Raw genomic sequence first — 125,000 nt, forward strand, 5'->3', positions numbered from 1 at the left:
TGACCTCTAGGTTTTATGGGTATTTTGACACCTCCACTGTGGGGCTCTATAGGTGGTCCAGGTATCCTCATGACATGGCACACGTTGAAGGGTGGGCCTTTCCTCTTTTTGTTCTCCATTGCTCCGCTGTTGTTCCTTATGCAAGGTGGGAAGCCGATTACATCACAAATCCCCATCAGAACAACTCTTTGAACGCCCTCCTCCTTGAAGTTTGCACTTGTGTCAAAAAAACAAACACTATTTTGCTACAAACTTTTTTCTTTTTTTTTATCCTTTAATTAAGTGTGTGTACTTTACAGTATTTAAACTTGGAATATCACTTTTCAAAGGAAAAGTTCAAAAATCGCTGGAGGATGTCTTTAAGGTAAGGGTTAAGGTTTGAGAGAGGGTTAAAAAAATAGGTTAAATATAGCACTGAGATTGATCCCGCAATCCTCAGAGCTGGAGCTTGCGACTAACGCCCAGCTGCCATTCCCATATGCTAGCGAGCCACGAGTATACTTGATGGTAATAGCGCTCACTGTTGCCCCCTAGGGGCCGGTATTGACGGTATCTCCCGACATCCTGGGGACCTGGACAAACGTTGAATATTGCATTGGATTTGGAGTGAAACGGCTGAATATCTACAGAGAGAGAGAAATGGAGCAATTTTGACACAAACAATACAAAGACAAAGTTAAACAATCAGACACGCATACACACTCACTTTCCTCATCGACCGTAGCAGACTATGTGAATGATGTGTTTGGGGCACAGCACAGAGACACTGAATACATCAGCATTTAACAGGACATCTAGAGACTCTGTGAGAGCTGTTGGGTTTTACAGCTGGCCACACTGAAGGTAACGACCACCCCCCCCCCCCCCCCCCCCCGCACACACACACACACACACACACACACACACACACACACACACACACCTCTCCTTCTCCTGTAGGAAACAGCCCCTCCACGGCCATTCATCAGCCATCCTAGGGAGCGGCCAGCGGTTCCACTCACTGGTTTAATTGTTAATGCTAATTGCTATTTATTGGCTCAGATGCAAATGATAGGCCAGCCAAAGTGAAATTTTATGATGAGTGAACTCCCCCTTTCGCACAAATTGAAAAAGTGAAACAAGAGGAAGATGAAATGAGGCGCGTCGGGTCTTAATGGCGCCTTTTTAATGAGGAAGGCAAAATGAAGACTGATTTACACCGGACCCAATCCCCTGTTTTCCCTAGGAGCCCCATTTGGCAGGGTAAAATGGAGCGGTAATTGTTCTGGCTCTTTTCCGACGCCAATCGGGGAACCCAAATCTTTCTTTATTGACAGAAATGAATGTGTTTATCCGCCAGTCACATGGAACATGCCTCATCAGCTTTATCAAGTTCAACCGCTCGCCTCGACACTTCACACTCACCGCAGGGGGGAAGAAGAAGAAGACACTGGGTGTCAGTGGAGCCTCATCTCTTCACTGGACTGAGTTACACAGCTACATAAAGACTAATGGCTGCTTACGGCTGCTTAGCTTTGAGATACTTATGACTGCTATAAGCAGACACAGGCAAACTGAAGTCTGGATTCAGAGTTATGGACAAAGCGGCATTTAAAGGCAATGTTCCCGCAAAGACCGCATTCATGGTAAACGCTGCAATAAGCGGAATCAGTAACAGACTCACTGCAGAATTAGACGCTCGTCCACGTTCTCCAAACGTCAAATTTCAAAGTTGCTCCTAACGTCAAATTTCGAAGTTGCTCCTAACGTCAAATTTCGAAGTTGCTCCAAACGTCAAATTTCGAGGGTGTTTTTGTGGCTCCATGGTGCTCTATATCGTTCCATTTCTCCAAAATGTCAACTTTTGAAGTTAAGGGTTAAGTTTAGTCACTCATTCCGAATGGTTAAGGTAAGGGTTAAGGTTTGGGATAGGGTTAAATCCAACAACAACAAAAAAAACAGTTTCAAACACTCAACCTTCGGTTCGAGGGTGGTGGAATTGAAATAGTAATGGGATTAGGTCTATCCACCACCTCCGTCCACAACACCCTAGCAAAACCCAAGCCTACTTAATGGTAATAGCACTCACTGTTGCCCCCCCAAGTGGCCGCTTTTGAAGGCATTTCCCAGCATCCTCAGGACATGGATAGATGTCTTGAACGACCGGGCTGTGAATCCCGGGCCATAAGCAGACATAGGTAAAAATACAAAAGAAGCAGACACAGTGTTTACATGCAATTAAGAAAGTAACACACCAACACTTACAGTACCAAACCCTTTCTGGGTTGGAAATGAAGGCCAAATGGAATCTGTAGAATCACTTGTGTGATTCATTGACGGAGGTGAAACACATACCTGTAGAGCTCCTTCATCATGATGACTGTACTCCAGGATTTGTCGAGCACTGAACCTAATTGGGCAGAAACATGCAATTACAGCTCCACCAACCTGGTCTAGCAGGGGGTCATCACAGGATACAGCACATAGGAATGGAACAACTTAATAGGTGTATGCTGTTGGACCTAATGTGTTCACCTGGTCACTTATAGTCAAATATATTTTAAAAAACAGATTGTTTGGGACTGGAGACAACTGGGCCTATAGTGAGAGTGAGAGACACCATATTCAGCCAGAACACATCCTGGTTAGGATGTCCATATAACCCACAGCATATGGACATGTGACTCACATTCCAATATACTCTAAAAGGCCCAGAAGTATTTGCAAAGCGCATTACTGTAATGTAGGCCCTGGTGTGTGTGTGTGTGTTTTCCACTCTGTAATGACCGGTTGCAGGGCAGACTCCTTCCTATCCATGATGACTCTCTGTCCATCTTATTTGTTTTCCATCCCTCGTTTCTCTTCGTCCGCTCCGTCACTCCCCCTGATTAAACCTCCTGCCTTCCTCCAGGTGGGAGAGCCTCGCCAATTAAAGGCCAATCCAATCGGCTGTCACCGGGAAGGCTGTGATCTGAGGAGTGTTTGTGTGTGAGTGGGTATGTGTCTGTGTGTCTGTTTGTGTGTATGTCTGTGTGAGAGTGAGTGTGTGTGTATGTCTGTGTGAGAGTGAGTGTGTGTGTATGTCTGTGTGAGAGTGAGTGTGTGTGTATGTCTGTGTGAGAATGTGTGTGTATGTCTGTGTGAGAGTCAATGTGTGTGTCTGTGTGAGAGAGTGTGTGTATGTCTGTGTGAGAGTGTGTGTGTATGTCTGTGTGAGAGTGTGTGTGTATGTCTGTGTGAGAGTGTGTGTATATGTCTGTGTGAGAGTGTGTGTGTGTGTATGTCTGTGTGAGAGTGTGTGTGTGTGTGTGTATGTCTGTGTGAGAGTGTGTGTGTCTGTGTGAGTGTGTGTGTCTGTGTGAGAGTGTGTGTGTCTGTGCGAGAGTGTGTGTGTGTGTGTGTATGTCTATGTGAGAGTGTGTGTGTGTGTGTGTGTGTGTGTGTGTGTCTGTGTGAGAGTGTGTGTGTATGTTTATGTGAGAGTGTTTGTGTATGTCTATGTGAGAGTGTGTGTGTCTGTGTATCTGTGTGAGAGTGTGTGTGTGTGTATGTCTGTGTGAGAGTGTGTGTGTCTGTGTGAGAGTGTGTGTGTGTGCGTGCCGGTCTGTGTGATCCGGGAGGGTAATGCAGTTAGAGTTATTTCACAGTCCATTAAGGAGCTTATGTTGACCCCGTGACCTCTGAGCCAACAACACTGAATCCATTATCATCACAATGGAAGGCCCAGGCTCCGCTTGACATGACAATGCCACCAGGAAATCCCAAGTTAGCACTTAGGGAGAGCTAGGAGACAGAAAAAAAACGACCGCTACTTTTCTCACCCTGCGTCTTGGTGGGGATGCTCAGTAAGATTTGGGGGATTAATATTACAGGGGAAGAGTCATTTGTATCATTATCATTCAGGCAGGCCACAGAAGGACAATAGACGTAGGCATGGAAAGAAGGAATGCTGCTGACGGAGAAGGTTTTTTGGGGTGGGAGGGAATCTGATTCAATTACGTGGAGAGCAAAAGCTGGTAGCGACTGTACGTGCCTAAGTGTATGAATAGGGGAGCCGTACGTGTGTGTGTGTGTGTGTTTTTGGGTGTGTGTGGCTTTGACAGATGAAGTCATCATCCTTTAGGGGAGGAGTTTGTCAACAGAGATACCCAATAGTTATGGATACTGTCAATAATTATCCCAGGAAATGACAACACGTTGCTGTTGACACACTGACGACTATGTGTTAGCTATAACGTTGGAGTGCATTTTTGAGAATAAATGAAACATTTGAATGTTCTATCAACAAAATATTGTAGAAATGGATTTAACATTTGTCTTATTGTACTTTTTTAATTACACCATTATTATAATGAACATTATATTCGTCTTAGTATTCGTGTTTTATATCATTTTCATTTGTCATTTTTATATCATTTTCATATCATATAATTTTCATCAGTATTATCATTATATTTGTATTATTGTATTATTTCTAATATATTTAGAATAAAAAAAAAAATGTGTCATAACTTGTTCACCAATATCAATATCGTTATCAGTACTATTAAACAAATTGTTTTCTTATTATTGCCGTTATGCTTTTATCAGCATTATTACTTATTGATCTAATTAGCATAGTACATATTTAATTATCAATATCAATAGCTTCATTTGGTAATTTACCAAATATAAACTACAACATCTGTATAATTCCCCTAGCACAATGCATACAGAGGCTACGCGCGCACGGGTGTGTGTGTCCTGTCTGTTGCCTGTATGCACGTGCCTGCTAGTCCGTATGTGTGTGTGCGCTCATGCGTGCGTGCGTGCGTGCGTGCTTGCGTGTGTGTGTGTGTGTGGTGTGCCCAAACCCTTGTCTTAATTACAGTAGTCAGAGTGAATTAAAAGGAAATGAGGTTATGAGAATGACAGGCCAAACTCAAGGACTAATTAACCCACAATCACTAGTCTAAAGGAATCCCAAGTCGTTTTAACTCGCTGCTCTTCTCTTGCTGTATGTCTGCAGTCATTTCTAAAGGTTATCAAACACTTATGAAACGTTCCAAGGGTTTTAAATGGTATGCTAAATATGATATTAGATGGAAGAAATAAGGAGAAGTCGTCCATCTCAAAAGGTATTCCAGAAAGGCTTGCATTAATTAGCATGATTATATTGCAAGAAGATTTTGTTGTGTTGTTGTTTAAATGATCATTTTCAATATTGAAGCATAAAGGAGAACTAAAAGCCTGTCACGTGCACAAATCAACATGTTTTCACTTTCCAATTATTTTGGTTGGAATGATTCATTTGAGGACATTAAAATGGCAATATCAAAACTCACTGTTGAGAAACACACAGGCCAAATCCACTGCTGTTCCCTATTATTAAAATAACTAGGGAGACAATTATTAAACTAGGAAAATAAATGACTGTAATTATCACCTAGTAGTAAAATGGTTTTAAATGAAGTAACTCAATGTTATGAGCAATACTCAGAATGATGACTAAATTATAATAATAAACAACAGGAATTAATTGAAATGTCCTTCAGCATAAATACATGATAAATGCATGATAAATACATGATAAATGCATGATAAATACATGATACACACATCACAATGGCATAATGAAGAAACTGTTAAAAACTATAATCCTTTCATGCTTCCACATTAAATCTGTCTGCAACAATAATGTTTATTTTCAGCTCAGCATCGCAAATCAGAATTGCATTTTAATGCACCCCCGTCTCTGTCATTTCAAATCTGTCCCTCTCCAGTAATTCATTTATCTTTCTTTCTATTCATCTGTCTATTTATCCACTTATTTAGTTAGAAGCGGGGTGGTACCCGTGACCCTCACCTTGGCCTGCTGTCCACACCGCCTGTATGGCTATCGATTGGCAGGCCTGATGGTTGTATACACCGCTAACAAGACAACATGATCTGAGCTGAGGCTGGGTATAGGGCTAGGGTGTAGGGCTGGCGTGTAGGGCTGGGATATAGGGCGGGGGCTAGGGTCTATAGCCGGGGGTATAGGGCGGGGTTGGGGTATAGAGCTGGGGTATAGGGCGTGGTTGGGTTATAGGGTGTGGTTGGGGTATAGAGCTGGAGTATAGGGCGGGGTTGGGGTATAGGGCGTGGTTGGGGTATAGGGTGTGGTTGGGGTATAGAGCTGGAGTATAGGGCGGGGTTGGGGTATAGAGCTGGGGTATAGGGCTGGGGTATAGGGCTGGGGTATAGGGTGGCGCTAGGGTATAGAGCTGGGGTATAGGGCTTGGGCTGGGGTATAGGGCTGGGGATAGGGTATAGGGCTGGGGTATAGGGCTTGGGCTGGGGCATAGGGCTGAAGGTGGGGTATAGGACTGGGGCTGGGTTTAGGGCTGAAGCTGGGGAATAGGGCTTGGGCTGGGTTTAGGGCTGAAGCTGGGGTATAGGGCTGGGGTATAAGGCTGGGTATAGGGCTGGGGTATAGGGCTGGTATAGGGCTGGGGTATAGGGCTGGGGTATAGGGCTGTGTATAGGGCTGGGGTATAGGGTTGGGGCTGGGTATAGGACTGGGGCTGGGTATAGGGCTGGGGTATAGGGCTGGGGCTGGGTATAGGGCTGGGGTATAGGGCTGGGGGATGGGGCTGGGTATAGGGCTGGGGTATAGGGCTGGGGCTGGGAGAACGCAGCATCCCCAGACGGAAGGCAGTGATCCTGGGATGGCGTTATGTCTGTCTCCCCCTCTCATCCCTGGTGTTGGAGGTGTTGAAATACAGCCGTCTGTCCGTCTGTCTGGCAGGAAGAGTCTGTCTGTGAGAAGTGACTCAGAGCCAGAACACAGGAAGGGCATTCAGAGAGGAAGAAAAAAACATGTCCCCCTTTCTCTCTCTCTGTCTTTCTCCGTTCCTTTCCTTCTTTACAGCAAACACATCAGTTTTACTGTAGGAATCACCAGAGGAGTTTAAGAGGAAGGAAAACAATGAAAAACTTGATTAGACCCCAAACATCACCACTACCTCTCTTCCCCACCCCAAACATCACCCCCCCTTCTCTTCCCCACCCCAAACATCACTCCCCCCCTTCTCTTCCCCACCCCAAACATCACCCCCCTTCTCTTCCCCACCCCAAACGACACTCCAGGCCCCCTCTTCCCCACCCCAAATTACACACAGCCCCCCCTCCCTCCCAGAGAGTCTCTCCATCCTCCCTCCCCTTCACCTCCTTCCCGGAGGTCCACACCTCTCCAGTAGCGGCCCGTAGTGTTTGGGTGGGGAGACAGGGGGAGACAGTGAAATTGATATCCCTGGTCGTCCCTGTCCCAAGCAATATGTTGCCTTTCTGGGACTTATCACAGTGATTGATGGGAGGGGGCCACACCAGCAGGGACCCCTGCCTTAATCAACCACACACACCCTCAACAAATTGGACAGTGGTGGACTAACAAGTCAGATAATGCCGCTCACACACACACACCCCTCCCTCTGCTGGTATACACACACACACACACACACACACACACACACACACACACACACACACACACACACACACACACACACACACACACACACACACACACACACACACACACACACACACACACAGTCTAAAAGTTCTCCTTGGAAGACCTCTCAAAGCTGTCTGGCAGAGGAGGAGAAGTAAGGTACAGAATGGAACAAGAGATGGCAGTAAGAGAACAGGATAGATAGGAGGAGGGAGAGAGAGAGAGAGGGAGAGGGAGAGGGAGAGAGAGAGAGAGAGAGAGAGGGAGAGAGAGAGAGAGAGAGGGAGAGAGAGAGCGAGCGAGAGAGAGAAAGGGGTGAAGATACACTTTGGTTTCAATTCAATCAAACCAATACAGGTACGCAATGCAATTCATAATGTATTCATTAGCATAAAGGAACATTTCCTGTAGTCTAATGAAATTGCAGAACAGTTTTGGGTACTATAAAATGCAGCCCTTACTGGTAGACACTTCCACTTCCAGCAATGTATTAATTTGATTAATTGATGAATTATGCGTTTTATGATTTAGATCACAAAATCTGATTTTGTGATACAAACCTCATATCTTAATGCTAAAAAACATAGTATACTGGTGTTTTGCGAATTTATTAACTGTTGAAAACATTCTCATTTGAAAAGAATTAGATTGGATTCTGAGAAGAGTTGCTATAAATGACTCTGACATGTCTGTGAATAGTCCTCTTAATGCTGGGGATTTGAACCCTTTGGATGACTAGAAATGTTATGGATGATTGGAGTAAAATGTGTGTCTTTAAAATGTCATCTTCTTAACATTTCGAATATTTTATCCAGCTATCTCACTAACTACAATCTCCATTTCTCAACGTTCATTTATGTATTTACATGCCTCACTTACCAATAAGACTTCATGAAAAGGAGAGTGTGTGTGTGTGTGTGTGTTCTCTGTGCCTATATAAGTGTTGCGTTCCACTATTCTAATGAGTCCTCAACACTCAGCTCTTCAGCATCTGAAATGTGTAACAAAGGCGCAGTGTCAGTGACATCAGACAGACAGAGAGACAAAGGCCATACACTCTGCCTTTCCCCCAAACTGTCCTTCACACGCCTCCCTTATTGAATCCCTTTCTACCTCCCTCTCTAACCCGCGCTATTGTCAAATTGTTTCTCAAACGGAACACAATTGAAAGGCAGACAGTTGTTCAATGCCTGCAGCCAGCCCATTGATTACCAATAGGCTGTGTGAGGGAACGGAGAGAGGCTCTATTCTTTGTAAAGGCTCCTATCCCGACAGCACTTTCATTTAAATACTACCACTGTTTTTACCTGCCGCCTAGTACTATTAGCATAACAAACAAGGCAGATCAATCAACTGCAATGAGAAACACACACACACACACACACGCACACACACACACACACACACTTGCTATTCAAGATTTTATCTCGACACAGCAGAGCATCTGTCTTTGTGTGTGTGTGTGTGTGCGTGTTCTTCCTCTCTCTTTTAGAGATGTTTTAGAAGGACTTCACCACTGTAGATACCATTATTGAGGCTGGGCCCTGTTCAAATAACATACTAATGTTTCCTTCCTTCTTTTGTATACAAGGTCCATCTCCCGTGTCAAGGGGTCCAGGATTGGGTGATGGGAGGATGAGGAGGGGAGGAAGAGGAGGATGACAGCATACTATTCTCCTTCTCTGTCCGTTTCTCCTTGGTGGCCCTTCCAGCAGTAAATAAATTAGAACAAGGGCGAGGATGTGTGTGTGTTTGAGTGCGTGTGTGTGTGTGTGTGTCGGCATGGGAAACCTACGTGTCTGATGCACACACCTGCTGATGAAGGCCTGCTGGATGTGTGTGTGTATGTTTGTGTGAGGACCCCCCTGCTCGCACTGTGTGACAGTAGGAACCTGTGTGTTCCTGTGTGTGTGTGTGTGTGTTCGCGTGTGACACTATCAGAGGGAGCGTGTGGTGGTAGATTGATGTGTACCCCCGGCTCGGTCTTTTCTGTGGAGAATGGCCGCGTTCCTCTAGCTAGTGATGCTACATCTATCCTGGGGCCTCCCAACACAGCGCCCAACCAGCGTTTGATCACTCTTTATTTGGCACTGAGCGTGTGTGTGTGTGTGGGTCCCACACTCGGAAGGCTCCACTGCGGCCATTAATATTATATATAGATACCCTTGTCAGGGATTTACATCACTGATCCCAAATCCTGGGAAGAGGGAGGCGAGGGGGGGACAGGGGTGAGGAGAGGAGGGGTTGGAGGGGAGAGGAGGAGTCAGGGGGGTTGGGTTGGGGATATCTGATTGATAGTGTTGAAAGTTGGAGACTTGGGGAGGGAGAGAAAAAGAGGAGAGAGAACAGGGTTGGATGAATCACCGTGTTCCTGCCTTGATACCCCAGCGCTCCTTTGTTGAGGGGCTGACAGTGTTTTCACTTCTGTTTGATTTACTGACATTCGTTAATGTTGGTATGTTTCTAATTGGTGTTTTTAGGACCTTCTTCTGATTTGTCATCTGTTTGTGTAGAACCGTTCTGAAAATGTGCCTTTGACGTCGATGAATGATTTCTATTTCAGGTGGGCAAGTACATCTCGCGATAGGATTCAACCCACTATCAACACAGAGAGACAATCTGACTACCCAACTGGTTATGGCGAATAGACGGACAAACACTAGATTCAATCTAACTGAGAAAAGACGAAAGAAAACACAAGATAGATTGATGATTAATAGGGTTATTTTGAATAAAAACGGCACACCAAAAAATCCGAACAGCGAGGTGTGAGAAGCTTTAGCTAGCTGAAGAGAGAATTCAGCTTTGGCCTATCATGTTCTGTGTGTCCTTCCATAGCGAACGGAGGAGAAGAGCTGTGACACTTGGATTTTCCAAGCAGTCTCCATATTCCCAGGAATGCCTTATCCTGATGGAACGATGACAGGAAATCAATAGTTCATGTACCTAATGAAGTAATGAGAGTCTGAGTGTGTGTGTGTGTGTGTGTTTATGGTTGTGTGCTTGTGTGTGCATCCCTGTGCAATCACACACAGCTTAAGCCAGGTCCCTTGGGCAGGGAACAGCTTTAACTAACAACTTCATTACCCTCTCACACACACACACACACACACACACACACACACACACACACACACACACACACACACACACACACACACACACACACACACACACACACACACACACACACACACACTCACACACAGAGACATACACACGCACATACAAATACACATCTTACCCAGACAGCCTTAGTTGTATACGGACCAAGGCTGTGTGTGCGTGCGTGTGGCTATGCTATAGCCTTCTCCCCATTCTGCCCAGACGGTCTGTGCAGAGTATTCCCGGGTCTCTTCCGTCTCTCCAAACTTCCCCTCAGTGTGTTTCCAGGTCCTGCCAAGTTATTCTGAGGCTGTGAAAACATTCCCAGTCCTGAGCCCAGTTCTGGGAACCCCAGGCCTGGCAGACACCGAAGAGCTTCAATCATCCAATTAGATCGTCAAGGGGGATCTCTCCTCGCCACCGTCAGCCAATCACCTTGTCCAAATCACACATACACACTCTCTCTCTCGCCCCTGTCCATTAAAGATGTCTGGGGCCGGAGTGGGACGGGCTGATCAAGAAACATGATGTCCCTAATAACAGTCTAATAACAGTGTGAAGGGAAGGAATTTGGACAAAACGACATGGCGCATGGCAGAGCCTGTTTACTAGTGGGTAATTAATTCTCCACATATGCTGGGAACATCTGTCGCTATGACCTGCCGGGGAGGAGAGGACACGCTGCTGCGCTGCTTCTACCAGTCTCATTAGCACACACACACACACTCACGCGCGTGCAGGCGCACACGCGCAAACACACACACGCATGCATGCAACTACACACGCGCGCGCACGCATGCAAGTGCACATACACAGGCACACTCACACACAATGGACACACGGACGCTCACACGTGCACAGAATCTGAGATCAGTGATTAGTAAAGACAGATCAGTCGTCTACTCCGCCCTGCCTACCTATCCCTGTTATCTTTGACATCTCCTCCATCCTCTCCTCTCATCATGCCGCTCCTGGTGGATCCTCCTCCTCCAGGAAAGGAGTGTGCGCGTATGTGTGTGTGTGTGTGTGTGTGGCAGCTGAAACCAGAGGTATGTGATGACAGTATTTTCCTGAGTGATGTATGAGACACTGAGGCAATTCAACAAGATGTGGTGGCTACAAAAGAGCCAAGAAAAGGAATATTACTGGTAGAATTAGCAGTGTTACATGAAGTTGGTACAGTCCTGTTTTAAAAAGCCAAACCGTGGGAGCTTCAGAAGACTTGGATGCTTGCACCTCTGGACACAGAGAGGCAAGATGTTGTTGACTCTGGAGCCCTCCCAAATTGTAGCATTTGTTTTGGACATCCAGACTACTGGTGTGTGTGTGTGTGTGTGTGTGTGTGTGTGTGTGTGTGTGTGTGTGTGTAAGACAGAGAAAGTAGTGGTTGACCCCTAGACAGTGTGTGTTGTCTTTGACATCTTGACTTGTGTTCAGACCAATAAATCTGTGTATCAGGAGGAAACCAGGGGTCAGCACAAACACTGATTAGATAAGCTGCTACAGCGCTGCGGTGTGTGTGTGCGTGGAAGACAGAAAGAGAAAGACAGGGTATAAAAGATGAGAGTGAGGGAGAAGATGTGGGAAGAAAGGAGGTAAAGAGAAGGGAGAGGAATTTTGGGACTGAGAGGTAGAGGAAGGGGGCATCGCCGCCTTGTGCGTATGTGTGTATGTGTGTGTGTGTGTGTGTGTGTTCTGGCCGCAGGGCAGTAGGCAGACAGTAAAAGCACAGTGGAGATCAGTGGTGAAGGTGAGGTGTCACACACAATACTGTCACACACACTGACAACTGATGGACCGTTATCAGACCCATTGGCCACTAGGGACTACCTCGGACAGCCTCTCAGTGTGTGTGTGTGTGTGTGTGTGTGTGTGTGTGTGTGTATGTGTGTGTGTGTTTGTGTGTGTGTGTGTGTGCTCAGCCAGGTGGCTCAAGATCCACTTCGAAATCTGACATTGGGAGATGCCTTCAAAACCGGCTACTGGGGGCGTTATTACCATTAAGCAGGTTTTGGTTTTGCTAGGGCATTGTGATTGGGCGTTAGGGATGTGCGTAAGCAGCGAGCACCGGCCCCTGGGGGTCGTATGTTCAATCCCAGCGAGAGGCAATCACTTGATTTATTTACCCTCTCCCAAACGTTAAACCGTATCTTAACATTCAGAATGAATGCCTAAACTTAACCAGCCACGAGGCACCGGCAACAGCAGCGGCGCAACCCAGCGTCCAAAACACCTCTGCATTTTGGATGTTTGGAGCAACTTCAAAAGTTGACGTTTGGAGAAATGTGGACAGAAGTCAAATCGGTCAAACCGTGAGATCTATCATTTCTTTTTTTTGACCCTTATTTTACCAGGTAAGTTGACTGAGAACACACTGTCGTTAACAGCAGCAACCTGGGGAATAGTTAGTGGGAAGAGGAGGGCGGTGCTGTAGTGTGTCTGTGTGCTATATCGCTTTGGTTTGCCTCAATGAAACCTGCCTGTGTAAATAATCGGAACGTCCCTGTTGCTGAACTACTTCGTTCCAGATCTATTGAGAAAACAAACACGCTTATTTCTTCATCTGACTGGCACACAGCTAACACTCCAACACATACATGTAGCAGACATGATTGGCTTTGCATGTTGAGTAACCTTGCCAAAACCCTGAAGGTTTGCATTAGTTCCCCAAGCGGGTATCTTGGTCTTTAGCTCAATGGCCTGACACAGCCTTGTGGTGCTCAGACCACCTACAAACTCCAGTGTTTCACACAAATTCAAAGATAGAAGTACATAACTTTTGCGGCAAAGTACAGTGAAATGCAGTGGCTCGCTAAAAGAGCCACGACAGCAGAAAACCCATACAGGATGATCTTCATTAACCTCCACTATGCCACAATTCCCTCTGGTGCTGCCTAGAGAGACAAAGACAAACTCTCCACCATGTGTCCTGTACCCCCCCCCCCCCCCCCCCCCCCTCCATCGCCCGCTCACCCCTCTCCCCAACGCGCACTCCTCCTTGTGATCGACTTCTCTCCCCACTCCAACCAGCCACCACCACCCCTATTCCCAACAAACAACGACAAAACTCCGAAACAGTTTACTGTACAGCAACACACTGTAGGAAAACACTTCCCACAATCCCCCTCCTCCCCCAAAAACGCAAACAACACTAAAACAACCCGGAAACAACGCTTGAACCCCGCTAACAACCGCCACCCAGCAACAGTAGGTCTCCCTGAAGCTGTCTCTGCTAATCTGGTGAGGAATCAATTACGGTGTTTCAAAGTGAGACTGAGTCTTTCCTTCAGCTCATCCTGCCTCTAATGTGATTGTCCTGTGTGTGTGTGTGTGTTTGTGAGTGTAAGAGAGTGTGTGTGTGTGTGTGAACGCGTCCGTGCGCGTGTGTGTGCGCGCGTATTCCGAGCTGCTCTGCGCTGTGTGTCTCTCAGCCAGCAGCGTAGTGAAGTAATAAGGCTAATCTGGTTGGCTGCTCGCCTCCCCATCCACACACACCTTATTGTATTAGATCAGTAATGAGATTCTGCACTCCATCAACACGATGGTGCACTGGGTGTGTGTGTGTGTGTGTGTGTGTGTGTGTGTGTGTGTGTGTGCGCCTCTCTTCTCACAGAGGAAATTTGCCCATTTACATCCTACCATTAGCTTTTTACAAATGTGCCCTTGAGCTTCACGCCTTGCCTTCCTCGCCTGATAACACTTTCCTTTGGCAGACAACAATGACAACACACACAAAGGAAAATGCACACACTCACATTAAGTTGCCTCCCGTTCCTTTGATTTGTCAGAAGAGCGTTAACTGGGCAAAGCAGACAAGTCAACAGGTAGGGAGAGTGACAATAGTTGGCTAGTGACATGCTATTTCCTCACCTGGCAGAGCAGAGAAAAGGTCTTTCATAGAAACTCACTCACTCTCTCACTCACTCTCTCACTCACTTTCTCACTCACACACAACTTCCCTCATGACGCCCAGGCCTCAATAACAATTACCATTACCTAACCACTGCCCCACCATTATGTGAAGCGTGAGTTTTAGAGGGCACACACACACACGCACACCCACACGCGCACGCACACACACACACACACACACACACACACACACACACACACACACACACACACCCCCCCATACAGATGAGGTATGTTTAGAGGACACACACACACACCCAGATGAGGTGTGTTTAGAGGACACAGGGGTCTGTGATGTGGAGAGGAGTTGTGTTCAATGGGCCAGATAATGAGTTACCATAAACACCTTTAGTGTGCAGGACTCATTAAGACATGGACCAGTAGCACTCTGATTACATGGACACTCTGACACTGGCACAGTTAACTCTACATGGCTGCTACTGATCTAGACAGTACAGTAGCACAGTTAACTCTACATGGCTGAAACTGATCTAGACCGTACAGTAGCACAGTTAACTCTACATGGCTGCTACTGATCTAGACAGTACAGTAGCACAGTTAACTCTACATAGCTGCTACTGATCTAGACCGTACAGTAGCGCAGTTAACTCTACATGGCTGCTACTGATCTAGACAGTACAGTAGCACAGTTAACTCTACATAGCTGCTACTGATCTAGAACGTACAGTAGCACAGTTAACTCTACATGGCTGCTACTGATCTAGACAGTACAGTAGCACAGTTAACTCTACATGGCTGCTACTGATCAAGACAGTTCAGTAGCACAGTTAACTCTACATAGCTGCTACTGATCTAGACCGTACAGTAGCACAGTTAACTCTACATGGCTGCTACTGATCTAGACCGTACAGTAGCACAGTTAACTCTACATGGCTGCTACTGATCTAGACAGTACAGTAGCACAGTTAACTCTACATGGCTGCTACTGATCTAGACAGTACAGTAGCACAGTTAACTCTACATGGCTGAAACTGATCTAGACCGTACAGTAGCACAGTTAACTCTACATGTCTGCTACTGATCTTGACCGTACAGTAGCACAGTTAACTCTACATGGCTGCTACTGATCTAGACCGTACAGTAGCGCAGTTAACTCTACATGGCTGCTACTGATCTTGATAGTACAGTAGCACAGTTAACTCTGTTCTGGACAACAATACTACAACATGGGCTTGACAGTAATACACTATCACATGTATTCTACATGGGTGCTATTGTGATGGGACGTCAACAATTTACACTTAATGTTGTAACATTTCGAAAAGCTATTTAATTTGTCATAAGCATACTACACAGAATCTATTATAGCCAATAACTATCTGAGGTGCAGACTGCAAAAGCGTTTTATTTGAACAACCAAACCTTTATAAAGTAAATAGCTACATATATTCTGTATTTTAGGTACATACAATAGATGAATGTGTCCAACCACCCCTGGTGACTGGGACAAATGAACATCAGTGCAGGACTTACTGAGAGACAGAGGAAATTAACATCAGTGCAGGACTTACTGAGAGACAGAGGAAGTGAACATCACTGCAGGACTTAATGAGAGACAGAGGAAGTGAACATCACTGCAGTGCTTACTGAGAGACAGAGGAAGTGAACATCAGTGCAGGACTTACTGAGAGACAGAGGAAGTGAACATCAGTGCAGGACTTACTGAGAGACAGAGGAAGTGAACATCACTGCAGGACTTACTGAGAGACAGAGGAAGTGAACATCACTGCAGGACTTACTGAGAGACAGAGGAAGTGAACATCACTGCAGGACTTACTGAGAGACAGAGGAAGTGAACATCACTGCAGTGCTTACTGAGAGACAGAGGAAGTGAACATCACTGCAGGACTTACTGAGAGACAGAGGAAGTGAACATCACTACAGGACTTACTGAGAGACAGAGGAAGTGAACATCACTGCAGGACTTACTGAGAGACAGAGGAAGTGAACATCACTGCAGGACTTACTGAGAGACAGAGGAAGTGAACATCACTGCAGGACTTACTGAGAGACAAAGGAAGTGAACATCACTGCAGTACTTAATGAGAGACAGAGGAAGTGAACATCACTGCAGGACTTAATGAGAGACAGAGGAAATGAACATCAGTGCAGTACTTACTGAGAGACAGAGGAAGTGAACATCACTGCAGGACTTAATGAGAGACAGAGGAAGTGAACATCACTGCAGGACTTACTGAGAGACAGAGGAAGTGAACATCACTGCAGTACTTAATGAGAGACAGAGGAAATTAACATCAGTGCAGTACTTACTGAGAGACAGAGGAAGTGAACATCACTGCAGGACTTACTGAGAGACAGAGGAAGTGAACATCACTGCAGGACTTAATGAGAGACAGAGGAAGTGAACATCACTGCAGGACTTAATGAGAGACAGAGGAAATGAACATCAGTGCAGTACTTACTGAGAGACAGAGGAAGTGAACATCACTGCAGGACTTAATGAGAGACAGAGGAAGTGAACATCACTGCAGGACTTACTGAGAGACAGAGGAAGTGAACATCACTGCAGTACTTAATGAGAGACAGAGGAAATGAACATCAGTGCAGTACTTAATGAGAGACAGAGGAAGCGAACATCAGTGCAGGACTTACTGAGAGACAGAGGAAATGAACATCACTGCAGTACTTAATGAGAGACAGAGGAAGTGAACATCAGTGCAGGACTTAATGAGAGACAGAGGAAGTGAACATCACTGCAGGACTTACTGAGAGACAGAGGAAGTGAACATCACTGCAGGACTTACTGAGAGACAGAGGAAGTGAACATCACTGCAGTACTTAATGCGAGACAGAGGAAATTAACATCACTGCAGGACTTACTGAGAGACAGAGGAAGCGAACATCACTGCAGGACTTACTGAGAGACAGAGGAAATTAACATCACTGCAGTACTTAATGAGAGACAGAGGAAGTGAACATCACTGCAGGACTTACTGAGAGACAGAGGAAGTGAACATCACTGCAGGACTTACTGAGAGACAGAGGAAGTGAACATCACTGTAGGACTTAATGAGAGACAGAGGAAATGAACATCAGTGCAGTATTTAATGAGAGACAGAGGAAGCGAACATCACTGCAGGACTTACTGAGAGACAGAGGAAATGAACATCACTGCAGGACTTACTGAGAGACAGAGGAAGTGAACATCAGTGCAGGACTTAATGAGAGACAGAGGAAGCGAACATCACTGCAGGACTTACTGAGAGACAGAGGAAGTGAACAGCACTGCAGGACTTACTGAGAGACAGAGGAAGTGAACATCACTGCAGGACTTACTGAGAGACAGAGGAAGTGAACATCACTGCAGGACTTACTGAGAGACAGAGGAAGTGAACATCACTGCAGGACTTACTGAGAGACAGAGGAAGTGAACATCACTGCAGTACTTAATGAGAGACAGAGGAAGTGAACATCACTGCAGGACTTACTGAGAGACAGAGGAAGTGAACATCACTGCAGTACTTAATGAGAGACAGAGGAAGTGAACATCACTGCAGTACTTACTGAGAGACAGAGGAAGTGAACATCACTGCAGTACTTAATGAGAGACAGAGGAAGTCAACATCACTGCAGTACTTAATGAGAGACAGAGGAAATGAACATCAGTGCAGTACTTACTGAGAGACAGAGGAAGTGAACATCACTGCAGGACTTAATGAGAGACAGAGGAAGTGAACATCACTGCAGGACTTACTGAGAGACAGAGGAAGTGAACATCACTGCAGTACTTAATGAGAGACAGAGGAAATGAACATCAGTGCAGTACTTAATGAGAGACAGAGGAAGCGAACATCAGTGCAGGACTTACTGAGAGACAGAGGAAATGAACATCACTGCAGTACTTAATGAGAGACAGAGGAAGTGAACATCAGTGCAGGACTTAATGAGAGACAGAGGAAGTGAACATCAGTGCAGGACTTACTGAGAGACAGAGGAAGTGAACATCACTGCAGGACTTACTGAGAGACAGAGGAAGCGAACATCACTGCAGGACTTACTGAGAGACAGAGGAAATGAACATTACTGCAGTACTTAATGAGAGACAGAGGAAGTGAACATCACTGCAGTACTTAATGAGAGACAGAGGAAATGAACATCAGTGCAGTACTTAATGAGAGACAGAGGAAGCGAACATCAGTGCAGGACTTACTGAGAGACAGAGGAAATGAACATCACTGCAGTACTTAATGAGAGACAGAGGAAGTGAACATCAGTGCAGTACTTAATGAGAGACAGAGGAAATTAACATCACTGCAGGACTTACTGAGAGACAGGGGAAGTGAACATCAGTGCAGTACTTACTGAGAGACAGAGGAAGCGAACATCACTGCAGGACTTACTGAGAGACAGAGGAAATGAACATTACTGCAGTACTTAATGAGAGACAGAGGAAGTGAACATCACTGCAGGACTTACTGAGAGACAGAGGAAGTGAACATCAGTGCAGGACTTACTGAGAGACAGAGGAAGTGAACATCACTGCAGGACTTACTGAGAGACAGAGGAAATGAACATCACTGCAGGACTTACTGAGAGACAGAGGAAGTGAACATCACTGCAGGACTTACTGAGAGACAGAGGAAATGAACATCACTGCAGGACTTACTGAGAGACAGAGGAAGTGAACATAACTGCAGGACGTACTGAGAGACAGAGTAAATGAACATTACTGCAGGACTTAGTGAGAGACAGAGGAAGTGAACATCACTGCAGGACTTACTGAGAGACAGAGGAAGTGAACATCACTGCAGGACTTACTGAGAGACAGAGGAAATGAACATCACTGCAGGACTTACTGAGAGACAGAGGAAGTGAACATCAGTGCAGGACTTACTGAGAGACAGAGGAAATGAACATCACTGCAGGACTTACTGAGAGACAGAGGAAGTGAACATCACTGCAGGACTTACTGAGAGACAGAGGAAGTGAACATCACTGTAGGACTTAATGAGAGACAGAGGAAATGAACATCAGTGCAGTATTTAATGAGAGACAGAGGAAGCGAACATCACTGCAGGACTTACTGAGAGACAGAGGAAATGAACATCACTGCAGGACTTACTGAGAGACAGAGGAAGTGAACATCAGTGCAGGACTTAATGAGAGACAGAGGAAGCGAACATCACTGCAGGACTTACTGAGAGACAGAGGAAGTGAACAGCACTGCAGGACTTACTGAGAGACAGAGGAAGTGAACATCACTGCAGGACTTACTGAGAGACAGAGGAAGTGAACATCACTGCAGGACTTACTGAGAGACAGAGGAAGTGAACATCACTGCAGGACTTACTGAGAGACAGAGGAAGTGAACATCACTGCAGTACTTAATGAGAGACAGAGGAAGTGAACATCACTGCAGGACTTACTGAGAGACAGAGGAAGTGAACATCACTGCAGTACTTAATGAGAGACAGAGGAAGTGAACATCACTGCAGTACTTACTGAGAGACAGAGGAAGTGAACATCACTGCAGTACTTAATGAGAGACAGAGGAAGTCAACATCACTGCAGTACTTAATGAGAGACAGAGGAAATGAACATCAGTGCAGTACTTACTGAGAGACAGAGGAAGTGAACATCACTGCAGGACTTAATGAGAGACAGAGGAAGTGAACATCACTGCAGGACTTACTGAGAGACAGAGGAAGTGAACATCACTGCAGTACTTAATGAGAGACAGAGGAAATGAACATCAGTGCAGTACTTAATGAGAGACAGAGGAAGCGAACATCAGTGCAGGACTTACTGAGAGACAGAGGAAATGAACATCACTGCAGTACTTAATGAGAGACAGAGGAAGTGAACATCAGTGCAGGACTTAATGAGAGACAGAGGAAGTGAACATCAGTGCAGGACTTACTGAGAGACAGAGGAAGTGAACATCACTGCAGGACTTACTGAGAGACAGAGGAAGCGAACATCACTGCAGGACTTACTGAGAGACAGAGGAAATGAACATTACTGCAGTACTTATTGAGAGACAGAGGAAGTGAACATCACTGCAGTACTTAATGAGAGACAGAGGAAATGAACATCAGTGCAGTACTTAATGAGAGACAGAGGAAGCGAACATCAGTGCAGGACTTACTGAGAGACAGAGGAAATGAACATCACTGCAGTACTTAATGAGAGACAGAGGAAGTGAACATCAGTGCAGTACTTAATGAGAGACAGAGGAAATTAACATCACTGCAGGACTTACTGAGAGACAGGGGAAGTGAACATCAGTGCAGTACTTACTGAGAGACAGAGGAAGCGAACATCACTGCAGGACTTACTGAGAGACAGAGGAAATGAACATTACTGCAGTACTTAATGAGAGACAGAGGAAGTGAACATCACTGCAGGACTTACTGAGAGACAGAGGAAGTGAACATCAGTGCAGGACTTACTGAGAGACAGAGGAAGTGAACATCACTGCAGGACTTACTGAGAGACAGAGGAAATGAACATCACTGCAGGACTTACTGAGAGACAGAGGAAGTGAACATCACTGCAGGACTTACTGAGAGACAGAGGAAATGAACATCACTGCAGGACTTACTGAGAGACAGAGGAAGTGAACATAACTGCAGGACGTACTGAGAGACAGAGTAAATGAACATTACTGCAGGACTTAGTGAGAGACAGAGGAAGTGAACATCACTGCAGGACTTACTGAGAGACAGAGGAAGTGAACATCACTGCAGGACTTACTGAGAGACAGAGGAAATGAACATCACTGCAGGACTTACTGAGAGACAGAGGAAGTGAACATCAGTGCAGGACTTACTGAGAGACAGAGGAAATGAACATCACTGCAGGACTTACTGAGAGACAGAGGAAGTGAACATCACTACAGGACTTACTGAGAGACAGAGGAAATGAACATCACTGCAGTACTTACTGAGAGACAGAGGAAGTGAACATCACTGCAGGACTTACTGAGAGACAGAGGAAGTGAACATCACTGCAGGACTTACTGAGAGACAGAGGAAGTGAACATCACTGCAGGACTTACTGAGAGACAGAGGAAATGAACATCACTGCAGTACTTACTGAGAGACAGAGGAAGTGAACATCACTGCAGGACTTACTGAGAGACAGAGGAAGTGAACATCACTGCAGTACTTAATGAGACAGAGGAAGTGAACATCACTGCAGGACTTACTGAGAGACAGAGGAAGTGAACATCACTGCAGGACTTACTGAGAGACAGAGGAAGTGAACATCACTGCAGGACTTACTGAGAGACAGAGGAAGTGAACATCACTGCAGTACTTAATGAGAGACAGAGGAAGTGAACATCACTGCATGACTTACTGAGAGACAGAGGAAGTGAACATCACTGCAGTACTTAATGAGAGACAGAGGAAGTGAACATCACTGCAGTACTTACTGAGAGACAGAGGAAGTGAACATCACTGCAGTACTTAATGAGAGACAGAGGAAGTCAACATCACTGCAGTACTTAATGAGAGACAGAGGAAATGAACATCAGTGCAGTACTTACTGAGAGACAGAGGAAGTGAACATCACTGCAGGACTTAATGAGAGACAGAGGAAGTGAACATCACTGCAGGACTTACTGAGAGACAGAGGAAGTGAACATCACTGCAGTACTTAATGAGAGACAGAGGAAATGAACATCAGTGCAGTACTTCATGAGAGACAGAGGAAGCGAACATCAGTGCAGGACTTACTGAGAGACAGAGGAAATGAACATCAGTGCAGGACTTACTGAGAGACAGAGGAAATGAACATCACTGCAGTACTTAATGAGAGACAGAGGAAGTGAACATCAGTGCAGGACTTAATGAGAGACAGAGGAAGTGAACATCAGTGCAGGACTTACTGAGAGACAGAGGAAGTGAACATCACTGCAGGACTTACTGAGAGACAGAGGAAGTGAACATCACTGCAGTACTTAATGAGAGACAGAGGAAATTAACATCACTGCAGGACTTACTGAGAGACAGAGGAAGTGAACATCAGTGCAGTACTTACTGAGAGACAGAGGAAGCGAACATCACTGCAGGACTTACTGAGAGACAGAGGAAATGAACATTACTGCAGTACTTAATGAGAGACAGAGGAAGTGAACATCACTGCAGGACTTACTGAGAGACAGAGGAAGTCAACATCACTACAGTACTTAATGAGAGACAGAGGAAATGAACATCAGTGCAGTACTTACTGAGAGACAGAGGAAGTGAACATCACTGCAGGACTTAATGAGAGACAGAGGAAGTGAACATCACTGCAGGACTTACTGAGAGACAGAGGAAGTGAACATCACTGCAGTACTTAATGAGAGACAGAGGAAATGAACATCAGTGCAGTACTTAATGAGAGACAGAGGAAGCGAACATCAGTGCAGGACTTACTGAGAGACAGAGGAAATGAACATCACTGCAGTACTTAATGAGAGACAGAGGAAGTGAACATCAGTGCAGGACTTAATGAGAGACAGAGGAAGTGAACATCAGTGCAGGACTTACTGAGAGACAGAGGAAGTGAACATCACTGCAGGACTTACTGAGAGACAGAGGAAGTGAACATCACTGCAGTACTTAATGAGAGACAGAGGAAATTAACATCACTGCAGGACTTACTGAGAGACAGAGGAAGTGAACATCAGTGCAGTACTTACTGAGAGACAGAGGAAGCGAACATCACTGCAGGACTTACTGAGAGACAGAGGAAATGAACATTACTGCAGTACTTAATGAGAGACAGAGGAAGTGAACATCACTGCAGGACTTACTGAGAGACAGAGGAAGTGAACATCAGTGCAGGACTTACTGAGAGACAGAGGAAGTGAACATCACTGCAGGACTTACTGAGAGACAGAGGAAATGAACATCACTGCAGGACTTACTGAGAGACAGAGGAAGTGAACATCACTGCAGGACTTACTGAGAGACAGAGGAAGTGAACATCACTGCAGGACTTACTGAGAGACAGAGGAAATGAACATCACTGCAGGACTTAATGAGAGACAGAGGAAGCGAACATCACTGCAGGACTTACTGAGAGACAGAGGAAGTGAACAGCACTGCAGGACTTACTGAGAGACAGAGGAAGTGAACATCACTGCAGGACTTACTGAGAGACAGAGGAAGTGAACATCACTGCAGGACTTACTGAGAGACAGAGGAAATGAACATCACTGCAGGACTTACTGAGAGACAGAGGAAGTGAACATCAGTGCAGGACTTACTGAGAGACAGAGGAAATGAACATCACTGCAGGACTTACTGAGAGACAGAGGAAGTGAACATCACTGCAGGACTTACTGAGAGACAGAGGAAGTGAACATCACTGTAGGACTTAATGAGAGACAGAGGAAATGAACATCAGTGCAGTATTTAATGAGAGACAGAGGAAGCGAACATCACTGCAGGACTTACTGAGAGACAGAGGAAATGAACATCACTGCAGGACTTACTGAGAGACAGAGGAAGTGAACATCAGTGCAGGACTTAATGAGAGACAGAGGAAGCGAACATCACTGCAGGACTTACTGAGAGACAGAGGAAGTGAACAGCACTGCAGGACTTACTGAGAGACAGAGGAAGTGAACATCACTGCAGGACTTACTGAGAGACAGAGGAAGTGAACATCACTGCAGGACTTACTGAGAGACAGAGGAAGTGAACATCACTGCAGGACTTACTGAGAGACAGAGGAAGTGAACATCACTGCAGTACTTAATGAGAGACAGAGGAAGTGAACATCACTGCAGGACTTACTGAGAGACAGAGGAAGTGAACATCACTGCAGTACTTAATGAGAGACAGAGGAAGTGAACATCACTGCAGTACTTACTGAGAGACAGAGGAAGTGAACATCACTGCAGTACTTAATGAGAGACAGAGGAAGTCAACATCACTGCAGTACTTAATGAGAGACAGAGGAAATGAACATCAGTGCAGTACTTACTGAGAGACAGAGGAAGTGAACATCACTGCAGGACTTAATGAGAGACAGAGGAAGTGAACATCACTGCAGGACTTACTGAGAGACAGAGGAAGTGAACATCACTGCAGTACTTAATGAGAGACAGAGGAAATGAACATCAGTGCAGTACTTAATGAGAGACAGAGGAAGCGAACATCAGTGCAGGACTTACTGAGAGACAGAGGAAATGAACATCACTGCAGTACTTAATGAGAGACAGAGGAAGTGAACATCAGTGCAGGACTTAATGAGAGACAGAGGAAGTGAACATCAGTGCAGGACTTACTGAGAGACAGAGGAAGTGAACATCACTGCAGGACTTACTGAGAGACAGAGGAAGCGAACATCACTGCAGGACTTACTGAGAGACAGAGGAAATGAACATTACTGCAGTACTTAATGAGAGACAGAGGAAGTGAACATCACTGCAGTACTTAATGAGAGACAGAGGAAATGAACATCAGTGCAGTACTTAATGAGAGACAGAGGAAGCGAACATCAGTGCAGGACTTACTGAGAGACAGAGGAAATGAACATCACTGCAGTACTTAATGAGAGACAGAGGAAGTGAACATCAGTGCAGTACTTAATGAGAGACAGAGGAAATTAACATCACTGCAGGACTTACTGAGAGACAGGGGAAGTGAACATCAGTGCAGTACTTACTGAGAGACAGAGGAAGCGAACATCACTGCAGGACTTACTGAGAGACAGAGGAAATGAACATTACTGCAGTACTTAATGAGAGACAGAGGAAGTGAACATCACTGCAGGACTTACTGAGAGACAGAGGAAGTGAACATCAGTGCAGGACTTACTGAGAGACAGAGGAAGTGAACATCACTGCAGGACTTACTGAGAGACAGAGGAAATGAACATCACTGCAGGACTTACTGAGAGACAGAGGAAGTGAACATCACTGCAGGACTTACTGAGAGACAGAGGAAATGAACATCACTGCAGGACTTACTGAGAGACAGAGGAAGTGAACATCACTGCAGGACGTACTGAGAGACAGAGTAAATGAACATTACTGCAGGACTTAGTGAGAGACAGAGGAAGTGAACATCACTGCAGGACTTACTGAGAGACAGAGGAAGTGAACATCACTGCAGGACTTACTGAGAGACAGAGGAAATGAACATCACTGCAGGACTTACTGAGAGACAGAGGAAGTGAACATCAGTGCAGGACTTACTGAGAGACAGAGGAAATGAACATCACTGCAGGACTTACTGAGAGACAGAGGAAGTGAACATCACTACAGGACTTACTGAGAGACAGAGGAAATGAACATCACTGCAGTACTTACTGAGAGACAGAGGAAGTGAACATCACTGCAGGACTTACTGAGAGACAGAGGAAGTGAACATCACTGCAGGACTTACTGAGAGACAGAGGAAGTGAACATCACTGCAGGACTTACTGAGAGACAGAGGAAATGAACATCACTGCAGTACTTACTGAGAGACAGAGGAAGTGAACATCACTGCAGGACTTACTGAGAGACAGAGGAAGTGAACATCACTGCAGTACTTAATGAGACAGAGGAAGTGAACATCACTGCAGGACTTACTGAGAGACAGAGGAAGTGAACATCACTGCAGGACTTACTGAGAGACAGAGGAAGTGAACATCACTGCAGGACTTACTGAGAGACAGAGGAAGTGAACATCACTGCAGTACTTAATGAGAGACAGAGGAAGTGAACATCACTGCAGGACTTACTGAGAGACAGAGGAAGTGAACATCACTGCAGTACTTAATGAGAGACAGAGGAAGTGAACATCACTGCAGTACTTACTGAGAGACAGAGGAAGTGAACATCACTGCAGTACTTAATGAGAGACAGAGGAAGTCAACATCACTGCAGTACTTAATGAGAGACAGAGGAAATGAACATCAGTGCAGTACTTACTGAGAGACAGAGGAAGTGAACATCACTGCAGGACTTAATGAGAGACAGAGGAAGTGAACATCACTGCAGGACTTACTGAGAGACAGAGGAAGTGAACATCACTGCAGTACTTAATGAGAGACAGAGGAAATGAACATCAGTGCAGTACTTCATGAGAGACAGAGGAAGCGAACATCAGTGCAGGACTTACTGAGAGACAGAGGAAATGAACATCAGTGCAGGACTTACTGAGAGACAGAGGAAATGAACATCACTGCAGTACTTAATGAGAGACAGAGGAAGTGAACATCAGTGCAGGACTTAATGAGAGACAGAGGAAGTGAACATCAGTGCAGGACTTACTGAGAGACAGAGGAAGTGAACATCACTGCAGGACTTACTGAGAGACAGAGGAAGTGAACATCACTGCAGTACTTAATGAGAGACAGAGGAAATTAACATCACTGCAGGACTTACTGAGAGACAGAGGAAGTGAACATCAGTGCAGTACTTACTGAGAGACAGAGGAAGCGAACATCACTGCAGGACTTACTGAGAGACAGAGGAAATGAACATTACTGCAGTACTTAATGAGAGACAGAGGAAGTGAACATCACTGCAGGACTTACTGAGAGACAGAGGAAGTCAACATCACTACAGTACTTAATGAGAGACAGAGGAAATGAACATCAGTGCAGTACTTACTGAGAGACAGAGGAAGTGAACATCACTGCAGGACTTAATGAGAGACAGAGGAAGTGAACATCACTGCAGGACTTACTGAGAGACAGAGGAAGTGAACATCACTGCAGTACTTAATGAGAGACAGAGGAAATGAACATCAGTGCAGTACTTAATGAGAGACAGAGGAAGCGAACATCAGTGCAGGACTTACTGAGAGACAGAGGAAATGAACATCACTGCAGTACTTAATGAGAGACAGAGGAAGTGAACATCAGTGCAGGACTTAATGAGAGACAGAGGAAGTGAACATCAGTGCAGGACTTACTGAGAGACAGAGGAAGTGAACATCACTGCAGGACTTACTGAGAGACAGAGGAAGTGAACATCACTGCAGTACTTAATGAGAGACAGAGGAAATTAACATCACTGCAGGACTTACTGAGAGACAGAGGAAGTGAACATCAGTGCAGTACTTACTGAGAGACAGAGGAAGCGAACATCACTGCAGGACTTACTGAGAGACAGAGGAAATGAACATTACTGCAGTACTTAATGAGAGACAGAGGAAGTGAACATCACTGCAGGACTTACTGAGAGACAGAGGAAGTGAACATCAGTGCAGGACTTACTGAGAGACAGAGGAAGTGAACATCACTGCAGGACTTACTGAGAGACAGAGGAAATGAACATCACTGCAGGACTTACTGAGAGACAGAGGAAGTGAACATCACTGCAGGACTTACTGAGAGACAGAGGAAATGAACATCACTGCAGGACTTACTGAGAGACAGAGGAAGTGAACATAACTGCAGGACGTACTGAGAGACAGAGTAAATGAACATTACTGCAGGACTTAGTGAGAGACAGAGGAAGTGAACATCACTGCAGGACTTAGTGAGAGACAGAGGAAATGAACATCACTGCAGTACTTAATGAGAGACAGAGGAAGTGAACATCACTGCAGGACTTAGTGAGAGACAGAGGAAGTGAACATCACTGCAGGACTTAGTGAGAGACAGAGGAAATGAACATCACTGCAGGAATTACTGAGAGACAGAGGAAGTGAACATCACTGCAGGACTTACTGAGAGACAGAGGAAATGAACATCACTGCAGGACTTAGTGAGAGACAGAGGAAGTGAACATCACTGCAGGACTTACTGAGAGACAGAGGAAGTGAACATCACTGCAGGACTTAGTGAGAGACAGAGGAAGTGAACATCACTGCAGGACTTAGTGAGAGACAGAGGAAATGAACATCACTGCAGTACTTAATGAGAGACAGAGGAAGTGAACATCACTGCAGGACTTACTGAGAGACAGAGGAAGTCAACATCACTGCAGTACTTAATGAGAGACAGAGGAAATGAACATCAGTGCAGTACTTACTGAGAGACAGAGGAAGTGAACATCACTGCAGGACTTAATGAGAGACAGAGGAAGTGAACATCACTGCAGGACTTACTGAGAGACAGAGGAAGTGAACATCACTGCAGTACTTAATGAGAGACAGAGGAAATGAACATCAGTGCAGTACTTAATGAGAGACAGAGGAAGCGAACATCAGTGCAGGACTTACTGAGAGACAGAGGAAATGAACATCACTGCAGTACTTAATGAGAGACAGAGGAAGTGAACATCAGTGCAGGACTTAATGAGAGACAGAGGAAGTGAACATCAGTGCAGGACTTACTGAGAGACAGAGGAAGTGAACATCACTGCAGGACTTACTGAGAGACAGAGGAAGTGAACATCACTGCAGTACTTAATGAGAGACAGAGGAAATTAACATCACTGCAGGACTTACTGAGAGACAGAGGAAGTGAACATCAGTGCAGTACTTACTGAGAGACAGAGGAAGCGAACATCACTGCAGGACTTACTGAGAGACAGAGGAAATGAACATTACTGCAGTACTTAATGAGAGACAGAGGAAGTGAACATCACTGCAGGACTTACTGAGAGACAGAGGAAGTGAACATCAGTGCAGGACTTACTGAGAGACAGAGGAAGTGAACATCACTGCAGGACTTACTGAGAGACAGAGGAAATGAACATCACTGCAGGACTTACTGAGAGACAGAGGAAGTGAACATCACTGCAGGACTTACTGAGAGACAGAGGAAATGAACATCACTGCAGGACTTACTGAGAGACAGAGGAAGTGAACATAACTGCAGGACGTACTGAGAGACAGAGTAAATGAACATTACTGCAGGACTTAGTGAGAGACAGAGGAAGTGAACATCACTGCAGGACTTAGTGAGAGACAGAGGAAATGAACATCACTGCAGTACTTAATGAGAGACAGAGGAAGTGAACATCACTGCAGGACTTAGTGAGAGACAGAGGAAGTGAACATCACTGCAGGACTTAGTGAGAGACAGAGGAAATGAACATCACTGCAGGAATTACTGAGAGACAGAGGAAGTGAACATCACTGCAGGACTTACTGAGAGACAGAGGAAATGAACATCACTGCAGGACTTAGTGAGAGACAGAGGAAGTGAACATCACTGCAGGACTTACTGAGAGACAGAGGAAGTGAACATCACTGCAGGACTTAGTGAGAGACAGAGGAAGTGAACATCACTGCAGGACTTAGTGAGAGACAGAGGAAATGAACATCACTGCAGTACTTAATGAGAGACAGAGGAAGTGAACATCACTGCAGGACTTACTGAGAGACAGAGGAAGTCAACATCACTGCAGTACTTAATGAGAGACAGAGGAAGCGAACATCAGTGCAGGACTTACTGAGAGACAGAGGAAATGAACATCACTGCAGTACTTAATGAGAGACAGAGGAAGTGAACATCACTGCAGTACTTAATGAGAGACAGAGGAAATTAACATCAGTGCAGTACTTAATGAGAGACAGAGGAAGCGAACATCAGTGCAGGACTTAATGAGAGACAGAGGAAGTGAACATCACTGCAGTACTTAATGAGAGACAGAGGAAATTAACATCAGTGCAGTACTTAATGAGAGACAGAGGAAGCGAACATCAGTGCAGGACTTACTGAGAGACAGAGGAAATGAACATCACTGCAGGACTTACTGAGAGACAGAGGAAGTGAACATCACTGCAATACTTAATGAGAGACAGAGGAAATTAACATCACTGCAGGACTTACTGAGAGACAGAGGAAGTGAACATCAGTGCAGTACTTACTGAGAGACAGAGGAAGCGAACATCACTGCAGGACTTACTGAGAGACAGAGGAAATGAACATTACTGCAGTACTTAATGAGAGACAGAGGAAGTGAACATCACTGCAGGACTTACTGAGAGACAGAGGAAGTGAACATCAGTGCAGGACTTACTGAGAGACAGAGGAAGTGAACATCACTGCAGGACTTACTGAGAGACAGAGGAAATTAACATCACTGCAGGACTTACTGAGAGACAGAGGAAGTGAACATCACTGCAGGACTTACTGAGAGACAGAGGAAATGAACATCACTGCAGGACTTACTGAGAGACAGAGGAAGTGAACATAACTGCAGGACGTACTGAGAGACAGAGTAAATGAACATTACTGCAGGACTTAGTGAGAGACAGAGGAAGTGAACATCACTGCAGGACTTACTGAGAGACAGAGGAAATGAACATCACTGCAGTACTTAATGAGAGACAGAGGAAGTGAACATCACTGCAGGACTTAGTGAGAGACAGAGGAAGTGAACATCACTGCAGGACTTAGTGAGAGACAGAGGAAATGAACATCACTGCAGGAATTACTGAGAGACAGAGGAAGTGAACATCACTGCAGGACTTAGTGAGAGACAGAGGAAGTGAACATCACTGCAGGACTTAGTGAGAGACAGAGGAAATGAACATCACTGCAGGAATTACTGAGAGACAGAGGAAGTGAACATCACTGCAGGACTTACTGAGAGACAGAGGAAATGAACATCACTGCAGGACTTAGTGAGAGACAGAGGAAGTGAACATCACTGCAGGACTTACTGAGAGACAGAGGAAGTGAACATCACTGCAGGACTTACTGAGAGACAGAGGAAATGAACATCACTGCAGGACTTACTGAGAGACAGAGGAAGTGAACATCAGTGCAGGACTTACTGAGAGACAGAGGAAATGAACATCACTGCAGGACTTACTGAGAGACAGAGGAAATGAACATCACTGCAGTACTTACTGAGAGACAGAGGAAGTGAACATCACTGCAGGACTTACTGAGAGACAGAGGAAGTGAACATCACTGCAGGACTTACTGAGAGACAGAGGAAGTGAACATCACTGCAGGACTTACTGAGAGACAGAGGAAATTAACATCACTGCAGGACTTACTGAGAGACAGAGGAAGTGAACATCACTGCAGGACTTACTGAGAGACAGAGGAAATGAACATCACTGCAGGACTTACTGAGAGACAGAGGAAGTGAACATAACTGCAGGACGTACTGAGAGACAGAGTAAATGAACATTACTGCAGGACTTAGTGAGAGACAGAGGAAGTGAACATCACTGCAGGACTTACTGAGAGACAGAGGAAATGAACATCACTGCAGTACTTAATGAGAGACAGAGGAAGTGAACATCACTGCAGGACTTAGTGAGAGACAGAGGAAGTGAACATCACTGCAGGACTTAGTGAGAGACAGAGGAAATGAACATCACTGCAGGAATTACTGAGAGACAGAGGAAGTGAACATCACTGCAGGACTTAGTGAGAGACAGAGGAAGTGAACATCACTGCAGGACTTAGTGAGAGACAGAGGAAATGAACATCACTGCAGGAATTACTGAGAGACAGAGGAAGTGAACATCACTGCAGGACTTACTGAGAGACAGAGGAAATGAACATCACTGCAGGACTTAGTGAGAGACAGAGGAAGTGAACATCACTGCAGGACTTACTGAGAGACAGAGGAAGTGAACATCACTGCAGGACTTACTGAGAGACAGAGGAAATGAACATCACTGCAGGACTTACTGAGAGACAGAGGAAGTGAACATCAGTGCAGGACTTACTGAGAGACAGAGGAAATGAACATCACTGCAGGACTTACTGAGAGACAGAGGAAATGAACATCACTGCAGTACTTACTGAGAGACAGAGGAAGTGAACATCACTGCAGGACTTACTGAGAGACAGAGGAAGTGAACATCACTGCAGGACTTACTGAGAGACAGAGGAAGTGAACATCACTGCAGGACTTAATGAGAGACAGAGGAAGTGAACATCACTGCAGGACTTACTGAGAGACAGAGGAAGTGAACATCACTGCAGTACTTAATGAGAGACAGAGGAAATGAACATCAGTGCAGTACTTAATGAGAGACAGAGGAAGCGAACATCAGTGCAGGACTTACTGAGAGACAGAGGAAATGAACATCACTGCAGTACTTAATGAGAGACAGAGGAAGTGAACATCAGTGCAGGACTTAATGAGAGACAGAGGAAGTGAACATCAGTGCAGGACTTACTGAGAGACAGAGGAAGTGAACATCACTGCAGGACTTACTGAGAGACAGAGGAAGTGAACATCACTGCAGTACTTAATGAGAGACAGAGGAAATTAACATCACTGCAGGACTTACTGAGAGACAGAGGAAGTGAACATCAGTGCAGTACTTACTGAGAGACAGAGGAAGCGAACATCACTGCAGGACTTACTGAGAGACAGAGGAAATGAACATTACTGCAGTACTTAATGAGAGACAGAGGAAGTGAACATCACTGCAGGACTTACTGAGAGACAGAGGAAGTGAACATCAGTGCAGGACTTACTGAGAGACAGAGGAAGTGAACATCACTGCAGGACTTACTGAGAGACAGAGGAAATGAACATCACTGCAGGACTTACTGAGAGACAGAGGAAGTGAACATCACTGCAGGACTTACTGAGAGACAGAGGAAGTGAACATCAGTGCAGGACTTACTGAGAGACAGAGGAAGTGAACATCACTGCAGGACTTACTGAGAGACAGAGGAAATTAACATCACTGCAGGACTTACTGAGAGACAGAGGAAGTGAACATCACTGCAGGACTTACTGAGAGACAGAGGAAATGAACATCACTGCAGGACTTACTGAGAGACAGAGGAAGTGAACATAACTGCAGGACGTACTGAGAGACAGAGTAAATGAACATTACTGCAGGACTTAGTGAGAGACAGAGGAAGTGAACATCACTGCAGGACTTAGTGAGAGACAGAGGAAATGAACATCACTGCAGTACTTAATGAGAGACAGAGGAAGTGAACATCACTGCAGGACTTAGTGAGAGACAGAGGAAGTGAACATCACTGCAGGACTTAGTGAGAGACAGAGGAAATGAACATCACTGCAGGAATTACTGAGAGACAGAGGAAGTGAACATCACTGCAGGACTTACTGAGAGACAGAGGAAATGAACATCACTGCAGGACTTAGTGAGAGACAGAGGAAGTGAACATCACTGCAGGACTTACTGAGAGACAGAGGAAGTGAACATCACTGCAGGACTTACTGAGAGACAGAGGAAATGAACATCACTGCAGGACTTACTGAGAGACAGAGGAAGTGAACATCAGTGCAGGACTTACTGAGAGACAGAGGAAATGAACATCACTGCAGGACTTACTGAGAGACAGAGGAAATGAACATCACTGCAGTACTTACTGAGAGACAGAGGAAGTGAACATCACTGCAGGACTTACTGAGAGACAGAGGAAGTGAACATCACTGCAGGACTTACTGAGAGACAGAGGAAGTGAACATCACTGCAGGACTTAATGAGAGACAGAGGAAGTGAACATCACTGCAGGACTTACTGAGAGACAGAGGAAGTGAACATCACTGCAGTACTTAATGAGAGACAGAGGAAATGAACATCAGTGCAGTACTTAATGAGAGACAGAGGAAGCGAACATCAGTGCAGGACTTACTGAGAGACAGAGGAAATGAACATCACTGCAGTACTTAATGAGAGACAGAGGAAGTGAACATCAGTGCAGGACTTAATGAGAGACAGAGGAAGTGAACATCAGTGCAGGACTTACTGAGAGACAGAGGAAGTGAACATCACTGCAGGACTTACTGAGAGACAGAGGAAGTGAACATCACTGCAGTACTTAATGAGAGACAGAGGAAATTAACATCACTGCAGGACTTACTGAGAGACAGAGGAAGTGAACATCAGTGCAGTACTTACTGAGAGACAGAGGAAGCGAACATCACTGCAGGACTTACTGAGAGACAGAGGAAATGAACATTACTGCAGTACTTAATGAGAGACAGAGGAAGTGAACATCACTGCAGGACTTACTGAGAGACAGAGGAAGTGAACATCAGTGCAGGACTTACTGAGAGACAGAGGAAGTGAACATCACTGCAGGACTTACTGAGAGACAGAGGAAATGAACATCACTGCAGGACTTACTGAGAGACAGAGGAAGTGAACATCACTGCAGGACTTACTGAGAGACAGAGTAAATGAACATCACTGCAGGACTTACTGAGAGACAGAGGAAGTGAACATAACTGCAGGACGTACTGAGAGACAGAGTAAATGAACATTACTGCAGGACTTAGTGAGAGACAGAGGAAGTGAACATCACTGCAGGACTTAGTGAGAGACAGAGGAAATGAACATCACTGCAGTACTTAATGAGAGACAGAGGAAGTGAACATCACTGCAGGACTTAGTGAGAGACAGAGGAAGTGAACATCACTGCAGGACTTAGTGAGAGACAGAGGAAATGAACATCACTGCAGGAATTACTGAGAGACAGAGGAAGTGAACATCACTGCAGGACTTACTGAGAGACAGAGGAAATGAACATCACTGCAGGACTTAGTGAGAGACAGAGGAAGTGAACATCACTGCAGGACTTACTGAGAGACAGAGGAAGTGAACATCACTGCAGGACTTACTGAGAGACAGAGGAAATGAACATCACTGCAGGACTTACTGAGAGACAGAGGAAGTGAACATCAGTGCAGGACTTACTGAGAGACAGAGGAAATGAACATCACTGCAGGACTTACTGAGAGACAGAGGAAATGAACATCACTGCAGTACTTACTGAGAGACAGAGGAAGTGAACATCACTGCAGGACTTACTGAGAGACAGAGGAAGTGAACATCACTGCAGGACTTACTGAGAGACAGAGGAAGTGAACATCACTGCAGGACTTACTGAGAGACAGAGGAAATGAACATCACTGCAGTACTTACTGAGAGACAGAGGAAGTGAACATCACTGCAGTACTTAATGAGAGACAGAGGAAATTAACATCACTGCAGGACTTACTGAGAGACAGAGGAAGTGAACATCAGTGCAGTACTTACTGAGAGACAGAGGAAGCGAACATCACTGCAGGACTTACTGAGAGACAGAGGAAATGAACATTACTGCAGTACTTAATGAGAGACAGAGGAAGTGAACATCACTGCAGGACTTACTGAGAGACAGAGGAAGTGAACATCAGTGCAGGACTTACTGAGAGACAGAGGAAGTGAACATCACTGCAGGACTTACTGAGAGACAGAGGAAATTAACATCACTGCAGGACTTACTGAGAGACAGAGGAAGTGAACATCACTGCAGGACTTACTGAGAGACAGAGGAAATGAACATCACTGCAGGACTTACTGAGAGACAGAGGAAGTGAACATAACTGCAGGACGTACTGAGAGACAGAGTAAATGAACATTACTGCAGGACTATGTGAGAGACAGAGGAAGTGAACATCACTGCAGGACTTAGTGTGAGACAGAGGAAATGAACATCACTGCAGTACTTAATGAGAGACAGAGGAAGTGAACATCACTGCAGGACTTAGTGAGAGACAGAGGAAGTGAACATCACTGCAGGACTTAGTGAGAGACAGAGGAAATGAACATCACTGCAGGAATTACTGAGAGACAGAGGAAGTGAACATCACTGCAGGACTTACTGAGAGACAGAGGAAATGAACATCACTGCAGGACTTAGTGAGAGACAGAGGAAGTGAACATCACTGCAGGACTTACTGAGAGACAGAGGAAGTGAACATCACTGCAGGACTTACTGAGAGACAGAGGAAATGAACATCACTGCAGGACTTACTGAGAGACAGAGGAAGTGAACATCAGTGCAGGACTTACTGAGAGACAGAGGAAATGAACATCACTGCAGGACTTACTGAGAGACAGAGGAAATGAACATCACTGCAGTACTTACTGAGAGACAGAGGAAGTGAACATCACTGCAGGACTTACTGAGAGACAGAGGAAGTGAACATCACTGCAGGACTTACTGAGAGACAGAGGAAGTGAACATCACTGCAGGACTTAATGAGAGACAGAGGAAGTGAACATCACTGCAGGACTTACTGAGAGACAGAGGAAGTGAACATCACTGCAGTACTTAATGAGAGACAGAGGAAATGAACATCAGTGCAGTACTTAATGAGAGACAGAGGAAGCGAACATCAGTGCAGGACTTACTGAGAGACAGAGGAAATGAACATCACTGCAGTACTTAATGAGAGACAGAGGAAGTGAACATCAGTGCAGGACTTAATGAGAGACAGAGGAAGTGAACATCAGTGCAGGACTTACTGAGAGACAGAGGAAGTGAACATCACTGCAGGACTTACTGAGAGACAGAGGAAGTGAACATCACTGCAGTACTTAATGAGAGACAGAGGAAATTAACATCACTGCAGGACTTACTGAGAGACAGAGGAAGTGAACATCAGTGCAGTACTTACTGAGAGACAGAGGAAGCGAACATCACTGCAGGACTTACTGAGAGACAGAGGAAATGAACATTACTGCAGTACTTAATGAGAGACAGAGGAAGTGAACATCACTGCAGGACTTACTGAGAGACAGAGGAAGTGAACATCAGTGCAGGACTTACTGAGAGACAGAGGAAGTGAACATCACTGCAGGACTTACTGAGAGACAGAGGAAATGAACATCACTGCAGGACTTACTGAGAGACAGAGGAAGTGAACATCACTGCAGGACTTACTGAGAGACAGAGGAAGTGAACATCAGTGCAGGACTTACTGAGAGACAGAGGAAGTGAACATCACTGCAGGACTTACTGAGAGACAGAGGAAATTAACATCACTGCAGGACTTACTGAGAGACAGAGGAAGTGAACATCACTGCAGGACTTACTGAGAGACAGAGGAAATGAACATCACTGCAGGACTTACTGAGAGACAGAGGAAGTGAACATAACTGCAGGACGTACTGAGAGACAGAGTAAATGAACATTACTGCAGGACTTAGTGAGAGACAGAGGAAGTGAACATCACTGCAGGACTTAGTGAGAGACAGAGGAAATGAACATCACTGCAGTACTTAATGAGAGACAGAGGAAGTGAACATCGCTGCAGGACTTAGTGAGAGACAGAGGAAGTGAACATCACTGCAGGACTTAGTGAGAGACAGAGGAAATGAACATCACTGCAGGAATTACTGAGAGACAGAGGAAGTGAACATCACTGCAGGACTTACTGAGAGACAGAGGAAATGAACATCACTGCAGGACTTAGTGAGAGACAGAGGAAGTGAACATCACTGCAGGACTTACTGAGAGACAGAGGAAGTGAACATCACTGCAGGACTTACTGAGAGACAGAGGAAATGAACATCACTGCAGGACTTACTGAGAGACAGAGGAAGTGAACATCAGTGCAGGACTTACTGAGAGACAGATGAAATGAACATCACTGCAGGACTTACTGAGAGACAGAGGAAATGAACATCACTGCAGTACTTACTGAGAGACAGAGGAAGTGAACATCACTGCAGGACTTACTGAGAGACAGAGGAAGTGAACATCACTGCAGGACTTACTGAGAGACAGAGGAAGTGAACATCACTGCAGGACTTAATGAGAGACAGAGGAAGTGAACATCACTGCAGGACTTACTGAGAGACAGAGGAAGTGAACATCACTGCAGTACTTAATGAGAGACAGAGGAAATGAACATCAGTGCAGTACTTAATGAGAGACAGAGGAAGCGAACATCAGTGCAGGACTTACTGAGAGACAGAGGAAATGAACATCACTGCAGTACTTAATGAGAGACAGAGGAATTGAACATCAGTGCAGGACTTAATGAGAGACAGAGGAAGTGAACATCAGTGCAGGACTTACTGAGAGACAGAGGAAGTGAACATCACTGCAGGACTTACTGAGAGACAGAGGAAGTGAACATCACTGCAGTACTTAATGAGAGACAGAGGAAATTAACATCACTGCAGGACTTACTGAGAGACAGAGGAAGTGAACATCAGTGCAGTACTTACTGAGAGACAGAGGAAGCGAACATTACTGCAGGACTTACTGAGAGACAGAGGAAATGAACATTACTGCAGTACTTAATGAGAGACAGAGGAAGTGAACATCACTGCAGGACTTACTGAGAGACAGAGGAAGTGAACATCAGTGCAGGACTTACTGAGAGACAGAGGAAGTGAACATCACTGCAGGACTTACTGAGAGACAGAGGAAATGAACATCACTGCAGGACTTACTGAGAGACAGAGGAAGTGAACATCACTGCAGGACTTACTGAGAGACAGAGGAAATGAACATCACTGCAGGACTTACTGAGAGACAGAGGAAGTGAACATAACTGCAGGACGTACTGAGAGACAGAGTAAATGAACATTACTGCAGGACTTAGTGAGAGACAGAGGAAGTGAACATCACTGCAGGACTTAGTGAGAGACAGAGGAAATGAACATCACTGCAGTACTTAATGAGAGACAGAGGAAGTGAACATCACTGCAGGACTTAGTGAGAGACAGAGGAAGTGAACATCACTGCAGGACTTAGTGAGAGACAGAGGAAATGAACATCACTGCAGGAATTACTGAGAGACAGAGGAAGTGAACATCACTGCAGGACTTACTGAGAGACAGAGGAAATGAACATCACTGCAGGACTTAGTGAGAGACAGAGGAAGTGAACATCACTGCAGGACTTACTGAGAGACAGAGGAAGTGAACATCACTGCAGGACTTACTGAGAGACAGAGGAAATGAACATCACTGCAGGACTTACTGAGAGACAGAGGAAGTGAACATCAGTGCAGGACTTACTGAGAGACAGAGGAAATGAACATCACTGCAGGACTTACTGAGAGACAGAGGAAATGAACATCACTGCAGTACTTACTGAGAGACAGAGGAAGTGAACATCACTGCAGGACTTACTGAGAGACAGAGGAAGTGAACATCACTGCAGGACTTACTGAGAGACAGAGGAAGTGAACATCACTGCAGGACTTACTGAGAGACAGAGGAAATGAACATCACTGCAGTACTTACTGAGAGACAGAGGAAGTGAACATCACTGCAGGACTTACTGAGAGACAGAGGAAGTGAACATCACTGCAGTACTTAATGAGAGACAGAGGAAGTGAACATCACTGCAGGACTTACTGAGAGACAGAGGAAGTGAACATCACTGCAGGACTTAATGAGAGACAGAGGAAGTGAACATCACTGCAGGACTTAATGAGAGACAGCGGAAGTGAACATCACTGCAGGACTTAATGAGAGACAGAGGAAGTGAACATCACTGCAGGACTTAATGAGAGACAGAGGAAGTGAACATCACTGCAGGACTTACTGAGAGACAGAGGAAGTGAACATCACTGCAGGACTTAATGAGAGACAGAGGAAAAGAGCATCACTGCAGGACTTAATGAGAGACAGAGGAAGTGAACATCACTGCAGGACTTAATGAGAGACAGAGGAAGTGAACATCACTGCAGGACTTACTGAGAGACAGAGGAAGTGAACATCACTGCAGGACTTAGTGAGAGACAGAGGAAATGAACATCACTGCAGTACTTAATGAGAGACAGAGGAAGTGAACATCACTCCAGGACTTACTGAGAGACAGAGGAAGTGAACATCACTGCAGGACTTACTGAGAGACAGAGGAAGTGAACATCACTGCAGTACTTAATGAGAGACAGAGGAAGTGAACATCACTGCAGGACTTAATGAGAGACAAAGGAAGTGAACATCACTGCAGTACTTAATGAGAGACAGAGGAAGTGAACATCACTGCAGGACTTAATGAGAGACAGAGGAAGTGAACATCACTGCAGGACTTAATGAGAGACAGAGGAAATGAACATCACTGCAGGACTTAATGAGAGACAGAGGAAATGAACATCACTGCAGGACTTAATGAGAGACAGAGGAAGTGAACATCACTGCAGGACTTAGTGAGAGACAGAGGAAATGAACATCACTGCAGTACTTAATGAGAGACAGAGGAAGTGAACATCACTCCAGGACTTACTGAGAGACAGAGGAAGTGAACATCACTGCAGGACTTACTGAGAGACAGAGGAAGTGAACATCACTGCAGTACTTAATGAGAGACAGAGGAAGTGAACATCACTGCAGGACTTAATGAGAGACAGAGGAAGTGAACATCACTGCAGGACTTAATGAGAGACAGAGGAAGTGAACATCACTGCAGGACTTAATGAGAGACAAAGGAAGTGAACATCACTGCAGTACTTAATGAGAGACAGAGGAAGTGAACATCACTGCAGGACTTAATGAGAGACAGAGGAAGTGAACATCACTGCAGGACTTAATGAGAGACAGAGGAAATGAACATCACTGCAGGACTTAATGAGAGACAGAGGAAATGAACATCACTGCAGGACTTAATGAGAGACAGAGGAAGTGAACATCACTGCAGGACTTAATGAGAGACAAAGGAAGTGAACATCACTGCAGTACTTAATGAGAGACAGAGGAAGTGAACATCACTGCAGGACTTAATGAGAGACAGAGGAAGTGAACATCACTGCAGGACTTAATGAGAGACAGAGGAAATGAACATCACTGCAGGACTTAATGAGAGACAGAGGAAATGAACATCACTGCAGGACTTAATGAGAGACAGAGGAAGTGAACATCACTGCAGTACTTACTGAGAGACAGAGGAAATGAACATCACTGCAGGACTTACTGAGAGACAGAGGAAGTGAACATCAGTGCAGGACTTACTGAGAGACAGAGGAAGTGAACATCACTGCAGGACTTACTGAGAGACAGAGGAAGTGAACATCACTGCAGGACTTAATGAGAGACAGAGGAAGTGAACATCACTGCAGGACTTACTGAGAGACAGAGGAAGTGAACATCACTGCAGGACTTAATGAGAGACAGAGGAAGTGAACATCACTGCAGGACTTAATGAGAGACAGAGGAAAAGAGCATCACGTGCACGTAGACCGGTTCCCATGTAATTCCTCATTAACTCTGTGAGAATGATAAAGGACTGAAAAACGTGTTTTATTTCCACCCCTCCAAAACATTCTACACTAGGAGATAATATTTCAAGGTGCCAATGCTAAATATCTCATGATGAGTTCATTTGAAGAAAACAAGAGTACACTTAATAAGCAAATGATCCTGCTGTGGAGGAGAGGAGAGATAGATTAGAGGGAAGCCACCAGCTGAGACAGAGAGAGAGAGTAAGAGCGAGAGAGGCCTATATAATGATACTGAGAGAGAAAGAAAGGACACTAAAGCCAAACATTCAAAGATATAATTATGTTCGTCTTTCAGTGGCCGGTGGATAGATATCAGTAGAAGTTAAATGAGCATAATCACATGACAAACTCTCACAGCTTCTCTCTCTTTCTCTTCCTACCCTCTCTCTGTAACTGTGGGAAGAGTAGATAACTTTGAAGTTGCTCATAAAAGAAACATATCTGTGAGTGTTTCAGTATGAACTTATTATCCAGGGTGCCAATAAGGCTGTGCAAAAGCGATGTGTGTGTGTGTGTGTGTGTGTGCATGCGTTGGGATGCGTGCGCGCTTGTGTGTGTGGAGGCGATAGATCATATCTAAGGAGTGTTTGCTCTCGGCACAGATGCCATCATCACTAACTACTTGCTGCAGATCCTTGAGAGCTAAATCACTTTGCCATGCAACATTGGCTGTTCAGTCACTTCGCCGGCAGATGCTCCATCTGTTGGTGGAGATGTCTTCTACACTCCCTGCTCACCTTCAGCCAGAGCCACCCACACACAGGGGTGTGTGTGTGTGTGTGTGTGTGATTGTGTGTGTATGTGTGTGTGTGTCGTCAGCGAGCTAGGGGCAGAGAGGACCAGGGTCAGTATTACAGTCATGGCCCAGAGGCCTCTCCACAGTTAATGCTTTGACCACAGTCACGGTCCTGTCTGTGTTAATCGACAGAGCAGCCATAGCCACTCACTACCCCTATTGACCATACTCTCTCAACCGTTCCTAACCCGACCACACTCTCTCAACCCTCCGGAACTAATCGCCACGTCTATTGACCATACCCTGTTTGACCCGACGAACCAGCCTCATCAGCCACTCCGCCTTCTCAACTAGACTCCTCTTGACCTCCCTCTCCACCGTCCAGACCTGCCACTCTACCAGGTCATTATGAACCACCGACGACTTCTCAACCCCAATTTAACACTGTTTTTCTAACCACGGACTCATTCTCTTTATCTTTCCCTCCACTCCAAAGCTCTTCTGAGTTAAGTGCTGCTGTAGATGAGATTGACTTGTAATAAAAAACATAAAAAAACGGCCAAGGTTTTGCCATCCAAGGTTGAATTCATTTTGGTTCACTAGCATCCTGTCTATTCTCTGTTGAAATGTAGGAGTTGTCGGGTCCTCATGTCTCTGTGTGTCTGCCATTCAGATGTCACACAGCTAGCTGGAGCTATGGTTCACACTCATTTTACATGTATATTTTTGACATATGCTTAGTGGGGGCTGGGGAAATAGCTCCCTAGCACTGTGTGTGTGTGTGTGTGTGTATGACGGTTCCTCAGACTCCCTGAGCTGCCCCCCTCCCCTCCTGTTCCAACCTAATGAAGTTGTTGGACTTTCCAGACTGACAGCTTAATTATCTTTTATGATAGTGGGACAAATGGAACTGTGTCTCCCCATCACATTCGGGACAATCTGGAAGCACCCGGGGTCCCCACTGTACTGTTGCCTGTGGTCTCAGCTAATCCACTCACACAGACACGCACACACACGCCACCACCATCCGGACACTCAGGCCGATCACACACCTCTCCCAAATCTCAGACCTCCTGTTTTTTTTCCTACTCTCCTACTCCTCACTTCCTGTATCAAACAGGCCGTTCTGTCTATCCCTCATCTAACACAATCAAATCAAACTTTATTTGTCACATGCGTGGTAGACAACAGGTGTAGACGAACAGTGAAAACAGGCCCTTCCCAACAATGCAGAGAGAAAGAAAATAGAGAAATAGTAGAAAAGTAATAACCCGTTATTATAAAAGTTATAATAAATACACAATGAGTAATGATAACTTGGCTATATACACGGGGTACTAGTACTGAGTCCATGTGCAGGGGTACGAGGTCATTGAGGTAGATATGTACATATAACTAGGAAGAAAGTGATTAAGCAACAGGATAGACAATACACAGTAGCAGCAGCATATGTGATGAGTAAAAAAAATATAAACTCAACATGCAACAATTTCAAAGATTTTACAGTTCATAGTTACAGTTCATAGTTACAGTTCAAAGTTACAGTTCATAGTTACAGTTCATAGTTACAGTTCATAGTTACAGTTCAAAGTTACAGTTCAAAGTTACAGTTCATAGTTACAGTTCATAGGTGGAAATCAGTAAATTAAAGTCAATGAATTAGGTCCTAATCTATGGATTTCACATGACTGGGCAGGGGAGCAGCCATGGGTCGGCCTGGGAGGGCATAGGCCCACCCACTTACAAGCCAGGTCCATCCACTCAATCAGATTTTTTTCTCTTCTCTCTCTGTCTTTCTCTCCTCACCCTTTCATCCCCTCTCACTACCCCCTCTATCTTCCTCTTTCCCAGACTCCCTACCGCCATCCCTCTCTCCCACCTCTCTCTCCCTCCTCTCTCTCCCTCCTCTCTCCCACCTCTCTCCCTCCTCTCTCTCCCACCCCTCTCTCCCTCCTCTCTCTCCCTCCTCTCTCCCACCTCTCTCTCCCACCTCTCTTTTCCTCCTCTCTCTCCCACTTCTCTCTCCCACCTCTCTCCCCAGAGTGTGTAGTCCATATGTTGTTTGACAGCAGGCCTCAGTAAATTATAACTGTATCTAAATGTTGATGACTGGGACTCTGGGAGATGCAGGCAGATAGACAGGGAGCGGTGTGTGCGTGTATGTGTGTAGATGAACGGTTGTTTATGAAGGGAGGAGGCTGGGGAGATGGGGTGATATGATGGGGTAGAGGAGTCAGGGGAGGTAGGGGGTAGAGGGGGTTTAGGGGGTGCTGGCAGATGTCAAACAGTTGAAGCTTCTCACGGACACGCTAACAATTCACTCAGAAGCAATGGGGGGGTAACAGACGTGACCAGCCCCCCAACCCCCACCCCATCTGTGGTCTGACACCTGACAGGACTCCCCCAATACACCCCAACACCTATACCTACTGGGTCAGGGGTAAACTGGGTAAGGGAGAGAGCAGCCAGGTCGCTCAAGATCCACTTTGAAATCCGACGTCCGTCCAGAGAACCAGGACGTTATGAGATGCCTTCAGAACCAGCCACTAGGGGCAACGGCGAGCGATATTACCATCAAGCAGGCTTGGGTTTTGCTAGTGTGTTGTGGATGGGCGTAAGCTGCAGGCTGACGCCCATAATCTCATGGATAGGCACTCTTTTATAGATGTTTTACCCTATCTCAAACCTTAACCCTTAACTTAACCATTCAGAATGAATGCCTAAAAGTAACCTGCCGCGAGGCGTTGGCCACAGCAGTGGAGCAATCCAGAGTGCAGCTGTAGCCGGAGGAGTAACCCAGAGTGCAGCTGTAGCCGGAGGAGTAACCCAGAGTGCAGCTGTAGCCGGAGGAGTAACCCAGAGTGCAGCTGTAGCCGGAGGAGTAACCCAGAGTGCAGCTGCAGCCGGAGGAGTAACCCAGAGTGCAGCTGTAGCCGGAGGAGTAACCCAGAGTGCAGCTGCAGCCGGAGGAGTAACCCAGAGTGCAGCTGTAGCCGGAGGAGTAACCCAGAGTGCAGCTGTAGCCGGAGGAGTAACCCAGAGTGCAGCTGTAGCCGGAGGAGCAACCCAGAGTGCAGCTGTAGCCGGAGGAGCAACCCAGAGTGCAGCTGCAGCCGGAGGAGCAACCCAGAGTGCAGCTGTAGCCGGAGGAGCAACCCAGGTTGTCGTTTGGAGAAACGTGGATAAACGTTGGAATCTGAAGTCAAATTGGTCAAAACGTGAGCTCTTGTTGGGGAGAGACGGGAGGCAGGGCCAGGGTATGCTGTTTAAATGTAATAGTATGGAAATGATTCCCCATGTTGTCTGAGACATGAGAGGTGGCCCTTTGGAAGGCTTGCAAACACACATGCACTCACGCACACAAACATCCAGCCACACACCCCACCCCGCCACACACAGGTGGTACACAATCCTGACAGGGTCAGACACCTTTCTTCTCATGATTAACCCACTATAAAACAGCAGCCAAATGTGTGTGTGTGTGTTCTGATGGACCCCTGCCTCCTTAGGACATTACCTATCAAATTAACCACATGACAGCCTCTCTTGTCCACCCTCTCACTACCTGTCAATCATCATGATTACACACAACCTAAAATGTCTACAATGGCACCAGCCAGGTGGGGGCTACATATTGGAAGTGGATGAGGTAAGTTACCCTCTATACAATGTAAAGAGCTTTCAGACCTGGTGCTGTGTCAATAGAAAATGAGATTCATTCATTTTAAATAGACTTGAGAATGGTGGGTGGCTCAATTGGGCGTCCTGAGAAATTGACTATTTCAGCTCTCTACATCACATATCCAAAAAATGACTGGCTTAACCTCTCTGTGACTAGAACTGTAGTTGATGCCCGGGATAATTAAACAATAAGGCCTGAGGAGGTGTGGTATATGGGCAACGTACCACAGCTAAGGGCTGTTCTTACGCACAACACAAAGCGGAGTGCCTGGACACAGCCCTTAGCCGTGGTATATTGCCCATATATCACAAACCTCAGAGAAGCCTTACTGCTATTATAAACTGGTTACCAAAGTAATAGGAGCAGTAACAACACATGTTTTGTCATACCCGGGGTATACGGTCTGATATACCACGGGTATATCAGAATTCAGGGCTTAAACCTCCTAGTATATCATTTGAAATATCCAACCCATATAGATATATCTACAAATCAACCCATAGAGATAGATCTCTGAACCAACCCTTAGACATACATCTCTGAACCACCCTTAGAGATAGATCTATGAATCAACCCATAGAGATAGATCTCTGAACAAACCCATATAAATAGATCTCTGAATCAACCCATAGAGATAGATCTCTGAACCAACCATTAGAGATAGATCTATGAACCAACCCATAGAGATAGATCTCTGAACCAACCCATATAAATAGATATCTGAATCAACCCATAGAGATAGATCTCTGAATCAACCCTTAGAGATAGATCTATGAATCAACCCTTAGAGATAGATATATGAACCAACCCATAGAGATAGATCTATGAACCAACCCTTAGAGATAGATCTACGAACCAACCCGTAGAGATAGATCTACGAACCAACCCTTTGAGATAGATCTACAAACCAACCCTTTGAGATAGATCTATGAACCAACCCATAGAGATATATCTCTGAACCAACCCATAGATAGATCTATGAACCAACCCTTAGAGATAGATCTATGAACCAACCCATAGAGATCGATCTCTGAACCAACCCATAGAGATAGATCTCTGAACCAACCCTTAGAGATATATGTATGAACCAACCCGTAGAGATAGATCTATGAACCAACCCATAGAGATAGATGTATGAACCAACCCATAGAGATAGATCTCTTAACCAACCCATAGAGATAGATCTATGAACCAACCCATAGAGATAGATGTATGAACCAACCCATAGAGATAGATCTATGAACCAACCCATAGAGATAGATCTATGAACCAACCCATAGAGATAGATCTATGAACCAACCCTTAGAGATAGATCTATGAATCAACCCATAGAGATAGATCTCTGAACCAACCCATATAAATAGATATCTGAATCAACCCATAGAGATAGATCTCTGAATCAACCCTTAGAGATAGATCTATGAATCAACCCTTAGAGATAGATATATGAACCAACCCATAGAGATAGATCTATGAACCAACTCTTAGAGATAGATCTACGAACCAACCCGTAGAGATAGATCTATGAACCAACCCTTTGAGATAGATCTACGAACCAACCCATAGAGATAGATCTCTTAACCAACCCATAGAGATAGATCTATGAACCAACCCATAGAGATAGATGTATGAACCAACCCATAGAGATAGATGTATGAACCAACCCATAGAGATAGATCTCTGAACAAACCCATAGAGATAGATATCTGAATCAACCCATAGAGATAGATCTCTGAATCAACCCTTAGAGATAGATCTATGAATCAACCCTTAGAGATAGATATATGAACCAACCCATAGAGATAGATCTATGAACCAACTCTTAGAGATAGATCTACGAACCAACCCGTAGAGATAGATCTATGAACCAACCCTTTGAGATAGATCTACGAACCAACCCATAGAGATAGATCTCTTAACCAACCCATAGAGATAGATCTATGAACCAACCCATAGAGATAGATGTATGAACCAACCCATAGAGATAGATGTATGAACCAACCCATAGAGATAGATCTCTGAACAAACCCATAGAGATAGATCTCTTAACCAACCCATAGAGATAGATCTATGAACCAACCCATAGATAGATGTATGAACCAACCCATAGAGATAGATCTATGAACCAACCCATAGAGATAGATCTACATTTACTACGTTTACATACACTTAGGTTGAAGTCATTAAAACTCGTTTTTCAACCACACAAATTTCTTGTTAACAAACTATAGTTTTGGCAAGTCGGTTAGGACATCTACTGACACAAGTAATTTTTCCAACAATTGTTTACAGACAGATTATTTCACTAATAATTCAATTTATCACAATTCCAGTGGGTCAGAAGCTTACATACACTGAGTTGACTGTGCCTTTAAACAGCTTGGAAAATTCCAGAAAATGGCTTTAGAAGCTTCTGATTCTGATTGACATCATTTGAGTCAACTGGATGAGTACCTGTGGATGTATTTCAAAGCCTACCTTCAAACTCAAAGCCTACCAAGTGCCTCTTTGCTTGACATCATGAGAAAATCTAAAGAAATCAGCCAAGACCTCAGAAAAAAAAATTGTAGACCTCCACAAGTCAGGTTCATCCTTGGGAGCAATTTCCAAACGCCTGAAGGTACCACGTTCATCTGTACAAACAATAGTACACAAATATAAACACCATGGGACCACACATCCGTCATACCGCTCAGGAAGGAGACGCGTTCCGTCTCCTAGAAATGAACGTACTTTGGTGCGAAAAGTGAAAATCAATCCCAGAACAACAGCAAAGGATCTTGTGAAGATGGTGGAGGAAACAGGTACAAAAGTATTTATATCCACAGTAAAATGAGTCATATATTGACATAACCTGAAAGGCTGCTCAGCAAGGAAAAAGCCACTGCTCCAAAACCACCATAAAAAAGCCAGACTACGGTTTGCAACTTCACATGGGGACAAACATCGTACTTTTTGGAGAAATGTCCTCTGGTCTGATGAAACAAAAATAGAACTGTTTGGCCATAATGCCTCTTGTTATGTTTGGAGGAAAAAGGGGGAGGCTTGCAAGCCGAAGAACACCATCCCAACTGTGAAGCACACCATCCCAACTGTGAAGCACAGGGGTGACAGAATCATGTTGTGGGGGTGCTTTGCTGCAGGAGGGGCTGGTGCACTTCACAAAATAGATGAGGTAGGAAAATTATGTGGATATAATGAAGCAACTTCTCAAGACATCAGTCAGGAAGTTAAAGCTTGGTCGCAAATGGGTCTTCCAAATGGACAATGACCCCAAGCATACTTCCAAAGTTGTGGCAAAATGGCTTAAGGACAACAAAGTCAAGGTATTGGAGTGGCCATCACAAAGCCCAGACCTCAATCCTATAGAACATTTGTGGGCAGAACTGAAAGAGCTAAGTTAAACAATTTAAAGGCAATGCTACCAAATATGAATTGAGTGTACGTAAACTTCTGACCCACTGGGAATGTGATGAAAGAAATAAAAGCTGAAATAAATCACTCTCTACTATTTCACATTCTTAAAATAAAGAAGTGATCCTAACTGACCTAAAGAAGGGAATGTTTACTAGGATTAAATGTCAGGAATTGTGAAAAAATGAGTTTAAATGTATTTGGCTAAGGTGTATGTAAACTTCCGACTTCAACTGTAGATCTACGAACCAACCCATGTCACATGCCCAGTAGATCTGTATACTCAGAACAGCGAAATGCTTAGAATAACGAAAGAAAAAAATAACTTAATACAGTTATTTACTCAATTTGAAAGGGTTATGGTGCAATGAATAAAAAATAAAATCCCTCCATATTCCATAAGAGTTAGAGGTAACAGGATTACTGTGTGAGTGCTGCTGTTTTCAGAAGGCTAGGGTGTGTGTGCGTGCGTGCGTGCATGCGAGTGTGTGTGCGTGGGAGTGTGTGATTGCAGAGGACGATATTGTGTGGATAACATCTTGTGCAGTGGTCAGTGGCTGGGCTACAATATGATTAGAACCAAGCCCTGAGCATGATGGACACGTCGAGGTAGAGTTAGGAAATGGACTTAATATTTTATTTTTATTGGCCAGTCTAAGATATGGCTGTTTACACAACCATTGGACGGAATCTCCACAATGCTTGTGTAATAACTTTTCTGCAGAAAAACGTCTGTGAATCACAACCATTGAGCCAAATGCGTTGTACATCGGTTGTACAACTTGAGTGTGAAAGGGGCCTTTGTGAGTAGATAGCGTTTGCTGTCTCCTAACGATGACTGTAATTTAGCAAAAACACCACAGTGCTATCCCCTATAGAGTGAGACGAGACAGGCACATGTGCTACGACGGCCCGTGCACCAATCACACAGCAGATAGCACAGCGCCACGACAACCCACATGATGACCAATGGCGCGGCGCGACAGAGCAGAAGGCAGTAGTCACGGCGTCCAGTATGTGATTGACGGGAGGGCCGATGGCCCCCCCCGACCGACCCTCCCCCCGTGTATGAACCATGCCTGTCTGGAAGTAAGCTGCCCCGCCATACGGACATGGTTTATATGTGTGTGCATTCTGAGAATAGTTACTTAGCCACCTAGCCACATCCAAGCTGCCCAGGTGGTCAGTACAGAGACCAGTACATTAACAGAATGAGCCACAAACCCATCACTGTATCTCTCTCTAACTCTAGCTCTCTCACAGTCACACACACACACACACACACACACACACACACACACACACACACACACACACACACACACACACACACACACACACACACAGACCATCTGGTCCTCCATTGGAGCCCCCACTAACCCCTGCCTTGCCTACCCAGCGGTGTCTGTCTGATAGGGGCCACTGATGAGCCGTGTGTGTGTGACTCTACGTGTGTGTGTGGCGCCAGCCCCCAGGCCTTCCATCACTCCCTGCTACCAGGTCTACACCAGCTGTCTGCGCTCATTTGCATTCCTCTCCCCCCCAAATAATGAAATTAGCCACAAGTTTCCCGAGGTGCTGCAAGACACAGACTTAGGTTGCGTGTGTCAGTGTGTGACGGGGTGTGTGTCTGTGTGTGTGATAGAGGGGAAGGTCAGAGGGAAGAGAGCGTTGGAAAATGCTGCTCGCACAAAAAAATGATCAAACGCTGATAAAACCCGAAAGCCACAACAACAAAAAAGAAAGTGATTTAGACTTTTTAGGTCCTTTCTTCCCCCTCTTCCCTCACAGAGGTATTTTATAACATTTAAATTGCATGTCCTGCGCCAACGCATAGCGTGTGTGTTGTATGCGCGCGTGTGTGTGTGTGTCTGGGAGGCAGGGTGCTAGCTGAGAGCTACTGTCCGTCTCTGTTTAACTCAACTCTACTGGCGCTGGACAATACGAGACTACAAAAACAAGAGCAGCGAGCCAGGATGGTTTTTCCACGTAGCTCCTGGATCGCTGCTATTGCACTACATGATCAGAGGGGAGAAATATGAGACTGTTGCCAAGATCAGAAGTGAGTCTGTGTATCTCGCCTCTGCAAACCAATGTGAGGCAGGGCATTGTGCTTCAGGACCTTGAGAGTTGGTCAGACGTTGTGTGGAGGTTATAGTTCGTTGTAAAGGAACGTCAGCAAATCCTGTCCATCAATAGTGTGCCGCCAGTCAACCCACAGCACAATCGGCAGGCCGGGACAGCTGTCAATACAGCAGCTACAGAGACAGACACCTGCCTCCGTACTCATCACCTCTCACAACAATCACCTGCCAATACCCCTAACCGCACTGATCAGCTCCCATCATCGCTGATTCAGCTTGAAGAGGTGTGTGTGTGTGTGTGTGTGTGTGGTTGAGACGCCACATGTTCTGGACTTCTGATCAGAGGGGAGTCAAAAGGGACCTTTTCCTGTCTGTGGAACAATGACTGTGAGAACACACGCACGCACGCACACGCACACACACACACGCAAGCACACGCACACACACACAAAGGGGCATTATCATAATCGCTGCATTGAAAGCCTTTGCTGTGGCCTCCTCAGAGACACAATGGAACAGGTGAGAAATGGCGCCTCCAACTGGAAACCTTTAACATGACATGAGACCAAAATACTTTCCAACCATTATTTTCCTTGAACTGATCTCTGATCTCTGATGACATGACTGGATCTGTGAAAGCGATGTAGTAGAACCCTGGGATTATTCGGCTCATATCAGATCCGTGATTACTAAAACGAAGGGAACAGAGGAAAAGGGAGGAGGGAAGATGGGAGGGGAGATGACACAGGAAACAGGAAGAACAGAGAAGGAACAGAGAGAAAGCAGGACAGAGGGAAGGAGGAGAGGCATGCGACGGAGGAGGATAGAGAGAGAGAGAGAGAGAGAGAGAGAGAGAGAGCATCGCGACGCCTGGGCTGTATCCGCATGAGAAATGTAATTACAAACGAGAGCGTGAGTGATCCTCAGCTCACCCACATCTGGTCTGGCATCTGGCAGCCAGCTCGTCTGTGCCCGCTGCCTGGTACTACCCACCCTAATGTTTCTGTCTACACGTCCATTAAGAGACCATTACAAAACGCTCCATCTCTCTCCTCACAGTCTACCACAGACCCAAGGGACTGGGAGGGACTTGGGAGAGAGAAGTTGGGAAAGAGAAGAGAGAGGGAGGGGAGAGAGAGAGAGAGAGAGAGAGGGAGGAGAAGATAGAGAGAGGAGAGAGAGACTTTTAAAAATGGTCCAAAGTCATTCACATTGCTCCACACAAACATGCTAAGTGCTTTCTATGGAGACTGAGACGCTGGGGCCTGAATGCTGTCTGATCAACACCCATCCATTAGCTGCTTTATAAGCCAGACTGGGGTCAAATATACATACTGTCACATATACAAATCTCAAAAACATGTCCACCTGGGTTAAGATAAATGTACAGGTCATTTCTGCTTGGATATCAAGATGGGATTTGACTGAGTGTGTGTCAGTGTGTCAGGGAATGTGAATGTGTGTGTTGGTGTGTGTGTGTGAGCGTGCTGCGCCTCCTATCTGCCAGGTCTGGCAGCTGTTACTGACAGCTCGATGGAGACCAGAGGAGGGCATGCAAATGACCCAGCATGAAAATGATCTCATCCCCTCCTCGACCCGCCCTTTGCCCCTCCTCGACCCAGCCTGATCACCTAAAATAGACTTGGAACTTCCGGAAGTCTGAAAAGATCCTGAGAAGGTGGATATATCCACTTCCTCTGCACTCACAGAACAATAATAAAGACTCCTACCCAGCACCGGGCGTGAACTGGTGATGCTCAGAGCCAAAGCCTGCTGCTCAGACCACTGCATCACCACTGGTGGCAACACTCGAGTAATGACGTGAGAATAATTGATGATACTCGATGGTAAGAGCGAGTCATTTTCAATTATTTCCTTTCAAGCGTTTCTCAAACCACAGCCCTAACCTTAACCTTAGCTGAAACGATGCCTAAACTCTTAACCTTTGAGTTGGTTATGTTATAAACCTGTAACCACACGGAATTAAATAGATGTTCATCTATTTTTTTTGCCTTTACCTCCCTTATCTCACCTCATTTGCTCGCATCGTATATAGACTTGTTTCTACTGTATTATTGACTGTATGTTTGTTTTACTCCATGTGTAACTCTGTGTCGTTGTGTGTGTCGAACTGCTTTGCTTTATCTTGGCCAGGTCGCAGTTGTAAATGAGAACTTGTTCTCAACTTGCCTACCTGGTTAAATAAAAAATTTTTTAAAAAAATATGGTACCTACGAGATCGTGTTGCCTCACCCCGTCTCAGCCTGACAACGATGTTTTCCCTCCTCACCCTCTTTAACCCTCCCTGACTCAACCCATCTCTCTCGCTCCACAATCAACAGATTATCAACAGATTATTAACAGATTATCAACAGATTATTAACAGATTATCAACAGATTAATAACACAATATCAACAGATTATCAACAGATTATCAACAGACCACAAACCACTTACAAACCCTTAAAGATGATCTTACACACAACAAATGAATAACATATTGCATGAATTGGATTCATAACATACCGTACGGATTGCACAACAACAACAAGAACGGATGACGTGGTAGAGCATTGGATGACGTAGCACACTAAAAACGGGGTGCTCGTTTTGGCTCGTGAGCACCACTTTTAAAACTACCGGCTGAAATTACACAAACGTTCTGGAGCATCACTTTAACAAACACTTTAGAAACTGAATGTGTCCGACAGGTGAGACGGGCAGGTGGGGTGGTGGGCAGGAAGGGTGTGTGCATGTGTGTGGACTGGAAGGTCAGGTGTGTCAGGAACGTGTGTGTGTGTGTGTCTCTGACGTTCTCCTGCTGTGAGGCTGCAGTGTGCTGAGACAGCCCGTCACTCCCCTGTCACACCCCTGACCCCGTATCCCTACACCCCCCTCCCTGATACACACACACAATAAATAGACCCCCCCCCCCAAACCAGCGTGCTTGGACTACACACTCATGCGTGTGCACATCCACATATAAAGACACACACACACACACACACACACACACACACACACACACACACACACACACACACACACACACACACACACACACACACACACACACACACACACACACACACACACACACACACACACACAGTCAGCACAGGCTGAGTTATTGGGAAGTGATGGACTAGGCCAGAGCACAACAATCCCTCTACTGAATCTCCAGATTACACACTGGTGCCCTGGACTCATCACCAGACAACACACACACGCCCAGACAGAACAAAGCACTCAGTATGAGGTGTGGAAATGAAATCAGGGAGCTATAGGCAGATGAGTTGCTCCACTCTCTCAAATTAAAGCACATTTATTTTGGGCCGCCGAGTGTGGCCCCGCTCTGTGGGAAAGCGTCCCCATTAGCCTGATTCCAGGATGGGAAGAATGAGCAGAGGGATGAGGTAGTCGGCTTTACGTGCTCATGTGCTGTGTGTGTTTGTGTGTTGGTTGACAGAATGAGGCGTTTCTTGGAAGAGAGAGGTGTGTGTGTGTGTGTGTGTGTGTGTGTGATTACATTGCTACTGTATAAAATGCATGGCATCATTATAGGATAAGTTGAACTTGAACATAGGTTGAAGAAAATGCTCATCATAACATTATGGCACATTTCTTGTGACCGTGAATTTAATTAACTTTGTGAATTTCCGTCCATATACAGTAAGACACACAAACGAAAATACAAGGATACAAGGGAATACAGTTACCAATACAAGTCCACACTTCTCAGTGTGATAATGTTGAGTTGAATTTTCTTACTGAACGATAGTTTCATACAATCTTCCCAGCGTTGGAGTAGAGGCGTCCAAATTTATCAAACACATGACAAGTGGTGAAGACTGTCTTGAATGGCTGGAGAGAGAGAGAGAGAGAGAGAGAGAGAGAGAGAGATGGGGGGAGAGAGAGAGAGAGAGAGAGAGAGATGGGCAGAGAGAGAGAGAGAGAGAGAGAGATGGGAGAGAGAGAGATGGAGAGAGAGAGAGAGAGAGAGATGGGGAGAGAGAGAGATGGAGAGAGAGAGAGAGAAAGATGGGGAGAGAGAGAGATGGAGAGAGATGGAGAGAGAGAGAGAGAGAGAGAGAGAGAGATGGGGAGAGAGAGAGAGATGGGGAGAGAGAGAGGGGGAGAGAGAGAGAGAGAAAGATGGGGAGAGAGAGAGATGGAGAGAGATGGAGAGAGAGAGAGAGAGAGAGAGAGAGAGAGATGGGGAGAGAGAGAGAGAGAGAGAGAGATGGGCAGAGAGAGAGAGAGAGAGAGAGAGATGGGAGAGAGAGAGATGGAGAGAGAGAGAGAGAGAGAGAGAGAGATGGGAGAGAGAGAGATGGAGAGAGAGAGAGAGAGAGAGAGAGATGGGGAGAGAGAGAGATGGAGAGAGAGAGAGAGAAAGATGGGGAGAGAGAGAGATGGAGAGAGATGGAGAGAGAGAGAGAGAGAGAGAGAGAGAGAGAGAGATGGGGAGAGAGAGAGAGATGGGGAGAGAGAGAGGGGGAGAGAGAGAGAGAGAAAGATGGGGAGAGAGAGAGATGGAGAGAGATGGAGAGAGAGAGAGAGAGAGAGAGAGAGAGAGAGAGAGATGGGGAGAGAGAGAGAGAGAGAGAGAGATGGGCAGAGAGAGAGAGAGATGGGAGAGAGAGAGATGGAGAGAGAGAGAGAGAGAGAGATGGGGAGAGAGAGAGATGGAGAGAGATGGAGAGAGAGAGAGAGAGAGAGAGAGAGAGAGATGGGGAGAGAGAGAGAGATGGGGAGAGAGAGAGGGGGAGAGAGAGAGGGGGAGGGAGAGAGAGAGAGAGAGAGAGAGAGAGAGGGAGAAGGAGAGAGAGGGAGGGAGAGAGAGAGAGAGAAGGAGAGAGAGGGAGGGAGAGAGAGAGAGAGAGAAGGAGAGAGAGGGAGAGAGAGAGAGAGAGAGAGAGAGAGAGAGAGAGAGAGAGAGAGAGGGAGAGAGAGAGAGAGAGTGAGAAGGAGAGAGAGGGAGGGAGAGAGAGAGAGAGAGAAGGAGAGAGAGAGAGAGAGAGAGAGAGAGAGAGAGAAGGAGAGAGAGAGGGGGAGGGAGAGAGAGAGAGAGAGAGAGAGAGAGAGAGACAGAGAGAGAGAGAGGAAACACAAAGTTACTCACTTCCGGTTTTAGCGGTCGTCATCGAGGAGTAGCTATGAGAGATGTCAAAGTGGGAAATAACATAAATCTGTCATTATTCAGAAACATATTCAATGAAGCATTAAGTCCCCATACAGCATGTTCTCCTCATAAAGCCTGTGTGTGTTCCTGTGTGTGTGTGTGTGTCTTCGGCAGTGAATGCTCTTTTCATGAGTGATTGTGACAGGCCTGTCATCAGCCCCCCAAGCCTCTCACAGAGGGCATGGACGTACTGCTACAACACCCCAACAACCCAACACAGAACACAATAACTACACACACACAGACTCAGGAAAAAAAATTCATGCACACACACATACAGGGTTGGGGAGTAATGGATTCCATGGAATCCGTGACATGTAATAGATTACAAAAATACATAACTAGAATCTGCTACGTTACCAGCACAAATATTATAATCAGATTACAAATACTTTTGAAAAAGTAGATGATTACTTTTCAATTATTTTAAACTGCCTGTCATTGTTTTTGCGACCTGTGGACAGCCAGTGAAAAATGCGCTCTTGCAACAGCTGCAGAGTACAGATCCCAGCCTATGGAATAAACGTTTGAGGGAGTTCCTCCCTTCTAAACTCTTCAGTGGTATTGTCCTCCATAACGTCAACAACAAGTTTCATTTAAGACGGCCACGAGTGGGGCTTCGGTTGCTCAATCTCCTTCGTGCTGATAAAGAAAATGTCCATAGGCCTAACGGACTTGCTCAAACTCGCACACTTTTGCTAGACTTCAACAGCTTATCGAGACATCAACGAGTCACCAAACACAAAGGTAAACAATAGGCCTATTGTAAACGCAGCATTTGACGTGCATTCTTCACATACGGCTCTTTTCGGTACACTTAAAAAAAAGGTGCTATCTAGAACGTACTGTCAAAGGGTTCTTCAGCTGTCCCCATAGGAGAACCCTCTGAAGAACCCTTTTTGGTTCCAGGTAGAACCCATTCCACAGAGGGTTCTATATGGAACCCAAAAAGGGTTCTACCTGGGACCAAAAAGAGGTTCTCCTGTGGGGACAGCCGAAGAATCCTTTTGGAACCAAATAAAGCAACACCTCACGGCACAACGCCTCTCCCCCATGTGACCTATTTGTTGTGTTTATGTAATGACATGTATGTGGAACTGATAGATGCGCGCACACACACACACACACACACACACACACACACACACACACACACACACACACCTGTTAATGTTTTTAAATGTATGTAAATTGTAAAGTGTTTTGTGTGTAATGTATTTTTGGTTATGTGTCGGACCCCGGTAAGACTAGTTGTCACTAATAGTTGTCCTAATAAATCTAAATCAAATATAGCCTAATTGTATTATTCAATGTAGTAGAAAGCGATGGGTTAGAAGAAACCTACATAACCAACCCATAAAGTTGAATTTAACATCCATATATGGCTATGTAACCTTTAACATAGATTTATCCTCCAATAGATGTCGTTCAAATGGTAATATTCATGTTTGTCTTCTTCTAATGCCTCTTAAGGGGAAAGTAATCTAAAAGTTACTGAAAGTAATTAAATTACGTTACTGAGCTTGGGTAATCCAAAAGTTGCGTCACTGATTATAATTTTGTAGTAACTGTAATGGATTACATTTAGAAAGTAACCTACCCAACCCAACCCTGCACACACAGACACTCACGCATACACATATACACACACACACACACACCGATACAATCTGTCTCTCGCTCTCTACATCTCTCTGACCATGCGACCGCGTGTTCCTGTAGGAGCAGAACCGTAACATGGCCGTAACCTCTGGCGGTCGATGGCGCTATGGTCGGTGAGGAACGGTAGCAGAGTGGAGCGGCTGCTGAAACTAACCGGGCCCTTAATCACGGCTGTAACGGGCGAATTACCGGCAGCGGCAGCCCGCTAATGATGAATGCAGAGTCTCCGCTCAAACCCTGACCTCCTTTTCTGCTGCGCTGCAGAAAAGGCTGCCGGGGTATTTATAGCTGGGCCTGAGCCCACTTTACAACTGGCCTACATGCTAGGGAACGCCACACTGCCAGGTAAGTGTGTGTATGTGTAGTTGTACGTGTCTGTAGGTGACTGTGAGAGTGTGTGTAGGTATATATATATAAATATATATATATATGTATGTGTATGTGAGTTCCTGTGTAGTGACTGCGTGTGTGCATTTGTGTGTGTGTGGTCTGATGTCCATGCCATCCCCCGCCTCCACACACATACACACACACCAGAGAGTGACCTGGTGTGAACTCTGACCCCCTCGTCCAGGCCCTGTGATTACCCAGCAACCTTTGCAGCACGGCAGCGGCCACAACCCAGAACAAAGTGGCGCCTCGGAATTAGAGCTGGCCGCTAAGGGAAGGAGGGAGAGAGGGAGGGAGAGGGAGGGAGGGAAGGGGTTTAGTTATTTATTTCTATATGTAGTTAGTAGAAGTTGAGGAAGGACAAACTAATGTCAGAGACTGGGGCGCTGTGTACTTCCTGCTCTCGGGGTAAACATGTGATCGCCCTGTCACTCACACTCCATCGCCATGACAATCATCGCCATGCCGACCGACGCCTGGGGGGCGGGGACAAGCATGTCCTTGTAAACAGGAGCCCCCCTCCGCACACTGACACTAACGACGGAAGAGCAGTGCGCACACACACAAACACACACACACACGTGCACACACACACACGCGCGCGCATGCTGTCACCACCAAATACATATATCCTCTGCAAACTGATCACACAGTGAAAACATCTAAGACAGATCTCTCAGTCAAAATCCCTTAGACATCAGAAACACACCCACGTCTTGGCTAGTAGCACGATGTGATCTTTGACTAACTTTGGGCTCTGAAAGGTCAATCACTAGATTACTAAGTGGATTTTGTTCCCGTTACTTGTGATGTGTGAAGCTGACCAAAGTGGCCAGTTTGGTGTCACTACGGTAATGTGTTTAATGTGCGTGTGGATGGAGTGCAGTAGACCGCATGTCAGTGTGTGTGGAGATATGTGCCATGCGGATGTGTGTGTGTCGGTGGAGAGTGTGTGTCAGTGCGTGTGCGTGGCCCCATCTCTCTGTGGTGTGGTAACCTGTGGGTAGTAGGCAGGGACTTGTCAGGCTGAGGCAGACGGCAGAGAGGACCATGACTGGAGCTTCGTGTGACAGCTTCTTTTGCACCCGGGTGCCCCGATCCCTCACGCACACACACACACACACACACACACACACACACACACACACACACACACACACACACACACACACACACACACACACACACACACACACACACACACAGCCACACACAGCCACCAGAGCTGTGAAAGTAGGAAGAGAGACACAGCAACGCTCCTGGAATGCAACACAAACATAGGGGGAGGGGGGGTTCAAAGTGTCATATCAATTTGTGGCTGTGGTGGCATTTCTTGAAGAGGCTAACCACTGTCACTTCAGTTTAGTTTAGCTTGACACTGTCTGTCTGTCCAGCTGAAGAACTGACCGCACACTGGAACACAGCTGATAAATCACTACTACAAAAGGCTTTAGTATACGGCTTTAACTTGCATTGTCCTATTCTGGGTTGGGGCCATCCTCAATTCAAGGATAAAACACTTAAATATTCATTGAAAATGAATGACAGTTATCCTGAATTGGATTTCGATTCAACTCTCCGAATTTCAGTCATCTTGTCATTCGCTGCCTGTACTTCTCTGTGTTGTTTTTGGTTTGGCATAGGATAGGTGGTGTAGCCTAATGAGGGCTAAATGCTAATACCATGGTAACAGCATATTTTGAAATGATGAATAATGAGTATTTATTGTTTTTCAAAGGACTTCACGTTCGTGTGAGCCTGAGGTAAAGCCCTGACGTACTGGAACGGAAACCCGTAGGTTTAGGTCACCTCATCAGTCCAGAGCACTTTAACCAGACCCCTCCATTAACACCCTAGATATTGTTACCTCACGGGACCAGTGCTCTAACCAAGCATTTATCCTCTCTTTCACTCGATCCCTCCCGAGCTCCCTCCCCCTCCTCTCTCCCTCCAACTCAATGAGAAAAGACAGGGGAAAAAATATGAGATTGATTTATTTGCTTCAGTGTTCTTTGGGTTGAAGTTTTTTTCTCTCTCTCCCTTTCCACAAACTGAAACCAATTAGTGGGTCTAGCACTTGTAGTGTGGAATGTAGGTCGACCTGAGGAGTAATAAAAAACTATTGACTTTCGGTGACTGTAAGCGGCGTGAAAGGGGTGCCGCGGCCTTGTCCAACATGAAAAGAGCTCCATTAATTTCACTTATTTCACGAAGGGCCCTGTCAAGTCCTAATGCGTTCCGCACACTTCTAGCATTCAGACACCCTGACACCAGCCCCGGCCCAGCCAAAATGAGTTACTTTACTTCAACCACTCAGAGAGAGAGAGAGGGAGAGAGAGAGGGGGGGGAGAGAGAGAGCGAGAGAGAGCGAGAGAGAGTGAGAGAGAGAGAGAGAGAGAGAGAGAGAGAGAGAGAGCGAAGGAGAGAGTTGACAGAGTAATTTCTAATTTCCTGGTTGAGGCTGGAACTGAGGCCTTTCATACATGGCTAATTCTGCCTCAACCTCTCCCTCTTCATCCCTCTCTTCTCTCTCTTTCCCTCTACATCTCTCTCTTTCTCTCTCTCTCGCTCTCTCTCTCTCTCTCTCTGTCTGATTGCCAAGCATGTCCAGGACACTGTGAGACCAACGTGACACAATACAGAAAAGACGACACATTCTTTTGAGCATAACGCACGGGGCGTTCTCAGAACATTTCTCCTTTAAGCAGTGACATAACACACCTCTCGGATCGACTGCAGAATGTTGAGAGGCCTTAAAACAAAATGAACGTCTGGACGGAAAAACGGATCAAGTTCAGTTCAGTGCATGACAATGGTTCCTATGTGGCTATCATGACTAAAATGACTAAAATACAGGTCATTCTACCAAAACCAACCAGCTCCAGATTAAGGTTGCTCTTGCGGTAAATGGCTGATTTAATTTGGTTATCATGGACATGTGTTAACCTAGCCTTGGATATAGCTAAGGCTCATTTAACAAAGTTCTCAGAGTGTGTAGTTCAGAGGGCTGTAATCCAAGGTTAATCTATATCTCATCTCCTAGTCCCTGTTTAACTAAACCTGAATTAGGCCTTTCCCTGGATCTACATCTTTCTAATCCGAGGCTGGGAGAGTGGGACGTCATTTCAGGGAAATGAGTCTATTTCACTGGCTTTAGCAAGTGTGTGTGTGTGTGTGTGTGTGTGTGTAGAGGAGGGTAGAGGCTATCTGCAGACAGAAACTAATCAGTGTGTATGAGATAAGAAAGCAGCCTTTATGGTGCATGGTAATCAGGCCTAACCCTGCCACGGCTATGCATAATCACTCACACGTATTCACATGATTGATGAAATATGCGTTTGTGAAATCCGAGCTGCCTTTGTTATCATCCTGCATTTTTCTCTCTCTTTTTTTTCTCTCCCTCTCTCTCGTCCACACCAGAGGGTTTCGCAGAGGGCCGAGCGAGGCGAGGAGCGACACGACGGAGCGCCACACAAACAAGAAATTACACGCACAGCGAGGGGCCTTCGTAAAAAAAAAAAAACCACAAAAAAAAACCCCACACACCCACTTGTTTTTTTTTGTTGGTATTCCGTAATATATGAGATGCATGAGAAAACAAAGTCCTCTGAAGAAGTGAAAGAAGAAGAAGAGAGAGGAAGAAGAAGAGAGATGAGAAGGCGAAGAAGGGCGGAAATAAAAAGAACATTAATTGTAATCCCCCCCCCCCCAACAGAAGTGTAAGACGGATAAGAACGAGATGAGAGAGGGAGGAAGAGAGACGGATAGGATTGATAGAGTTGTGTTCACTGACACGCGATCACATTAATGAGCAGACTGAAACAGAATACTAAACTTAAGTTACCGTCTCAGACCAAGACGCCCGTCTACAAACACATAGCAAATAACAATCCCAGTCACATTAAGCCCATTCCCTCATTGTAAAGCCTGTTCGCCCTTATTTCCACATGAAATGTGGTACTGATGTTTTAATAAAGGGATCACTGGTTAATTCTTTGACAAGACTAATTCCTCCACAAAATCCGGCCACTCTTTATGTTAGCTGTGTGGTCTAGATTAACACTGTGTTTTCCAATGTGAGCATCCCAGCTGATCTCAACATCGACAAACGTGCTTTACTGGTCTACTGAAGCTAAAGATACACTCTTAGAGCAAAAGGTGCTATCTAGAACCTAAAAGGGCTCTTCAGGCTGTCCCCATAAGAGAACTCTTTGAAGAACCCTTTTTGGTTCCAGGTAGAACCTTTTTGAGTTCCATGTACTGTAGACCCCTTCACACAGAGGGTTCTACCTGGAACCAAAAAGGGGTTCTCCTATGGGGACAGCTGAATAACCCTTTCGGAAACCTATTTTCTAAGAGTGTACCCTCCGTGATGGGCGTTATTAGGGACAGATCCACAGACAGACAGTTAGCGCTGTAATGAGAAACAGAGAGACGGCTTGGTCTGGGCGCAACACGCCTGTCTACCCGCCCGTTCGCAACACACAGATTAAATATGCACAATTCCCATGCAAAGCAGGCGGCAGCGGAGGCGATGTGATCAGCCGTCTCCATCTAATCCCAACGCTGGGCTCTCTCAGCCAGGGTTAGCGGCCTCATTCGTCAACACACCTTTTAGCATGACACAATGGCCATTTGCAGCTGTAAGTGTTTGCGATTGCTTCCCCCCTAGTGTCAGTGTGTGTGTGTGTGTGTGTGTGATCAGATCTCATTCCATTCTACCATACGGAAGACACAGGTTCAACAGGATTCTGGTCACACACTAAAACAACAGCAATGTTTACCAGGCTGGGAATTACCAGGGATATCACGATACTTACTGCATTACGATTCTCACAATTCTATATGTACAGTATTGTGAGTTGATACTGCGATTTTATTGCGATTCGATGTTCCAATAATTATTGCTCACCATATGTCTGCTGCGGAAGGAAAAGAGAGAGAGAGCCATGAGAAAACGAGTGTTGATCAGTCATGGAAATAACTGGTGAAAACAAATGGCCTCCCTTTTTAACAAGAAGATGGAGAACATGCTGTGTAGTTTTCATGCAGGTGCAAAAATAATATCCCGAAATGTAAACCGCATACATTTTTCCCCTATCACTAATAATAGTACATTTATTGCAATATCTAAACGTGGGAAATATAGGATGCCACAATGATAGAAACACTCTCATCTTGTGTCCGTATGACACAGGAAAAAATTGACACAATTAATGAGTGCTTTAAAAGAGAACAAATACGCAAGCAACGCAGCAAATACATGAAACATGGTTTGTTTTCTGTTTATTGTGACATGGATGTACTGTCTTTTCTCCTTGAGTGTTCAGAAGTGTGTACGTGTGTGTGTGTACCTGCATAGACTTGCTTAATATGTGTGCGTGTGCATGCTTGTGTATTGAATGGGCGTGTGTGTGTGTGCGTGTGTGTATGCATATGTGTATCCTGTCCACAACCTCCTGCATGTCTAGAACTAAAACAGCATCTACATTTTCTCTCTCTCTCTCTCTCTCTCTCTCTCTCTCTCTCTCTATCTCTCTCTCTGTCTCTCTCTGTCTCTCTCCATCTCTCTCTCTGTCTCTCTCTCTGTCTCTCTCCCTCTCTCTCTCTCTCTCTCTCTGCTGAACTCTGATCATAGACACAGTCCATATGAAGGCTGTCATGTTGCTGTTCTAGTGATGTGTCTGCTGCAGCAGAATGTGTGTCAGGGCCGGCCAGGGAGAGGGGATACAGACAGGCTAGTATTGTATGCTTCACTGGAGCATAGCCCCTCTCACAGGCCTGCTGGCTCAATTAAAACACACCTAGTCTTATCCTTATGGCTCTGTTTTGCATCTACACTGGGTGAGATATCTCCCCTATCTAAATATACCTCCAACATCAAGTATATGACTTCCCCTCCAACAACCTGCTTTTATTCAGGAATTCACATGTTATTCTACAGCTAGTTTTGCGTATTTCGTACCATAGTATACGTAGCCATTTGGATTTCCATAGAATATGGGGTAAATTGCTTTTATGTACACTGAACAGAAACATAAACACAACACGTAAAGTGGTCCCGTGTTTCATTAGCGGAAAATAAAAGATTCCAGAAATGTTCCATATGCACAAAAATCCCAATTGTTTCCATCCCTATTAGTGAGCATTTCTCCTTTGTCAAGATAATTCATCCACCTGACAGGTGTGGCATTTCAAGAAGCTGATTAAACAGGTGCACCTTGTACATGGGACAATAAAAGGCCGCTTTAAAATGTGCAGTTTTGTCACACAAGGAGAGAGCGCGCAATTGGCATGCTGTCTGCAGGAATGTCCACCAGAGCTGTTGCCAGAGAATGTAATGTTCATTTCTCTACCATAAGCCGCCTCCAACATTGTTTTAGAGAATTTGTCAGTACGTCCAACCAGCCTCACAACCGCAGACCACGTGTAATGGTGTCGTGTGGGTGAGCTGTTTGCTGATGTCAACGTTGTGAACAGTTCCTCGTGGTGGCGGTGGGGTTATGGTATGGGCAGGCATAAAGATACGGACAACGAACTCAATTGCATTTTATCGATGGCAATTTGAATACACAGAAGTACCTTGAATAGATCCTGAGGCCCATTGTGAGGCACATTGTGAGTCCCATTTATTAAAGTTATCATCGAACAACAGCTGCATATCTGTATTCCCAGTCATGTGAAATCCATAGATCAGGGCCTAATTAATTTATTTCATTTGACTGATTTCCTCATATGAACTGTACCTCAGTAAGATCTTTGAAATTGTTGCATGTTGCGTTTATACTTTTGTTCAGTAAACAAAATGCTTCACCTTGAAAATAAATGTTGAGGGTGAATCTTCTCCGCGTCTATTAGTATATTACCGTGACGTGCTGAGTAAGGGCTATAAATTATTTAAACATTTTAATTGCAGCAATAACACCATGCCAAATATATGTTAATATTTTGATGATCTGGCCTATTCAAATATCAACAAAATTGAAACAAGTGCATTCTAAAAATAATTATTTGGTAATGGTAGATATGGTAGTGATTTTTGATCAAATTTCACAATGAAGATGATATTCTCAGCACAGATTGACAATGTTAGTTCTGTTTTTACATGGACCCATTTTAATATGACAGTGAAAGCTGTGATATCTATTCTACATGCTGCTGATGGCGGATCACTGCGTGTATAAAAACTGCATCCCGTGTCAGAGAGGGACCCCTTTTAAAGCACCAGGCAGCTATAACGCCTCTGGCCTCTCCTCCTCTCCTCTCCTCGTCTCCTGTCTCTGCCTGGTTCCTCAGTATGCAAGTCTGGAGGGGGAAATGCTGACATAATGGAGAAGCGTGTGGGGTTAATTGATAAATATACGGGGAAGAGAAGGAAGGAACATGTCAGGGGAATGCTTTATTACACTGCCAATGAAGGAGTAGGGGAGTTTTACACCGCAGTAAAACCGTTATGGTGAATTAGCCCTCTTTCGTCTGCCCGGATGCTAATGTACATGGAGAGGCTGGAGAGAGGACTGGGGACGGGGTCGGATGGGGATGGACGGGACAGAGACACCGTCTCACACACGCACGCTCACAAACTTGGGCTGGACGATATGGCCAAAATATCATACCACGGTATTTAAAAGAAATTGGACAGTAAAGACAGTATTTGAAGGTATTGTGTTTTTTAATAATAAAAGTTTGCTTTAAAGATTTGCTTTATGAGTAGTGCGTGAGCCAAGGGTGGCAACACATACAAGTGATTTCAATGGGTTTTCCGCCATTCTGACAACAAAGGAAAATGCCAGGGAGGACTTACTGTGACAGGGTAGGAACCAAAGTGTTGATAAGTGTTTCCTAGGGGACCCTATAATCTTTGGCTTTATTTACTATTTTCTCTTAGCTACTTCATGTAGCTAACATATTCATGCTTTGCATATTCCTCTTTGATTTAGAATATACTGTTGCACAAACAACATGCTGATTTAGGTCTACACCATCGCTGGTATTATCAGGCTGTATAGCTAATTACGTTTGCTCTGACTCAGTACATTTATTAGCTAGCTAGCTAGCCAGCTAACTAGCGATTAACATTAGTGGCTAACTAGATTTAGGCCCAACTTGCTAAGAAAAGACAAACTAGCTGTTTGCTGATGTAAGAAACACAAACTAATAGTGTCATTATAGAACGAGCAAAGTGAAAACAGCATTGTTGTCATCAACATTGTTGTATGCTCTGCATTGACCATGCAGACTGAACCCAAGAGTCTCGTGGTCGAGGAACAAACAAATGCGCTCCTTAAGTGACAGGGGGCGTGGCTTGGTCTGTGTGGAAAGCCGCATGGAGAGAGAGAGAGCTGAGAGAGATGAGAAGTAAACTATAAAAATGGATGTTACACACGGCGTATCACATTTAACAAAACAAACATTCAAATACCGTTATAGAAGGTAAATTCAAATCAATACCGCTATATAGTAAAATACGGTGTACCGCGCAGCCCAAAGCTCACACACACACAATACACACACTGCCCCCTCCCCGCCTCCCCATCCTTACCAGTGGCCTACTTTATTTTACTTATTAATGGCTCATAATGAATATCATTGGTATTTAAACACAGCTCGTGTATCACACACGTCACGTTGATGCATTACGCCCAGGATAATTAACAAGAGGAGGCCGCAGCAAATCGTCATCTTCAGATGAAACATTTTTCCCCCTGTCCTGTCCTGTCCTGTCCTGCCACAAGCCTGGAGCCTGGCTCCACAATTATGACCCTAATAAAATGTGTGGCTGGGAGGGTGGGGGGGCGCAAGAGGAGTGGGGTTGGAGGGGGACTAGAAAGGATAGAGGAGTAAAACAAGCAATTACTGAAGCAACGTTAACAACGGTGTGTGTGTGTGTGTGTGTGTGTGTGTGTGTGTGTGTGTGTGTGTGTGTGTGTGTGAGTGTGAGAGAGAAAGTGTGTGCGTGTGCATATGAAAGCATTTGTATGTGCCAGGTTATGTTTGTGTGTGTGTGAATCTGTGTGCGTGCGTGTATTTCTGTCTTTATATCAGCGCACGTGCGTTTGTGTGCGCATGCATGTGTGCATGTGTGCAAATGTTTGTGTCTAGCACTAGGCAGTGGGTCTAGGCAGTGGTGTAGAGGCATCAGTTGAGCGGGCTGATGGATGAAAGCCTAATGCGAGGGGAAGGAGAGGAGAGGCGGCCAGACGTGCCCACTACGTGCACTTCATTAGACACTGTAATTAGCCACCGTCCACCATTAGACAGCACTGGTGGTAAGAACGCTAGCTACCGTTAGCTTAACGTCACAACATCAAAGGCCAGGGAGAGGGCTGGGGATTGGGCTTGGGGATGCATTGGGTTAGAGGTAGGATATGAGCCTGGGCTAGACGTTGGAAACAGGGGCTGGGGCAAGGACAGGGGGACCCGGACAGGGAATGGAAGTTGGGCTGGGGATGGGATCTATGAGGCTGGGTACGCATTGGTATGAGGCTGGGTACGCAGTGCTATGAGGCTGGGTACGCAGTGCTATGAGGCTGGGTACTCATTAGTATGAGGCTGGGTACTCATTAGTGTGAGGCTGGGTACGCAGTGCTATGAGGCTGGGTACTCATTAGTATGAGGCTGGGTACTCATTAGTGTGAAACTGGGTACGCAGTGCTATGAGGCTGGGTACTCATTAGTATGAGGCTGGGTACGCAGTGCTATGAGGCTGGGTACGCAGTGCTATGAGGCTGGGTACTCATTAGTATGAGGCTGGGTACTCATTAGTATGAGGCTGGGTACGCAGTGCTATGAGGCTGGGTACGCAGTGCTATGAGGCTGGGTACGCAGTGCTATGAGGCTGGGTACTCATTAGTATGAGACTGGGGATATACAGGACTGTAACAGCAATATATATACATTTAGGAAAATACTAGACATACATTTTAATGATGTGATAGAGACGTAAGAAAGGGAAAATACTACTAATGCTGAGAGGGCAAACATATCAGGAATAGCTAATGAATCAGGAAAGATGAAATCTGAGTTACAGTGATGAGCAAGGGGGAAGGGGGGCTTGGTGAGGGCTGAAGGGGTGAGGGCGATTTGGGGAGACACCAGGGTTGAGGTTGTCCACTCTAGCAGCCCTCTGAGCCTGATACAGGGGTTGTGCTCTCCGTTTGCTGCCGGTGACACACGCGGTAAGCAAACACACTAATTACCAGAGAGAGAGAGAGATGGCGAGAGCGAGAGAGCGAGAGAAAGAGAGAGGGGACTTTCTACCCGTATCTCATATCGGTGACAGCAGCCTGACGTGGCAGAGCTGGGGACCTTCACTGACGATGACAGGAAATAATCATCATCCTCCTCATCATCATCATCGCCCTCCTCCTCATCATCATGGCTAGCATCACCAGGGGGATGAGAGGTCATTAGGTGAGCTGAGTGCTGTCACTGCAGAGCAGCAATCAACAGTGAGACAGCCACATGAGAGAGGGTAGAGATTGCGCTCACTGACACACACACACACACACACACACACACACACACACACACACACGGCGACGCAACCTCCACCGCAGGCAACAGAGACATGGAGTGTCTTGCCCTTTTAATTGATGGAGTGCAGTGGTGCCGTCTGTAGATTATGGAGTGTGTTGCCGTTTTAATTGATGGAGTGCAGTGGTGCCGTCTGTAGATTATGGAGTGTGTTGCCCTTTTAATTGATGGAGTGCAGTGGTGCCGTCTGTAGATTATGGAGTGTGTTGCCCTTTTAATTGTTGAAGTGCAGTGGTGCCGTCTGTAGATTATGGAGTGTGTTGCTGTTTTAATTGATGGAGTGCAGTGGTGCCGTCTGTAGATTATGGAGTGTGTTGCCGTTTTAATTGATGGAGTGCAGTGGTGCCGTCTGTAGATTATGGAGTGTGTTGCCCTTTTAATTGTTGGAGTGCAGTGGTGCCGTCTGTAGATTATGGAGTGTGTTGCCCTTTTAATTGATGGAGTGCAGTGGTGCCGTCTGTAGATTATGGAGTGTGTTGCCGTTTTAATTGATGGAGTGCAGTGGTGCCGTCTGTAGATTATGGAGTGTGTTGCCCTTTTAATTGTTGGAGTGCAGTGGTGCCGTCTGTAGATTATGGAGTGTGTTGCCGTTTTAATTGATGGAGTGCAGTGGTGCCGTCTGTAGATTATGGAGTGTGTTGCAGTTTTAATTGATGGAGTGCAGTGGTGCCGTCTGTAGATTATCTAGTGTGTTGCCCTTTTAATTGTTGGAGTGCAGTGGTGCCGTCTGTAGATTATGGAGTGTGTTGCCGTTTTAATTGATGGAGTGCAGTGGTGCCGTCTGTAGATTATGGAGTGTGTTGCCGTTTTAATTGATGGAGTGCAGTGGTGCCGTCTGTAGATTATGGAGTGTGTTGCCGTTTTAATTACAGTGTGTTTTGCCGTATACAGATGTAAAATCTAAATTGGAGCCAATTCGCTACAGCAGGAACATCAAATCAAATTGGTCACATACACATGGTTAGCAGATGTTATTGCGAGTGTAGTGAAATGCTTGTGCTGCTAGTTCCGACCATGCAGTAATATCTAACAAGTAATCTAACAATTTCACAACAACTATCTAATTCACACAAATCTAAAGGGGTGAATGAGAATATGTACAGTGCCTTGCGAAAGTATTCGGCCCCTTGAACTTTGCGACCTTTTGCCACATTTCAGGCTTCAAACAAAGATATAAAACTGTATTTTTTTGTGAAGAATCAACAACAAGTGGGACACAATCATGAAGTGGAACGACATTTATTGGATATTTCAAACTTTTTTAACAAATCAAAAACTGAAAAATTGGGCGTGCAAAATTATTCAGCCCCTTTACTTTCAGTGCAGCAAACTCTCTCCAGAAGTTCAGTGAGGATCTCTGAATGAATCAATGTTGACCTAAATGACTAATGATGATAAATACAATCCACCTGTGTGTAATCAAGTCTCCGTATAAATGCACCTGCACTGTGATAGTCTCAGAGGTCCGTCAAAAGCGCAGAGAGCATCATGAAGAACAAAGAACACACCAGGCAGGTCCGAGATACTGTTGTGAAGAAGTTTAAAGCCGGATTTGGATACAAAAATATTTCCCAAGTTTTAAACATCCCAAGGAGCACTGTGCAAGCGATAATATTGAAATGGAAGGAGTATCAGACCACTGCAAATCTACCAAGACCTGGCCGTCCCTCTAAACTTTCAGCTCATACAAGGAGAAGACTGATCAGAGATGCAGCCAAGAGGCCCATGATCACTCTGGATGAACTGCAGAGATCTACAGCTGAGGTGGGAGACTCTGTCCATAGGACAACAATCAGTAGTATATTGCACAAATCTGGCCTTTATGGAAGAGTGGCAAGAAGAAAGCCATTTCTTAAAGATATCCATAAAAAGTGTCGTTTAAAGTTTGCCACAAGCCACCTGGGAGACACACCAAACATGTGGAAGAAGGTGCTCTGGTCAGATGAAACCAAAATTGAACTTTTTGGCAACAATGCAAAACGTTATGTTTGGCGTAAAAGCAACACAGCTGAACACACCATCCCCACTGTCAAACATGGTGGTGGCAGCATCATGGTTTGGGCCTGCTTTTCTTCAGCAGGGACAGGGAAGATGGTTAAAATTGATGGGAGGATGGATGGAGCCAAATACAGGACCATTCTGGAAGAAAACCTGATGGAGTCTGCAAAAGACCTGAGACTGGGACGGAGATTTGTCTTCCAACAAGACAATGATCCAAAACATAAAGCAAAATCTACAATGGAATGGTTCAATAATAAACATATCCAGGTGTTAGAATGGCCAAGTCAAAGTCCAGACCTGAATCCAATCGAGAATCTGTGGAAAGAACTGAAAACTGCTGTTCACAAATGCTCTCCATCCAACCTCACTGAGCTCGAGCTGTTTTGCAAGGAGGAATGGGAAAAAATTTCAGTCTCTCGATGTGCAAAACTGATAGAGACATACCCCAAGCGACTTACAGCTGTAATCGCAGCAAAAGGTGGCGCTACAAAGTGTTAACTTAAGGGGGCTGAATAATTTTGCACGCCCAATTTTTCAGTTTTTGATTTGTTAAAAAAGTTTGAAATATCCAATAAATGTCGTTCCACTTCATGATTGTGTCCCACTTGTTGTTGATTCTTCACAAAAAAATACAGTTTTATATCTTTATGTTTGAAGCCTGAAATGTGGCAAAAGTTCAAGGGGGCCGAATACTTTCGCAAGGCACTGTACATATAAATATATGGATGAGCGATGGCCGAGCGGCATAGACAAGGCGCAATAGATGGTATGAAATATAGTGTATATACATGTGATATGAGTAATGTAAGATATGTAAACATTAAAGTGGCATTATTTAAAATGACTAGTGATCCATTTATTAAAGTGGCCAGTGATTGGGTCTCAATGTAGACAATGACTAAGAAGAGTGCAGGAAAGTTCTCCTGCAACAGAGTGATCAAATGAAGATCCTACTGGAGAAGAGATGGGAGAAATGGCACCCACACAACCTCACTGACCCAGACTAGGAGGGTTTGGGAAAAAGTAGAAGATTTCATGGACTGTAAGGAATATGGATCAATAAAGTACTCTTCCTTTTCTTTTGATACCAGAAACAAATGAATATATGGCAGAACATGGAGGGCTTGGGGTACGTGGATAGCTCCCCTAAAATAACAATCACTTTTATACAAGACTGTTGAATGAGTTCAAATGGGTTCGTTGACATAGAAATACCAAATAGAAATCTGTTTTATTTTGAAAAACTGGCTTCAGTCAGCCTAGGCAAACTATACCTATGTTAAAAAAAGAGAGCCCAACAAAAGAGTAGCTTCAATCCAACAGGGTCATTTCCTCAGCCCTGGTTGCTCTCAGAACAGTTGAGTTAGTGGGGTGAGTTAGTGGGGTGATTTAGTGGTATGAGTTAGTGGGGTGAGTTAGTAGGGTGAGTTAGTGGGGTGATTAAGTGGTATGAGTTAGTGGGGTGATTTAGTGGTATGAGTTAGTGGTATGAGTTAGTGGTATGAGTTAGTGGGGTGAGTTAGTGGGGTGAGTTAGTACTGTGAGTTAGTAGGGTGAGTTAGTACTGTGAGTTAGTAGGGTGAGTTAGTAGGGTGAGTTTGTGGTCTGAGTCAGTAGGGTGAGTTAGTAGGGTGAGTTTGTGGTCTGAGTTAGTGGGGTGAGTGCTGTAGAATGTGTAGGTGTAAAGGTCACTAGCCATGAATCAGAGATACTGTAGACAGAGCCACAGTGGATCTGCTGAAATCCTGCTGCATCTCCTCTTTTATCTACCTGCTGCATTCAGATAAATCACCCTGCCTGCCTGCTCCCTGGGTTAACGCATGCTAATCTGGGGAAATAACACTGATCGAGGTTTGTGTGTGTGTGTGTTTCACACACATGCACAAATACACACACAAAGAGAGACGTGCGAATGCATGCACGCACGTGCAAGCACACACACACACACACACACATCACACAGAGAGAAGAGGTAGTAAGAATAAAGAGAGAGCGAGAGAGAATAGAAAAATGGGTATAATTTAATCAGAAATGCACTTGAAAATCACCATATCCATCATTATCTTCTCCTCAGTCAATGGGAGAGGAGCGCAGGCCGATAGAGATTCATTAGACAGCCAGGTAGGTGTGTGTGTGTGTGCGTGCGAGTGTCTGTTTCACTGTGTGTATGAAAGCATCACTGTGTGTGTGTGTGTGTGTGTGTGCGCGCAGGCTCTCTCTGACGCCACCTCATTGGTAAGCAGGAGAGGTAGGCAAAAAGCAGGACATTCATCACGCGCCAGACGAATGACAGAGGATTACTAGTTAGACAGTGTAATAAGCACCATCTAATTTCCTCTTTAGAATCAATTTATGTTTCCCAGCTTGGGATCATCATCATCATGGGAAAAAAGCTTCCCTGCTGAGAAATGAAGGAGTCAAAAAAAGCCCTTTTCCATAAGAGGTAGAAGTAGAGGCAGAATGGAGTGAGGTAATGACTTGGTGGTTTCTGATTAAACTGTGAGTGGTATCTTCACTTCCTCTGTCTGGGTGAAATAGGACTGTTGAGTTTTCCTCAGAGAGTATCAGAGAACACAATCTGACCAGAGTAGGCCTCCAATGGCCAGACCAAACGGCCAAGTGTGAGCCATGTGTTTCTATGATAGCTTCATACTGTATGTTCAGTTGAGTCATACACTGTCAGTACATTCACATTGAGCACTTACCATGATTGTACCTGTGTTTTTGGGGAAACAGGATTTCGTTGCAACACAACTGAAGTGAGAGACAGTGTGACTAGAATATTACAAGCTAGACCTCCAAGTAGCCAGCTATGTGGTCACATTCACAACAAACGCAGTCTGTCGGAACAGTGGTCTGTAGTTGTGATCACTTACAAAACCTAAAAAAAAAAGTCTGAATTCAAAAAGTGTGTGCGTGCGTGTCCGCGTGTGCGTGCGTGTGCATGCGTGTGCGCGCGTGTGCGTGCGTGTGTGCTCCCTGATCCAGTCAAAGCGCTGCGTCTCCTCCATGCCGTGTGTTAGTGTGTGTTAATCAGCGGTGGGGTGCTAGCTCTCCAGCAGGCTAACTGATCGGGCCAGCCTGTGGGCTCACAATAACAACAACAACGACAAAACAACAAACAGAAACACACACTCCCCCAGTCACCTCTAAAGTTAGAGAGAACAGACCGAGCGAGAGGGAGATAGAGAGAGAGAATATTGTTTATTTCACTTGTGTTTATCCATTTCACTTGCTTTGGCAATGTAAACATGTTTCCCATGCCAATAAAGGCAATTTAATTGAATTGAGATAGAGAGAGAAAGAGAGAGAGAGAGACAGAGAGGACAGAGAGAGAGAGACAGAGATAGAGAGACAGAGAGAGAGAGACAGAGAGGACAGAGAGAGAGAGAGAGAGACTGTCCTCTATGTCTCTCTGGCTCTCTCTCTGTCTCTCTCTCTCTGTCTCTCTCACTCTGTCCTCTCTGAGTGAGAGAGACAGAGAGAGAGAGAGAGAGAGATAGAGACAGAGAGAGAGCCAGAGAGACAGAGAGGACAGAGAAAGACAGTGAGAGAGACAGATTGCAGAGAGACAGAGTGAGAGAGACAGAGAGAGAGAGACAGAGTGAGAGAGACAGAGACAGGGAGAGAGACAGAGAGAGAGAGACAGAGGACAGAGAGAGAGAGAGAGAGAGAGAGAGAGAGAGAGAGAGACAGAGAGGACAGAGAAACAGAGAGGACAGAGTGAGAGAGACAGAGAGAGAGAGAGAGCCAGAGAGACAGAGAGGACAGAGAGAGAGACAGTGAGAGAGACAGAGAGACAGAGTGAGAGAGACAGAGAGGACAGAGAGAGACAGAGTGAGCGAGACAAAGAGAGAGAGACAGAGAGAGAGAGACAGAGAGAGAGAGATAGAGAGTGAGAGAGAAATAGACCAGTCCCCTGAACCATAAAATACACCCACATCAAAACATATTCCCAAAATGCCTTTTAACCTACACCAGGTGTTTGTTACCAAACTTTTTGGCCCACGACCTCATTTTGATATCGGACAGTTCGCGCGCCACCAACCACGTGAAAATAATAATGTAATTAATGTTGTTTTTTTTTATACGGGGGCTATGGCAGTCAATCGAAAAACATTCCAGCAGTATTTCTGATTGTCTAACTCACCATCAGATACTTTTAATGTGGGTCTATGGAGCTCTAGAAAGGAATTCCGAGTTGGATGACCGTTCCAAACCATTTTTCCCAGTCAGAGCCTGTTTTTTTTTCCAGTTGTCTTGAACGCACTGAAGTCGGAAGTCAGAGTTTTCCGAGCACCCAGGTCCTAGTTGTTTTGAAAGCGGCATTAAGGTTCAGAGGGAGATGGCAGGGTATTTATTCCCTTTGAGTCAGGAAACTCCTCCGTAGTGACCCGGGAATGCGTTGTCTGCAGCATTAGGTCACATGACAGCTCGATCAGCTGTTCAATTTCACTTACTGGCATGTCAACTGAGCCAGGATCACAGTCAAGGGGATTGGGAAGTAGGCCCCAAAGTCCTCTTCCAAGCGCTGGAGGTGAGCAGTCATCACACGTGTGGGACACGTACTGATGCTGTTGTCTGTTAGAAACATGCACAGCCGAGGGAAAGGGGGCATTGTTGGCTTTTGAAAGACTCTCTCTCAAATAAATCAAATCAAATTGTATTAGTCACATGCGCTGAATACAACAGGTGCCGACCTTACAGTGAAATGCTTACTTACAAGCCCCGAACCGACAGTGCAGTTAAAAAAAATATGGATAAGAATAAGAGATAAAAGTAACAATTAATTAAAGAGGAGCAGTAAAAAATAACAATATACAGTTGAAGTGGGAAGTTTACATACACTTAGGTTGGAGTCATTAAAACCCGTTTTTCAACCACTCAACCAATGTTTTGTTAACAAACTATAGTTTTGGCAAGTTGTTTAGGACATCTACTTTGTGCATGACAAGTCATTTCTCCAACAATTATTTACAGATTATTTCACTTATAATTCACTGTATCACAATTCCATTGGGTCAGAAGTTTACATACACTAAGTTGACTGTGCCTTTAAACAGCTTGGAAAATTCCAGAGAATGATGTCATGGGTTAAGAAACTTCTAATAGGCTCATTTATATAATTTGAGTCAATTGGAGGTGTACCTGTGGATGTATGTCAAGGCCTACCTTCAAACTCAGTGCCTCTTTGCTTAACATCATGGGAAAATCAAAAGAAATCGTAGACTGGTTCATCCTGGGGAGCAATTTCCAAACGCCTGAAGGTACCACGTTCATCTGTGCAAACAATAGTATGCAAGTATAAACACCTTGGTACCACGCAGCGGTCATACCGCTCAGGAAGGAGACGTGTGCTGTCTCCTAGAGATGAACGTACTTTGGTGCGAAGTGCAAATCAATCCCAGAGCAACAGCAAAGGACCTTGTGAAGATGCTGGAGGAAACAGGTACAAAAATATCTATATCCACATTAAACGAGTCCAACATCGACATAACCTGAAAGGCCTCTTAGCAAGGAAGAAGCCACTGCTCCAAAACCGCCATAAAAAAAGCCAGACTACGGTTTGCAACTGCACATGGGGACAAAGATCGTACTTTTTGGAGAAATGTCGTCTGGTCTGATGAAACAAAAATAGAACTGTTTGGCCATAATGACCATCATTATGTTTGGAGGAAAAAGGGGAAGGCTTGCAAGCCGAAGAACACCATCCCAACCGTGAAGCACGGGGTGGCAGCATCATGTTGTGGGGATGGCAGCATCATGTTGTGGGGGTGCTTTGCTGCAGGAGGGACTGGTGCACTTCATAAAATAAATGGCATCATGAGGCAGGGAAATGATGTGGATATATTGAAGCAACATCAGTCAGGAAGTTAAAGCTTGGTCGCAAATGACCCCAAGCATTCTTCCAAAGTTGTGGCAAAATGGTTTAAGGACAACAAAGTCAAGGTATTGGAGTGGCCATCACAAAGCCTTGACCTCAATCCCATAGAACATTTGTGGGCAGAACTGAAAAAGCATGTGTGAGCAAGGAGGCCTACAAACCTGACTCAGTTACACCAGCTCTGACAGGAGGAATGGGCCAAAATTCACCCAACTTATTGTGGGAAGCTTGTGGAAGGCTACCAGACACGTTTGACCCAAGTTAAATAATTTATAGGCAATGCTACCAAATACTAATTGAGTGTATGTGAACTTCTGACCCACTGGGAATGTGATGAAAGAAATAAAAGCTGAAATAAATCACTCTCTCTACTATTATTCTGACATTTCACATTCTTAAAATAAAGTGGTGATCCTAACTGACCTAAGACAGGGAATTTTAATTAGGATTAAATTTCAGGAATTATGAAAAACTGAGTTTAAATGTATTTGGCTAAGGTGTATGTACATTTCCGACTTCAACTGTATACAGGGGGGTGCCGGTACAGAGTCAATGGGGCACCGGTTAGTTGAGGTAGTATGTACATGTAGGTAGAGTTAATTAATTAAAGTGACTATGCACAGATGACAATAGAGAGTGGCAGTGGTGTGGAGAGGGGAGGCAATGCGAATAGTCTGGGTAGCCATTTGACTAGATGTTCAGGAGTCTTATGGATTGGGGGTAGAAGCTGTTTAGAAGCCTCCTGGACCTCGACTTCGCACTCCAGTACCGCTTGCCGTGTGGTAGCAGAGAGAACAGTCTATGACTAGGGTGGCTGGAGTCTTTGACAATTTTTAGAGCCTTCCTCTGACACCGCCTGGTTCCTGGATGGCAGGAAGCTTGGCCCCAGTGATGTACTGGGTTGTTCGCACTACCCTCTGTAGTGCCTTGCGGTCGGAGGTTGAGCAGTTGCCATACCAGGCAGTGATGCAACCATGGTGCAGCTGTAGAACCTTTTGAGGATCTAAGGACCCATGCCAAATATTTGGTCACATGACCGAATAGGTTTTGTCGGGCCCGCTTCACGACTGTCATGGTGTGCTTGGACCATGTTAGTTTGTTGGTGATGTGGACACCAAGGAACTTGAAGCTCTCAACCTGCTCTACTGCATCCCCATCGATGGGTGAGAGTTTTCTTGTTTGCTTAAACTCTACCTCAGGCGAGCAGTAGCTCGAGACTTCCTTAGATACTGTGCACCAGCTGTTGTTTACAAAAATACATAGACCTCCGCGCCACCCCTTGTCTTACCAGACGCCACTGTTCTATCCTGCCGGTACATGTTGATATCCTCTGCCTCGGGCTTGTCAGAGTCGTGAAATAATTATTTCCTCTCAATCCACCGATTCGGTCACTCATCTGTAGAATGTTTCTGTATTTCCCCTGCATGCAGCTCGTCTAGTTTCCCAAATATGTCTGTTACATAGGCAAACAGACATTTTCTTTCCATTACACAGAAATTCAACCAAGTCTGTTTTTTTTCCCCCATTGTGAATGACAACAGTTCCTCTCTCAATGCAAAAAATCTTTCCAACACCCCCTCGATAACCACCAAGCCTCGCTGTGAAATAGAACGTCGGCATGCTTTGATCCCATATCCCCACATCGTTTTGTGAACAGGTGTGCGCATGGATGTGGTTTGATGTGGTTTACAATGGAAGTTACCTGCTGCAGTATATCTCTGAGTTCTGTGCTCAGCTCTTTTGCCACCAGTTGCTCTCACACATTCATAACGAGAGTGCAGAGGCCTGCCAGCCATCCCGCTTTAGATTGAGCCTCATCTGTGTAAAAGCCCAACATTCGATCCCATGGAATCTGTTTTTCGCCAATATAGCCAGGGAGCACACTGAACATCTCCTGTGCCTTTTCATGCTCGGGAATCGTGAGGCAGAACAATATAGCATGTGTAGCAAACACAGGTCAATCCACGGGCATAACGTCCATTTGGAGAGCATAAGCTGGGGAGTTCTTGAGTCGTTCTGTCAGAGATTCCTCTTGATTGCTAGCAATCGCATACATTCTTTGTTTAACAGTGTCATCTGACACTGTGAGTTTCTGCGCCTCTGCCTTGTTTTCACCATATCAATCGTGGCCGGTAACATCAAAGTCTCAGCAATACCGTGTGGTTTCATAGCGTAGCAGGTCTAGCCATTCACCATGGGAATGATTCAAGTGCAACGGTCAAGTGTGGCCTTTTCCCATGATCTCTCTAATCATGTCCCTTTAGGTTTTTACGGTTAACCACATCACAACAATTTTGAGATACAAAGACGATGTTGTAATATATTTATTTAAAAGAAATGTTACTCTGCATCCTGATCTATCTTTTGACGAACATGCAAAAAATATTTCAAGAGCAGCCTTTTTTCAATATTCGTAACATTTCAAAAATCTGAAACTTTTTATGATTTTTTTTTGCACAAAAGCTAAACCATGACTATTTTTCTAAGTTTTACTGCTAACCTACAAAGCATTACATGGATTTGCTCCTACCTCTCTCTCCGAATTGGTCCTGCCGTACATACCTACACCTACACTACGGTCACAAGATCCAGGCTTTTTGGAGGCAGGGCTTTCTCCTACAGAGCTCCATTTTTATGGAATGGTCTGCCGATCCATGTGAGAGACGCAGACTCTGTCTCGATCTTTAAGTCTTTACTGAAGACTGATCTCTTCAGTAGGTCCTACGATTGAGGAGTGTGAAGGTGAACGGCAAGGCACTGGAGTGACAAACCACCCTTGCTGTCTCTGCCTGGCCGGCTCGCCTCGCTCCACTGGGATTTCTGCCTCTGACCCTATAATGGGGGCTGAGTCACTGGCTTGCTCGCACTCTCCCATGCCGTCCCTAGGAGGTGTGTATCACGTCGTGCCAGGCTTTTCGCTATACTCGACCTGGTTGTGTCACTGCCTTTCTGTCCTCGGGCTCATGCGATGGGGGAGATCTTCGTGGGCTATATTCTGTTGAAATCCCTTTGGTGGTGTGGAGTCTGTGCTTTGGCAAAGTGGGTGAGGTTATATCTTGCCTGGTTGGCCCTGTCCGGGGGTCACTTTGGACGGGGCCACAGTGTCCCCTGACCCCCCTGTCTCGGTCTCTAGCATCTATGCTGCAATAGTCTGCCAGGGGTGTAGGGTCAGTCTGTCATATCTGGTGTAATTCTCCTGTCTTATCTGGTGTTCCGTGTGATCTTAGGTATGCTCCCTCTAATTCTCCCATCTCTCTCTCACTCCCTCCCGGAAGACCTGAGGCTTAGGAACATGCCTCAGGGCTACCTGGCCTGACTACTCCTGGCTGTCCCCATCCCCAGTCCATCTGGTCGTGCTGATGATCCAGTTTCTGCTGTTCTGCCTGTGGCTATGGAACCCTGACCTGTTCATCAGTCATGCTACCTTGTCCCAGACCTGCTGTTTAGTCTCTCTCTCTCTCTCTGTCTCTCTGTCTGTCTGTCTGTCTGTCTCTCTCTCACTCACTCACTCACTCACTCACTCACTCACTCACTCACTCACTCACTCACTCACTCACTCACTCACTCACTCACTCACTCACTCACTCACTCACTCACTCACACAACTGACATTTCCTCCTGACTTGCTGTACCCTCTATAACCACTGTGATTATTATTTGACCCTGCAGGTCATCTATGAACGTTTGAACATCTTGAAGAACCATCTGGCCTTACTGGCCATGTACTCCTATAGTCTCCACACGGAACGGCCAGAAGAGGACTGGCCATGTACTCCTATAATCTTCACCTATAATCTTCACCCGGCACAGCCAGAACCACCCATCAGAGCCTGGTTCCTCTCTAGGTTTCTTTCTAGGTTTTGTCCTTTCTAAGGAGTTTTACCTAGTCACTGTGCTAAAATAGCCGCATTGCTTGCTCTCTGGGGTTTCAGGCTTGGTTTCTGTATAAGCACTGCTAACTTAAAAAGGGGTTTCTAAATCAATTTGATTGATTATTCGTGAGAAGAAAAAAAATCCCTTTTGCTTTTAAGCCTATTAATTGATGGAAGTACCAGTCGTGTGTAAATACATTTGGCCGGTCATGGTTATTGGTCTATGGGTTCATTTGCATAATTTAGTGGAATTAAATTGGCGTGTGTATATTCGTTATGTATCGTATTTATCGCAAACGCACAGCATACAGGTCCAGAGCCTTTGAGTCGACAATCTGTCAGACAGCGCTTTAATAAGCCCAATCACTGCGCAACAATTCAAAATGCAATCGCGTGTTAAAAAAAAGTTTGGACGGCCACAATTAAAAAAGAGCTACGATTTCTAGGCCTATTTCTCAACTGGTAGCCTAATTGAAGCGCGCTTCCCATTCGCTATTCAAACGCATAGGCAATGGAAGGAAGGCTTCATCAGTACGTCACACACCAATTTGCATTGAGCTGGAGGCAGAATGCATTTTGAAAACATATACCGTAGCTACTTAGTGGTTTGAAACCTGAATGTTTCACTACATATTGTGAGGCATGTTTTACGTTGCTTCAAAGTAGCCAGGCAAAGTCCGACCATATCCGTGGAGGCAATTATTTTATAAAAGACTTCCACATGCCTTTGAAACCAGTAGTCTCTCTCTCAGCTTCTATTGGTTATCAAATTTGAAGCACGTTGGCTAGGAAAAACTCCCTAGAAAGGACAAAACCTAGGAAGAAACCTAGAGAGGAACCAGGCTATGATGAGGGGTGGCCAGTCCTCTTCTGGCTGCGCCGGGTGGAGATTATAACAGAACATGGCCAAGATGTTCAAATGTTCATAAATGACCAGCATGGTCCAATAATAGGTCTGCGACAGGTAGCACGTCCGGTGAACAGGTCAGGATTCCATAGCCGCAGGCAGAACAGTTGAAACTGGAGCAGCAGCACGGCCAGGTGGACTGGGGACAGCAAGGAGTCATCATGCCAGGCAGTCCTGAGGCATGGTCCTAGGGCTCAGGTCCTCCGAGAGAGAGAAAGAAAGAGAGAATTAGAGAGAGCATAGTTAAATTCACACAGGACACCGGATAAGACAGGAGAAGTACTCCAGATATAACAAACTGACCCTAGACCCTCGACTACTGCAGCATAAATACTGGAGGCTGAGACAGGAGGGGTCAGGAGACACTGTGGCCCCATCCGATGATACCCCCGGACAGGGCCAAACAGGAAGGATATAACCCCACCCACTTTGCCAAAGCACAGCCCCCACACCACTAGAGGGATATCTTCAACCACCAACTTACCATCCTGAGACAAGGCCGAGTATAGCCCACAAAGATCTCTGCCACGGCACAACCCAAGCGAGGGCGCCAACCCAGACAGGAAGATCACATCAGTGACTCAACCCACTCAAGTGACGCTCCCCTCCTAGGGACGGCATGAAAGAGCACCAGTAAGCCAGTGACTCAAATCAAATCAAATTTTATTTGTCACATACACATGGTTAGCAGATGTTAATGCGAGTGTAGCGAAATGCTTGTGCTTCTAGTTCCGACAATGCAGTAATAACCAACAAGTAATCTAACTAACAATTCCAAAACTACTGTCTTATACACAGTGTAAGGGGATAAAGAATATGTACATAAGGATATATGAATGAGTGATGGTACAGAGCAGCATAGGCAGGATACAGTAGATGGTATCGAGAACAGTATATACATGAGGTGAGTATGTAAACAAAGTGGCATAGTTAAAGTGGCTAGTGATACATGTATTACATAAGGATGCAGTCGATGATATAGAGTACAGTATATACGTATGCATATGAGATGAATAATGTAGGGTAAGTAACATTATATAAGGTAGCATTGTTTAAAGTGGCTAGTGATATATTTACATCATTTCCCATCAATTCCCATTATTAAAGTGGCTGGAGTTGAGTCAGTGTCAGTGTCAGTGTGTTGGCAGCAGCCACTCAATGTTAGTGGTGGCTGTTTAACAGTCTGATGGCCTTGAGATAGAAGCTGTTTTTCAGTCTCTCGGTCCCAGCTTTGATGCACCTGTACTGACCTCGCCTTCTGGATGATAGCGGGGTGAACAGGCAGTGGCTCGGGTGGTTGATGTCCTTGATGATCTTTATGGCCTTCCTGTAACATCGGGTGGTGTAGGTGTCCTGGAGGGCAGGTAGTTTGCCCCCGGTGATGCGTTGTGCAGACCTCACTACCCTCTGGAGAGCCTTACGGTTGTGGGCGGAGCAGTTGCCGTACCAGCCGGTGATACAGCCCGACAGGATGCTCTCGATTGTGCATCTGTAGAAGTTTGTGAGTGCTTTTGGTGACAAACCGAATTTCTTCAGCCTCCTGAGGTTGAAGAGGCGCTGCTGCGCCTTCTTCACGATGCTGTCTGTGTGAGTGGACCAATTCAGTTTGTCTGTGATGTGTATGCCGAGGAACTTAAAACTTGCTACCATCTCCACTACTGTTCCATCGATGTGGATAGGGGGGTGTTCCCTCTGCTGTTTCCTGAAGTCCACAATCATCTCCTTAGTTTTGTTGACGTTGAGTGTGAGGTTATTTTCCTGTCACCACACTCCGAGGGCCCTCACCTCCTCCCTGTAGGCCGTCTCGTCGTTGTTGGTAATCAAGCCTACCACTGTTGTGTCGTCCGCAAACTTGATTATTGAGTTGGAGGCGTGCGTGGCCACACAGTCATGGGTGAACAGGGAGTACAGGAGAGGGCTCAGAACACACCCTTGTGGGGCCCCAGTGTTGAGGATCAGCGGGGAGGAGATGTTGTTGCCTACCCTCACCACCTGGGGGCGGCCCGTCAGGAAGTCCAGTACCCAGGTGCACAGGGCGGGGTCGAGACCCAGGGTCTCGAGCTTTATGACGAGCTTGGAGGGTACTATGGTGTTGAATGACGAGCTGTAGTCGATGAACAGCATTCTCACATAGGTATTCCTCTTGTCCAGATGGGTTAGGGCAGTGTGCAGTGTGGTTGAGATTGCATCGTCTGTGGACCTATTTGGGCGGTAAGCAAATTGGAGTGGGTCTAGGGTGTCGGGTAGGGTGGAGGTGATATGGTCCTTGACTAGTCTCTCAAAGCACTTCATGATGACGGAAGTGAGTGCTACGGGGCGGTAGTCGTTTAGCTCAGTTACCTTAGCTTTCTTGGGAACAGGAACAATGGTGGCTCTCTTGAAGCATGTGGGAACAGCAGACTGGTATAGGGATTGATTGAATATGTCCGTAAACACACCGGCCAGCTGGTCTGCGCATGCTCTGAGTGCGCGGCTGGGGATGCCGTCTGGGCCTGCAGCCTTGCGAAGGTTAACACGTTTAAATGTCTTACTCACCTCCGCTGCAGTGAAGGAGAGTCCGCATGTTTTCGTTGCAGGCCGTGTCAGTGGCACTGTATTGTCCTCAAAGCGGGCAAAAAAGTTATTTAGTCTGCCTGGGAGCAGGACATCCTGGTCCGTGACTGGGCTGGATTTCTTCTTGTAGTCCGTGATTGACTGTAGACCCTGCCACATGCCTCTTGTGTCTGAGCCGTTGAATTGAGATTCTACTTTGTCTCTGTACTGACGCTTAGCTTGTTTGATAGCCTTGCGGAGGGAATAGCTGCACTGTTTGTATTCGGTCATGTTACCAGTCACCTTGCCCTGATTAAAAGCAGTGGTTCGCGCTTTCAGTTTCACGCGAATGCTGCCATCAATCCACGGTTTCTGGTTAGGGAATGTTTTAATCGTTGCTATGGGAACGACATCTTTAACGCACATTCTAATGAACTCGCACACCGAATCAGCGTATTCGTCAATATTGTTATCTGACGCAATACGAAACATGTCCCAGTCCACGTGATGGAAGCAGTCTTGGAGTGTGGAGTCAGCTTGGTCGGACCAGCGTTGGACAGACCTCAGCGTGGGAGCCTCTTGTTTTAGTTTCTGTCTGTAGGCAGGGATCAACAAAATGGAGTCGTGGTCAGCTTTTCCGAAAGGAGGGCGGGGCAGGGCCTTATATGCATCGCGGAAGTTAGAGTAACAATGATCCAAGGTTTTTCCACCCCTGGTTGCGCAATCGATATGCTGATAAAATTTAGGGAGTCTTGTTTTCAGATTAGCTTTGTTAAAATCCCCAGCTACAATGAATGCAGCCTCCGGATAAATGGATTCCAGTTTGCAAAGAGTCAAATAAAGTTAGTTCAGAGCCATCGATGTGTCTGCTTGGGGGGGGATATATACAGCTGTGATTATAATCGAATAGAATTCTCTTGGTAGATAATGCGGTCTACATTTGATTGTGAGGAATTCTAAATCAGGTGAACAGAAGGATTTGAGTTCCTGTATGTTTCTTTCATCACACCATGTCTCGTTAGCCATAAGGCATACGCCCCGCCCCTCTTCTTACCAGAAAGATGTTTGTTTCTGTCGGCGCGATGCGTGGAGAAACCCGCTGGCTGCACCGCCTCCGATAGCGTCTCTCCAGTGAGCCATGTTTCCGTGAAGCAAAAAACGTTACAGTCTCTGATGTCCCTCTGGAATGCTACCCTTGCTCGGATTTCATCAACCTTGTTGTCAAGAGACTGGACATTGGCGAGAAGAATGCTAGGGAGTGGTGCACGATGTGCCCGTCTCCGGAGTCTGACCAGAAGACCGCCTCGTTTCCCTCTTTTTCGGAGTCATTTTTTTGGGTCGCTGCATGGGATCCATTCCGTTGTCCTGGGTGAAAGGCAGAAGACAGGATCCGCGTCGCGAAAAACATATTCTTGGTCGTACTGATGGTGATTTGACGCTGATCTTATATTCAGTAGTTCTTCTCGACTGTATGTAATGAAACCTAAGATGACCTGGTGTACTAATGTAAGAAATAACACGTAAAAAAACAAAACACTGCATAGTTTCCTAGGAACGCGAAGCGAGGCGGCCATCTCTGTCGGCGCCGGAAGTAGACTCAGCCCCTGTAATAGGGTAAGAGGCAGAGAATCCCAGTGGAAAGAGGGGAACCGGCCAGGCAGAGACAGCAAGGGCGGTTCGTTGCTCCAGAACCTTTCCGTTCACCTTCACACTCCTGGGCCAGACTACACTCAATCATATGACCCACTGAAGAGATGAGTCTTCAGTAAAGACTTAAAGGTTGAGACCGAGTTTGCGTCTCTTACATGGGTAGGCAGACCATTCCATAAAAATTGAGCTCTATAAGAGAAAGCACTGCCTCCAGCTCTTTGCTTAGAAATTCTAGGGACAATTAGGAGGCCTGTGTCTACCCGGATAAAGCAATAAATAAACTTCAGTTAGTGCTAAATACGGCTGCTAGAATCCTGACTAGAACCCCAAAATTTGATCATATTACTCCAGTGCTAGCCTCCCTACACTGGCTTCCTATCGAGGCAAGGGCTGATTTCAAGGTTTTACTGCTAACCTACGAAGCATTACATAGGCTTGCTCCTACCTACCTCTTTGATTTGGTCCTGCCGTACATACCTACACGTACCCTGCGGTCGGGTACGTGTAGGTATGTACGGCAGCAGGGTACGTGTAGGTATGTACGGCAGGACCAAATCAAAGAGGTAGGTAGGAGCAAGCCTATGTAATGCTTCGTAGGTTAGCAGTAAAACCTTGAAATCAGCCCTTGCCTCGATAGGAAGCCAGTGTAGGGAGGCTAGCACTGGAGTAATATGATCAAATTTTGGGGTTCTAGTCAGGATTCTAGCAGCCGTATTTAGCACTAACTGAAGTTTATTTATTGCTTTATCCGGGTAGACGGAAAGTAGAGCATTGCAGTAGTCTAACCTAGAAGTAACAAAAGCATGGATTCATTTTTCTGCATAATTTTTGGAAAGTTTCAGATTTTTGCAATGTTACGTAGATGGAAAAAAGCTGTCCTTGAAACAGTCTTGATATGTTCGTCAAAAGAGAGATTAGAGATCCACTTTCCTTCAGTGTCCAGTAGCCAAAAGGCACAATCCTAGTCATATTAGCAATCCATAGTTCTTGCATCTTTAGATTTCCCCTCTTTCTAAATTTCTCATTTCGACAGTGGTGTTTTCCCGCTAAATGTATTATGAAACAAACATTCGGTATGGTGCGCATTGCTGCGCTTATAATGTGAAGAAATAATCATTTTGCAACATTTTAAGCTAAATGTTCTGATCTGTTGCATCAGAATCATTGCTTTTTAACTTTGTTATTTACTGTAGCCTGTTTCTATTGGGATCTATTGTCCCACAAATGTCCCAGAGCCTGTTTGGTATAGGCCATTTTTTTCTCGACAAGCTGACCAATATAATAGGTTAACTTTTCTACTATGTGGGATAGTAGATTGATAAAGCTTGGTATTTGCTGTTCGTTACTCATCTTGTTGGCTGAGGAAAAGTAAATGTGGAAAGTGAATCTAAACATCATCAAAGTGCACATTGGAATTCGGTAAGAAGGACACACATAGTTGCATCCTAGACTTGCATGTTCTGTTAATATGAATTACCATAATCTACATGTGATTGATATTTCTGTCACTCTGAGCAGCGTGGGTAGACGCCCTAATCAGGTTACGCACCCAATGCATTATGGGTCCGGTACATTTCTCAAATGTCTGGTAAATTAAAATGCTGCCGGTCAAATGTCCGGCGCAACATTTTCATGACGGAAACCCTGCTTGACACATCTCAACACACACATCCCCCTAGCAAAGTGTCCAGTGTTGCTGAGACACGCGACACATCCTGCCCCTGCCGTCAGCGGCGGGAGACCCTGTGGCGTGCCGCCTTGTTTATCTCATTCTGGGCAAAGTGTTCTCTCATTTGCCTCGTTTCCAGGCAATTGGTGTGTGTGTGTGTGTGTGTGTGTGTGTGCGCGCTGCGGGGCTGTGGCTGCTGGGAACAGAGCTAATAAAAAACCCTGATCCATGAAAGGCCTTGAGCAAAGACACACTCAATTACCTAATGCCTGGGGCCGGGGGCCGACCACACTGCTGCTGCCACAGCCCACTCATTTACGTATGCATCCCCGCAGGTGTGTGTGTGTGTGTGGAATTTGACTGTGGCCAGGGTGATTGTGTGTGTGTGTGTGTGTGTGTGTGTGTGTGTGTGTGTGTGTGTGTGTGCGTGCGCATTTGTGCGTGAGAGAGTGCATGGATTTATTAAATTGCTGTCAGGTTTGACAAATGTGTATTGCTGAAGTTGGGAGGTTGTGTTAGAGTGCTCTCCATGTGTAAAAGCGAGTGTTGTTTCTTAAACTGAGGCTGTGTGAGTCTTCAGATATTGAACGGACTCATATCTCAAATAACAACATAGTCAAAAAGATAGCAGGATGTCCAACAACAAAAAAAGGTTGACTTGAATCATACACAATGCACAGAGGATGATGTGAGAGGAACAGGAATTCCCAGCGGGAAAACACACGCACAAAGAAAACAACATTGGTACCTGTTTCCCCTGCAGGTTCTCCTGGTGTTCCTCTCTGAAGTGTTTGGTCCCGTAGGGGACAGGCTGGAAGGAAGAGGAGGTGTGGAGCATCCTCTCATAACTCCTGTTCTGATGGGCCTTAGAGAACGGCTGGAACCTGGAGAGAAGGAGAGGAGAGGACCTATGAAGTCTCATGTCAACAACGTCGACAATAATGTCATGAGGTATCTACTTGTTTCGATAGAATCCAGTGCACCTTCAAGACAATATACAGTCCGATCTCTGTAAACCGAAGCCCCATCTCTAAGACAATTCCTAGACACAACATTCAGTATGGGCCTCTGATTCGATCCCACCTCCCTCCATCCCTCCCTCCATGATGGCAGGCTCCTCTCTTCATCTCCATCCCAGTCTGATATTACATGAGTGCCTGCTGGTCCAGTCTAACGATGCAGGCCTTGTCTCATGTCTCTCTGCTTTGGACCACACAGTGGAAATGACCCAGGAAACACACCATCACTACTCCCTTTGAACACACACACACACACACACACACACGTCTGATTTCCATCCAAATTCCCCCCACACACTCAAAGAGCCTCTACAGCAGGGTTGGGCAATTCCAGTCCTCGGGGGCCTGAGTGGTGTCAGAGTTTTGCCCCAGCTAACACACCTGACCCCAATAATCACCTAATCATGATCTTCAGTTTAGAATGCAATTTGATTAATGAGCTGTGTTTGCTAGGGATGGAGAAAAAGTGGGACACCAAATCAGGCCCCCGAGGACTGGAGTTGCCCACCCCTGCTCTATAGTGTGTTTCTGCAGCCAAATGGGACTTTTTGTCTGCAGAGCTTATCACTACATATAAGAGTTAGGTGTGTGTGTGTGGTTGTTTTTCGTTGTTTGCTGGTGTTCAGGGTAAATCGCTATTGCTGAGGAGGAAAGCCAGCTGTTAATTTCCGTCAGGTTGATTTTGTAAATTACACCCCAGACACATTGCTTGGGGGAATATTTATCCTGTGCACTAGGTGTGTGCGTGTGTGTCGGGGGGGGGGGGGGTCAACTTGAGTACATCACTAAACAAACAAACAAACAAAAAAGCTACCTAGGCGCTACCCAGCTAGCACATAACATTCTGAGAACCATATGTTTCTTAGAGCTTGGTGAGAGTGTGGTTGTCCTATGGTTATTTTGCAAACATCTTTCCCACGAAGTTCTGGGAATCGTGCAGGATACTTTTTGGTGGTTTCAGTAATTCAGCATATCGTTTCGTACAGGTTTCCTCATGGTTCTGTTTAAAGTACGGAATCGTTACAGAACGCAGACACCACAATTGGAAGCATCAGGGAGTTTTTTGTTTTTTTGTTGGAGATGTTGGGTCCCGCTGCCGAAGCAACCAGGGATGCCTCAGCTGGCTTGTCAGGCTCCCATGCCTCAGCTGGCTTGTCAGGCTCCCATGCCTCAGCTGGCTTGTCAGGCTCCCATGCCTCAGCTGGCTTGTCAGGCTCCCATGCCTCAGCTGGCTTGTCAGGCTCCCATGCCTCAGCTGGCTCGAGAGGCTCATAAGCCTCGGTTGGCTCGACAGGCTCCCACGTCACCCCTCAGCCGACGTCTAATCATTACACACACCTGTCACCATCGTTAGTCGCACCAGCGCTTCACCGGACTCACCTGCACTCCATTACTCACTGTTGCCCCTAGATGTCAGTTTCCACATCATCTTCCGACATCCTCAGACATGGATGGACACCAAATACTGACTTTTATTACAGGTGACCTGCCTGCCATCCTGGTGGCGCAGTGTACTAATTCTATGGATAAAGAGCAGAAGTTCAAAGGTTTGAATCTCACTGACGAAGTGCCAGAATAAAAAAATAAATGGGTTTGCATGATTAATACCTAAGCAAATTAATTTCCAAGTGTCCTATCTGAGCTCAAGGCAGTTAACCTAAACTAACAATTTTATTCAACATTTTATTGAAAAATGTTCTCAGGGAACCATAGTAAAACGTTCTTAGAACCTGCCTGCAACCTAAAAATGTATGTTCCTAGAACAGGCAAAATAATCACTTCCGTTCTCAGAACGTTTAAAAACGTTACCGGTCAGGGAACTTATGGCTTCGTTCCCAGAACCAATGGGAAACCAAAATCTTACGTTCCCACAACTGTCAAGGAACCAAATGTGCTAGCTGGGTTTGTATTAAAACCCTACTCAATAGATACGATTTCCACATTGAGTTTTTTTTGTTGAGTTGGCGTATGTATAGTAGCGTTCGCGTATGTATAGTGGGCTCACAAGTGGCACAGCGGTCTAAGGCACTGTATCTCAGTGCTAGAGGCGTCACTACAGACCCTGGTTCGATTCCAGTCTATAACACAACCGGCTGTGATTGGGAGTTCCATAGGGCGGCGCACAATTGGCCCAGCGTCATCCAGGTTAGGGTTTGGCCGGGGTAGGCCGTCATTGTAAATAAGAATTTGTTCTTAAATGGCTTGCCTAGTTAAATAAAATAGCACTTACATTAACATCTCAGGCTGTGTGGAAATTGTGTTTGCCAATAATATAATGCATGTAGCAAATAAATAATCAGCATCTATCACTAGTCTGATGTATTCAAGAGCTAGTGAACTCATTTCCTACTATACATAGTTATAGCGAGACAAGGAAGAGAGAGGGACGTGTACACCACACAAGGTGGCATGACAAACCTGGAATTGGTCAGTTTAAGCGATGGTCCTGCATGGCTCCCACGCACGCGCACACACACGTCTACACACAAACACAAACAAGGCGGCAAAGACACTCTGTGGCCACCAGAGACCCTACAAGACAGATTACCCAGCAGTCCAAGCTAATGTGCACATGGGAGGGACATCAGCGGCGTGATATTAATGTGGCCCCAATGTCCCAGGCTGCACTGGGCCCGGGCATGCCTCGCCTCGCCGGCTGGTTCCACTCACAGCTCTTATTGCCTCCCGATTGCCTTTTAATAGGCTAGTTTTTATTCATTCAGGGCTATTAAGGAAAGTTTGACTCCTCACCAGGGATCTTTGGGCTGAGGCCGAGCTGCCGGGCCCGGTGACAACACACACATACACATTTACACACACACAGGCACACACACATGGGCATATGAGCACAGACACTGCCACCAAAAACCATGAGGGTGAGGAGAGAGAGAGAGAGAGAGAGAGAGAGAGAGAGAGAGAGAGAGAGAGAGAGAGAGAAAGAGAAAGAGAGAGAGAGAGAGAGAGAGAGAGAGAGAGAGAGAGGGGAGCAGGGGGAGGTTGTTGAGTTGATCAGTCTCCCGTGTCCGTGTGTGACTACATAAGCTGTGTTGTTTCAGTCAACTGAGACAGATGTGTGTGAGTGCGTGCGTGTGTGCGTGCAGACTGTGCTGTTTAAGTCAACTGAGACAGACGTGTGTGTGTGTGTGTGTGTGTGTGTGTGTGTGTGTGTGTGTGTGTGTGCGTGCGTGTGTGTGTGCGTGTGTGCGTGCAGACTGTGTTGTTTCAGTCAACTGAGACTAATAATGTGCCTGTTAAACCTGGACTCAGATGCTTTAGGCTGTGTGTGACCAGGGTACGGAAGGACTGCATCACTTTCTTTCTCACATCTCCAGTCTCTTTGTCTTCTCTGGGTCTAGGCAGAGCTCACTTGTCCTGTACTATAGCTTGAATTCAGTAGTCTTCATTTGGTAACATCCTGTTCAATAAGTGGCCATATGTATACACTCCCATCTGAGCATGTACTGAAGACAATGACCCACTAGCATTAGTGAAGCGTTTTTTTGTCATGAATCTTGTTCTGGGGGAGGCTCTGCAGAGTGGTCACTAGCTTAAATTCATCAAAAAACTTAGCTCATTAACAGTGAACCTTTTCTGTGGGAAACATAGGGCAATTCTAGGTATTGTGGCATATTTTGGTTAAACTATCCCCAATTCAATGGAATTGCAAACCCTCTGCATGCACAATGCATTCTTCCATCACATGTGCAGTGCACTCTTCCATCACATGTACAGCTGATTCTCAAGATCTTGCACACTAATGAGATGCTATTGAGCCCACACTACTACACTGTCTGAGCCAAGGACTACATGCTTTCTGGTAAGTTTTGATTACAATACTGGGTGGGGTGAATATATTTTATATGACCTACATGATTTTTTGTTAACTAGTAAATAGTAGCTTACAGCAAAGTGTGTTTAAATAATTTTTAACTTAACAATTTATGCTAGTTGCTACCATGTGGGTTTTAGCTTGCTTGAGCCTGTTAACTGAGGAGTGTTAATTCACCTGTTTCCATACATGTTTCATTTTAACACATTTATCTCACAAAGGAGTTGTTTAATCTAACTGCTTAACTATTTATCTGTACATGGAATTGTATTTATTTTTTTTGACTCATTTTTTCAAATTTTTACAGGAAAATGCCACGTGTACTATCTGATGTGTGAAGACATTTCACTGCAGCGAATGTAGAAGGAAAAGCTGTGTACTTTTGCAAATACTATGCCAAATCATACAGTGCCTTGCGAAAGTATTGGCCCCCTTGAACTTTGCAACCTTTTGCCACATTTCAGGCTTCAAACATAAAGATATAAAACTGTATTTTTTTGTGAAGAATCAACAACAAGTGGGACACAACCATGAAGTGGAACGACATTTATTGGATATTTCAAACTTTTTTAACAAATCAAAAACTGAAAAATTGGGCGTGCAAAATTATTCAGCCCCTTTACTTTCAGTGCAGCAAACTCTCTCCAGAAGTTCAGTGAGGATCTCTGAATGATCCAATGTTGACCTAAATGACTAATGATGATAAATACAATCCACCTGTGTGTAATCAAGTCTCCGTATAAATGCACCTGCACTGTGATAGTCTCAGAGGTCATTTAAAAGCGCAGAGAGCATCATGAAGAACAAGGAACACACCAGGCAGGTCCGAGATACTGTTGTGAAGAAGTTTAAAGCTGGATTTGGATACAAAAATATATCCCAAGCTTTAAACATCCCAAGGAGCACTGTGCAAGCGATAATATTGAAATGGAAGGAGTATCAGACCACTGCAAATCTACCAAGACCTGGCCGTCCCTCTAAACCTTCAGCTCATACAAGGAGAAGACTGATCAGAGATGCAGCCAAGAGGCCCATGATCACTCTGGATGAACTGCAGAGATCTACAGCTGAGGTGGGAGACTCTGTCCATAGGACAACAATCAGTCGTATATTGCACAAATCTGGCCTTTATGGAAGAGTAGCAAGAAGAAAGACATTTCTTAAAGATATCCATAAAAAGTGTCGTTTAAAGTTTGCCACAAGCCACCTGGGAGACACACCAAACATGTGGAAGAAGGTGCTCTGGTCAGATGAAACCAAAATTGAACTTTTTGGCAACAATGCAAAACGTTATGTTTGGCGTAAAAGCAACACAGCTGAACACACCATCCCCACTGTCAAACATGGTGGTGGCAGCATCATGGTTTGGGCCTGCTTTTCTTCAGCAGGGACAGGGAAGATGGTTAAAATTGATGGGAAGATGGATGGAGCCAAATACAGGACCATTCTGGAAGAAAACCTGATGGAGTCTGCAAAAGACCTGAGACTGGGACGGAGATTTGTCTTCCAACAAGACAATGATCCAAAAGATAAAGCAAAATCTACAATGGAATGGTTCAAAAATAAACATATCCAGGTGTTAGAATGGCCAAGTCAAAGTCCAGACCTGAATCCAATCAAGAATCTGTGGAAAGAACTGAAAACTGCTGTTCACAAATGCTCTCCATCCAACCTCACTGAGCTCGAGCTGTTTTGCAAGGAGGAATGGGAAAAAATTTCAGTCTCTCGATGTGCAAAACTGATAGAGACATACCCCAAGCGACTTACAGCTGTAATCGCAGCAAAAGGTGGCGCTACAAAGTATTAACTTAAGGGGGTTGAATAATTTTGCACGCCCAATTTTTCAGTTTTTGATTTGTTAAAAAAGTTTGAAATATCCAATAAATTTCGTTCCACTTCATGATTGTGTCCCACTTGTTGTTGATTCTTCACAAAAAAATACAGTTTTATATCTTTATGTTTGAAGCCTGAAATGTGGCAAAAGGTCGCAAAGTTCAAGGGGGCCGAATACTTTCGCAAGGCACTGTATGTGAAGAATGCAACAAAGATGCAGAATCATCTGGCCAAGTGCCTAAAAGTTCCCTCAGCGCTCACAACTAGCAACCTCTGACAAAAGTCCCTCTACTTCTAATTCGAGGTGAAAATGATGAATCAGCCACCCTATCGATAGCAACAGCTCACGGTCCTCCTGGAATCAGAAGGTTTTTTTTGACTTTTTTGACTCTCCTGCAACCCGCCTCACGCAATGTAGCTATTTTTTCCTAAAGTATTTATATTTACTTCGGATCCGGAACCCCTCAACTGAAGCTAGCCAGCTAACTACCAGCTATCAGTCAGCAAACCATTGCTAGCGGTCTTCAGCTAACCGGTCATCAGCTAACCTTTAGCTCGGAAAGCTCTCGCCAGTTCGAACAACGTGACTCTAACCAGAGCATAACGGACCTATTATTCTTTTTTTATCCCCGGATTCCCACCGCTAACGGAACATTTTCAGCTGGATCTTCATAACTAGCTAACTAGCTAACCGCAACCCCGGATGATTACTCCTGGCTAGCGTTTCCACCCACTTAGCTTGAAGCTAGCCCGGCCAGAGCTCCTGTGCTACCACCGAAGCATACTCCTGGGCTACAATATCCGGACCCACGACCGGTCTATCGATGTCACCGCATGAAGAGGCATAAACAGACTCGCTCCATCGCGACGCCCCCCAAAGGCTAACTTTCTAGCCCTTGCTATCTCCTTGCTTGCTAATTCGTCCTTCTAACTGCTAGCTTGTTTAGCCCCGGTCCGCTAACTGCTACCTTGTTTAGCCCCGGTCCGCTAACTGCTACCTTGTTTAGCCCCGGCCTACTAACTGTTAGTTTGTTAGCACAGGCCTTCTAACCGTCTGAATCGCCGCGTTCCAAACACTCACTGGACCCATATTTACTTTCAATCTCTTTTCGATTTTTATTTTGTTTATACCTTCCGGTAACCTGCCTCACCCAATGTGATACGGAATCGCTATTATTTTTAATTTTTAGAACACACTCAAGGACCTCCAGAAGCTAACCAGCTAACTAGCTACAAGCTATTCAGTCATTGTCAGCCACTGCTAGCGGCTTTTACCTTTAACCTTCTGCACAGCCAGCCAGTTTTTTAACCTGGATAATACTCGCCAGTCCAGCTTCCCTGCCCCATCCACCGCTGCCCCCTGGACACTGATCACTTGGCTACATAGCTGATGCATGCTGGACTGTCCATTTATCACGGTACTCCATTCTGCTTGTTTATGTTTTATCTGTCGGCCCCAGCCGCACTCAGGCTCTGTGTGTAGTTAATCCGACCCTCCCTGCCTAGTCAACGCCATTTTACCTGCTGTTGTTGTGCTAGCTGATTAGCTGTTGTTGTCTCACCTACTGTTTTAGCTACTGTTTTAGCTAGCTCTCCCAATTCAACACCTGTGATTACTGTATGCCTCGCTGTATGTCTCTCTCAAATGTCAATATGCCTTGTATACTGTTGTTCAGGTTAGTTATCATTGTTTTAGTTTACAATGGAGCCCCTAGTTCCACTCTTCATACCCCTGATACGTCCTTTGTCCCACCTCCCACACATGCGGTGACCTCACCCATTACAACCAGCATGTCCAGTGATACAACCTCTCTCATCATCACCCAGTGCCTGGGCTTACCTCCGCTGTACCCGCACCCCACCATACCCCTGTCTGCGCATTATGCCCTGAATATATTCTACCATGCCCAGAAATCTGCTACTTTTATTCTCAGCCACGCTCAAGGTACTAAACGATATCATAACCGCCATCGATAAAAGACAGTACTGTGCAGCCGTCTTCATCGACCTTGCCAAGGCTTTCGACTCTGTCAATCACCATATTCTTATCGGCAGACTCAGTAGCCTCGGTTTTTCGGATGACTGCCTTGCCTGGTTTACCAATTCAGTTCAGTGTGTCAGTGTGTCAAATCGGAGGGCATGCTGTCCGGTCCTCTGGCAGTCTCTATGGGGCTGCCACAGGGTTCAATCCTCGGGCCGACTCTTTTCTCTGTATATATCAATGATGTTGCTCTTGCTGCGGGCGATTCCCTGATCCACCTCTACGCAGACGACACCATTCTATATACTTCCGGCCCGTCCTTGGACAGTGCTATCTAACCTCCAAACGAGCTTCAATGCCATACAACACTCCTTCCGTGGCCTCCAACTGCTCTTAAACGCTAGTAAAACCAAATGCATGCTTTTCAACCGTTTGCTGCCTGCACCCGCACGCCTGACCAGCATCACCACCCTGGATGGTTCCGAGCTTGAATATGTGGACATCTATAAGTACCTAGGTGTCTGGCTAGACTGCAAACTCTCCTTCCAGACTCATATCAAACATCTCCAATCGAAAATCAAATCAAGAGTCGGCTTTCTATTCCGCAACAAAGCCTCCTTCACTCACGCCGCCAAACTTACCCTAGTAAAACTGACTATCCTACCGATCCTCGACTTTGGCGATGTCATCTACAAAATTGCTTCCAACACTCTACTCAGCAAACTGGATGCCGTTTATCACAGTGCCATCCGTTTTGTCACTAAAGCACCTTATACCACCCACCACTGTGACTTGTATGCTCTAGTCGGCTGGCCCTCGCTACATATTCGTCGCCAGACCCACTGGCTCCAGGTCATCTACAAGTCCATGCTAGGTAAAGCTCCGCCTTATCTCAGTTCACTGGTCACGATGGCAACACCCATCCGTAGCACGCGCTCCAGCAGGTGTATCTCACTGATCATCCCTAAAGCCAACACCTCATTTGGCCGCCTTTCGTTCCAGTTCTCTGCTGCCTGTGACTGGAACGAATTGCAAAAATCGCTGAAGTTGGAGACTTTTATCTCCCTCACCAACTTCAAACATCTGCTATCTGAGCAGCTATCTGAGTAGCTAACCGAGCGCTGCAGCTGTACATAGTCTATCGGTAAACAGCCCACCCATTTTTACCTACCTCATCCCCATACTGTTTTTATTTATTTACTTTTCTGCTCTTTTGCACACCAATATCTCTACCTGTACATGACCATCTGATCATTTATCACTCCAGTGTTGTTAATCTGCAAAATTGTAATTATTCGCCTACTTCCTCATGCCTTTTGCACACAATGTATATAGACTCCCCTTTTACTGACTTGTTAATTGTTTACTCTATGTGTAACTCTGTGTTGTCTGTTCACACTGCTATGCTTTATCTTGGCCAGGTCGCAGTTGCAAATGAGAACTTGTTCTCAACTAGCCTACCTGGTTAAATAAAGGTGGAAAAAAAAAAAAAAAAGTAGTCAGAGAAATGCTGATGAATGTCTTTCTCTAGCTGTGTATGCAACTGGTTCACATCTGATGCTCACAGGCAATGTGTATTGGAAGAGATTTCTGAATGTTCTTCGCCCAGCATACACCCCTCCAACCAGACATGTTTTATCTACTCATTTGCTGGATGCAGAGTTCAACAGAATTCAAGTGAACGTCAAGCAAATCATAGAGAAAGCAGACTGTATTGCAATCATCTCTGAAGGGTGGTCGAATGTTTGTTGGCAATGAATAATTAACTATATCATCTCCACCCCTCAACCAGTATTCTACAAAAGCACAGACACACCGGTCTCTTCAATGCAGACGAGCTGAAGGCCCAAGTATGCTGGCAAGAGCATCCTGTTTGGTGTAGAGATCAACAAGGTCTATGGTGTCATCACTACCGTGTCTCGCCACCTTGGCCTGGATGAGGGCAAGGTTCTTGGCAGTCTGGCGAAGTACACTTCCAAGCAAGGGCTTTGGCATGGAGATGCAATATGGCAGTCGTGCCAACATATCTCATCAGCCACCTGGTGGAAGGGACTTTGTGGATCTAAGGCTCTTTCCCCTGTTGCCTCCATCCTCCAAATCCCACCAACATCAGCCGCATCAGAGCGCAACTGGCCCTTGTTTGGGAACACACACACCCAAGCACGCAACAGGCTGACCAAAACAAGGTTTGAAAAATTGGTGGCCTCAGGGCAAATTTGAGGCTTTTTGAGCCTGACAACGAGCCATCCTCAACAAGGTTGGAAAGTGACAGTGAAGATGAGGCCTCAGAGTCTGATGTTCAAGAGGTGGACATTGAGGAGGTCCAGGGAGAAGACATTGAAGCCTCAGAGGAAGATAACCAAAGCTTTAGTTTCTTGAGTATCATATTACAGATGTATGTTGAAAACATTTTTGGGAGATGTGATGGATCATTGAGGATCATTCAATATTCCCTTTCTTTTGTTGTTCAGTGAAATCATCCCATGTGAAGAGTCAACTCAATTCAATTCGTAAACTAAATCGTTTCTGGAAGGATTTAATCATTTGCAATTATGTCTACTTTTGATAAGGTTTATGTTTGTCTCCATATGATATGGTAAATACGTATATATAAAAAACAGCTACATTTAAATGGTATTAATATTAATTTGCATATATTTCCGTTAATTCCCACGGAAAGTTTCCACCTCTGAATATTCCCCAAAATGTGCAACCCTAACCCTAACATTAACCACACTTCTAACCCTAATGCCCAACCCTAACCTTAAATTAAGACCAAAAAGCACACACATTTTTACAATATAGCCAATTTTGACTTAAAGGGGAAATCGCTCAGTACTGTAACAGTGTTCTCTTCAGATGTGAAGTTGTCACCTCAGCCACTTTAACCTCACCCCCCCAAAACCATCATCATCACGCTACACTGGAGAGTCTGATAACTCATTAGAGACACATTCAACTGGAAAGGGAGAGAGAGTGGGGGTGACAAGGAGGGTACGCAGGCAAATTCAGTGTGGTCCCTTGAAACGTCTAGTTGAAATGAGTGTGGGTGTTGGCGGCTGGTGGATCAAACAGGGGGTTAATGGCGTTTCTCTTTGCCCACGAACAGGCGCACACACAGACAGATACACACACACGCACACGCTCGCACACACATACAGAGAATGATCGGATTCCCACATGAACTATCTGTGGTGTTTCTGTGTGCATAGTGTGTGTAGGATCATGCATTCATATGTGTGCGTGTGTGTGTGTGCGCGCTGTGGTAATGGGGTTGTGTTTGAATATAGTCTGAATATAACACAGTGAGCTGGTAATTAAACTACAGAGTTAAACAGCCATTCTAGTCTAAAGTGGGGTGATGATAATCCCCTGTTATACTATGATTATGTTCTGTTGTGGAAGGAATGTGTTCTGATGCTTCAGATGTTGCTGTTGCTGTAGTGCTGCCGTTGCTGTAGTCCTGCTGTTGCTGTAGTGCTGCAGTTGCACTGTCAGTCTCCCCAAAAGGCTCAGGTGTGAGCCACACACACACACACACAGGAGGTGGATGAAGTCCATTATCCACACACACACACACTGTAAAGTCCTTTTTCATGTGATGAAAAGTAGCATATAACTGCTATCCATTAGGACAAAAGGCTGCATCTGTGTTTGTGTGTACTTACATGGTCTCCATGGTGTGGTTCCTCCATTCTCCAGAGCGTAGCTGGTCCTGGGCCTGCTCCAGGTCAGAGATGGAGGTCTGGACTCTCAGAGACGGCTCGAGACCACGCTGTCTCTGAGCCCACACCTCCGCTGGCCCACGGAACGGACCCTAACACACAGGGGAAAGATGGGAAGCCATTATACAGACACCAGCGGGCATGACAAATACATCCCCAACATTCAAAACATTTTCCATTGATCAAACATGCTGTACTGTAAGTCAGAAGCCCTGCAGTGGTCTTTCCCGGTTTTCCTCTGTTCGATATCACGTCTTAAATCAGAGGTTTGTCTCTAGTCTCTCCCGGCTCTCTCTCCCTTTTCTCTGCATCTTTCTCCGTCTCTTTCCCTCTATCCCTCTTTCTATTTCTCCAACTCTTTCTATCATTCTCTTTCTTTCTTTCTTCTCTCTCTCTGATCCGTCCCCCCACAGGTAGTTATGGCTTAGCAGTAAATCCACAGCCAATTTAGTCTAATTCCTTCATCTAATTAGTAACTTTCCTTAGTCTTGGACTAGTTTAGTAACTTTCCTTGGTTACTAAAGCTTAGTAACTTTCCTTAGTCTACAGTAACTTTCCTTAGTTTAGTAACTATCTGTAGTCAATAGTATCTTTCCTTAGTAAATTAACTTTCCTTAATCTACAGTAACTTTTCTTAGTCTAGTTTAGTACCTTTCCTTAGTCTATTTAAGCAACTTGTAGTTAAGTAGCTTTCTTTAGTTTGGCTAAGTAACTTTCCTTTGTGTAGTTTAGTAACTTTCCTTCGTGTAGTTAAGTAGCTTTTTTTATCCTAGTTAAGTAACTTTCCTTTGTGTAGTTTAGTAACTTTCCTTTGTGTAGTTAAGTAGCTTTCTTTATCCTAGTTAAGTAACTTTCCTTTGTGTAGTTTAGTAACTTTCCTTCGTGTAGTTAAGTAGCTTTCTTTATCCTAGTTAAGTAACTTTCCTTTGTGTAGTTTAGTAACTTTCCTTCGTGTAGTTAAGTAGCTTTCTTTATCCTAGTTAAGTAACTTTCCTTTGTGTAGTTTAGTAACTTTCCTTCGTGTAGTTAAGTAACTTTCTTTAGTTTGGTTAAGTACCTTTTCTTTGTGTAGTTAAGTAACTTTCCTCAGTCTAGTTTAGTAACTTCCCCTTGTCTCCACTAACTTCCCATAGTCCTTTAACTTTCCTTAGTCCTGTAACTTCTCTCAATGTGGTTGTGCTGTTTGGTAGCTGTTGTTTAGTGGAGTGACCTTCAGCTTTTGTTGCTGTTGGTTGGTTGGGGAGAGTAGCTAGCAGGGAGCCCCTGTCCTTGGTCCTATCACCACAGGATCAGCACCCTGGCCTGACCAGACCCAAACACTTCCCAAACAACCACCTCCACCTATCCATCACCACTGATGTTATCACACTGGGGACAGGCCTGGACTCACACTACTGGAGAACACACACACCAAGAACACTGGGAAACACAGGGAGGGAAAGAAAGAGGAAGAGAGGGAGCGAGAGGGAGGGAGGGAGGGAGAGAAAGAGAGGGAGGGAGAGAAGTGAAGAGAAACGGGTGACAATGAGACAAAGGGAGAGACTGGGAAAGTAAAAGGGAAGGAGAGAAGAAGGGAGGGAGATAGAGAGGTTGGTAGAGGCAGTGGTAGGAAGTAATAGGAAGAGCGTGAGGGGGTGAGGAGAAAGAGGGAGAGATAAAGAGAGGGATGAGGCAGAGGGAGGAGAGGAAATGGGGGTGAACCCTGTCCTTAGCGAGGGTAAAACACAGATAAATAATGTAGGCTCATCTCATCCATGGAGCAGTGTTAGACATCCCAGCCTTCTATAATGAATTCCTGTTAGCAAGAGCCAGATGGAGCCGGAGCAGGGTGTGCATAAGAGAGAGTGTGTGCGTGCATGTCTCTATGTGTATGCGTGTGTCTTTGTGTGTGTGTGTGTGTGTGCACCATCTCAGTGCCCGGGGTGAGGGACTCTGGGCTAATAAAAAGAGATGATCCACGCCTCATTTCTGCTCACTTATGTTTTACATTAATAGAAACCAATAATAGGAACCAGTTACCATAAAAGCCTTGGACCGTAAATAACACAAATGGCAAACGCTTCTCATCAAATCTTTCTCACAGCTGGACGAGATGACACGCCGGAATCCAGGGGTACTTAAAGAATTCTTCATCAAGGCTGTTTTAAATGGCGGAGTATTCCCTGGCGGAGGCCTGGTTTGATAGGCTCACTTTAATAGCGGCAGCTTGGGCTGACAGGACCTGCTGATCTGCCTGGATCGGAGGGTCTAAACGTCTTCCAGTGGCCCCGTGAGAGACACGCCGCCATGTTTTAATGATATCATTCTTTTTTAAGGGGAGTTTAAAGAATCATCTCACGGCACCACGCGCCCCCTTTCATCATCCTCACCAGGGGGAGAGCTCCTCCGATCATTTCTATGACACTTTGTTATCCCCATCTCTGGAGCCTGATTGGACCAGTCAGAGGAAGTGAGTGAACACATCTGTTTCCTCTAAGAGGCCTGAGACTTTACAGATATACTGCTATACTAGTAGTAGTACTGTTACTAAGTTCCTAGTAAGTCTTCTATACTAATACTGTTACTACTTCTATACAAATTTTGCCAGAGATCATTTTTTTGGTTGAGAAGTTTGCATATAACAGATTTATCAAATATCTTAGCAAGGAAAGTCTGATATACAAACATCAGTATGGCTTCAGAAAATCTCACTCTCCCCTACATGGCTATTACTTACTTCATTGACGAAATACAAGAGGCAAATGACCGCAAAGATCATACATTAGATATTTTTTATATATATATTAATTTCATAATTCAGACAACAGCTGCGTCACCCATATTCAAGAACAACCCACTCTCAATTCTGAATGACCTATAGAGGCCCTATGATTTGGAATTCATACTCGCCTGATTCTGCCAAGCTGTCCCTGTCGTTGTTTAAAAAGGCACATACTGTCCATCACAGTTCTATACCGCAGTAGCTTGACTGTCTGTTTAGATTTTCTATTCCTTTATCTCTTTTGCGTCTAGTTTTTATTTTATTGTTTGTTTGTCCACACTGCGGAATCTGTGTGATTTAAGCCCTTTTGGGCTTTTTCCCCTCTTGCACATACTGTTGTTGTTTTTTTTACTGTTACAAACTGTCCTTATATTTGTGCAAACAAACTAAACTAGAAAGAATGCTATACTGGTACTAATACTGTTACTATTAGGACTGTTATACTGCTACTACGTTTCTAATATGATTACTATACTGCTAATAAGTTACTAATACGATTACTATACTGCTACTAAGTTACTAATATGATTACTATACTGCTACTAAGTTATTAATTGAATTACTATACTGCTACTAGGTTACTAATACGATTACTATACTGCTACTAAGTTACTAATACGATTACTATACTGCTACTAAGTTACTAATATGATTACTATACTGCTACTAAGTTATTAATACGATTACTATACTGCTACTAAGTTACTAATATGATTACTATACTGCTACTAAGTAACTAATACAATTACTATACTGCTACTAAGTTACTAATACGATTACTATACTGCTACTAAGTTATTAATACAATTACTATACTGCTACTAGGTTACTAATACGATTACTATATTGCTACTAAGTTACTAATACGATTACTATACTGCTACTAAGTAACTAATACGATTACTATACTGTTACTATGTTACTAATCCGATTACTATACTGCTACTAATACCATTACTAATAAGACTGAAATACTGGTACTAATACTGTTACTAATAAGACTGATATACTGATACTAATACTGTTACTAGTAAGACTGATATACTGCTACTAAGTTATTAATACGATTACTATACTGCTACTAGGTTACTAATACGATTACTATACTGCTACTATGTTACTAATCCGATTACTATACTGCTACTAATACCGTTACTAATAAGACTGAAATACTGGTACTAATACTGTTACTAGTAAGACTGATATACTGCTACCTAGTTACTAATACGATTACTATACTGCCACAAAGTTACTAATACAACCACTACACTGATACTAATACTGTTACTAATAAGACTGATATACTGGTACTAATACTGTTACTAATAAGACTGATATACTGTTACTAATAAGAAGGATATACTGGTACTAATAATGTTACTAGTAAGACTGCTATACTGGTACTAATACTGTTACTAGTAAGAATGATATACTGGTACTAATACTGTTACTAATAAGAATGATATACTGGTACTAAGATACTAATAGGATTACTATACTGCTACTAAGTTACTAATACAATCACTATACTGCTACTAATACTGTTACTGCTAAGATTGCTATAACAGTACTAATACTGTTACTAGTAAGACTGATAAACTGCTAATAAGTTACTAATGCGATTACTATACTGCTGCTAGATTACTAATACGATTACTATACTGCTACTAAGTTACTAATACGATTACTATACTGCTACTAGGTTACTAATACGATTACTATACTGCTACTAATACTGTTACTGCTAAGATTGCTATAACAGTACTGATACTGTTACTAATAAGACTGATATACTGATACTAATATTGTTACTAATAAGACTGATATACTGGTACTAATACTGTTATTAGTAGGAATTATATACTGGTACTAATACTGTTACTAGTAAGACTGATATACTGGTACTAATACTGTTACTAATAAGAATGATATACTGGTACTAATAATGTTACTAGTAAGACTGCTATACTGATACTAAGATACTTATATGATTACTATACTGGTACCAATACTGTTATTAATCTAACTAGTGTTTTGCTTGTTACTGCTATACTGTTACTATAATGACACTAATAAGACAACTATACTGGGACTATACTTGTACTATAACAGTATGAATAAGACAACTATACTGGTACTATATGCTACTATACTGGTGCTGTAATGATACTAATAAGACAACTATACTGGTACTATACTGGTACTATAATGATACTAGCACGACAACTATACTGGTACTATACTGGAACTATACTGGTACTATAGCGATACTAATAAGACAACTATACTGGTACTATACTGGCACTATACTGATACTATACTGGTACTATAATGATACTAATAAGACAACCTTACTGGAACTATACTGGTACTATACTGGTACTAATAAGACAACTATACTGGTACTATAATGATACTAACAAGACAACTATACTGGTACTAATACTGTTACTAGTAAGACTGATATACTGGTACTAATACTGTTGCTAGTAAGACTGCTATACTGCTACTAAGTTACTAATACGATTACTATACTGCTACTAAGTTACTAATGCGATTACTATACTGCCTCTAATACTGTTACTGCTAAGATTGCTACAACAGTACTAATACTGTTACCAATTAGAACGATATACTGATACTAATACATATATTAATATCAATATCAATATAATCAATATAATATCAATATCAATATAATAATACTGATATACTGGTACTAACACTGTTACTAGTAAGAATGATATACCGGTACTAATACTGTTACTTATAAGAATGATATACTGGTACTAATACTGTTACTAATAAGAATGATATACTGGTACTAATAATGTTACTAGTAAGACTGCTATACTGATACTAAGATACTAATACGATTACTATACTGGTACCAATACTGTTGCTAATATAACCAGTGTTTTGCTCGTTACTGCTATACTGTTACTATAACTGCTATACTGTTACTAATAAGACTATACTGGTACTAAAATGATACTAATAAGACAACTATACTGTTACTATACTGGTGCTATAATGATACTAATATGACAACCATACTGGTACTATACTGGTACTATAATGATACTAATAAGACAACCATACTGGTACTATACTGATACTAATAAGACAACTATACTGGTACTATAAGGGTACTAATAAGACAACTATACTGGTACTATACTGGTACTTGACTGCTATACTTTTACTAATAACACTACTAGACTGGGAATATAGTGCAATGATATTTCTCTTTCCTTTCATTGCTGAGTATGTCTCACCTGTGGTTTCTTGCTGGGAATGGGAGGCAGGGGCTTGGCTCCAAAGGCTCTAGGGACTCCCAGAAAGGAGGGGGATGAGGGGCTGGTGTTACCCAGGAGAGAGGCTCTGTCCCTGGGAATGTTTCTGGGTGGCAGGGGCTTGGTCCTCCGGAGCCTCAGCTCCATCTCATCTGGCCCAGGTCTGAATGGAGAGTTGAATACTCCAGGGCACTGCAGAGGCAGAACAGGACAGAGTGAAGGGAAAGACAGGGAATGTACAGTATCGTGTAACCAATGCATAATCTACAAATACAGCATGGGAGAATAAACAGGAACTTTTTTTTAACACTTTGCCATACACCAGCCATTACTTGCGCTTTACAGTAGTTGTACCAGTTACACTGGACATATGAGGAAAAGAGAGTGATTAAATGTTTTGTAAGAAATGACTGTTTGCTAGTGTGTTAATGCTGAGCAAGAACAAAAGCCTGCACGCACAGTGTCCCTCCGGGATTAGAGTTGGCCACTCCAGCTATAACTCCGACACAGGGCCAATATAAATTCACACAGACTAAGAAAGTATTGTCCAAGCCCTAGCCTCAGACTTGCATCCCTTCAAATAGAGAGATTGGTCACAGACAGACAGACAGGCCGGGAAATAATAATTATTTCACATCGGACTGATCCACTGCTCTGCTTTAATTAGGAGACCAAAGCTTTGAGGAGCTCTGCTAGCTAACTACTATATATGCTAATATTTTTTAGGCCAGACTAGGAGTGGGACTGCCTTGGTGCTACTACTGTTGCCTGGCCACTGAAGAGGGACAGGGCAGGGTGGAATGTGTGTGTGTGTGTGTATGTGCTTGCATGTAGCTGCTAGTTCCTGGCCACTGTGGGTAGAGGGACTTGAAGGGTGGTGTAGCATCGTAGCAGGGGGTAACACACTGTGAACCCACCCCGACTGGCCACCGCGCTGCGCTGGGGAAGAGCAATGATGTTGACCCCCTGAACAGGGGAAGTAAATCTATGTCAGAGCGGCCACTTGTGTCCAGCGGAGTGGCTGGCGTTAAGGATGAACTGTTGGAGACCCATCCATTTCCTGGTGACAAGGTCAGACAGTGGAGAGGAAAGGAGTCCCGCAAACATATGCACAGCCCACTACCACCCAGAGACACTTAACATTCTCTCTCTCTCTTCACTCTCATTTTCTTATAGCTATTTCCTTCTACTCTCTCTCTTCCCTCTCATTTTCTTATAGCTATTTCCTTCTACTCTCTCTCTGTGTCCACAGCGCAGTGCCACAGAGAGACATTCACTTTTTTTTTATACTCTTCCACTTCTTTGTTCATCTCTCTTCCACTCTCTTTCCTTCTCCTCTCTCCCGCCATACGCACAGCCCAGCGCCATTCTCTCGTTCACCATCTCTCTCACAATCAGCCTCTTTTATGCCCAATCTTTAACAGCTTCGGTCAAATGTCACAGTTCCGGTCCTTTTCAAACCCAATGATTCCCGGGCAACGTTTGTCATGACGGCTGTGTGAACCTCCCTTTACCGGAGTGGGGGTGATGATGGAAGCAGGACTGGTAAGTGGACAGGCGGACAGACACAGACATCAGAATCTGCTGGAAAGATGATGACGACGAAAAGAGTGTACAGGCACCAAGGAAATGACTACCTGGTGGAGACACACCCACCCACACCCACTGACCAGCAACACACTACTTCATCTTCATTATGAGCACACCGGGGTGCCAGGAGAAAGAGCAGCCGTGTAAACCTCCCACTCAGCAGATACCTACAGCACACACACACACACACACACAACTGGACGTGCCCCCTAAATTATACATCCCCTTCTCAATTACTGCCAATGCCACCCCCACTAAAAGGAACATGAAGGCTTGGGCTTGTCAGTGGCAGTGGCTGTCCGCATGGCTCTCTGAATCCAGTGTGTGTGTACCTGCTTTGTGCTGAGTAGGAAGTGCATCCTCTGAGCCTGGACATTCTTCTCCTGCTCCTCTCTCTCCATGGCCATACGCTCCCTCTCTCTCCTCTGGAACTCTGAAAACTCCTCCAGATCCCTCCTACACACACACACACACACACACACACACACACACACACACACACAGAGAAAATAAAATATTGTTTGCAGTTTAGTGACCATTTACCCGCTTGAGTGTGTGTGTGTTTTGTGTGTGTGTTTTGTGTGTGTGTGTGTGCGTGCGCAGATGTGTGTGAGGGAGAAAGACTGAGTATACAGTGATCAGGGATCAGGGAGTTTCTTGCTACAAGTGAATCCCTGATCTCTCCTCTAGCAGGAAACACATGCTTAATGACTCCAATCAGGGCTGAGAGAGAGAGAGAGAGAGAGGGGTGCGGGGGGGAGAGTAAGAGAGAGAAAGAGAGAGAGAGAGAGAGAGAGAGAGAGGGGTCGAGAGAGTAAGAGAAATAGAGGGAGAGAGAGAGGGAGCGAGCGAGAGAGATGAAGAGAGAGAGAGAGTGAAGCCGTCAGCGTGCCAGGCCGTGGGATGATGAATATATTCCATCAGTATAGCCAGGGCGCTCCATGACATCTGCTATCCGAGCTGTCTAAATGGGACACATTAAAAGCCCATACGCAATCTCATTTTACAATCACACACTGTTACTGTGTGGGGTAATAACTTAAGGGGAATCGGAAACAATTACTAAAACATACACACGCGCGCACGCAAACACAACGCAGTCAAACAGGTGCACACACAAAACGGACATGACAATGCACTAACGCCCACGCACACACACACACACACGCAAACGCACAAAGACATTAGACTAAAAGAAAAGCCCATCCAATTCATCAGAAAGCGAGAGGAAAAAAAAGGTAACCATTGCTCATCAGGCTTTCGTTCCCAAGCTGCTCTCAGTTTTCAATTATGTGCTCACAAAGGAGAATATTCATACCGTCCTAACGTAAGGTTACACACACCGCCGTATTGACATTTAAAAATCACCACCATTTCCCTGTGCGTCGCAGCATTTTCATTCCTCCCTCCACACAAGATTAAATGACAAAATAAATGAAATATGCAGAGTAGCGTGGCCCCCATTTGGCCACCTGGTGAAGGGGAAATTGCTTATTAATGTGAAAAGATGAAGTTGTGGGACAGTCTGTTTCAGGTTTCTCTCCCCTCTTTTTCCGCCGTCTCCGGCCACCGGTGTGTGTGTGTGTGTGTGTGTGTGCGCATCGCTGTATGCTGGTGGCTGTGTCGGTGACCTTTGTCTCCCTATATCCCAGGTTTATTATTAATTGCGGTGTAGTGGACAAAAGCCAAACAGATTTGTAACGGCTGAAGGGACCTCGATCTGTGTCACGGCTGAGCAGGAGAACATACAACCCTCATTACTTCTGATGGTCATGGGGAGGTGGGGGGGGGGGGTTGGGAGGAGCACGGGAGCAGCCCAACACGCGTGACCTTTCCGTGTCCTCAACACTCAACTCACACAGGAGAGAAGTTCAGTCGAAGCTGGGCAGAAGTTAGGCGGAACACTTTTCTAGGGGTTGACCTCTTAGGAAAGTTGTCTCGTGCTCAACTTAAACTGTCGAAGCACATTAATGATAGTTAGCAATTAAGGAAAGCAAAATCAGATAGGATTTGTGGTCAGAGTGTACAATAACGTAGTTGTACTAGATGGTCTAGATATTTGTGATATATTCTTACAAATCTGTCTTTTATGAGAATTTGTACTTGTCTGTTAGACATTGTTCATCTTTGTTTTTGTATGTCTTGTGTATGTGTCGAGACTGTTCAATGTGCTTTAAATAAAGCTTGACGTGATTTGATGAAACAGGGAACATTTTCATTGTAAAATCATATAGGCCTCTTCGTATTGGTATATAAATTACAAAGCATATAAACAAAAAACAGGTAATTAAATATAACATATGAGTATACATACAACTAATTTACAAAATACTGCTCGCAACATTTAACCTGTTTAAAGGGTCCAATAGGATGTCAAGGAAATACTACTTCAATGAAAACATTTCTAAATCAACAGTGTTGGATCCGTATTGGAACACAAATCTCCTTTTCATGTTGTACACGTCAGATCCCAGCAGCTGTTCTGTTGCCCCTGTTGAAACGATGACGATGATGACAGTGTATTACAGGATAAAGACATGCATACAGCTGCTTTACCTATATTTAAAATCTTGGGGCATAGAGCTGGTTACGGGTAGAGTGGGGTGATGGGGAAATCATAGCCTGGTGCATTGTGGGGTAGCGGGGTGGGGTAGCAGGCCGGCCCGTCCGGCCTCCAGGCCAACACCGGAGCAGCTAATTGGCTCTCCTAAATATTTAATGACCGTACAAGCCGATTGGCTGTTTTAATTGTTCCAATTAAATAATTCAATAGCTGGCAGGGAGGGAATATTCAGCAGTCCATTAACTTCCAGTGTCTGACTCGATATATTGACCTCTGACCTATGACCTCTAATAGAGCAGGCCTCAACCCTGACCAACCTTTAACCCTACCACGGCAGAGGACACACAACATCATCACCATCAACAGGACAAGTTTACTACAATTATATACAATTATATAGCATCACAAAACAGAAGTTAACCAGGGTTGTTTATTCAACAGATTCCCTCCTGTAACAAGAAGAAACAGAGGATTTCCAGGATGAGGTGTCAACTTCAACAAAAATACCAAACCCCCAAAAAACTGAAAAAACACAAAAAAGTGATGACAACCAAAAGCAATATTTTTTTCATCACTTTCCTTCCTGTAAGCGAGGTACTTCCTAACGAGTCAGTGACTGAACTGGAGAGCAACAGACTTTTCACACGGAGACAAAACCCTCCAATCAAAGCCAGTGTGTACGTGACCTCCTCTACACCCCTGGTGTAGAGTCAGGAAGTGTGTATGAGCTAACTGGAGGACCGGTCCTCCCAGATCTCCTTTCATGGATGTCCTTGAGCCGAGAACCGGGACGCCACACAGAGAGTAAAATCCCTCAGCCTCACCACTCCGAGTCCATAAATTTCCCTCAGCCCGCGATGAGTTAAAAGATTTTGCCACGTTAGAACATTACAGAGAGAATTTATCTGATTATGGCAGTAATAATTACCCAGCTGTTTATTGCAGATAGAATAATAATTCATGCAGGCAACAGGCCGTGGTGGCAATGACACTCCGCATTTAGTAAATATGCAAACGGCTCCCTCCTAATTGCCCAGGCTCGCAGGATGCCCTTATTAAGCAGCACAACTTTAAGTGTCTTCCTGACAAGTGATAAATTGTTGTGTTGCACCAACTCTAGTCGCTTGAATTACAGTGGTGCCGAGAGGTCCTGACTTCATTAGGCTATGCAGGAGGGGACAGCTCCATGAAGATGGACACGCTAACATGGTGAACCCCGGCCAGGGGGAGAGCGGGAAGGAGGAAGGAGAGAGAGAGAGCGTCGGGCGGTGCGGTTAATGAAATGACACAGATGGTTTTGTATGGGGAGATCCGTCAGTGAGGAGCAGGAAGAAAGAGAGAGAGAGAGAGAGAAAGAGATGGTCTTCCCGTCGGGCCGTCTCCCGTCATTGGCATGCCAGGCCAGTCGGCCTGCACTAAATGGGAGCCATTAGTAAAACTTTGAATAATTTATGCAGCGGACAGACAGAGGGGTGGAGGGATGGTGGGAGGGAGGGAGAGGCGGATTAAAAAGCGGACCTTTGCGGGGTGAGTGATCGGGCAGTGTGAGATCCGAGGGGCCCTGGCGAACACAGAAAGGATATTTTAAATAAACGTGGCGCTGCGTTAATTGATCGCGCCCCAGAAGCACTAAATAAACAAGTGATTAACTGGCGAGAGGACGACCTCTCCATGGAGAGGAGCAGCCAGAGAGGAGGGGCTCAATGGCCGTGTGTGTGTGTGTGTGTGTGTGTGTGTGTGTCTGTCTCTGGGAATGATAGACAGGAAAACATTGAGATGGCAACATTGTCCTGACTCTCACCGATATCTCCCACATTACCCACAACCATCTCATCCACTCTCATCCACTCTCACCCACAGCCAGTTTATCACAACACATAGTCTGCCTCCCAACAACCTATTTGGTCTATGAATCAGATCATATTTGGCCTATGAGTCCAGATAAATACTGGTAAATACCGAGGCTGAATATAGGGGAACAGGCCTAATTGAAATCTCTACGTATTTGGCCATTTTGTGTGTCCTATACGCAGGCTTCCAGGTTAAACGTCACAACTGTCACCTACCTGGTGTTTGTGTTACCCTCTCAACACCACAGAACCACTGTGTTTGAGGACTAAAAAATGTTCATAAAGATGACAGGTGACGTGTGGGTTGTCGTGCTAGAATCTCACAGAGACGTCATGAAAATGCAAATGTAACCAGGTTCTATCGTACCCATCATGTCCCTGGCTATCCCGCTGCACACATACCAGTATAACCTAGGTCTGCTGTAGCTGTGCAGGTGTCTGAGGTGACACAACTCAGAGGTGACAAACCTCATTACTTCTCACCAGGCCTGCATACCTCTGGAGGGAGGGGGGAGTCAGTGATCCGACGAGCACTTAACAAATTTACATTTAATTTTAGCTGAAGCCTTAAGATATTTTTACCCCCCCACGAAAATATATTAGCGACATAAAAAATGTGACTTAAACGTACATTTTTTCATTTTTTTTTTACTGTATAAAATAAACGATGGCATCTTTTTCGGCCCCTGGAGCCTAGCATGTTTTATTAATGACAGAGCTCTCGCTGAAAAAAATCACAGGCACATTTTTTTATTTTGTCACGTCGTTCGCTGGCCACCCAAGGCACTTCTGAATCCTTTTTTTTCTCCTTCAGGTTACCGGTACACATGTATAGCGATCATACTCTCCGCCTCTAGATTAATCAGATCAATTCATCTCTGCCCAAGCACCCAGAGTGAATTCCTGTTAAGCATAAAGTCTGCTCCATGTTAACTAATAGGAGTCTCTTGGTGCCACGATACACATTAACATAACACCCAGACCTTCTCAGACTTTCTTTCACACGACAAAGACTGGCCAATAGGAAGAGTGATGTAGCACTCTGTAAAGAAAACACATCTATTCCAATACCCTACAACTTATCCTCCGAAATAAATATACAAACTGGAATAATGAATACATAATTGGGTATGTTCTGAATCGACTGAAAAAGGGATAGAGAACTCACCAGAGACATTTGTATAGTACATAGGTCGACACAGACTATTTATCTCTGTTAATATCTCTGTTATGTTACCTACTATAGACTATAGGCTTCCATCAGTCCTGTTAATGTATAGTACCTAATCTGTTTGTTTTTGCGGGCCAGTCCCTCCATGTATCTCTTGCGTGCGTAGTAGTTATGGCTGTATTTCCTCACGCAGTAACCTCTCCACCTCTGCTGTATCTGTCGGAGAAAAACACAGCAACACACATCTATAGTTAACTTAACAATCCACCAGTTAGATGGGATGGGACCGAACTGACAATTTTAGTGTCAACATCACTACAACGGTTGTTGTTGGTATAAAATACAACTTTGTGCAAAATGGACTGGCAACACTTGCTTTAGAGGTCCCTTGCATTTATGTCAGTTTGACTTGACACACACACACACACATACACACACGTACGCATGCACGGTATGGACGCACACACGCAAACACCCACACACAACGAGTGTGCCCCTAAGCTGGGGCCAGATCTCTAAACAGAGGGGAGTGGATGTCCTTCACTCTAATTAAAAGATTAAACAATAGCAGGTAGAAGAATTATCAGAAGAGGGGAGCCAGGAGAAAAATAAATAAGACCAAAATGAGAATTGCGATTGATCCGCAGTCAATAGATCATTTTAAATAAAGTAATTGCCCGGCTCGCAACTCAAAGTTCTTGTTGACCTTTTTTTGACTAGTGAAATCAATGATGCATATTGGCCGGGTTAAATCTAATCAAAAGTCTCGGGCCTCTTGTAAACACTGTTTTCTATTAACGTGCTAATACATTAGCCTCCGCTAGAGCGACGATGATAAAGACATCGGTGGAAGAGGAAGAAAAAGGACTAGAATAAAAATTGATTGAAAAGGAAGTGCCACAAGGGGATTCAGAGATGATTGTATCTTTTTTTTCTGGTCAATGAGAGGCGGTGGGTGGATATGTCCTTCACACACACACACACACACACACGCAGAGTGAGAGACTGAGTTTATCACACACAACATACTCTGCGCTGGTCCAAAGTTCACTACACTTGTGCATGCAGCTTTTTCAGTGGGCCCTTTTAAAAATTGCGTCTACACTCCGGTGGGTTGGACACACTGCCCATGAAAATGTCACAACATTTTCAATGTAGATGATTCTAAAACAGCATCTCAGTAAACATGATTGTACTACATGTCGGTGTCACTGTCGCTTGTTTCTTCTAGATCCCTCTCATCAGTTGGTGGGCTGGTGATTCCCTGCATTGATTCGACCAGGTTTAAACGTGACTTCATGGTGATGTAAGAAGGTGGAGAAGAAAACAACTCGAATATGAGAGTTGCTGATATGGTCAGCAGTGTACAGTACATGTACAGTTGAAATCTTCCCACTTACAAATACAATCGTGTAGTTACGGAAAACATTTTTGTTGTTGTTGACAGAAACGAATATAAATTAAAACCAAAACATTAGCACGAGGCCCTATTTGTTTCATTTGAGGATAACATTTTGTATAATTTGAATGAAAATGCTTAGGCCTTTCAAGACCCCCCAGCATTTCACAACAACCATTTTTACAATAATCCTTCCTTTTTTAAAAATGTTTTATTTGATCAGATCTTGACATCCCTTCAGAGTCCTGGCCGTATGACATGTTTTACAGGGGTAGTAAAGCAGGTCTATCCTGCTGCCAAGCTTCTGTTCTCCTCTAAGTGCCCACATGACCTTTAACCTTTGGCCCCGTGACCTCGGGCACTTGGTCAGACCCAGATGGCTGCATGTAACACGAGCCTGACTAAAACACCGGGCCTGGACTTCTTTATGTGTTTGGATAACTGTCTGTCATAAAACTTTTCCTCAAATTTCAGTGGTTTCAGCGAATGTCCAAACAACTCACTGGTAATATGCCCTTCTTCAATAAAGCATAGAATTTTGTGGGCTTATAAAAAAATAATTTAACAATTTCACTTGGGGTGGAACAGAGCGGCTATATGGAATTGTAAAATATAAGGTTTCAATGCGATATCCTCGCATAAAAGTGCCAAAGCGTCACTCAAATGCAAAGGCTTTTGATTTATAGGTTGTGTGGTAGGAGTTGTTAAACTGGTAAAATGGGACTTATGACGATATGGGCCGTGACAGAGAGATCTGCTCTAGAGGAAAAGCCAGCAGAAAAGTTTTTTAAATATTTGTCACAGTTTAGCTTAAAATGCTAATAATAAGGTTAAACATGCTAACTTCTCTCCTGACTGGTTTAGCATAACTGAGTAAAACTATTTAATTTAGTTTCATCATAAATACCTGTGCAAAAGGGTATAATATAATTTCAGATATTTGAAATTGAAATCCTGTTTTTTTGGGTCGCCCAAGTCCAAACAGTGTTAATTCATTTTCGGGATGGAAAAATGCTTTCAACGTTACTTTAAATGACTGAAACCACATTTAAAGTATGTAGAAAAGATAATGGACCTATATATTTTTTAAGAATATAATCTTTGATAAATAACAATTACCAAGATAAAAGCTAGACAATTGAAAATTCCAAAAACAATGAATTTAGCAGTATAGATTTTCTTATTATGTTTGAGCAAAATAACACATAATTGCTGGAAATAAGCTTTAAAGCCACAACATTTTCTCTCAGCTGCATGGCAAAATAGAATTGCAGTGAATCGGCTCAAAAATGCTAAAATGTCGCTGCACCGCTAAAATGGAGGTGTCCAAAATGTTCTCTAAGATTCAGCAGCGCCGGCGGGACGACCGCGTCCCCTGCCACGCCCCTGCCACGCCCCTGCAACACCCCTGCCACGCCCACCACCTAAGACCCTTTTTGATCCAGAAAAAGACCTGAATTTAATTTAAATAGGATTGTCTGATCAAAACTGCGAAATAAAATCTAGACTAAATGTAATAAGAATTTTGCCCATCCAATGCAAATGAATACTGATAACATTCCATTAGAATCAATTCCTGTATGGTATATAGGTAGAAGTACCCCCCCCCCATAGGGACAGAGACACTGGTGGTGAAATGAAGCAGCACTGCAGAACTATTCGTGGGGATCACATTGTGAGACCAGGGGACTCTCCATTTGCTAAAACAGACAGTGTGATATTTACCCTGACGGACATCTCGTGGTAGAAATTCATCTTCATGATAAAATATGCGGCCTGTGAACAAAAGGAGAGACAGTGTTACATCTCTGTCGCCTTATCCAGGCTCTCTGATCTGTCCTGAGCAGCCCGGAGATAAAGAAGTCTTTATACCTGATACATAATAAGTCTCATAGACACCACGGAGAGAGTGAGAGTGAGAGTGAGAGAGAGAGAGAGAGAGAGAGAGAGAGAGAGAGAGGGAGGGAAAGAGTGTGTGCGTGCACGTGCAAGCTTGTGTCTGTGTGTGTCGAGGGAGGTATAAGTCAGACTTTGTATTGAGGGGACGGGGCTCCTCTCTTAATACATAATGCAGACAAGGCCAAGAAAATGTATGGTAGTCAAGCTGGGAGCTAATGGAGATGTATGATGGTCCAGCGCTCTCCGCTGGGTTTGATAACCAATGACGCTCCAGCCAGGATAGACTAACAAAGGCCAGAATATTCACACGGCTCGCCTCACGCCTCGTTCCGCTGTGCCCAGACCACTGGGGGCACATTGACAGGAGCAAACTTGAGAGAACTATATAAAAGGAATTCATATCTCAAACATGTCTCTTTTTAATAACGACATAAGAAAGAGGGAACGCTCAGGGAGGAAGACAAAGACGTGAAAGACGAGAGGAAGTTTGGCCAAATGCGGAGATGAGAATTCAGAGGGGAAAATATGGGTGTTGGCTTTGAGTCATGTATAATAACTCTGCAAAGTCTGAACTCATAAAACGTTCTTTTGGTAATTTTGAGAGATTCAATGAGATTCTGTTTTATTTTTCAGATACTGTGTGTGTCTGGTGACATGTCCTTTACCTAACAGTAAATCAGGGTTTATCCCCAGGTTCCAGCTTGTGAAAGCTTCCCAAATGTGCCTGGCAGTTGTGCTTTACCAAACAGTCAATTTAGGAGGTGATAAATAGCTGTTGTGATTTGTTTACAAAACTCAATCCAGAGAAAATTATTTGTGAGAGCAGTGGGGATTGGATTTTGTATCAACAATCTGTTCAATTAAGAAGCAGTTGGAGCTAATCTAAACCCTCCCACCATCCCTCCCTCTTTACCCTCTTCCTCTCTCGTTTATGCATTCCAGAAGCGATAGAGCCCCAATTCCATACCATATGACTTCGTATTCCTAAGTGCTAATTTCCAAATGTGTAATAGGTGAATTATATGTCTTCAGGTCAGAGTTGCGGCTTCTGAATATAGCAATTGAATTTTAATGTATGCTATCATAACATAATCAATATATCCGTAGCATTTCAGCGGCTAACGTACCTTCACCATTTGTCTGAAATGTGCCCTTGCTGTGAATCCTCGCCATATCTTCTGAATAATGGTGGCCTTCCTGTGTAGGTGACTGGGAGAAATGGTCATGAAAACATATGCTTTTACAAAGAAGAAATATGAAGAGATTAATGTATTGGTATAAGACAATATGGGATATACTATGTACAGTATGTGGACTAGTATTTCGACTTGCCAATAATCTGCAGAAAAAAAGGAAAGGGAAAGAAATATGTAAAAATCTGTATTTTGGTTGAGTTGAAAGGTCACGATAAGAGATAGTCCACCCCCCTGCACACAGGACAATGCACAGCAACCTTTACTTAAGGCTTTTCAATTATGTCCAGTGATCATGGCTCCCAGAGCAAGCGGACATTTGTATTCATCATCAAACATACTCTAAATACAAGTCTACTGCGATTCCAGCCTCAACGAGGCCATCAATTTCCAAAAGGCCATTTATATGCCCAGAAAATCAATGCTTATAGGGGGGATATGGTAACCCGGGAGTTGCACTTAAGAAGCTCAAAATGTGGCTAATTAGCCACTTAACACATTGATCAATTAACTAAAGTAATCTGAATTAACCTGCAGTCTGGAGGTTTGTCAGCTGACCCTGCAAAATGGTGTTAGGGTCACAGTACAAGGCAGAGAGTGGAATAGGCCTTTATTTCCCTCAGCCATTTGCACATCTCTATAACACCAAGAGGGGGTCATTTCATACTGTAAAGTGATCATTTAGGTTTTGGGGGGGGTGGGGGTTCTTCTCAGGGTAATGCGGCTGAAGGTCAATTTTTATTTGGGGGTGAAGAAAAGGTGCAGTGTTTTGATAAAGAATACTACAAATTAGGTGTGTATTCATTCTTTGAAATTGCACGCGTGATAATATGTATAGTTCGGGGGATGAAATTAGGAGTTTGTGTTATAATTATTGTTACAATGTCAAAGTTAATTTATGTACAAGGAAAAACCCCTTTGCAACAAAATGAGCTATTTTTTAACTCCCACACACATCTCTTACCTGAGGTAGGCCCGCACCTGGCATCCCCTGAACCAACTCTGTATTAGGATGGCTGCTTCGTTCTCTCTCTGTCTGTTCTCCTCGGCTATCCTAGACTCACGCCAACACAGCAAATGCAGAAATGTACGAGCATGCATGGTTCAACCAAGTCAGATGTCTGTTCATCATACTATAAAAGGCATCCGCTGTAGTTGTTGTTGCTGTCAGCAAAGCTGCCTGACTAGCTAGCTACCAGTACAGTAGCTAGCTAATATAAGCTAGCTACAGTAGCTACTTTTTTTTCCCCTCTCAACTTTAAAACAGTTACGCCAGGCACTGTTAGAAATAGTTCACCGTGTTACAGGGTGTTGGTGACAAGTTAAATGTGCATGCTGCAACTGCTGCATGAACGTTACCTGTTTCTGGTGAAATATTCTTCTTTAATTCGTTCGATCTCATTCTGCAACCTGACCAAACTAGCCATGCTCTCTCCGGACCGAGACGCAAGAGTTTACATGTTCCCTTGACAACGAGAGAGACAACAGTGTTTCCTTTTTCGTTTTGCGCGTCTCTACTATGGGGGTGGGAAAGTTATGGGCACCGGGCGATTGTCAAATGTTCTTCTCTTCTCGATAGAAGCCAACTTGTAAGGTAGTCTGGCCGTTGTTTGGCTGAATAAGCACAGGAAAAAAAACATTCGTGGACCTGTGTATTACTAGAGGACGCTGTTGTGTGTGCATTTATTTTTCCACCCTTGCAATTTGCTCTGACTTGTAGCCTTTGCCCAGCGAATTGTATCAGATGGGGGAAGTGCATTTGAACGTTATATGAAAATGATAGTTATCTATTATCTGAATATTGCAAGCATTGTGTAGGTTACCTGTGTTTTTCAAATAATATGTTTTATCAATTATATTTACCGCAAGAAAAATGAAGGTAAATTGATGGATTATTTACTGTATCTGACTTAAATTACTAACATAATACTATATTATTATTATATAATACCTATATTTACCTGCTGTGAGAAAGTCACATGGCAAAGGAAGGTGCTGTACAACATATTTTAGATGAAGTCAGGTGTTTTATTTAGGTCTACAGCACGGTGATAGCGGTAGGCAGTTCAATTGACATTTTACAAAATGGATCCAGAAAAATAAGATGCATAAAAACAGCTGGAATATAATCTTTCTAGCAAAACACTCGTTAGTAAACTTCAACTATTTGCCATTGAGCTGCCTGGCTCACAACAAGCATTTAGGCCAACACTGAAAATGGAGGACTGCAGGCAGGTACGAAGTCATACTTATTCTGTTCTCTACAGTCTGTCAGTGCTCTGACGGTTTTCAATCACCACATTGAGCCGCTGAACATCTACCTTTGTGGAGAGCGCCTCTTCTTGGTCACGTTCCCCTTCTCCTTCTCTCTCTCCCCCTCTCTCTCTCTCTCGGCTCCACTCTCTTTCCCTCGTTTTAAATGCTGACAGATCCCAGGATGCAGAATGTCGGAGTGACGATTGATCTGTCAGTGCTCACCAACTCTCAGCCTGCTCCCATCCCGACGTTATCGCCCCTCATCACAGAGTTATCAGTTTATTCTTCCCCCCTTTCCATCCCTCCCTCCCCTCTTTCCCTCCTATCCACACGTCAAATATTCTGCCTTGGCAATAGAGGCAAGGTGTCCATCCGCCAGCTTCCTCCCTCCCTCACTCCCTCCCTCCCTCCCTTCCTGCAATACAGATAACCAGCGAGGACGGGCTCAGCAAGCGGAAAGACGCAGGCCAATTTGCTGTCCCTCCACTGTGGTGCTGGCCGGTAGAGTTATGGGGAGAAGGGTGACCCCATGGCAGCCAGGCCCATCCATCGGGGGCTGCAGTGGGCTGGCCACCCTGGTAATTGCCCTGGAAGTGTTGTTTTGACAAGGCAGACGGGTGTAAGCCATCACTCCTGGCGCACGTTGATGAGGTGTCACCTGGAGAGGCTGTGGAGAGGCAGGCTGTTTACACGGCGCCAGGTGACCCACTTCTGCCCAGATTGAGACCGCCGGAGATGCAGACACACACCTCAACACCTCCCCAAACAGTGTGAATACAGCCATGTGCCCAATTACACACAGGCACACATATCTTTATATATTATATTGTTCTAACGTTATACAATCATTTTTCATATTACTTATCAACTAACCCATATACACATTATTTTGCCCACTGTGCCGTAGGCCTGCATTAGGCCTGTGTGTGTAAGCTGTGGTCTTTACTGAGGTAAGGCAGATGAAATAGCCAGCTCCAGGCTAGGGCCACATTGTGCATGTCATTTACCAATCCTCTGGTCACCTCTCACAGCCAGAACACTCATCCTCCTTCCTGCCCATTGTCTCTTAATGAGGGCCACAAGGGCTGGAACCAGGGTTGCTCATATAGCTGGTAAACACATGCAGGCATACACACACACACACACACATAAGTGCACGCATTCTCATATGCACCCACGCACAGACAGACACGGCGCACACACACACACACGTTCACACACATACGACCATACACATAAACAAGTGTGTGCACGCATACACAGACACACACGCGGCCAAACACTCTCACACAGCCCATTGCTCCCCCTCCCCACCCCAGCGCTCACTGTCTGTCTGCAGACTGTGTGTGTGTGTTCCAGGGGGCATGGGGTGTGGTGGATGGAGTGCTCTCTCCAGGACCAGACTACCATTGTTAAACATCTGCCTGCAGCACATTAATCCATGTGGCTAGGCATCCCTCACATCCCAGGGATCACCTAATTGAAATCCATTATGACTTTTTTTTATACTTCTAGTTTTCCATTCTTTCCCAATGCTTTTAGACCAATTTGAACCTCTCTCTCTCTCTCTCTCTGTATCTCTCTTTCTCTCATCCCTCCCTTCAACTCACCCTAATATCCTACTAATGGATAAAAAGTGTGATTTTGCCGGCGGAGTAAAATAAAAAGGATATCTTTATTAGCTCACCATTGCCCATAGAGGAGGTGGGAGGGGGTAATGAATTGGGTATTGTTTAAAATAGTTTAATGTTGGGTTGTTTTGCCATTATTTGTGGCGGAGTGCGTGCAGACAGGGGTGATCTGTTAAGATGGCCGCCACCATGCAGGTCTGATGATGATCCTCAGTGTGTTTATGTGTGTGTGTGTTTGTGTGTGTTTGTGTGTGTGTGTCCCACTCAGAAGGACATTCGCTGCTGCCGGCCCCACCGTCACAGCGGGAAATTCATCACCACACACACACACACACAATTATTTCTCTGCCTCCTCCCCACTCGTGAACACCCCATCATCATCCAAGTGACTCTAGACATTCTCCCACCCTCCCTCCCTCCCTTTTATTTTTCTTGGTAGCAATAATAGGAGATCGGGGGATCCTGCATTTGATGTCTGCAAAAAAAGGCTGTCGGCTTCTGATTGAGGTTTCCCCGAGCTGAGGGGTCACACTGTATCACTGTGTCACTCACTGTATCACTGTGTCACTCACTGTATCAAATTTAACAGAGGAGCGGATGGGAGAGCAGAGCCAAGCAGAGGAGAAGAGAGGAGAGGAGAGACGCATGACTGCTGTCCAAGTCTCCCTCCAGTCGACACTGACCCTCTATCCCCCTCATCCTTCCCTCCCTCCCTCTCTTCATCACAAGCAGACTGGCTTTATGTGGCCAAAATAATACCCTGGGTGGTTAATGGAAAAGAGATATTTGCGCGGCCTGACTCTGCAGCGGACCGAAGAGAAAATGAATAATCTTATCCTGCTCTGATCACCACCAGGCTTATAGCTTCCATCTGAGCCACCACTGCCTGCCTTCCCTCTATATCATTTTATGATTCAGAAATCAATTGTTCTCTCTTTTGATATTTTCTCTCTGTCTGTTCCTTCCACTCCCCTCTCTCATGCTCTCTATCGGCCTCCCTCTCTCTCTGCCCTCTCCTACTCTCTCACTCTATCTCTCTCTCTCTGCTCTCTCTCTCTCTCTCTCTCTCTCTCTCTCTCTGTAATGGCAGGGTGTCTGTATTAGAGCATTAAAAGCCGGGGCCTGAACAAAGGCGGCAACACAGACAACAAAACACCAATAACAGTAGCCAGTCTACATGGCTACAGGGTTACGTGTCTCCCTCTTTTCTCTTCTCTTTTCCATCCCTTCATCCATCCATCCCCAGTGTAGCCGTGGCAGGCGGTTGCATCTCTCGTGGCAGCCCTCCATTTCTCTCTGCCAGGACTAATTGGGGATCATGGCAGCGACGACCATAGACCTGTGTGTGTGTGTGTGTGTGCTCCTGTGCCACCGCCCTGTCAGGTGAGGGGTTGGACGTCCTCTAGCATAGCTGGGAAAGCTAATCATAACCGCGGTGCAGAGATTAATGAAGTCATGAGCAATCAGAACTGACACACACACAAGGACACACACACAAACAGGTTTGCATACATACACTCAATCACATACACACACACACTGGCCTGTCTGTCTTCCTCTCTTGTTAGCTTGCTAAGAGAGCGCTGTTTGTCCATCAGTGTGCATGTGTGTGTGTTCGTGTGCGTGCAGGCTTGGGTTTGTGTTTGTGTTGGCACTTTATGATTGTGTGTGTGTGTGTCATCACTTCTAATTCCATTTTCTTTAGATTGGCTTTATTTTATGTTATAATGTCAAATTCTATAATCTCAGATTATTTTCTTCAGTAACAGCAAAGTATTTTGAACTGGTGTGTATTAGCAGTGCTCAGAGCAGTATTAGCAGTTCATTTCCTGAAACAGACTATAATTGCTGGGAATTGAACCTAATCTGTGCGATCCCCAGTCAGCACTGCAATCCATCTTTTATGGCACAGAGAGAGAGAGAGAGTGTGTGTGTGTGTCTATATTTCAAAGCGGAGGTTTGGTTCCTCGTAAAGACCTTGACCCTTGCCCTCTCTAGGCCTCTGTGGATATGGTTCAGCCGTGAGGTACCTAGGCCCCTGATCCCATTTCTGTGTGTGTGTGTGTGTGTGTGTGTGGGTGTATATATGTGTTTTCAAGTGTGTGTAGGTGGGTGTATCTTTACCTCAGCAGCGTTGTTGCCCCAGCATATGTCTGTGATTGTTTTATCATGTGTAATATGTGTGCAGGTGTTTGCCCCAGCGTCTGTCCTGTTCGAGCACTTTCCAGAGAATTTGTCGTTCTGTCCGTCCCTCTCTGCTTTCCCTGATTTTCTCTCTCTCCCTCCCCCTTTCCCCCTCACTCTCCCTCCGTCCCTCCTCTCTCCTTCCCACCCTCCGCCCTCCCTCTCTCCTTTCCTCCCCCCCTCCGCTGGCCTGTAGGGAGTCTATTGCCCTGATAGATTAGCTTTCTCAACCCCAATCACACCAGGCAGGCCTAACTAACACACACAGCATAAAACACCATTACCAGGGAAAACTTCTCCAATCTAACTATCAAATCAACTCAAATAAACTCACACAGTCACACTGCATAGCCCTTTCGGTTTCTGTAGGGAGGTTATTTACTTCCTATTTTTGGTGCTAAAGGGGTTTCTGTCCTCTGCCCTGGCCAAACAGTTTGTCATTGTTTACCGTACGTTTTGCTTTAGAGAGCTCTGGGTTTCTCCATATTAGGCCAATGTGGCAGTGTTTTTTTGCCCTTTAATAATGTGTCTAGGTCTGGGGGACCCCTGGTCTTAATGTAATGGGCAATTCCTCCCATGAATGGCCATTATGAGATCCTCCATTGAGCATGCTTAGTTTAGTCCAGGAGTAGGTTTATTTATCTGGGTTCAGGAAACCAGTCCGAAATGTTTTGCTCCTCTCTTGCTCTCTTTCTGTGGGTTATGCCTGGATTATTTGTCATCTAGAAGGGTTCTGTATGGTATGTCCTATTTGAAATCGCCCTGCTCCTTTCTACAAGGCAAGGATCCTCTCTGAAATCCATGATGGTCCAAATGTTGCCACAACTATTGACGGCAGCATCGAAAACAATGCGTAGCTATTGCATCTATACTGAAGGTTCTCTTTCTGCGGGAGTGTTGTCTTGACAATGAGAGAGCTGGTGCACAGACTAAAGACAAGCCTCTGTCGCAGAGAGTCACTGGAGGTCACAATGGTAGCCGTGTGAAGGATTGGCACCGCTACAGGGGCAGGAAAACAATAAACAGCCCTAATCCCCACTTATTTACCACATGGATGACTAAAAGCTACTTGAAGCCCCATAACATTAAAAAGGAGCGTGTCCCCGCCGGCGCGGAAAGGCAGGGAGACGGAGCCGCCAAAATAGCCAGGCAGAATGACATGTCAGAGCCCTTCTTTAGTTCTAGATGTATGGTTAACAGTGGCTGCCTCTGATTAATACATTCCATCTAAATCATCGGAGGTTCCTCTGCCGTTTTATCCATAAAACGCAATAGGGCACAAATCAGTTTTACTGTAGCTTGATAAC

At 44.9% G+C, this 125,000-nt stretch overlaps 1 protein-coding gene across 2 annotated transcripts; it reads right to left on the reverse strand.

The window, feature by feature from the left end:
• Positions 1–54,835: 54,835 nt before the first annotated feature.
• On the reverse strand, positions 54,836–119,296 carry spata17 (spermatogenesis associated 17). 2 transcript variants are annotated; one of them, XM_036962966.1, is made up of 10 exons: positions 118,982–119,296; positions 118,587–118,676; positions 117,557–117,626; positions 116,256–116,306; positions 113,244–113,347; positions 107,880–108,003; positions 105,940–106,149; positions 99,844–99,992; positions 88,262–88,397; positions 54,836–55,089 (listed from the first exon to the last, which is right to left on the reverse strand). In XM_036962966.1, exons 1-10 carry the CDS (start codon positions 119,047–119,049, stop codon positions 55,009–55,011), a joined length of 1,083 nt encoding a protein of 360 aa, XP_036818861.1. In that variant the 5' UTR covers positions 119,050–119,296; the 3' UTR covers positions 54,836–55,008. The 2 variants fall into 2 exon arrangements, with proteins under 2 accessions (XP_036818861.1, XP_036818860.1); XM_036962965.1 differs by having other exon boundaries at positions 117,557–117,638.
• Positions 119,297–125,000: the final 5,704 nt, after the last annotated feature.

Source organism: Oncorhynchus mykiss, chromosome 25 (genome assembly GCF_013265735.2).
Source record: "Oncorhynchus mykiss isolate Arlee chromosome 25, USDA_OmykA_1.1, whole genome shotgun sequence".
Classification (NCBI taxonomy): Eukaryota; Metazoa; Chordata; class Actinopteri; order Salmoniformes; family Salmonidae; genus Oncorhynchus; species Oncorhynchus mykiss.

What these genes read in the sequence shown, in the direction of transcription:
- spata17 (XM_036962965.1), bottom strand. Translation starts at nt 119,049, where the DNA reads ATGGCTAGTTTGGTCAGGTTGCAGAATGAGATCGAACGAATTAAAGAA. An exon ending in CGCAAAAACAAACAGATTAG is followed by an intron (nt 108,004 to 113,243) that starts GTACTATACATT and finishes GTGTGTGTGTAG; the next exon opens with GAGGGATCTGGAGGAGTTTT. An exon ending in AGAACCTGCAGGGGAAACAG is followed by an intron (nt 55,090 to 88,261) that starts GTACCAATGTTG and finishes CTCTCTCTCCAG; the next exon opens with CCATTCAAGACAGTCTTCAC.